Source organism: Corvus kubaryi, unplaced genomic scaffold (genome assembly GCF_017639235.1).
Source record: "Corvus kubaryi isolate FWS band 111438036 unplaced genomic scaffold, C.kubaryi_AGA036_p1.0 132, whole genome shotgun sequence".
NCBI classification, from domain to species: Eukaryota; Metazoa; Chordata; class Aves; order Passeriformes; family Corvidae; genus Corvus; species Corvus kubaryi.
Genome location: NW_024580666.1, coordinates 9,125,049 through 9,241,276, shown reverse-complemented (window position 1 = coordinate 9,241,276; position 116,228 = coordinate 9,125,049). Strand labels below are relative to the sequence as shown.

At 41.1% G+C, this 116,228-nt stretch overlaps 4 protein-coding genes across 10 annotated transcripts in view; 1 reads left to right on the top strand and 3 right to left on the bottom strand.

The window, feature by feature from the left end:
• Positions 1–12,604: 12,604 nt before the first annotated feature.
• Positions 12,605–17,232, bottom strand: MC5R (melanocortin 5 receptor). The gene is made up of 2 exons (XM_042032166.1): positions 16,971–17,232; positions 12,605–16,129 (listed from the first exon to the last, which is right to left on the bottom strand). The coding sequence occupies exon 2, from the start codon at positions 16,045–16,047 to the stop codon at positions 15,070–15,072; it is 978 nt and encodes a 325-aa protein (XP_041888100.1). The 5' UTR covers positions 16,048–16,129; positions 16,971–17,232; the 3' UTR covers positions 12,605–15,069.
• Positions 17,233–43,227: 25,995 nt separating this feature from the next.
• RNMT (RNA guanine-7 methyltransferase) lies at positions 43,228–60,053 on the bottom strand. Its single transcript, XM_042032112.1, has 11 exons — positions 59,952–60,053; positions 58,336–58,596; positions 55,998–56,130; positions 54,437–54,559; positions 53,280–53,395; positions 51,519–51,700; positions 50,757–50,921; positions 49,512–49,629; positions 47,745–47,846; positions 46,283–46,316; positions 43,228–45,021 (listed from the first exon to the last, which is right to left on the bottom strand). The coding sequence occupies exons 2-11, from the start codon at positions 58,564–58,566 to the stop codon at positions 44,984–44,986; spliced, it is 1,242 nt and encodes a 413-aa protein (XP_041888046.1). The 5' UTR covers positions 58,567–58,596; positions 59,952–60,053; the 3' UTR covers positions 43,228–44,983.
• A 97-nt stretch (positions 60,054–60,150) lies between these two features.
• Positions 60,151–80,009, top strand: FAM210A (family with sequence similarity 210 member A). Of its 4 annotated transcripts, none has more exons than XM_042032124.1 (5): positions 60,151–60,595; positions 73,072–73,179; positions 74,400–74,872; positions 76,989–77,100; positions 78,152–80,009. In XM_042032124.1, the coding sequence occupies exons 3-5, from the start codon at positions 74,424–74,426 to the stop codon at positions 78,449–78,451; spliced, it is 861 nt and encodes a 286-aa protein (XP_041888058.1). In that variant the 5' UTR covers positions 60,151–60,595; positions 73,072–73,179; positions 74,400–74,423; the 3' UTR covers positions 78,452–80,009. The 4 variants fall into 4 exon arrangements, with proteins under 4 accessions (XP_041888058.1, XP_041888068.1, XP_041888077.1 ...); XM_042032134.1 differs by lacking the exon at positions 60,151–60,595 and adding an exon at positions 60,646–60,744; XM_042032143.1 differs by lacking the exon at positions 60,151–60,595 and adding an exon at positions 60,658–60,744 and having other exon boundaries at positions 73,075–73,179.
• A 10,708-nt stretch (positions 80,010–90,717) lies between these two features.
• Positions 90,718–116,228, bottom strand: part of LDLRAD4 (low density lipoprotein receptor class A domain containing 4) — a 279,350-nt gene continuing 253,839 nt past the window's right edge. The window contains exons 1-4 of one of the 4 annotated variants that reach the window (XM_042032092.1): positions 115,927–116,160; positions 112,736–112,890; positions 102,698–102,751; positions 90,718–101,424 (exon numbers count right to left, since the gene is read on the bottom strand). In XM_042032092.1, the coding sequence (XP_041888026.1) occupies positions 100,882–101,424; positions 102,698–102,751; positions 112,736–112,890; positions 115,927–115,996 (822 nt within the window). In that variant the 5' untranslated portion in view covers positions 115,997–116,160 and the 3' untranslated portion in view covers positions 90,718–100,881. Of the gene's footprint in view, positions 101,425–102,697; positions 102,752–112,735; positions 112,891–115,926; positions 116,170–116,228 lie in introns of those variants that run through there. The other 3 variants (XM_042032074.1, XM_042032099.1, XM_042032084.1) reach the window with 3 other exon arrangements.

Here is a 116,228-nt window from a genome sequence, read left to right as displayed (position 1 = left end):
CTGTCTTTTGCTGTCTTTTGCTGTCTTTTGCTGTCTTTTGCTGTCTTGTTGTTTGGAGTTCCTGGACTAACTTGGCTGCTGATCACTGGGTAGTTTTTGTTGCTGTCATCATCTTGATGCTGCTTGCCTGAATCAGAAGCCCCACCTGTTAGGGCCCTCAGGAATTCATCAAGGACTGAAAGGTAAACTGTGCTAAACTGGAAAAGAATTGAGGAAGAAGAAGCTGAAAAACTAAATACCAAGACAGCAAGGAATAGATAAAAAGGACTGTGCTGCACTGGATTAAAATCATATTATCAGAAAAGTGTGTGTGGCGCTCATGGACAAAATAGAGAAACCAATCAAGCAATGTGATATCTCATGCACAGCAGTTACAAAATGTATATGTACTGTATTATGTAGAAGTTGTAAAATGTATAAGTAGAGTAATATGTATAAGTTGTGTATTAGGTGTAAGTAAGCAAAGTGTATAAGTACTGTGTTATGTAGAAGTTGTAAAAAGTGTAAGTAAGAAAATGCATAAGTAGGGTGATATGTATATGTAGTATAAGATAAGCAAGTGAAATGTACAAGTAAGTAGAATGTGTAAGTAAGCAAAGTGTATAAGTAAGGTATTAGGTCAAAGTTGTGAGACATGTGAACACAGGGGTATCTTAAACAATAAGACACTTCTGCATAATCATACTGATCCCGTGATCAGAAGGCATGAATTCCTGCAAATGACTCAACAGGGAAAATGTTGAGCCTCTGTCTCTGACATTTTTATTGTCAATTCAATTGGTTATTGAAAATCCAGTTGCTTATGGAAAATCCAGAGTTCAAGTCTGTGAGAAGAAGAGATCCGTAGTGCCTTTCTCTTTTGGCAGCTACGGTTCAGATGTTTCTGTGACTTTTATGAGATGAATAGACCTTTTTAGGTATAAAAGTGTTTATCGAAAAATACCGAGAGGGACTTTTTACAAGGGCATAAAGTGGCAGGACAAGGGGGAATGGTTTCAAACTGAAAGTGTGTGGGTTCAGATTAGCTATTAGGAAGAAATTCTTTACTGTGAGGGCAGGGAGGCACTGGAACAGGTTGCCCAGATAAGTTATGGATGTCCCATCCCTGGCAGTGTTCAAGGCCAGGTTATATAAGGCTTTTAGCAACCTAGTCTGGTGGAAGGTGTCCCTGCCCATGGCACGTGAGTTAGAACTAAGTGTTCTTGAAGATCTCTTCCAATCTCTACCTTTCTGTAATTCTATGATCCTGCTCCAGTGAGGACCATGATCTAAGCTGCAGACAAAAGCTGCAATCTGGGAGGAAAGCTCTTCAGAGTAAATCAGGATATAGCAGCAGCCATTTGTTGGAAATTTTGCCCTTTTTATCAAATCTGTTTTGCCTACACTGTTTTTGGAACAGTTGCAACTGACTCTTAAGGGTTTCAAAACCAAACCTAGGTTACAAAAATAAGATCATCTTAATTACCAGAGGTGGAAAAAAAAAAAAAATCCTAATTTAGTGCAAGTCCAGTTTCCAGGCCAATTAGACACTTGGTACTGAATGGATAAAGAGGAGTAATGGCATAAAGTCTTCATCTCAATGTTCTCAAGCTGTTTCTTGCTTCTAAGTGGGCAAAATTACTTCCCATGGTGAAAAAGAAAGAGGGGCAACACTTCCCATTTCCCTTCTCCCCTGCATGAGGGAAACACATGACTACAAGATGACTGGAACAATGAGTTAAAATTCACTCTTTTTCTTGCCTTTGTCTTCTTGTAGTTGTGCAGGTGCTTTTATTCCCCCTATTGCCCGGCTGCAACTTTCAGTCTAAGTCACAAAGAAGGAGAAAAATCCTGCCTCATATATGACTGGCCCACAAGTTGTTGAAGCTGAAATAAGTAGAATAATGTGCAATGTAAAGCATCCCTCAGCATGATTCAAATAGTCTGTCTCTTCACTTCTCTATTCATTTAAAAAGCCCATTGTACTCCAGGAAATCTGTTGTTGGACTAAGAATGGATATTTTGAGGTATTTTATGTCTAATCGCACTCTACTGCTGAGACTGTCTCTGGAAAAATCCTACCCCGTGTTTGCTGCATTTTCACTCACTTTTAGTTTGAGAAAAAAAGGCTGAGGCATAAGGGATTTTTTTCATTCATTCATTTTCTTTTAAGTCCATTAAGATTAAAAACATTTAATCAGAATAATTCAAGACTATAGTAAGAATTTTAAAGAAACAATCATTCAAGGGAAGAATATCTCCAGAGTCCCAGTAATGATTCCCTTTTATTTTGTCACTTAATTATGGGTAATCCTAGATTATGTAATGCTGTATGAAAAATTAAGATTGGCGTAATACTATTCATATAACTGTCAATTAATCAGATCCTTTAAAGTTCTCCCTGTCTTTCATCTTGTGTAGAAAAAACAAAAATGTACCACCAGAGAACATCTGAAACATGTGCCTTCCAACTAAATACCCTGCCTGCTGTGTATGTATAAAGGATTCCTTTATACATTTTCCAATCAACTTCTCACCACCCCTCACTGCTCCTCCCTATGCCAAAGCCACAAAAAGTCTAGGAGTTGGTGACTCCTCATGGCCTGCAATGCCTGCTCTGCAGAGAGAGAATCTGGCAAAACAGTCTGCAGTGGGAGATCCCAAACACATTTTATATGGACCTCAAACAAATTTTAAGTGGATCCACTGAAAAAGAAGATCTAAATAAACAGAAACTTGCATTGTGCAAGCACTAGTAAATAAAGGCATCTGTTTGAGAATAATTCTTAAGCCACTAGATCATGGGGCTACTAAAATTGGGGCTACTAAAAATCCAGATGTTACACATGTTAGTATTAAACAGGAATTTCTGCTCAAACCAAGTTCAATGTTAAACATACACTTGCAAACTTCAGAACTGCTCTAGAACCCATAGTCAAATGCTTATTTCTAAATTTATCCCAAGGAAATTCTCCCACCTCAATCAGGAATTATTCTTTCATTTATTTTTTACAATTTTATTTACACTGGTTTTCATCATGGTGGTTGAACAGTTGTTTTAAACGACAGCTTATCCCTTCACTTGTGGGAATTTAAACCTGAACATTGGCAGATATTAATTTAAGGTGATTTTTAATATTGCCTTGCATTTTACCTCCTCCACCTTTTGTAATTCCTTGCTACCTACATTAAATATTTTGGAAACAAAATACACAAATAACCAAAGCTATGGATGATTAGAGATGCAGTAACCACAATCAATGCAACACTAAATAAGGTTAATCATGGTTGATTCAAATACGGTTAAACAATACCAAGATTTTAAATGACTAATTAAAGGGTCATGTCACTGCTAGATCTGGATAAATTAATTTTAGCATATATTATTCCATGAACTTAATTATTTCTGGTTTTGGGGGGTTTTTAATCAATTAATTTATTCCATCAGTGTTTCTTAGTTCAAGCAGAATTTTGTATAAAGCTGCTTCACAGTTCAGGCCGGTCATTTGTACTGTGATTTCTGACATAGTCTTTGTGTTAAATTTCACCCATTTCTTATGCTCTGGTTTTAACCTGAACTCATGAAAGCTTCTATCATGAACCTTCACACTTATAAATGTAGGAAGATATCCTTTGGACCATGTTTATTCACACCGTAGGAGGAACAGAGTTATCACTGTTTACCTTCTGTCTTGGGAAAGAGACATGAATATCTGCTAACTTTTCATTAAATTATTTCAAAATCTTAAGACCAGAATGGATTAAAACAATCCACCAGCCTGACTTTATAATAAAGACCATAAAAATCTCATCCTGTGATATCTGCACCAAGGTGCTTGGTGTAGTAATTCCTCCCTATTAACAGTTCTTCCCATTACTATTTTCACGGCCTCTCAATTTATTATTTTAATACAATAATGGCATCAGACATGAAAAGTCACATTTCCACATGTCTGTGGAAAAAAATTACTGTTGGTAGTGCATACACAGTCCTTTTACTTGTGTTTTCTTGCTTTGTTCTAGCTCCAAAATGAACTGTGCACACTGTATGGAGAAGTGGCAGAGATTAATGACACTTTGCAAGAACAAATTATGTGATGAGTCATCTTGTATCTTTAGACACTTGTATTTGTCAAGTACAGAACATGAAGACAATGATCCAGCTAAGCAATTTACTCAGGATTCATCTACCTCTAGCATTGGGCCACAATGCAGACATCTTTAAAGAAGCTCTAGGCAAGCTGGTGCCAGGACTGTGGGAAGCATAACACTGCTGGCACTGTCAGCAGCCAGCTGTTATGCCCAAAGACAACACCAAATTTTGCATGGCTAACTTACCTGGGACCCTCAAGTCAGTCCATGTGCCATATTTTCCTTTGTTCTGCTGGGATAATGGGTGTAGTAGCAGGATCCCTAGCATGGTTCCCCTGCCCCTGAGTCATCAAAGATGCAGTCCTGCAGATTTTGGAATGACAGTCTGCAGTTGTGAAGAGCAGCCTGTTCTTATGAATTTGCTTGAATTGAAGACTAAATCAAGAATGCTGCCATAAAGCTAATGAACAGTGGGTGCAAGTCAACTACAGGTGTTTTCAAGGAAAACCTGTAAACTGAAAAAGGTGCCCTCAAACTATCTGACTGCAGATAGACTAAGGGGATTTCAGATCAAGTGGCTATATATAAGGTGAGTCATCAAAGATAGCAGCCTTAGAAAAACAGGTATTTCAAAAAACTTTGCTTGTTTTGATTCACCACTGATTTTCTTTTACCCATAGATGAATCCATTTCAAAACTGATCTGTTTCTGCAGTGCAGGGGAATGTGTTGCTGCAGGAGGCACGAGCAGTGCTTATCCCAAGCTGCTATCCAAGTCCATGGTTACTTAAGGAAGAGGTTCTCAGTTTACCCATAATATTACTAGTTTGGATCAGTAGATTGGTGAAAGAGTAAGACTGAAAAAAATATAAATTACCCTGAGATTAGTTGTTTAGAGCATGGTGCTAATAACACAAAGGTTGTGGGTTCAATCCCCATTTACTTAAGAGTTGAACTCGATGGTCCTTGTGGTTCCCTTCCAACTCGGAAAATTCTCTGAATCTGTGAGTTGCAGCTGCTTCATCTGCAGCACAAGCAGAGGAGCACTGGCAGAGGGTCATGGAAAGCTAAACAGTAATAGCCCTAATGATCAACAAATTGCGAATCAAATACGCCTTAGTAAAGAAGTAGAAAAGAATGTTAGGTGAATCCTACCCTATACAAGAAAAATAATTGCTGTAGAATAAAAGTCACTTTCATTGATTTTGTAAATACCTCAAATTGTAGCAAAATACTAGCTTAAAACTCTAGATATCATTAATAAATCTGTCTTATTTCCATGTGTTTTTCCATTTCAAAGGTAAGAAACAGCATTTCGTATTCTAACTCGTCTTTTTTACAGAGAATTTTCAAATTCTCCCAGGAAACAACAGGGAGAATTTGACACAAGTTTCTGTCTTTGCCTTATTTGTGGTTTTGCCAAGGCATTTGCACTACAAATAATGTTTCAAGACTACCATCATCCTTTTTAAGTCCTTGAAATACAGTCTGAGCATGCCTCCTTCTGGAACTATTCAGCCCCACAGTACCAGCCAAAACTGAAAGAAGGCAGATGTAAACATTCCAATTACAGTATGTGGCAGGAATTATTAAGTTTAAGAATCAGTAGTTTGTCAAGTTGAACTACATTGGTCACTTCAGGCTAGAGGTACTTTGCTATCTGTGTACTATCCTGTGTCTGCCTTACAAAGTTCCCCCATCTGAAATGTATTTTAAATGCAAGTGGATACTAAGTCGAAGGTACAGTGAAATTAAAACCTCCATAGGAAAATGCAGAAACCCCACAAGTGCAACTTTCAGGGTGTGCTTCCCCTGTGGCCTGGCTTATTAGAACAGGAATGCCAGTCTACTAAAACCTGACTTTACCTAACAGCTGAGACAGTTGCTAACAGTAGCAATGAATAAGACACTCTTAAGCCTTGAAACCCTATCAGCTGTGACTGTTTAAGGTAATTAATAAAGAAAATGGGTTGTTTGGTTTCTTTTCAAAGGACAGTCCTACTCAGTACAAGCATTTCAGAGGACTAGGCATGCATTAGTAAGAGGGATTACTTGTGTGCAAAGTGCTCTCAGACAGTTCAAAAAAGCCTCCAGACACTTTCACCTCCTGAATGCCACAGTGTCCTACTCCCTATCCTTTACCTATGCTTTAGTAATGTGTTTATTTGTTTATTCAAACAGCAGTGATTATAACTGCTGCTTCAGAGTTTCTCACATTGCAAGGATATTTTGGGTCTGTTGCAAAGATATCATTCACAGGCAACCAGCCATAGCTGAGAAACTAGAAGAAGAAAAAAAGAGAAGTGTTACTTAACCACAAATGTATGAAATCAGTATTTTAGAGTGCTACTTTCAAAAATATCTCATCTTTACCTCCCTACCTGCGCCCTCAGGACAACACTATGCTTCTGCAAGCAATCTTGCAGCCATTGTTTGAGATTTCATTCATTAGTGTTTGCAAAATACTTCGAGACTCTCAGAAGGGAGATGCTACAGTATTCTAAATATCTGCCTAATTAGCTCTGGTCAGAAGTTATTTTACCCAGTCAAGCAGAAAGATCAAAAGTACAATTGAAAAATAAACCGCAGAACAAAACACAACAAAAATCAATTTGAAGATGGTTAAATAACTTCCTATTTATTTATGGAGAAGGCTTAGTATATCTCTTCCAAAGTGCATGACGGCCAGGGCCCCATGAACGTCCCCATCCAGGGCTGGAGTGTAGATGAGGGGCACCTGCTGCAGGCAGTGGTCTTAGGACAAGGTCTGGTAGCAGCCTCCACAGGGCCTCCTCTTTATCAGCTCTGTTAGTTCACTGCAGATTCCCTTCATTATTGTTAGCGCTAGTCATGTCATTTGATGCTTTTGTTTTTACCCAGCACCAAAAACACTGGCATTTCACTGGTCACTGTTAATTCAGCAAAGTTTTAAAGTATGTGTAATGCTGGGTGCCCAGCCTCCTTGCATCTTCTCTTTGGTTCTTCCCTGAGAATTAAACCTTTTATTATTCAGCTCAGTTATTTATTACCCTCTTTAAAAATTCAGTACAATCTTCTAACTGACATTTTCAACAAAAGGTCACCTGAAATGCACACAGTGTTCCTCATATTGCCTTCCTTCCCCTCTAAAAGTCCACCAGAGCTAATCTTGTGTTTGTCATCTATTTACTCATTACATTGTGCAACAGGCCTTTGATCTCCTGCTTGTCTGTATGCCAGGGCTGTCTCCCATGAGGTAGCTTTAGGGTGGCTGTCCTCTTTTCCATTCCCTTCCAATTAAGCTGGACATATTTTCAATATTTCCCACTCTAAATAAGAGTCCATGTAATGCTTAAAATGCCACAGCTAAATTCAGTTATTTATTGCACATGACTGGAACACCAGGCAAAACCGAGGAGCTGCATGAGAAGCTGGGAGTGTAAATTCACCTGTCACTTCTATCTAAAATCCTTGCACCTTCCAGTTTTCTGGAAGCTGAGCACCTCTGCTTTGGACAGCAGGAAAACCAAGGACCCACAGACCACAGATACCATCTTAAAAATTACTTCAATCAAAATTAGTAAAAAATGTTTCTCCTCTTTTTTCACCAATGGGACTGTTAGACTTTCCAGAGTGTAACTAAACCAGCAGGCTACACAAAAATACCATTTTTTTCTTTGCAAGGTTTTCCTTCAAAAATCCACCTCTAGATTCAGAGGTGGTCACACCAATGTCCCTTTTCAATGTGAAAACCTAAATATTTAGCAGTTTCACAGTGAGATGAAAACCTGGATTTCATTCAAGGATTTACTTCCTACCTCTTCATTTTTTATATACTTTATGCAGGGGCATGAACTGTCATTGGAACTGCACTTGAAATTCAGGTGATTCATCTCTTTCCTCTGCCATTTGAAAGGAGGACTGTTAAAGCACCTGCTTTTCAAACTATGTGTACCAAGCAGATCACTTTAGACCAAAGGAAGTCAAAGGTTTAACTTACCTTTTCCAAGTGACTTAAGCAGGTTCCATATGACGTGACTTTGCAGAGACCCCCAACCACAGCACTGGATCTCAGGGGCCCACCAAGATGGGTTCTTGGTCTGAGTAACACAAGAAATAAATTACTTTCTTGACACACTGATTTTCCACTAACACTTAAAATTTTGTTGTTTTCCTTTCCGAAGGAGAATGAGCTTGAGAGGTACCATATCCTGAATTCCCCCTACATGGCTTTGTGGGGAGAAGATGTCTTATATGACACTTCAGTGGAATGGGATTCAGTCACACTTGGTGAGGGTCTTGCACACAGAATTTCAGCCAAGTTTCCAGCAACTCACTGACTCTACTCCTCTAAAACTGAATTTGGCACATGTGTGTGTACCAGGACACTTTTTAACGCAGCCTAGTCCTCACAGTAGGTGAGATTTACCTTCATCTTTTGTAAGAGTTAGGTGTGAAGTTAACACAGACTTAAAATGCTTGCTTGCCCAAGCTCACCACTTGCCTGCCACTCTGTGAGCAGAGAGCAGGAATCTCCTTTTTATAGCCAGGGCTCTTTATGTTCTCTGGGAAATACTTTTGGGAAAGACCTACTTTTAGTTTCAGTGAAGTATCTCTGAGCTTAGGTCAATGTTGGCACTACTAATCACGATGTTGCTATATATTTAAAACAAGCTTAAAGTATAGGAATCTTTCCTACTATTCTTTGAATGGAAGAATATCCTGGACAGATTCCCCTGACTTTAAAAAGCACAAGGAACCTCTGGAACGGTAATAATAGTAAGGTCTATGTAAGGCTATCCCAGCACTATGTACTGTGGGGATATAGAATTTCAGGGACTTGGATTCTGACTCAAAACCCATGCAAAGCTTTTCAGAAAGCAGCTCAGAGCAAAGAAAATGTGTAATACAAAGGTGATAGTTACTCCTAGGGTTATATTTTCTGGGTAGGTGAAGTAGGCACAAAATTTCTGTGAAAAATAACAGTGAAAAAGCTAATTCATGGGCAACTTTACTTATTGCCTGTCAAAAGCAATTGTGTCCTGTTAAAAACTGGCAAACTAGAGAGAAAAATTAATCTCATATTCTTTGTGGGTTTTTGTTTTGTTACTGTTAATTAAGGTATTTATGCAACAGAGCATCAAAATTTCATTTGATGCCTTTTTAAATCATCTGGAGCCAACCTACAAGGCTGATCATTCCATTTCTCATCATGCTTTAATCAGGTGTAAAACCAGCCTAATTGAAAGGAGGAGAGTGATGAATCACCATCTGGAGGTAGCTGTGCAAGTTACATTCTTACCACACTTATCAAGGAAATTATGAACTTCCAGGAGAAGTTTGTGTCTGAACTTGGGATCCCTGATCCTCAGCCATGCAGAGCATGGCTAGGACACAAGGCCCTTCCAGTCTCTGTGGCCAGGCTCCCATCCCATCAGAGGCAGGGAAATGAAAGCTGTGTCCAGCAGGTAAGTTCTGCTACAGAGATAGGACACAGCCAAGGCATATACTTGGTCCTGGAAAGACAGAAACACTCCTAAGCAATGTATTTTTTAGCATAAGTTTTGCATGTCCTTACCATAAAAAATGAAAGCTTATTTAGAGAACAGGAAACATTTGTTCCTGTGAGCATTTTAGAGATATTGAAATTTTCCAAATTATGGAGCGTGTTATACTAAATGAAAGTATTTTGTTACTTACTGCATAGACAACAAAAGAGTTAGCAGCATCTGGCACTGTGGAAATGTAGTTTTCATCTAGATCTGGATTATTATTTGCTTATCTGTTCCCCTCTGAGCAAAAAACAATATAATAGGTCTAGGAAAACAACATGATGACAACAAGGTATGAATATACCAGTAGAGATTCAATGGGTCAGGATTCTTAGCTGGAAAAAATAAGATTCATAGAAGAATATAAGGGAGTAGGATAATGAATGGTGCAGGGAAAATGAATGGGGACTAGTTATTTTTTTTCTTTACAACATGGGGACTAATTATTTCTTTTCTTTACAATGTAAGGACTATAGAGCATTGAAGAAAACTTAAAAGTAGATGTTTTATAACAGAAGAAAAATCATTTTTCCACTCACACATCTAACTTGTGAAACAAGATGTTGCAGATTAAAATAAAGAGATCCAAAAGTGATTAGATAAATTTGTGTAAGCCATGTTCATTTAGAGCTATCAGTCACAAATCTGTAAATACAACCTCCTGCCCAAGAGGTCCCTAAACCAGAGCTTGCTGTAAGCTCTACTGGTATTCCAGAGGATTACTAGACACAAGTCCAGATTTTACATAATGTCCCTAAAGAGCTGCCCTTTATTTTGATGAAAACCCTTCCGTCTCGGTGCTCAGCAAAGCGTCATGCCTTCTAAGGACTTTTTTAGGCAAGCTGCTCAAGAAGAAACTGTTGTGGGAATAATGTTTAGGGACCATAAGAATTTAACAGATTTACTAGATCTTTAGTTTAACAGGTGCTGGGGGAACTCTTTGTTCTGTCACACTGATCTGCTATAATTTTCAACGCCTCAAAATGCAAAAAATACTTGAGGTTTTTTCCTTCTACTTCAGATTTTGACTGTTGCTAGTTTGTTCACATGTAGAGGAAACACATGAGAAACACGCTGCAGATTGGAAAGCAGTGTAACAAATAACTGAATGACAAAGAGCAGGAAGGTTAGAGGAAAAGGAACTATACATCCTCACATACATTTCGTCTGTTGATATCATCTGGGATTGTACTTTATATTTGGGAGTAAGAGCTCATGTAGACCTGTATGTAAGTATAGACACACGCACATACACCTCAGACTCTTCTGTTCTGTATGAAGAACGGGTGAATCCAAGATACACACAGCTCAGGTTGTAACACAGGATAAGATTAGAAAAGGAGGGAAAACATCTCACCTGGAGATAAACTAGCAGAGAGTCTTATGCAGGCAGCTCCACCACAGCCTGTATGACTTTCTGTTCCTCATGTGAGGATCCCCATTTCCCCATCCATGTTCCCATATCTTCTTCACCCATCCTGCCTAACAGGAAGGGCACAGTACATGAAACCAACCAACACAGCTGAAGACTAGGACCATCCTTTGCAATTCCTGAACACAGCAGTGGTCACCATGAGTTGGTCTTCTGTGCGAGAAGCTGATGAGCAACAGAAGGATTTGCTCCAAGACAGGCAGGACAATCCCCAACAAGACTTTGGAGTAGAAAAGTCCTTGGAGTTTTCAGAGAGCAGGCTATGTGAGGGAGTTGTTTTCCCAAAGATTTTAAACCTTTTCTGCCTTCTTAAAGTTTGTGTGTGCAGGAAATTGCTGTGGTTTCTGCACTTACTTGCACAGGAGTCACAAAAAACACAAGTCTCCAGAGAGATATTTCTGAGAAGATTTTCTGAGGGAAAAAGCCTAAGCAATGGGAATGAATGTGCAACCCACTCTCAAAAGGGTTCCACACTACATAAGTAGACTGCTGGACACTGGTTGCACAGAGTGAAGACCAGTAGGTTGCAGATCTGAAAGCAATCATCCCTCCCAGCCCAGACTCAGAGGCATTGGTACGCAACAGTTAGTTTTCTGTGACAGATTTGTGCCCATTTGGGAAGCAGGATCATGAAGCCCAGGATCATAAGCAACTTCTTTGCTCTATCCAGTTATAAATGTTTTGTGTTAGAGGAGATGCTACGGCTCTTGGGAAACTAGTACTTCCTAGAATCTTATTGTGGCCTCGGCATGGAGAAAAGATTCAGATTTTTTCTTTTAATATTCTCCCTGATATTAATCTGCTTAAAATGCAGATGACTTTGTAGAAGTTGATCTCACCTGCAACAGGAGTGAGATCAGAATAATTGCTTTTTAAGAACTTTTAAATTGCGACACACGAGTTAGAAGCAGTGAAGTGTTCCGTCATCAAAGCAACAGCAGACAATAGAAATTAGTTTTGGAGCTCTGGGGCAGAAATAGTGTGATTTGAGGGGTTTTTTTCCAGTGAGTAAAGCTAAACTGTAAATGACTGGCTGGATAAGCAAGAGTAGTGTCATTAACTGCAGGAATATGGTGCAACAACAGTCTAGCAACTAATTTTTTCATGACTGTCCTCTGACAGCAAATTACCTCCTTACGCAATGCTGGCTTGTCCCATTCTATCACAACACTTTGTGTTTTCCAGGCTCTGTCAGAAGTGACAGTATGCTAAATATTCCTTTTATTCTGCAGCTAAACCAGAGAAAGAAACATATTAAAGCTTGTCATGGTCTCCCAGCGATATGTATTTTATATTCATTCCTAGAGTGTAAACAGCCTGTTTTGAAAATACTTTCATTTCACTTTCAGGTTGTTTCAGCTCCCCACCTGTAAAGCTTATCATGAAGATGTGCTGCTGACACCCAGGGGAACATAGGTATGAATGTAAGTACACGGTATTAGTCTGTAACTCTCATTCAGAATTCTTAAGAAGGCATCTGTTTAAATGAGACATGAAAGTCTGTAATGCAATATTCCCTCTGTGAATAATCTATAACGTAGCAGAAATGTTACAATGAATAACCAGAAATGTAGGGGTTTCCAGCAATCCGGTTTAATAGTTTCTTCATATGTCTGTGTTTATACATCAAACAAACTTCAAACAAAGCAAAAAAAAAAAAAAAAAAAAAAAAAAAAAAGAATAATATACAATTCAAGAAAATACCAAAAGCTATTACAGTTTTGGTTTCCCCTTAGCCGATTTACAGTTATGTACACAACTGTCTTATTTGCAATACCCAGTGAAGATTTAATGATTTATTTACATCAGCTGGTGCCTTTCACTGTGCAGTGGAACTGTCTCTTTTTGTAATTTCCATTCATAGTTGCAAGAGCCAACATTTAGGGGATATTTATGAATAGGATTAAGAGATGGACTGAAACAAGGCAAGATTCTCACTACTGACCACAAACATTCTCTGAAATCCCATTTTCAGATATAGCTGAAGGAAGACTCCAGCACCTAGTGCACTGATATAACCATCATATCAGTCAGCATAATAAGGTATCTCCACTGTGAATAACATTTCCATTCATGTCAGAGGGAGATATGTCTGAGCTGGAGGAATAATAAATTTTAAGCAGACAAAATTTATAACTCTGGTGCTAAAGGTGCACCTTATTTCTCCTGTCAGAAACCTCCTAAGCAAATGAAGACACAAAGCAGGCTCTAAGTGTGTGGAGGAGAATACTTTGCAATTTTTCTTACACAAGAGCTAAAATTAGGAGGGGAAAAATATAATTTTAGCATAATATGCAAACTGTGTCATAGAATTACTGAATAACTTGAGTTGGAAGGCATCTGTGGAGGTAATTTACTCCTAGTGCTTCAAAATAGGGCCAGCTTCAAAGTTAGAGTCAGCTTTCAATTTAGCGCAGATTATTCAGGGCTGTGTCCAGTCAAGTTCTAAATATCTCTAAGGATGGAGTTTTCACAACCACTGAGCACCCATACACATGTTTGACCACCCTTATGGCAAAATAATTCCCTAAAACCCATTCAGGACTTTCACCTTGAAAGTATAACCTAACGCTCATGGAATAAATCGTAAACCTTCTGTTGATAAACAAGACTTACAACACGTATAAACCAAGTATAACAAGCATTATTCTTCCAGATTTCAGAAGGAAGAGTTCATTTTTTCAAGATATTTTCAGATATCTAGTCCATAGTTTACCACCACTTGAAATCTTTTCATGACTTACATCACAGTGCAAGATAGGCACCATCCATGGTCATCAAGAAATACCACAGTTGCACTTCCTCCCTCTTTTGTAAGCCCAGTATTTTGCACTTTACACAGCTGTTGCAGAACCACAGCTTTATGAAAGCATGACTAGATGCAAGCTACTCCTACAAAAGGCATGAGGGTTTCAGCTTAGAATCCTCTCAACAAAGACGAAAACTGTTTGTTTGGGGAGCAAAAGTCAGGACTCTGTTATACAGAGACATGCGGCTGATGTTTTGAAATCCTTTCTTTGCCACTGACTGCCATGCCTTTTGATTATCAAACTTGTTTTGTCTCTCCCAGCTTGAAAGATGCAATCTACAGACACAAAAGTTCTTCACAGCCAAAACGCTTTTCTAATGTCTACACAAAGGCAGCCACTCACTCAGTCTTTCCATCTCCACAAAACATTACATGAATATCCAGAGGCCGTGTACCCTTTGCTTCCCTAGCCCTGGTAAATAAAGAACACAGACAAACTAGAATCAGCTCAGTCTTCATATTTAGCCTTAAAATCCACCTGTGGTACATCTTGCTTCACAGTGATTTGAACACATATAGTCATATATGACAAAGTGCTGTATCCAGCCTGGAAAATCTCATGGTAACGTTGGCCTCTTACATAATACATATTGTATGGCAGTAACAGTTATGACTGGAATACAAAACTGCTGATATGTGCATGTATGTTGATCATAACTGCTGACCAAGGTATGTGAAGCTTGATAATTGGAGCTACTTCTCTGATTATATGTCTTCAGAAGGAAATAGCAAAAAAACCCCTTGTTAATTCTGGGCATCAAAATAAGCCATGCTTGTTTTTATCTAGAGACAGAAATATATATATATATACATATATATATATATATATATATAATCTAGAGAGATAAATAACATCAAAAGAAACACACATTGAGAGGCTGATGTGTTCATTCACATGGTAGATCTCACTCATTGCATTTAGCAGAAGGAAAATTAAGGTTTTCCCTGTATAATCCTCCTATAAAATCCAATCTTCAATAGGGTAAATGAGATTCAAAATATTCTTTATCCCCATAATACAGGTGCACTGAGCAGCTCCAACCACCAGCATGAGAGAGGTGTGTGGAGGGAAAGAAACGTAAAATCACATGTTAAAAACTTGCTTCTGATTGCTGCAGGAATCATGGCAGTTGAATGCAGAAAATGTTCCATAGGCATTTCACCAGAATTACAGGGTGCAGAAAGGTGTTGCCTTTCCATTCTCTTTCTTGGTTTGGTTTTGTTATCTTAATACTTGTTTGATAACCCACAGAGCATTCTCAGGCTATAGCAACAAATTATCTCTTTGAAGGTCTTCCTCATTTCCTGGCTACGAAAGGCGTAGATCAAGGGGTCGATCACCGAGTTGCACATAATGAGAATGAGGTACATGTTGAAGTGTGACATGAAGCAAACACAGTAGAGGTTTTGAGGGCAGGAGATCATCAGGATGAGGTGAAGAAAGAATGGAGCCCAGCAAACAATGAAGATGCCAAGAAGCATAGTCAGAGTGATGGCTCCTTTCATGCTGGTTCTTTGACGGACAGAGTTGTACCCAGGCAAAGCAGCGATTTTCTTCACGTGAGTACGAGCCAGGAGGAACATATGGATGTACAGTGAGACCATGAGGAACAACATGGTGAAAAACACAGTGATGAGGCAAATGACCACGTAAGTTGATTCATAGTAAAGAATGAAGATAATGCCACAGCCCGTGCAAAAGGTCCAGATGCATGCAATAATAAGCCCTGATCTTTTCACTGTCATGATGTTGTGATAACGCAGGGCATAGAAGATAGTGATATATCTGTCTACTGCTATAGCCAGCAAACTGCACATGGAAGCCACCACAGATATGCAGATCATGGAATCAAAGACATTGTCTATGTGACGGACAAAGGCATCTTCCATAATGATGTGTCTATTGTTTATTAAGTATATGGTTATGGTCTCCCAAGCATTAGACACACTAACCAGCATGTCAGCCACTGCTAAACTGCAAACAAAAAAATACATGGGTGAGTGCAAGTTCTTGTTCTTAACTATTGCAGATATAACTAAGATGTTTTCAAGGAGGCTTACAATGCCCAGAGTTAGGAACACCTCAGCTGCGATGACCACTTGCTCACATGGCAATGACTTGCTCTTTGCAGTAGGCGCAGTGAAGTTGCTACTGAAGGCACTCAGGTTTAGTTCAGAAACATAGAATTGAGAGGACGTGTTCATCTCTGGGATCTGACACGTTCTGTTCCTTCTGAGTGGCTTGCCAAGGAGTGTGGTGAATGCATTTTCCAAAAGGCAGAAGATCCTGCCAAAAAAAAATATAGCATGAAGATCACAGGCAGAAGTTGACAACATAAATACCACCCATTTCTATTTAATTTGGCTTGTACGTGTCCCACCTCTTCCATACCACATTCCTGTGCTGATTCTAAATTAAACTTCGGTTGGCTCAGGGATTTTCTACCCATCCTTACTGGGAAATTAAAATCACAAACGAATGATAAGATTCATGCACTCTTCATTCATAGTTCTATTTATTCTATTTGATACCCTGGAATGCTTCTCCAGAATGTCGTGGAAATTCTGCTGAAAAAAGGACAAAATACGGTTTTCCCAGCCCCAGCTCTCAGACCCCAGAAGTGCAGGAGGATGTAGTATTAAGTCCAGCAGAAACCGCTCACTCGAATACAAAATAAAGAAGTTTTGATTATTGACACAATAAAGAACTGAACATTTCCAGTAAAAGATTTAAATGCTTTCCTGAACTTTGTACATTTAAGCTGGCATGAACTACATTATAAACAGCTTATCTGTGCAATATTAACATGCTCATTTAAAAGTATGGTATTAAACACCTAACCAAGGAAAATCCATGCATTTCAGGATACACTAAGTTTACAGAATCAGTGTGGGTAGAATTCTATTATAAAAGAAGTTTTCTCTTCCAAATCAAGAATATTTTATTCAATGGTTTTCTGGTAATGACTATATTCAGGGAAAGTTGTAAGTCATTGCATTTTTTAGTAAAGGGAATACTTAGAGCTGATTGTCAGTGACTTGTTGCAAATAAAATTCAAAGTATATCATGCTAAACAATTTTCAGTTTTAAAAGCAGCTTTTCATTTTCAATCAAGAATTAACCATACCTGTTTACCAGAGCCGCTCCTTCAGCTGCTCTTCCTCTTCATCGTCTGCAACCTTTCCTCCGGAGAGCTGAAGTTTCAGCCCCCCTGACATCTGGGGCTGGGAACTCCTTGGTGGGGAAAGATGAAAAAAAATAGAGGGAAAGGAATTAGCAAATCCATAGAGTCAAAGCTGACCACGTACAAATTACTTACTGTGCAACTGCCTTTTTATAGACTCCAAGCAATAATGACTTCAATACTCAGACTGTGGCTCCTCCTCCCCTTCTTTGCCCCTCTGGACTCCTTTTTCCACAGATCTCGTAGCGCAGGTTTGGGTTTTTACCACCATCTAGTGGCCTTCCCCTCTCTTTCTAACTGAACAGTGATTCTAATCTGAAGTTCATTATGAGCTTTCTATAATAACAAAGGAGAAAATGTACTAGACATGCTCCTTCCCTTTTTTTGTTTGTTTTCTTTGCTGTTTCTAGTACACTGACAATAAGTTCATGCTGCAACAGTACTCTAAAAGAGGAGAGAGGACTGTTGTTGAAGTGGGAGGCTTGTTACTGCTATAAGCATTTTTCTTATATTCAGCTCTGTTGGGATTTTTTTCAGAAATAAGAACCCCACTGTTACAAAACTTAGAGAATATACAGTCAAAGCCACCATGCCATTAATAGAAAATACAATTAAATAATTTGTATTTTAAAAATTGGACAAATAAGCTGCTGTGTTCTGTACCCCTTGCTAGAATAGAGATTTCAATGTAGAAATGGAAGGAGCAGACAGTGTATCATGCCAGGAGCCCGGGCTCCCCGAGATGGATGTGAATTCCCCTGGGGCCTAAGAGCTGTTAAACTCAGTGCTCTGTATTCCAGTGGCTGAAGTTCCTCTGTGGGTCTAGCAGTCAGGCAGCCAATGCTCTTCTGGGCCTTACCCAAAAGGTGGCAAAATCAGTTCAAGTCTTTAACAAATGGTCTCTGCTTCCAGGTGCAGGCTGGGCAATGCAAAGCACATGCCTTCCTGACACTGCCAGATGCCCTTCGTCTTAGCTGCTAACCAGACAGTCAAATATCATGCGGGATTTGAAGTTAACTTGAAATAGGAAGTCTCTGCTTCTCCAAATCACCACTTTTCCAAAACTTAGTGGGTTGAGGTTTTTTCATGGTGTATAACTGCTTCAAATGCTTATTTTTAACCTACAGCATTTTTCTTAAAGAATCACCACCAACAAACACTTACTTTATTGTTATATCATGTGCCACTTTTGTGTTTTCAGTGTTCAGCTAAGGTTTATCATTGCAAAGCAGATAAATCCCTATTTCCAATTTCTATATTCCACAGGAGGTTTCTCTGTTGTTACCACTGGCTTCACTCTAATCCTTCACTCTAGGGATGCAGAAACACCTGGGCCATTGTATGAAATATTTTTAAGTACAAATAGTCCCTGCACCAAGGGTGACAGTGAAAAGCATTTTTTATTATTTTGAGTAGAATGGCTCTTCTAGCATTATGCAGTTATATTTAGGAGATTAAATTTGCCTATTCCTTCTCCCCAGTACTGGAAAGAGGATTTAGGTTATCACAGACTAGAGGTCACAAACTGTGCTCGACTGCAGCTGTTAAATCTGAGTGGATAATGCCAGCTAGTGAACACACACACTCCCTGCTGTATCTCACCTGTCTATGTGCCAATTCTGAGCCCATAGTTCTTTGCTATGGCCAAAAGAAAAGAATAGAGAAAGATCTCTTTCTGTTCTTTAATGTAAAGCATGTTTTTAGTTAACTTACCTTAGTTAACTTTGGTTATCTTTTGCATAGCTTTTGATTTTCCCATTGCAGATCCTGGAAATCAGATACCTAGCAGTAAAATTTTACTTGTTCCGGTGCTCTTATATCTAGCAAGAACTGTGCAGACATTGTACTCTTTCCACTTCCAATTACTTCTCCTGCAGTATCCCAATCTGGGTTTTGTTTTATATCACATTCTCTTGCTAAATTCTGTTCTTTCCATTTGCAAATTCCTCTGTATGTTGTTTTAAAAAGTTCTTTGCAGACCAGCTTAGCTGCCTTTACGAAAGTTTTCAGTGTACCTGGTAGGGCTCAGTAAACCAGCCAGTTGCAGGAATTAAATCACACATCAGACTGGATGGTTTGGCTATTATTCCTTAGAGCAATACCAAGTTTCTTACATAGATATTGTGAATCAGCATTTGGATTCTTGTTCCACAAGCCAGACGCTGCAAGTGTAAACCTTGGTACAAGTGTCTATGCTACACAAAAAAAACCTCCCTTATTTACAAAGCTTGCAGAACAATTACCTGTCTGGAAACTGGGTAGTGGTATAGATGCATTTTTTTATGTTAGAGGATGAAATGAAAAAAATACTTCCCCTCTCCACACCCTCCAAAAAAGAGAGTTTTAACATTCTATGCAGTAAACAACTGCAGTAAACAACTCTTTAGTGTTATAGCTTGACAAGCAAGTAACTGAAGGGACACCCAAACAGCAGCGAGTGGAGGCAGGCAAGTGAGATAAAAATTTGAAGTAAAGGTGTATGGGAGCAGATATTTGCATTCTCTTGGGAAGAATCCAAGAACAGCTGGACTCCTGAGTGAACAGCAGGACTCCTGAGTGAATAGGCTTCTCTTTCAGATGTTCATGATCTCAATGTTCAGCTCCCTCGACCAAGAAATTTCTTTGGGTTCCAGGAAAAGAGAGTGAAAGTGCTACAGAAAGATGTCGGCGAATAGAAGAAAGAAGGAAAACAGGATTCCAGCAGAAAAAGAAATGCCAGGGCCTGTCTCTGTCCCATGCCATTCTTTTCAATTTTGAAGCAATGAGAGAGAGCAGAAGCCACTCCAGATACATATCTGCCTCTCAGGCTTCATCAGCAACCAGACTGGGAGCCATGACAATGTCACTGGCAGAAACAGCCGGGCCCTGCCTGCCATCAGCACCACCAGCAATCCCTGCCAGAGCTTCCCTTCGCCCTGCACATCCACTGGAACTACACTGACACATAGGGCAAGTTACATCATATCAAAACCAGCAGGGAATTGCATGCCACCTTAATGACAGCAAGATACTGATTTTAGCAATAAATGGATAAATGAGGCCAATGGAAGAACATGCCCCCAAAGAAGTGTCTGTAGAAGAACCGGTTACACTGAGATGCATTCTAGTATTAATCTGTGCTAATCTTAACAGGTTCAGAGAAGCGTGTTAGTGGTGTTAATAAAAATTTACCAAACTTGTCTAGTATTAGTACATTTAAGCAATTCAATTCCAGTGTCCTTCTGTAGCTCTTTTTATCTATTTGATGAAAATACCTTTGTTCCGCATAACATAACTGGGATTGGTGCTCTTGGCCTATTCACAAAATCCCTCTTCTGTCTAATTCTTGCCTATGCTGTCATTAGCATAATATTTCAAAGCCACAGAGGATCCTTCCAGACTGTTCTAAGAGATAACCTGTGGATGAACCAAAAGGGAAGACCATGGCCTTCTCTGCATTCAAATCACATAACAAATGTTCTCTAATTTCTCAGACTGAGAAAACTATTTATCTTGGCCCCTGTACTGAGTAGCCTTGTCCGAGCCCCATCAAGGTCCCCACTGTTAGCTCCTCTGCATTATCAGCCAGTTAGCCTTTAGTAAATGCAGTCAATTAACTGAGATTTCAAAAAAAAAGTGTCATTACTTCTTGTCCTTAAATAAAAAATCTGGATGAAGTGATGACAGACTGTCAGTATTTCAATCCCCTTGCCTGTCCCGGGGATGTCTGAAAGCCTAAAAGGCATTGCAGTTAAGCAGTGGCATAGTGAATACTTTCTTTCACATCATGGTCCTAATCTTCAAATCAACATCTGTTTGGGTTTTTTTATGGAAAGAAAAAAAAGACTGAAAAACTGCATCAAAATATCAAGCAATCTGTGCCCTGTTGAAGAGTAGGATCAGTCATGATCCTACTTAGGATGACTGCACTAGCACTTTTGACCATCAACCCTTTCACCTGAGTCCTTCAGAAGGGTTTGAGATAGTCTCTGGCCACTCTCAGTTACTACCTGTCAGTGGTGCTTCTTGCATTAGAGTAGAAAGATGCAGTACAGTACAAAAGGCATTTAAGAAAGATATATCGCAATAGCCTAAAATGGATGACGTTGTACCTAGCCTCCAAAACTGTAAAAGAGTAATAAGAGGTTTAGTAACCATCATTTTTATCTGCCACTAATTGGAGCCAATTCCAGTAATGAATCACCCCCTAGCAGTTTGTTAGAGGATGGATCAGTGGTATAGACCTGGTGAATCATTCAGAAGTGCCAGCTGCAGTCTCCACAAGGCACAGATAACCAGGGCGAAGCTGTAGAAACTTTCTGACAGAAAACAGAGGTAATTCCATAATCTAGAAACAGACTGGGATAAAGATAAAACAAACAAGCCAGCAGGTGCTGATTTGATAGTTCTTTCTGGGAGGACTGGTTGAGACCCCAGACTAATGTGAAACCCTTTAAAGAACCTCAACAGATTCTGGGGATGAGCAGACGAGAACAGTCTGAAATACAAGAGAGAAAAATGCAGGGTCCTACTAGCAAAGAACAAACCTTCCGAACACAGTGCACTGTGCTTAAATTATCCTTCCCCACTTTATTTTAGTACAAAGTATATGCTCAAATCTACTTTATTTGGTTATAAAGAGGCATGCCTTCCTCAGAATGAGTGACAAAATTCTGATTTCTGCTTTTTTCATAAACTACTGGTATAAAGAGATCCCTTGAAAAGCTGCTCACTTCTATCTTCCTTTCTGCCAGATAAGCACAGGAGCAGAGCATGAACCCTCCCCTGGGAGCTCTGCCCTCCCCATCCTGGCCTGGCTGCTTGGTTTGAGCAGAGAGCCTTGACAGCTCCGTGTCTCTTTGGCCTGTGCTCTCTCTCTAGTCAGGTGTTGGCATTTTAGCACAGCACGAACATGGAAAGGTAACAAAGCAGCTGAAGGAAAACCTCAAGGAGATGCACAGTGGGAATAATCCTTAATTCTCTCTCTCACAAAGAGACATTTCCACACACAGAGAACTGCAGCTGCAGCAATGTGTGCAGGCTGCTCCTGTTGAGGCAAGTGCAAACATCTCTGATTCGATGCCCGTGATAGCTGAGCGTGGGTCCACATGCTACACAGGCGATTTTCTAGAACACCCTGGCAACAACATCAACATTTGTCTCTTTAGCAGTAGTGTTCAGTGCTCATCTAACATCTCTGTACTGATATATAGGTTCTTTCCTCACTCTCTGTTCATGTTGGCAAAAAATGCAGCTACTGCCTATTTAGTGAGGTGTCTAAGTGCACCAAAAATGAGAATTAAATAGTAGCCATTTAGCTCAGAACTCAATTTTTTTCTGTCAGTCCCTTACTACACTACGTTTTCTGATCTTTGTGGCAATAAAGGCTTGCTAAAATAAACAGTATGTTGTTATGTCAGGATTTTTTTTTTAATCACTGTATCCTAACAGAAGAAAATAAGCAACATTATTTCAGAGGTTGGAATTCTTTTCCTTCTAGCGTTCACCTGCTAAAGAGTGAAAGGGTGAAGTATTGCTATGGCTGAAAAGAAAGTTGTCAAAATTAAAAAGGTAAACGTAAATTATGTTAGCCAGAAGCAAAGAGACTTGCAGAAAGGAAAGTAGTTCAGTATCATTAATGTCACATACAGCTACAGAACATGGCTCTGACTCCTAAAACCAAGTATATTTTGTTAATACGTCCTGGTCTGTCAATGATAAGCTCATATGAAAAATTCCGTGAAAGCCAGCAGGGAACAACTAAAGCCTGAAGACTTACAGATGCACAAATTTGTAGCAAAGAGTTAACCTTTCCAGGGAAAAAACAAAAGTTCAGGCAAAGTAATAGCTGTGTAGTAAATTTATATATATGCAAATACTTTTATTCATGGGAAAGGGATAAATTAATCCAAAGATTTAGATTAATTAGAACAATCAGGACAAAGAGAACTTGTAAGTCTCCTGACTTTTCTCCAGAGAATAAATTTTCAGGAAGAGCAAGTTCACAGGGTCTTATTCAAAAGATGAAACAAAAGGAGCCTCATTTCCAGCAATGAGAAAGAAACTTGCTCACTATACATCTCAGTGTTATGAACAGAATTAATATTGACCTGCAGGACCAACATTATCAAGTTCAATGATACCAGCACTTCTGAAAAACTGGAAACACAAAGTGTATTTCCCCATACAACACAAATTCAGGCTTAGCAGTAGGACAGTTGGAGCTTTGTCTTAATACACAGTGAGAAAGAAACTAGAGAAAATCAGTTATCTCTTTGAGCATGTTCAGTTAATTTGAGGTTTTCAATAAAGTCATGCTTTTGATGCTGAGTTAAAATTGTTACTTAATGCAGTGATCGCAGCCATGAGAAACCAAAACAGTAACACATAGTCTTCTTTTTCAGATTTACAAAAGTCTATTTTCAGCAGACTAAGCAAGACTAGGAAAAAATTGCAGTGCTTCTCAGTTATAAATAATACAAGTAATTAAAATACAAAGGCAAATGAAATTTTACTATTACAGAATTTATAAGAGAGATAATTTAATCAACTAATGAAATTTCCACCTCATCTTCATTAGTCCTTCTAAAAGGTAATAAATTTATCAGTAACTAGATGCAAGAAGAGTCTCTTTAAATTATTTTGAAATTATCACAGCAGGTTCATGAAGTGCCAGAGAATAACAAGAAGGCCATGGGAATTGCTTGAGAAGCAATATCCTCTACAAGTTAGAGGATGCAGTGAGAAGTTCAGGACTCCTGATTCTGTAGAAGAGATGTATTTTTTTTTATCCTGATAGTTTGTGCTGGATTTAGCACAGAGTGTAGAGTTTATGCCCTACAATGGGATGATCAGTGCCTGCCCTGTCACAGAGTTAGAATGGGGTGGACAAGCAATAAGCACTGCCCTAAAGCATGACACTGTCAGTTAAGCTATCAAAATTGTATAGAGAAATTTGAACCAGCTGAATGAGCCTTATTGCATCAGAGCTTTGCATCACAGCCAGATTCCTAACAGAGGATCAGAACATTAGCTTTACTGCCATTTCCAACTGCAGCTCCTACATCCTTTCCAGCTGAGATTCTTGCCAATTTTAATGTTGCAGGCTAATGTGCCAACTACTTATAATTGTGTTAATGAGGCTTTTTCCATGTGAATATGTGTTCACTACACACAGCCAATAAAACCAAAATACACTGGATCTTTATCTTTTAGCCCTGTCCCAAATTTTTTTTCTATTCTGCAAGCCCATTTTTTATTTTATTCTTAACTTTTGATTATTTGTGTTTCTTGAAGTGGACCTACAAAACCATTGATTTGTTCTTTTCCAAATGACGCTTCAGAACAGATTTTCTTTAACAGCAGAATGATTATTACTTTTGAGATTTAGGACATATGTTTGGGTCATTAAGTATTGACTTAATGGCTAACTCCACCAAAGGAAATCTCTGCAAAACCACATCCTTAGACACCAAAACTACTCTGCTACCTTAAATGCTTCTCACAAACAAATAAAATGAATACAATTGACCTTACTTGTTGATGTGTTTGCTAACAAAGTACATGTTTGCAGGAATACAGATGCATGGCAAATGCTTTTTGTATCTACCAAAACACAGCCCATTAATAAGGGGGAGAGCTCACTCAGATTAGCTGAGGGAGCCAATTAGCAGATGAGGGCAATGAGGTGACCACCCCCAACAGAAGGATGACAATGATACCTGCGTTCCTCCTCTCCTGACCCGGAAGAAATCACAGCATTTAGCTGCCTGAAAGACCATATACTTATTTAAGAGGAAGAAGAGTTGAGTGGTCTGAGGTTTGTTGCTTTTTCTAATCCAGTGCTGATAAAACACGTCATCCGGGGAAGAAGGCCAGTAATACCAGCTTCTCCCATCTCAGAGGAGGGTCCTAATGACTGGCTGCTATGAAGAGATCATGACTTACACTTGTTTGATGCTCTTCCCTATCCAGAGAGCTCACTTTGGTATAGCCTCAACTAAATAGCATCTCCTACAGCAGTCTCTTGGATGAACAACTCTTATTCCTTAGAAAGTGGGAGGCTTGGAGTTGAAGCTCCTGACTCCAAGGGGGCCTGCAATGGAGGCCCTAAGTGAGAGCTTGGGCCCCAAGGCAGTTCAGTGAGTGGTAGGTTTCTCCTTCACTGCTCAAGGCCATGTTTACAGGGCTCAAATGCAGCCTGATGCTGTATTTATTCTACCTACAATCCCAAACTCAGTGTAACCATGATAGAGAGCTTGTCAGATGGAGCACAAAGGTTAAAAAGACCAGCTCTAGCTTCTCTCCCTGTCCCGGGACACTTGCCAAGTAAGCGATGGCAGAGCAGGAGCGAGAGCTGGAACACCAAGCTGTAAATAATATTCGAAAGCCTTTAAGGCTGGGAATGCACACAGTCATGACAGGAAGATCAAATTCCATTTCAGCTTCCATCATCTATTTTAGAACTGAAATATCAATTAGAGATGTGACATCTTTCCAGGACAGTTTCACCTGGCACACCTAGTTGTACTTGAGCTGGTAGAGATGTTTCTGTGTATAATATCTGTCTTTTTGCATCTGTTAATGGTCTGAGCAGTACAACTACACCTCCAGCAAGAAGCTGTACCACTGTCACGTAACTGATGGCACAAACGCTAAACATGTGTGTAAATGTAAGCCCAGGGTGAAACTGAGCACTTGGATCCTCACACACAACCTCTTAGAGGAGAAATGACAGCAGGATTTTTTATTTGCTGCCTCAAAAAAAAGCAGGGCAATTATGTCAACAAGACATTCTCTGCCCTTGTTGGGGGCTACAGAAACCTTCTTTTAGGTCTGATGCTGAAGTATTTTTGCCTTTTTAGAAAAGGTGTGCTCTGGTATTTCCCCCTGAAAACAGCAGTTACATCTAAATACCTTTTCGTGTGAACTTTTTTCTTTTGGTACTAACAGCACTTGGCTTATTTGCGCAAAAAAAACCCAATATTGTTATTAATTAATGCTTCTTTGAAGTACCTCATGCTGGCAGCCAAAGGGTTTGCTTATTCACATGAGATTAGGTTGCTGTGTGAGACATGCAGGAGGTGAAGCTCAGTGAGGAGTGGATTTTCATGTCGGTGCCTGTCGAAAAACAGGACAGGGCAGAGATGCAGCCAGGTTGTATCACCCACTATACCATCCAGTGCTGTGGGTGAGAAAGTGAGCATCAGTCTGTGGTTCTAGAGCAGAGGGGAAGAGCTGTGGCGAAAAAGTTTCTGCTACAATACAGTCCAGGCTTGCAGCTGGGGAAAAAAATTTCAAAAAACAGACAAACAAACATTACCACTGAATTTGAAAGTCAGAGTTCTGGAGTTAATGACAACAGCTTTTCACTGTTGTCTGACTGCTGCTACAGTTACTTTTTTCTATTTTTTCAATTTATGCACCACATGTGAGGTGATACAAGGTAAAGTATTGTATCTATGCCAGGAGCAGACACATATGGTGAGGGCTGATTATTGCAGGGGGCTAGAGAAAATGCTCAGACAGTGGAACTGGCAGGAAACCCCAGGTAGTACACAGTAACTAAAATGTTGCCTACCTTTCTCTGTCAGGGGTGAGAAGTTAAAGGAACGCATAGAAATACATTCCACTGCCCCCAGATTTCTTTTATTAGTCCAAGTTAAAATGTTACTTCATTAATTGTTTCTGTTTCAATTAGCATTTGGGAAGCCAGTGCCCTCTGCTTGATCCACAAGATGTGTGGGTTTGTTTCTTAGTAATAGCATCAATAAACTAATAGTATTTTGGAAATTCCAGGTTTCCTATTAGATGAAATTCTACTATTTGCTTTCAGTCAGGAGAAAAGTTTAAGTATACAAGATTGAAGTAATTTGTTACCTTTTAAAATCACAAAAGTCACACTGGGATTTTACTACTAAAATCCAGTAAAAAATATTTAGAATATTTTAAGACAAAATTTTCTGAGCAATGGAAGATAGACATACCTTTTAATTACATTTGCTTTAAGCTGGGAATTATTAGCATGTCTAGTTCAACCGTTAGCGGCAGAGAAAGCACAGTGATCTATCCTCACACACAGAAATACTGACTGATTTCAGAGAAAGCAGTGGGCGCTCTCAGAATATCAGCAAGGCATAGCTTTAATGAAAACTCCATCTTTCAGCTTTCACAGGAGCATTCTGCCCAATCTTTAAAGCAATAATAGTAAATTTGGCCATAAGTAGTTCAAACCAATTTGTTTTCTAATATGACTTTTTCTCTTCAAGGTCATTTTGACCACAGATTAGGAAACAATAAGTTTCACGGAACAGATTCAAATGGGTGGAAGCCAAATATTGCACTGAACAGGTTGCTGTGACTTTCAGGTCTGAGCAAAGCCTTGTCCAGAAATTCACCCCATTTGCCTCTCTCTGTTTCTTCACCATTATTAAAGGTCACCACAGCAGTATTTTACCCACAGAAGGTACTGGAAGTTGCCTTGGAAAAAGTCATGGAAAGTTACTCAAAACCACATTGAAGTTTTAGGTAAGGTTTGATATCCTTGAGTACGTGTGGTTGCCATTATTACAGTGTAGAATTGTACAATCAGTTATTCTCTTCAATTGTTGTTTGTTTTACTGGTGTTGAAGAAGCAATACAGAACTTCTTCCTCATCTTCATTTTAGATTATACAATTTTTGGGGTTTGGCTCCAGTTGGCAACTAAGCATCACACAGCTGCCTGCTCCCAGCAGGACAGGGGAGAGAACCAAGAGAGTAAAAGTGAGAAAACTCATGGGTTGAGATAAAGACAGTTTAATAGGGAAAGCAAAATCCACACACACAAGCAAAGCAGAACAAGGAATTCATTCACCACTTCCCAAGGTTATTCACCACATCCCTTTGGTCAGCTGTGGTCAGCTTTCCCAGCTGTGTCCCCTTACAGGTCCTTTTCCCCGCCCATCCTCCTTGCTGGCAAGGTGGTAGGAGAAGCAGAAAAGGCCTTGACCCCATGCAAGTGCTGCTCAGCAACAGTGAAAATGTCCCTGAATTACCAGACTGTTTCGACATACATTCAAAACATGTCCCCATGCCTACTACTATGAAGAAAATTAACTCTATTCCAGCCAAAACCAACACAACAATGCAGTGATTTTCTGCTCAGCAACTTATGGTGAATATATAAATGTAAAAGAATACATAATTGGCTACTTCTTTTTTCTCTTAGTTGTCTTTGTTTCTTTCTGAACATGTAATAAAAAGTGATCCCAGTCTCGTCAAAAAACTGCTTCTTACGAAGTCAGCAGTGAAAAAAAGTCTATTCCTGAAGTTGGAACAGCAATGAGTAAAGAGGTATCATGGACGAATTTGCTACAGAACTGCCTACATCACTGAAGTTAGCATTGAACCTACATTACCAAACTGCCGAAAACACATCTAGGTTCTTCTCTAAACTTACCAAAGGGAGAAACTAAGTGGTACATTTCAAACAGCTACAGTAATTAGCACCTTTCCCATCCACTGTTAATTGCCTCCACAAAAACAAGAGTCATAATCATGCTGCACTCCAGTTTGTCACTTCATTACACTAATTGCACAGCCACCAAATTTTGAAACTTAAAGTAATGCACTTGTAAACAGAATCTTCACTATATGCCACAAGTGTTTAATTGGGTCTCCAGGAGGCAAAATCTTCTGCTGTGTAGCTGTGATGAAGTAGATCACTGTAATTATTACACATACTTGAGAGGAGACGCCTGCAGAAGCAGTGAAAAATCACGTATTACTACTCAGTGAGTGGAGCACAAACACATAATATAAAGCTAGCCACCAGAAATCTCTTAGCTTTGTAACTTACAGACTTCCAAATTTGCTCAGCTTGCTATCAGGTTACTCTTGCTTCGTGGTAAACACTGCTGTTCAAATAACCATGTGCACAAATAAATTTAGCAGCTAATGGAAGTGGCTTTATATACTCATTATTTCTTGCAGGATTTTAAGAGGGTCCAATTTTCAAGGACTGCCAAACAGGTCATCTTTCAAAAATCAGACCTGTTAATATTCTTTTTAGTAAGGTGCCTTAAAACATAATTTCTAAACTCAGTAACTTCTTAAAATACAGTTTTGTTGTACTGTGGTGGGTTGGGCCTGACTAGCAATGAAAAATCCAGCCTGACACTTGCACTACACCCCTGTGCTGTGGTACCTGGACAAAATATCAGGAAAGTTAAAAGATTGGTTGATCAAGATAATGACATTTTAATAAGAAAAGCGAGAGTGTTGCCCACAGGCAAAGCAAAAAGAAGAATTCATTCATCACTTCCCATTGGCAGCCAGATGTTCAGCCCCTCACAGGAAAGGTGGGTCCCAGCATCCATGATTATTATTTGGGAAGTTAAGCGCCATAATGATCAGGACTACCACAAATGTCTTCCTTTCTTCCTCCTTTCCCCCAGCTTGTACTGTTGAGCATGATATCATATGGCCTGGGACATCCCTTTGGTCAGCTGGGGTCAGCTCTCCCAGCTGTGTCCCCTCACACCCGTTGCCTACCCCCAGCCTACTGGCCTTTGCAGGAGCGGTTTGGAAAGAAAGCCCTGGTGCTGGGATAGCACTGCTCAGCTGTGGCCGAAGCAATGGTGTATTATCAACACTGGTTTTGTCACAAGTGCAAAGCACAGCCTCACTGATATGAGCTCCATCCCAGTGTGACAGCAATGAAAGACACTGAAGCTTTTTTTTTTTGTCCTACACACACCCCCTTGCTGTCTGTGTCTCTGATGGGCAGTGTGATGCATCCTAAGAACATCAAGTGAGAAGGAACTGTCTGGATGGTTGCATAATGAAGGCATTCATGATGCATGGGGAGAGCATAATGAATGAGAGATGGGGGAGCTGTGAGGATGGTGATTGACTTTGGTACACATCTGCCTGCAAATGTTATAAAGTGCTACTGGACACTGGGACAACTGGACAAACTGGTCTCCCAAGGTTGCAGGCAGCTTCTGGTGGATATTTCCCTTGACAGGGATGTCTGCAGGGTACATCCAGCCTGAAGGTGGGGAACACTCACTTTTAGATGAGTGAGTAAAAGTTCTGAGGTCTGATCACATACGGAAATAAAATCCTACAGTATCTCCATAGATGCTTTGTTTGTGCATTCTGCAAGGCCAAAGACTGTAAAACTGTACATTTCCAGCCAAACCTGCTTGTATTATAATCCTCTAGACCTGCTTGTATTAGATACTGCACTGACAATATTTAAATACTGTATTAGCTATAAACCTAATCATAATCATCCACATAATCAGTGTCATACTTCTCACACCTGACCAAGAGTCTTGTCTCTACCAGTCTGTCAAACCCAGCAAGACCCTGTACACGTACTTTCCATATTTGATTTCTTCATAATTCCTGTAGAATTTGGCAGTACTGATGTGTCTAGGTACTCTTTGTGCTATCCCATCTATTATTTTTGCATGTATGCTGATTGCAAGCCCACTGGGCAATGCAACTAACTCTTTTATAATAAATAGTAAGATAATGCCCTCTGAGTTCAGCCTGTGTAGAAGAGGGATTATAGTAAAATAATTTAGAATACTTAAAGCATTACAGCATTTACTTAGAAATACCCTCATCCAAACCTAGAATATGTATTATAATGCTTTAGTACCACAGCCTAATTGTACAACCAGACACTGAATTTCTACCTTTAAGAAAAACCTGAACTATAAGGTTTTAGTACACTTTAATTAATCCTTTGTCCATCCTTCTCTATCATCTTTCAGGATAATAGCAACTCCATCCCAGCCAGACCTCATACCAGCACTTTCTCTTTCCTCTTTCTGGTAGCAAGGGACAGATATACTTTTAAAGCTGTTCCTCAGCATTATTCAGTTTTAAGAGTGAGACTGCAGATGTCTAAAACTCTGCATTTGATTATGTAGTCAGCATCATAAAACACACACCTTCAATTTTTTTAAAAAGTCCAATAAAAATATCAATTTCTGTGAATAATAGAGTGCCTAAATTTTACTAGGATGGGCATTACCAGCTCACAAGGCTACACACAGGTCACAAAGGACTTTTTCTCCCTCACTTAATAACAACAATCTTGGAAAAGTATGCTCCACCTGTTAGTGCTCTGGATTGCTCAGCGGTTTTTGTCAGGGTGATCCTGGACACAAGAAAAGAATTACCCTGTCGTAGCAGAATGCAGCCTTGGATTCAAGCTGTGTGGAACTCTGATGCAAAGCTGCTATGAGGAAACCTGGCCCTGGTCTTGGGCCGACAAAGAGGAGACTGAATGAAAAGAATACCTTATATCCTGGTGCCCCCATAACATCCTGATGCCCCCAAGTTAAGCGTCACTGGTTTTATCTCCACGCATCTACGGACATGTGATACCACTTGGCAAAGAGACAAAGGTAAGTGCCAAAAGAGGACAAATCGTGTGTTCAACATTCACATCTGCATAACCACAATAATTAATATGACCATATGATGAGCCTGCATTCTGATTACATCCCATCTGTGCAAAATCAACACCAAGGAACAAGCTGAACTGTGAACTGGAATTGATGGAATAATTGTGCAGGCTGATGGGAAAAAAAAACACAGTTGCAAACCACTTCCTTAGATTGTTAACCTCCCTCCTGAAAGAAGGTATAGTGACTCCACCAACAAGCCAAACATACTGAGAGTAACAAAAATAGGCCACCTCCAGCACAAGAAGTTGTGATTGCAGCAGTGTTTCACACGGGTTTCTTTGGTAACATCAAAGACTGGAAAGGGCAATGATACCTCTAAACACAGCATACAATGAGTCCCAGTTGCCATCTACTCCTGCTTCCCAGAGGTCTGTAACAAAACTTTACTCTCTTCACAGTATTTTCCACCCTGGACCCTACTGAAAACAGTCAGAAGTCAAAATTTTAAAAGGAGCCTAGAAAGGCTAGAGACAAAAAAAATCATCATTTCTTTTGAACCAAAGGCTCTCTGTAGCATCCTTGGAAATTCCCAGCCCCTGCTATTTTGGGAGCTGAAGATTGGTGTTAAAAAAGATAAGTATTCTTGCCTTAAAGAGTCTTTACATTATTACATTTAAAACTACTCTACTCACAACACAACAGAGTAGACAACCACGGCCTAAGTACAATATACTCACACTGCTGCTGTTGCTATGAAAGGGAAAGGGAAAACTCCAAATGTGAGGCTCTGAAGCCTTTTGAGTTAAATATCCTCCTGAACAGAGGCTATGTGATATACAGACCACCCTGATGATTTACACTTGAAAAATTATTAAAAGTTTTCAAGTAATGAGGGTCCACAAAAATAATTGTATCACCAGATGAGAATTGTTAATGCAAAAAGCAGAGTTTAAAGACATATTGTGCATGATTTTAAGGGCTGCAACAGCCTAACATGTCTTTTCCTAATAAAACCTTCTACCATGTTGTTATTGTGTCCTTCCAGTTGCATCAGCATTCTGATTTAAGGAAATATCTGTTATTTTATGCTTGACTCATTTTCCTCTGTCAGACTGTAATTTGTCTGTGTCACTAATGGGTTTGTCTGTGAATAACAGCTCCTGGAAAATTCTGCTTCTGAATTTGCCTGAAATTCCCACGTGATTTACGGAAACTGTTTCCAAGTGTTGAGGTATCCTCTGGTTTCTAGCAATGCCAAGGAAAGTTAGTGTTGAAATCAGCAAGGCAAGGGACCAACTGACTTCTGAAAGAGGACAGCTAACAGTATAAAATGAACTTTCCAAAGTGTATGTTTTTAGTTTGGAATCAGGCACAGTGCACCCAGTTGAACATATCCAGGTTCTCCTGCATAGCAAAACAGGGGCAAGTTATAGAACATCATTGAAAAACTCCCTCTGACTGCAGTGGAGGTCACACTGAAGCTTGGTCTTCATTTCATGTGGCTTTTCATCCCAACAGCATGTGCTAGACAAAGGTCATCAGCAAGTGTGAGGGGGCTCAAGCTTAAACAGGCTCACAAAGTTAGGGAAAAGTAAGTTGTGGACAGATGTCACACTTTCAGAACTAAAAATAAATTGACTTCTATTTTGGCATAGATCTACTGCAAAAATACCTACAAGGCTTACACTCCTTCCCTCAATAAAACTGTAGCTTGACCACAATTTTCCATGGTGCTGAGTACTAGGCACAACAGTGACACTGAACACGATGCCTTGAGGTGGAAACCTAAAACACAGAGACTAGACAAGAATAAGAGAATAAAGGTAGGTATTTATTTGAAGGGCCTTCAGAGGTACACCCTGGGCAGGCCAAAGGCTACACCCAAGATGGAGCCTGGGTCATGGGTTCTTCACACTTTTATAAGTCTGATTCATTTGTGTATCAGGGTTGATTCTCCAATTATTACCTCAGTTCATGATGTAATTACCCCAAGTTTACCCCTCCTTCAGAGTTTTTAGTTTACACATTTTGGGGCCTGGTGTCCTTGGAGAGCAAACCTAGAGAGGTTTGTTATGTCTAACCAGCATGAGAAAACAGCAGCAAACAGGCCACACGAAACTTCAGTTACATACTAGGCAGTACAGGATTTAAAAAATATAAAATTTAAAACCTAAGGCATCAAGGACATTTATTTCAGCTCCACACAACTCTCATGATTGTCACTACGTGGCATGGGAAATGCTGCCTTTGAGCCTGAGACTACAGAAAAAGTCACATACCAAATCCTGTTGCCTTCACTTCTGCCATGTGAGGATGTCTTGCCTAAATAAGGGATTGTCTTTCTGAGTACCAGCAAGCCTGCAGCCAGAGAAGATTGCCCTATTGCAGTTACTCCACTTTTCAGTACCAAGCTGGAGATCTGTGTCTAAGCTTCAGCTGCAGACAAAGTAACTGGTGCTCCCTGAAGCATCTCTCCTGGATTTATTTTTTCCCAAGTAAAGTAAAAATTATAAATACCTTATGTCCTTCATTTAATAAAATGTTCATCAACTAAATAATGATTCATAATTCATAACAAAATGTCATTTAAAATTACTGATCATTTCCTCTGCTTTTCTGGCCTCTGGAAACAAATGAAAGGACTTAAGAAAAGGATTGAAAATAAAATTTTGTGAAAGTATGAAATAAATTTTTGGTGGCTTCATTTCTCCCTTTCCCTGCTCCTGTTTCTGACTATCAACAGAGAATATGGTTTGCCAGCACTTTTTAATGCAAGGAAGGCTCTGGTCAAAGGCTACAACATTTGGGCTGAAGAACAGCTCTCTTGGCCTGGCTCTCTGTACAGACATTGTCCAAAGAACTAAGTCAGAAACCTATGGCCTTGGGAAAACGAGAACAATGGCATGCTGCAACTATATTCCATGGAGAACTGGATCTGAGAGAAACTCATAGCAAAGAAGTAAGAGGAAATTTTAGAGATGCTATCAGATCAGTACTGTATATGAATGCAATTGATGCATAGGAATAGGACAGAAAGACAAGAAGCAACCTGGACTTACCAATGAGACAAACACCTACAGGCAGAAAAAAATGTTACGTTATAAAAAAATGTTTCCTGCTTTATGGTACAGGCAGAAAAAAGTGTTATGTTATATGCATAAAAGCCAACAACCAGCAGTTAAAGCTGAATCAAATGGCTTTTGAGTGATTCTCTGACAGTGCTGAAACACTGCAGAGTAGCCCTGTTGCATTCTACAAACTCGTTTCTGGCTTAATCAGTAATCTTGGCAGGAACACAGAAATATTTTTGTGTGCAACAGTCACACAGAGCCTTTGCTGAGTCACTTTTTTCTGTCTCTATCAGCATATCAATAGATACCAGTATTCAATTACTTATTCATGTAGTTGTATTGGCTCAGGATTTCCCAGACTCCTGAGCTCTTGCTGGTGGTCTGTATGTCTACCCTGCATTCATTCTGCTGCCTGCCATACGTCATTTTACAAATTGGTATAATTGCCCAGCAAAGCATTGCCTGGCATGTCTCATTAGTATTCTTCAATTACAGCAGGACTGAATGGCATGTCATTTACTTGTAAATACTATTCACTGTATAATACAAAAGTGATTATAAGCTGATCTCTAAGCTCTGGCTTCCACTTGGACCTGACATTTTTATAGACATCTATACCTCATTCTGGTAGTTCATTACAACATATCCCCTTAACAAAGCTGTTGCCTGTTAATAAGCAATTTGTTCTAATTCTCTATCTCACACTTTATTAAGCATAGGTAAACAAGGAGCTGGGAAATTCTTTTATTGCTTATTTGACTAGTAAGTAAATGCTCATGCTAATTTGAGCTACTCTCTTAGTTCCTACTTTCTGATTCCAATGACTAAAAGGAAGTTTGTATTTCGGCTGGAGTTATGTAAGTTTTGTAGTACAAATACGAACTAACATGTTCTGCCTCAGTGTTGGCCCCTTTACCCAAGCTCTCTTGCTGTCCCTTCTCCTTGCAGAAAGTGATGGCAATGAAGTAACCCTGAAAAAAAAAAAAAAAAGACCCTTTTAGACTATACTTACTCTGCTCAACATAGTCTGAGTAAAACCACGGGATCAGGCTTCTCAAGGAGTCAGCCACGGAAGGGGTAAAATTTGGGGAAAGCAAGAAAAATGGGAGAATTAAAAAAGAGGAAGGGATTTCTATAATAATTTGGAGTCTGCTGAGGAGGCATGTGGGAATCAGAGCTTCAAATCCAAATACTTAAAACTCCTCCTCTGTCCAGGCTTAGGTTTCTAAAACTTCTGTATTACCTGCCATTTGTATAATCCTGTGCCAAGCCAGCCGGATAACAGAACAAAGTTTTGCCTCACAGCACAAGGCTAAGTTGCAGAAACTCTTATTGGTCTCAGTGATTGATCTACAAGCAACCCTGTCACTGCTGTCTACATAAATGTCACCACCTCACTTGATCAAAGCAAATTATGTTTTTAGATCTAACATGCTTAAGTCTAAAAGAGTTTCAAGGTGACAGAAGTAAAACAAATATTTTACTGTGTAAGTGCAAAGTCGAGATTAGCCAGGTTGGTTTGTTACTGAAAGAAAGAAAGATGACTATGTCCTCCTGGGAATAAATGGCATTTTCCATTTAGGCTGAGGAGAAATGTGGTTAGCCCCACTAGCTGAATACAGAAATCCAGACTAGGAATTAGTTTTTCTCTACCACAGTGAGTACAGCCATCTTTATGCTGGACAAAGTGGGCAACATTAACAACCTCAATCAGGATTTGGCTTCATGCCCACATAGGAAGTTCAGCACACCAAATGGCTGAAAGGTGACCTTGTGAAGATTCTTTTTTTCTTTTTCTTTTTTTTTTTGTAAGCCATACTTTAGTGTATAACTGGTAGATTGCATCTAGAAAGGGCAGCTGTTAGAAGAAAAAAGATGATAAGCAAAATCACAGATACTGTCTGGAGAGAAATGCATCTTCAAGAAGGGAGGAAAGATAATATGCACCTGATTTAAGATGTTAATCTAAAGGGAAAATTACTACTCAAAGCACAATGAGGTAATGTTCTCTGTGCCATTAACTGCCTCTGGCCTTGAATCTGCAAGCAGAATGTCATATTTTTCCCACTGTAGGCAATTTATGGAAAATTCCTTGCCTGCTAGACCAAGAAGGTTTGCATTGCTTTGTAATGCATATTCCCATCAATATCTTATTTGTACTGAAGGATCCGTGGTACTTTCCCACATGAAGTAGATGCATTTCATAAATAGTAATTGATTACTTAAGGCAGTGTCCAGCAAAGACTGAAACTCATTTCGAGTAATACAGAGAAATGGGCACTGGTTTTTGTGCATTACAATTTGAAGGAACTCCCACAAAGCTGGAAAATGCATTTTATTAATAAATGTTTTTCTCCCCAAAATATTCTCACTGTAGAAGTCTTAGTTACAATAATTGAGCTGATCAATTCACAAAGGAAACTTGAAAAACATTCCTTCAGCATAGCACTTGAAAAAAGAATAGGGAACAATGCAGAAAAAGGAAACACAAAAAATTTCGAAAGAAGAAATTCTTTTTTTTCTGCTCTTCGGTTTATTGTAAGGTGTACTTCCCTACCCTGCACAAACCATTTTTAAGGCAAAACCTAATGAAAATAGTTGCTGAGACAAAAAAATTCTACAGCAGGCTCCAGCTGTGACTCATGCACAGGTGCACAGACACTGGGGATGTTCTTCATCAGTGCACCTAAGTCATCTTTGAAGTTAGCTAAAATTGACAACAGCAACAATGACTAAAATTAAAAGTTGTACTACAAAAGTAATGTTAGAATAGAAGAAAACTGTTTAAGACACTGACTTCTTCTATCAGGCTGGTTGTAGATGAAAGTCAGCTAAGACACCAACATTTTAGACAGTCTTTTAAAAGTGGCATCGCTATCAAACTCAATTGTTTTTACTTGAGATTCCTAAATAATGCCACAAGAAGGACAAGTTACAGTGCTGCAGAATTAAAGGACTTCTACCAGCAGGACATTCTTCCCTCTCTTCTCTTCACTCCTTAGAAAAGAGGCGCACAAAAATGCTTGGCATATGAAAATACTGGAGGCAGTGGACAAATTGCACATTTCATTCCCATTTACCTCAGGAGCTGACAGAGACCTGTGAAAAGGAAAACACAAAATTTGCTCTTTTTGCATTTTTTTTAATACATATCTAGTGATCAGTAAAATAGCAACCCCATCTTCATCAGCAGAATAATTTCAAAAAGCAATGGTAATTTTATAATTTGTATTTCCATATATCCCTATTACCCTTCCCCCTGTACTGCTGGAGGAGAGGAGGTAGAGAATTCAGGAGTGAAGTTGAGCCCAGGAAGAAGGAAAGCATTGGGGGGAAGTTATTTAAAGATTCAGTTTTTCTCATTATCTGACACTGATTTCATTGATAATAAATTCAGTTAACTTCCTCAAGTCAAGTCTGGTTTGCCCATGAGTAACTGGTGGCTGATGTCTCCCTGCACTTATCTTGAACCATAAGCCTTTCACTGTATTTTCTCTCCCCTGCCCAGCTGAGGAGGGGGGTGATAGCAAGGCTTTGGTGGGCACCTGGCATCCAGTCAGGATCAACTCACCACAAACATACAATAAAATCTTGCTGCTTTGCTTGAAATCCTTTAGCCTGGAGAAGAGAATGCTCCAGGGAGACATTATGAGGTCTTTCAGTACTTAAAGAGGGCTTACAAAATAGGTGGAATGAGTTTTTCGTCGGCGCCTATAGTGAAAGGACAAGGTGTAACAGTTTTAAACTAAAAGAGGGTAGATTTGAATTAGGTGTAAGGAAGAAATTTTTTACTGTGGGGGTGGTAAGGCACTGGAAAAGGTTGTCCAGAGAAGTTGTGGATGTCACATGTCTGGGAGTATTCAAGACCTGGCTGGATGGGGCTTTGAGCAACCTGGTCAAGTGGAAGGTGTCCCTGCCCACAGCAGGGAGGTTGGACTAGGTGATCTTTATTGGTCCCTTCTAACATGAACCAATCTATGTATCTATGCAATAGCCAAAAATTCTCACAGAATTAAAATAAAACATCAATTCATCTTTATTGAGGCACAAAGTCATAGTACTAGTGAAGGCAATGTCCATCCAGGAAGGACAACATAGAAAAACATCATCTTCTGATTTAAGGACATCATCTTCTGATTTTTCAGAGAATAAGCCATTCTTCCACCTGTCTGTAAAGCATCAAACATGCAAGTGTTATCACACCATAAGCTAGTGATACAACTCACAAGCAAAAACCCCATATTTAATTTAATAATTCAGATAATTTAGGGCAGCTTAGGACTGTCTTCTCAATTTGTGCTACATTTTGTATAAACTTTACCTCAAACAGGCATTAGAGGTTCCGTGGTTTTGCCTACAAGCCTCCTGCGGACTCAGACTCTCAGTAGCCAGTCCAGACCCCCCAGTTTGTACGAGATCCAACAGTACACCATTTTACTGAAGGTGCAGGGTGCCCTACACACTCGTACAGCAGCCCATTTCTTCCTTGAGGCTGTTGTTAAGAGGATGCAGTGATTTGCTTCTAGCTGAAGAAATACTTAATTAAATGTTTTATAAATTATACAACAATTTCCAACCCTGTAATTATTGTTATTTGTTCAGCTCACAGCTCTTTTATAAAGAAGCAGGCTTCAGTTCCAGCTGTCTGTTGCAGAGATGTACACTGCAGGTGTCAAAGTGAACTAAAGAAAGAAAAGGACTACTTGAACCAAAGAATTCAGAATGATTCTGCTGCCAGAAGATTACCGCTCCACAGAGAAGTTTCCTTGGACTATAAAAATTAGAGACTCAAAAGCTGTATTTTATATATAGACAAAGACTTTCTTTGTGCTTATTTTTTCATGTAGTTTTTTGTAGTTTAAAACCTACAAAGACTAGCCATGTGTCTAAAGTCAGAACAATTCCATCGCTGTCCAGTTAGAAGTAACTGCAAACTGAGAAGGAAGCTGTTACTAGTTGGGAGCTAGTAAGTCACCAGCTGAGTAGTCTTATTCCAAGACTGTGAAAGAGCCATAAAAGTGAAGAGCAAAGTGAGAAAGGACTCCAGTAATGTCAACCTTGTTACTCTAAATCCCATGGTGATGTTCATGCCACTGCTAAGAGCAGTAAGTTTCTAGTTTAATCACAGTTAGTGATTAAAGCAGACTGTCAGAAACACAGCTTCAGTGAATTCATACAGGAGAGACCAACCCTTATGAAGCTGCCCATAGAAACAATATGGCCTATGAACTAAAATAGTATCCTTTCCTCAGGCTTAAACTAATAACAGCACAGATCAGTCAGGCCTTAAATGTTCAAACACCTTATCCTGCAAATGGACCTCATTTGCTGACAGACACATTAACCCAAATAAAAAGACAGCAATGCTGAGAAGCAACTTTAATGAAACGAAGAAAGGATGACAGCTTCCATTAAAATGGCATTGGAAAACCTTCAACATAGCAAAACCTAATTGATCAAGCTAACTTTGTTCTGCCTTACATCTGTTCTCTAAGTAACAGAAACATTGAAGGCAGTACATAAATTTACGATGGGGTATGCTGTAAGGGAGGTTAGGGAAAGCCATTTCACCAGGACTAGGACATCCATGTAAAATGAAGCTGCAAAAAACTGAATTGTACTAACAGTTGTTAGTTCAGTACACGGCATTCATAATGTCATCAGCACAAGGATTTCAGACTCTTTTCTTTAAATCTCAAGTGAGGTTTCTTGTTTGAAAACCACTGAAACACTTGTCCTCATGTCTTTTGGCACCTAAACAACCTGATTTTTGCACTTGAAACTCCTGAAAAATCAGGACACTTGTTTGCATTGACAAGTAACAATATAGATGTCCATTTCCTCACTTCCATACAGACAGAGGTTCTAATTTGTGGTGTACAAGGAACACTAGGGACTGAGACTACAAGATTACTATTAATCCTGCTTGATATTAGATCCTGCTGCCTCCAGAAGCATTATTACTTTGGCAATAAGTGGATTGCAAAAGTGGATTTATTATTAGCCCCTTGATTACCCTACAGATGTTTTAAACTTGTTGCTCACCAGCTTAATGTTCCCAAAATTAACAGTTTTCAAAGTCTTTAAAAACACAGTTTAGCAATTAGAACACAGCATATAATTACTCTTTTTCATAAAAATAGATATTATACAAGTGAGCACTTTATTAAATAGACTGTGACTCAAAAGGAAAACGCTCATAGTCAAAGGACTGAGATGTTCATTATGTAAATTAAACTATTCAAGTGTTGTAACAAGAGAACGTGTGAGATTTGCAGCACACATGAAGGATGGGATGCCATCCAGAGGAATCTGGACAAGCTTGAGAAGTGGGCCCATGAGAATCTCATGAAGTTCAAGACCCAGTGCAAGGTCCTGCATCTGGGTCAGGATAAGCCCCAGTATCAATACAGACTCAGAGATGAACAAATTGAGAGCAGCCCTGCCAAGAAGGACTTAGGGATTCGGCTGGATGAGGGGTTCGGCATGAGCCAGCAATGTGCACTTGGAGCCCAGAAAGCCAGTTGTGTCCTGGGATGCATCCAAACTGGTGTGGCCAGCAAGGCAAGGGAGGGGATTCTGTCCCTCTGCTCTGCTCTGGTGAGACCCCCCCACCTGGAGTGCTGCATCCAGCTCTGGAGTCCCCAGCACAGGAAGGACATTGACCTGTTGGAGTGAGTCCAGAGGAGGGCCACCAAGTTGACCACAGGGATGGAGCACCTCTCCTATGAGGAAAGGCTGACAGAATTGGGATTGTTCAGCCTGGAAAAGAGGCTTTGGTGTGACCTCAGAACAGCCTTCCAGTACCCAGAAGAAGCCTACAAGAAGGATGGAGAGGGACATTTTACAAGGGCATGTAGTGACAGAACAAGAGGAAATGCCTTCAAACTGAGAGCAGATTTGAGTTAGGTATTAGGAAGATATTCTTTGAGGGTCATGAGACGCTGGAACAGGCTGCCCAAAGCATTTGTGGATGCCTCATCCCGGAAGTGTTCAAGGCCGGGTTGGATGGAGGTCTGAACAACCTGTTCTAGTGAAAGGTGTCCCTGCTCAGAGCAGGGGGGTTAGAACTAGATGATTTTTGAGGTCCCTTCCAACCCAAACCATTCTCTAAGTCTCGCTTCTTAAGTCAATCAAATACCTTTCACCAGGCAACACACTTCCTTAGGCATTTGCTTGAAACTTAAGCATGAAACACAGCACATGCTTAAGTGTTTTGCAGCAATTTCTACCACTCTGGTGTGTAAGTCACAAAAGCAAACTTCTACAATATAGCACTGATATAACAGTAACATACAGAAATGTGACACATTTCCTCCACAAATACAATATCTCATTTCATTGGTTTTGCTGTAAGGTTGCAGAACACCTAAACAAGGAACAATTACCTCTTCTTTAATACAGAATTTTCATACACGCACTTTCATGGCAAACTGAGGTGTTTCCTGCAGCAAGGAATCTACTCAACCTAAGCACAAAACAGTTTTCCAGCTCTGCTGGCCCCCCCCCAGCAACTACATGCTGAACCACTCGGTTTCACCACAGTTCTCAACTGTTTGCCATCATGGAAGAAACTAGAGGAAAAGGTTACATGTTTTCTAGCTCCTATTCCCAACTCATACATCTCACCACCTAACTGAGGGAGGACAAAATGACCTACAAAGTTCACTTGCCATTTCTAATTTCCTTTATTGTGTAAAGTGAATTTGAAAATGGAACCATTTAACTGGTGCAGCACCAGGTATCACTCCTCCATCCTTTCTTAATTCAGGGGATTACCAAATCTCTTTCCATTGCAAAAAAATCATCCAGCTCAGCTGACCTTAGCACTCCCCCATCTTCAAATTCTCACCGGCAGTCCTGAGAACCTAAATGCTCTGTTCACCTTTAATTGCTTCTCTAAAGTCATCCAGTTCTACTGGGAAGACATGTATTTATCAGGAGATATTGCAGGGCTATGATCTGGGTGGGATCATGGAGAAATGGTGAGATGACCTGCATGACTGGAGCGCTGCAATGAAGAGATTGGATTCATCACAAGGAAGTTGTGCTTAACCAACAGTACAAACTTCTGTGAGAAAATAAATGTCTGGCTTGATAGATGATGGAAAAGCAGTAGATAGTCTATTTTGATGTCAGAAAGGGTTTTTAACACCATCTTGGATGCACAGGGAGGGGGCATTGCAAACTGGCTGAGTAGCCAATCCCAGAGTGCTGATCAGTGAAATGAAGTCTAGTTGGACGTCACCAACAGTGTATGCCACGAGTTGATACTGGGTCCAATTGCATTCAAAATCCTGGAAGATCTCTCATACAAAGAAAGGCTGGGGGATCTGGAGCCTGGAGAAGGCTCAGGGCAGTAATATTACCAATGTGTACAAATACCCAAAGGGAGCTTGTAAAGACGGGGCCAGGGTCTTTTCTGTGTGCCTAGTGACAGGGCAAGAGGCAATGGGCACACACTGAAACACAGGAAGCTCCCTCTGAACATAAGGAAGCATTTACTGTGAGAGTGACCAAGCACTGGCACAGGTTGCCCAATGAGGTTGTGGAATCCCCACTGTTGGAGCAGCTCAAAAGCTGCCTGAACAAAGTCCTGGGAACCAGCTCTGGGTGAACATGCTTGAGCAGGGGTGGGGGTTGGACCAAATGAGCTCCAGAGGTCCCTTCCAAACTCAACCATTATGTGATTATGTGACTGATATGTTAAGATCCACTTAAAAGAGGAAAGACACTCCACTGTATTCCCTCTTTTTATTATTATTTCTTCCAAAAATAGCATAACAATGTATTTTCAAATGAAATTTGATACAAGAAATCTAACAAAACTAGCCTTGACACACACAAATTTCAAAGAAACATTTCAGCACTTCTAAAGTGTCATCATTTTTAGCTAGTTCATGAGTACTAATTCTAGCAGACGAGAAGATCTTGTTTTAATTTCAGCAGCAGAACTGACAGATTCTACTGCTTCAGTGAAGTTTACAGGTGGTCTTCTAGTCAATAAAAAAAACAGGAGTCATGGAGAAAAGAGTATGACCTAATTATAGGGGGAAAGCAATACAACTACAAACTCATAAAATTTGAACATTTAAGTCTTAACAGAAATGTCCTCTTCTAGGTTTACTATACCTTTTCAAAATATTCATGTACCATCATCATTTCATCTCTATGTAAAATCAATTAGCCAACAGCAGCCATCAGCTATTGTTAGCCCAAGAATGGAGAGAAAAAACATGAAATATTTAGGCCTTCTCAGTAATGGGTGGCTACAAGCATGTGGAAAGTTGAGCAAACACCACCCCAGAAATCCCTAAGCCAGCTCTAACAAGCAGTTATGATGGTAGTTAGGCACAGTTCTGCATACTGCTATCATTTGATTACATTCCCAAACAATATTTGACTCTAATTTGGGGATTGTTACCCATAGGTACCAGAGTGTGTACGCACATACACAGCCCTCTCTTCCAGAGGGAACTGCTGGTATCCTCAAATGTTACCCAGGCTCTCCTTTTGGTTTATGATCCATGACATGACCATGTTTTTAATGCCTTAAGACTGCAGTGAGGTCCCCATCACCACCAACAGCTCATCCTATTGCTGAGCCCATTTGGAATTTTATGAAACAAGAAAGAAAGGCATCCTCAGATCTGTCTAATAAGTTTCAAGAAACACTAAAACTATTGAAAAGTCAGGAGAGTCTTTTAATACAATAAAAAATATTCAGTAATCTAAATTAAGCAGCTGCTAACGATTACTGCATAGCCTTATTTGGAAAACAAAGTAGAGACTCAAAACATTAGAAATGGAGTACTTTCAGAGCAGTTTTGTACAGAACAAACTCATTTAATCTTGAAAGTACCATGAAGTGACACTACGTATCAGCAAGCAGGAAAAACAAGAACATTGTGGGATTTTACCATGTAAACTACACCATGAATACCACTAAGGTAGATTTACACTGCAGGCTTGAGCACAGCACAGAGGTTCTCAAACTGACTCAGGTATTCTTTGCTCTGCATGCAATGTAGACATACCCTCTATGTCTGAATAGATCTCGTTATGAATTAACTGAGCTCTGCAGAACAGTATTTAGGCCCTCATTCTGCATTAGCGAAGTCAACAGTCATTCTTCCATCAACTTCAGGAAGTGCAGGGTCAGGCTCATAATCACAAGCATACTTCTACTAACAAAACATTTGTTTCTAGCAAAGTTGTGTCAGTTCAAACACAGGTTTTGAGAGCATGCAGATTGCTTACAAATGCTTAAAAAGACTGGTTCAGAATCTTTCTTATATATACACACACAAGTCCATCTGTCACAGACAGGCGATGTAATTCTGAATCATGAGCTTGCTCTAGTTTTTGGTAGTGTCCTGCACACGTCTGATAATTAAAAAATAAAAAATAAAAAAATAGTTGCCACAATGGATTTCTGATCATTCCAACTTGCACATGGATATGATCTCTTCTTGCTGCATCCAGTACGTGAAGTTTTACGGTTGCTTCTCAAATGCAAATACCAAGTAAATACCTAAAAAAGAAAATGGGAGTATTTAAAGTTTCAGTTTTCTTGGTGACTCAATTAAATTTTCAAAATGTAACCAGTTTGATATTATGCCCAAACAACCTGTTAGCAGATTATTGAAATTACAAAAGATCTTGTGATTTTCCAGTGAGAAACTCTAGCATTCTAGCTAGACACTAGTTTCACTAAAACACTAGTTTTCCAGTGAGAAACTCTAGCAACTCTAGCAGTTTTACATGTTTTCAGAAATGTGACTGAAATTCATAAATTACTGTGCCATTCTACACATAATGAACATTCACTAGTGCATAAAAAGCCACATGCAAGTTAAGTTTAAAGACTCCTTCACACATGCAGTAATGGACAATCAGGGTTGAAATTATTAACTTCATTTTTAATTGAAAAGTGAATGAACTCATGATACATATTACCAATTTTGCTCTTTTAAATTTTGATGGACAAAGAAGAAATTACAGCATTTTTTCAGTCCAGAACAGTTCTATTAATGGATACTCATACAGTCCACACAGCACCCTTGGAAAACTCTTAGCTGATACCATCAATACCAGATGTTCCTGTGCTCCATACCAGACAGATATGTTAAACCAGTTACTTGAAATCATGGGTCTAATTAAACATTTATGGATTTCCACTTGAATTCAATGTTTATTTTAATGAATGAGGTGCATAGCTACTTGCAAATTTTTCAAGACAAGCTTATCAGACATTCCTCAGCAACAATGCAAAGTTCCATGTAAGGAACAAGCTGTGATTAGCCTCTTATCAGAAGCTCAATTCTGCAAATGTTTCTGGAAAAATACACTACTTTGGAAACACAGTAACCACTGAATTTTTAAAGGTATAAAGCTTTTTTTAGGTATAAAAAGGTATAAAATGGTATAAAAAGCCCCTCTCAGATAATTGAGATAGTACTTCTAGATTGCTGGAATTGATGTCTACATTATAATTCATACATTCAAAAATTAGATCATAATTTAAGAAAGCAGAGTGAAGATGTTTCTCACCTGTGAAGTAAACAGCATTTTTTGTTTTTAAACTACTAACACAACCAGGATAATGGCCTGAAAAAATGCAAATCCTGCTTGGCTGCACTTAGGCTAATCTACACACAGACATCTGAATTACACAAAAAAAACCAACATCTTATTATATTCAAAATTTGGATTTGCTTCCATGACTAACAGGCTATTTTATACACTTTCCAAAGCAGTCATTCAGGCAATATGTTTTCAAAACCATTACTTACTTGTTGCTTCCCATTCAGATTTACTCAAGGTTCCCTAGAAGGGGACAAAAAAACCCACAGTTTCAAAAAAAATAAGGAAACAGTAAAACACTGATTTAACTCCATCTTTCACTGACCAACATCTAACCACCCACACCAACTGGCTATTTAGGGGCAAGAAAGCATTACTTTAAACCACAGATACTTATAACTCCACTATGATGGTAGGGAATTGGAAGACCCAGATGATGGAACACACCTAAATTAAACAGGTACAGAAGAATGGGCCAACAGTCTCTAGGTGTGGATGCCTCTGCAATGCAGAGCATGCCTGGGTCCATCAGCACAGCTCAGTGTGACCTGACCTGGCTCCAGCCACTGCTCAGATCCAGATGCCCAACACTTGTGCAGAAGTCACGAAAAGGCGCCATAGTAAAGAAAAGGCCCTACACCATTGTGCTGCCACATTCCTCAGGAACACTGCCTGCCTCCACCCAGCAACACCCCACAGCCCACAGAAACTCTATTTGCAAGAGACTAATTCTCAGCCTCACTCACTCATATTCTGGAAAAACAGCCTGCTTTCCAGCCTAGGAAACTCCCAGCTCAGGTGATCAGATGAAAGCAGGGCAAGGAAAAAGCTGTTGCCATCTACCCCACCAATTAAGAAACATAAGGCAACAACAACAAGCTGATTTTCTGCTCTGCCCACTCCATCCCCTTCCAAGGAGTCCTCACTGGGGCCATGATTTAGTCCATATGCTACCCACTGACCAAACCTGACCAAATGGTTCACCTTGTAAAACAGCACTTGGCAACAGAGGTCTGACTTGGCCATTCTCATCTTCTTATGTCTATTTCTTAAAACAAGCATCTTTCTTTTAAAATTTTTAGATTTCAAATGTGGAGAGCAGGTTTCTTTTCCCTCTTGATTTATATATACAGTAAGAGGACTACACCTTCAAGAATTCAGAATGTGAACAGTAGATGAATCAGTGATTAAAAGAAAAACTGAAACAACAAAACCTAGTGGAAAAACTTCAAGCTGACCACCCTCATGCTGTACTGATGAAAATGAAAAGAATGATTTCGAATATATACTGTGTTATGAAGAAAGCTTTGAACTCTTCCATCACAGGATTGGAAGTAACACTTTAAATCAGCAGTGTGAAGATTCAGAAACATAAAATTCCTCAAATTAAGAATAGGTAGAAAGAACAGCTGTCAAGTAAGATGGAAAAAATATCCTTTCCCTTCTGCATTATTACACATTTCTTAACAGCTACCAAATTAAGTGAATTCAGTTCTTTGAGTATGGGATATAGATTAGATGAACCCCTCAGCCCTGCAGCTCTACAATTTTTCACATGCAAAGAGAGACTCATACCAACTTCAGCTGAAATGAAGAAGGCACAACAGCTGGAAATATCAGGACCTCAATTTTAAGACACCATTTGCTCTAGTGAAGTATGAAGGAACTTACCAGTGGTAACTTTGCCTTGCCATCTTTGATAAACTCTTTTGCGTGCTCATAATCATCGGGTTTATCAGAAACAAGCCTGGAATCACCAAGTGTAGAATATGGCTGGAGAACACAGAAAAAAAAATCCTTGAGTAGTGAGACACATGAATCACATCAAGTAAAGGGTTTGCCACAACACAGTCCAGGACAGAAGTCAGTAATTCTTAAGAGGATTTTAAATTTAGGTCTCTCCTTTACAGCACCCTCAGGAACAGGTTTGATGTTCCCTACATACCAGAAAATCTGACACCCCAGATTTATAAATTTTTATCCTTATGTCTCTAAAGCAGGGGAAACAGAATAACTATAAGCACTCTCCTTCATGTACAGTTCATTATGAGCATTACACAGATATACCTTCTTTTAGAACAGCAACCAAACAAACCAGTATCTCTTCAGCAGAAGTACTAAAAAATGGGCAACTACAGTTTCAAGACGAACAATTACAATGCTTCAATAGCACACGAGCTGTAACACAAGTATGCAGTAGATTCTTCAAAACTAAGATATACTAATTAAGAATCCCAGTTACTAATGATCTGTATGTAACAATTCAGTCCTCAGTTGTTAAGTGGCCACTACCTTAGGACAACCCTCACTTTCCTAAGAAGGAAGATGGTAAGTCAAAGGCTGTGTCTCTGTGCTACTGCCGGTGTGAGCCCATACACAGCACCATCACTTTTGGAGTCAACAAGGGCAGTCAAATTGCAGCCCACGTGACTCAGCTGAGTAAGTCACAGATACTTGACTTGGTTAAGTGCTGAAGAATTCTACTGTTTGAGGGAGGAGGGAGGCACAGAGAACTTCGAGTAAAACCAAAGCCTCACAGGTGGCATGGAAAAGCTTCTCTGAAGCTGCTAAAGTTATCCAGGGTAAGAGCCTGAGGATAAAAAAAATGTAAAAACATTGGGCAAAACCATAAGCTCAGTTACAGTTAAGTGCCATTTTCTTCTACAAACACAGCCTGTCCTTTTATTCCTACAAAGATTCCTTTATGTCTTTTCGCTCAATATTCCTTGTGCAAAGATCCAGCTTTCAGTCTCTCTGCTGAGGAAGAAATAGATTACAGTCACCACTATCTGACACTTGGCATGATTCTTGGGCTCCTGTTTCCTACTTCACAAGAATGAAAACTTGCCTCAAAATTGAAATATTATCTTCAAAACTTGAATCATCTATTGGGTGGGACCTGTGCTGAACGAAGGGAAGAGTGTGAGGAGGAAGGAGAGGCAAAGTGTTACAGGCTGCCCACAATCCCCATTCCCCTGCAGAGGAAGGGAGAGGAGGTCAGGAGTGAACGAGCGAAGCTGAGCCTGGGAACAAGCAGTGGATGGGACAAATATGTTTTTAGGTTTGCATGCATTTCTCATCTTTCTGCTACTTATTTTTCAATAAATTAAATTAACCTTCTCCAGGTTCGGTCTGTTTTGTCTGTGACAGTAATTGCTAAGCAATCTCCTTGAATTTATCTTGACCCACAAGTTTTTTTTCCTATTTTCTCCCCCCATCTTGTTGGGAAGAGGGAACAAGAGAGCAGGTCAGTGGGTGTCTGGCAGCCAGTCATGGTCAACAAACCAGAGTCACACTTTCAGCCCCAGGAACTAAATATTTTCTATTGGTAGCCCTTAATTAATTGCAAAATGTTCACAAAGGGAATTTCAATTATTGCACAAAAATTAACAAGATGTAAAATGCTATTAAACTTAAACAAGGCAACTCCAAATTTACCTCCAAGGCCTGCATTCTCCTTAACAGCATTTTATGCTCCTCGTTCTTGATTTTTTCTTCATAGAATTCCCGAAATGTCATTTTGTAGACTAATTTCATACCATGCTTCTTTGCCATTCTGTCAAAATAATAAGCTTAATTATGGAAGCCGCAAAATTGTTGTAGCTTTATTTTCAAAGGAACAACTTTAAGCCACAGTGACATCTTATGGTCTTCACTAGGATTACACTTTTTTTTTTTTTCTTAGTAAAGATATTTAGATGAAAAAAGCTGCAGTACCACCACAAACTGCACTTTTTAAAAAAATTAAGACAACAAAAATCTACACAGAAGTCATTTACAAACATTTTAATAGAAAAAGTCTCTTCTCCCAAAACATAGAAGTTCCATGTGAACTTCCAGACAGACTACACTTTTCCCTGCAGTATCTATCATGTCAGATATTACAAATATATTTAGAGAACTTCTTTCTATTGTATTTAGTGCCTTACAGCTCAGTTATATGTAGACACTGCAGACATGCAACACTGAAGTTACAGCTGTCAGTGACAGATGCTGTTATTTTTCACAGACAACTACAAATGAAGTTCTTGAACAGGCTCAACAGGAAAGCTTAACACTCTTTAATCATACTGAGCTTGAAGAGCAGGAAAATACCCAGTATGGAAACATTTGTCTGTACCTCAGGATACAGCTGGGAAAAGCAAATCTGAGGTCACACAGAGAGAACAGCAAAATGTATGCTTACAGGTGAAGACCATTTAGAGGAAAAAAAAAATTAGACATAGCAAAAATCCTATGAACATCTAAAGAAAGGTGGAGAAGACAAGAAAGAGGTACTATGCTGAAGAAGATATGCAACAAAGCTTGCTGAAAGACTAGAAAAGGGGTAGAAAGAAACCCCTCAAAAAGTTACAATTAGAGAAGAAAAAGCTGACAGTTCTAAAGGTTTGCTGACAGATCCAACATATCAGATACAGATGTTCTCTTGTGAGACACAGTTTAAGTTCTCACAGCTTCTGATCAGAGCACCTTCAACAGAGTCCAATGGACAGATTATAGCTGTGGATGGAAATGCAAGAAACCTCTGTATTTGAAGCAACAACAAAAATTCAGAACTGAAAAATACAGTAAGAAAGACAAAACGTAATTTTCTGCAAGCATTATGCAATGACACATAAACCAAACAAACGTTTATTATATTCCACAGCTTTCATTGTATCGTGAATTTAGAAGTTAACTTACTCTTCCAGTAATGGAAAGTAAACCAAAAACTCAGGGACGTCAACCACTTCTTCCAAGTGGAAATCATACTTGCAGCCAAATAAGGGATAGTCTCCCTTCTTTTCAAATTTTACGTTGTACACATCATTCCCAAATGAATTTGTTTCTGAAGCTTCGAGTCTCTTTCTATAAAATGAGATATAAACAAACATTTATTGACCAGTATTTAACAGGCAGAGAAAACTACACATAAGAGGCCTGAAAGTGTTTCTCCCAGTAATACTCAGTGATTTCTCTGGTTTCCCACTTCCCTTATCTAATACAGCAATGAAACAATGAAATGAAGCAGCATACTGGATTTTAACAGTTTATCACTCCTATACAACATACCAAGGACTAAATGGACCTAGAAGATGAACTTTTAGTCCAGACACATGGACAATCTACATTGACAAAACAGGCTTCTTGAGGAAACAGCCACAAAACCCTGACAGTTTTTCCCCAGGCTGTGGCCATTTTGCCACTATTTAAGTCATGACAGAGGGCTGAAGTGTATGAAGATCTATATACCAGAAGAGCCATGAGGACAAGAGACAAGGGTTAGTATTGATTTACCTGTTTGAGTCAAGTTCATGAGTGAGATTTTTTTTTGACTAGAATCCAAAACTGTTGCAAAAAATTTGCTTTTGCTTGCACAAACATATTGGAGCACTGCAAGAACATCTACCACTTAACAATGCTCCACAGACTTTTGGAAGACTAATAGGACATAAAAGTACTTACACAAGTTCAAAGCTATTTGGAGTTGTGCCAATGAAATAACCTCCAGGAGAGAGGTTCCCACAAGCATTTTTAAGCATCATGTCAGCCTGCTCATATGTCTCAAATGAATAGTGGTAAACAAATTGACAACTGCAAATGTCAAAGCGCGTATCTGGATCGCTGTACTTGGAAGACAAGAGATCCTGCAACAGATAAAAAGAAACAAAAACTACAGAAACAAGCACGATTCACTTAAATCTTCTAACAAATGCACTACTTCCATAATTCTTTGAATTCTCTGAAGTTTCTCCTTTCAGCCCCCACTCCTTTGCAAGTTCAACAAAGACAAGAAGAAAAAGGTAAGAGTATGAAAAAACTGTCTCCTACACAGAAAACCATACACAACATTTAGAAACAACAAGAATACACACACATTTCAAAGTTCTAATGTCCTCAAATTCTTTTCAGTAACACTGCTACACCTGAAAGACTGAAACCCAAGGTTAGTTAACTTAATAGTTTCCAGAAGTAATTTATTGCTGAGGTTTTATAACTGGCCACAGCTTAGCCAGAAAAAAATACTGTAGAAAAATGAATTTCGGTTTATTAAATCTCTGTAACGAAAACTTACCCATTAAACATGCACTTGAGAGAAGGGGTTGTTTTAAATATGGTAGTTTTCCCTGCCCAACGAGTTTGTATTTGTCTGTATTCTCACCTGTGTTCATCTCCAATGTACTACTCCCCATCCCAGACCAACTAACTAAAATCTGAAGAACTTGGAGCCCTTGAAATTTGTCAGGTTAAAGCTTGCTTTGACCCTGTACTCAGCAGACATAGAGAAAGACATAGAAAAATGAGAAACAGAGGTGGGCAGAATTAGACAAGCTGTGAGAATCAGATTTTGCTGGATATACAACATTCATGATACAGATCCAAAGTCAGGGAAATTAACTTTTGTGCGCAAGGATAGACAGAACAAAGCATGCAACAGAAAATATGGATGTAATTGCTGTAATAGCAACAAGAAAATCATCCCTTTCTTTCCTGGCCGAGTCTCTCTTCTCTCTATCCCCCGACTGTAAGCTTGAGTTGAGAGAGAGGCTGTGAACCTGCAACAGACTATTTCTCCGAAGAAGGAAAGGCAACCAAGAATTCAAGCAAACAACCTTTTATGCAAGGCTGAGAACAGGTTCAGCTTATCCACAGATATGAGGATATGAGGTTCTGTCTCTCAGCCTCCATCAGCAGGGAACTCTCAGCCTGCCCTTCTAGGAAGCAAAAGCAGTTCTGGTTACAAGACTGTCTCCTAAGCCTCAGCCATGCATTCACCACTGCCTCCAGAGAGTTTAAGAAACCGGCTCTACCACACAAGTTTTAAAGGTACAAATTACAGTAACCAAAATGCCACTAGAAAGAAAAAATTGTAAATAAAGTGTACAAGTCAAACCAGAAAACATTCCTTATTTATTCCAGCATTCACCGAGACAGTTTTCCACACCTCATGCTGTCTCACAGAACTCCAAAATTAAACAATCATTCCGTTCCCCTTGTCAAGTAAAAGCCAGTGAAAGCACCAGATTTATTATCTGGAAAAGACATTCAGGCTTCAGGAATGCTACACTATACAACAGCAGCAAAATGCACCTTCTGCTAATCCCTATGGCTGATTCTCCTGGTAGTACAATAATCCAACCTTAGAAATACATATACCCCAAATGTTACAGCACTACCATAAAGGATGTTAAATCTCCAAAATATTGCAAAGCATAGCAACTGTACCTTGCTACTATCTGCTTGTATGAATTCTGCATCAAAAATACGTTCATTATACCGACATCGGGATTTCATTTCTTCATAGCGGTGCTTGCACTGCTGCACAGAAATGTCAGCAATGTCTAGATATGGAAACACAATAAAAATAATAAATAAAATTTTTAGAAGTGTGAAAACTGCTCCCCAGACAAGAAAACTGAAACAAATACTGGAACACAGAAGGTACAACATGGCAGGATAAAAAACTGATCTTCCGTTCCGTTAAAACAAGGCGGCTCCCTGGGATTGTTCATAGTCTTAAAAATATAAAAGATGTTGAAATGCAATTATTTCTGATATGTCACATCATGGGAATTTTTTTTAGATTCTAAGACTGTTTCTTTCTCAGTCATCAAGTTTCTGACAATATGAAATAAATTTACCTGAGAGCTTTGTAAGTAAATGAATTAAGTGTATTTGAATACTACCCACTGAATAATGCAAGAAAGAACTGTAAAATGTGAAGTACACAAAATAATTCCCTCTGAAAGAATTTTAGTATTTAATTAAATTTAGAGTTAAGTAATACTTCCTCTGATTATCCTTGGGATACTTTTTGAGAAAAGGGAAGATGTATCTCCCTCCCAACATCTACGCCAATTATTCAAATGAGATTTTTTTCACCAGACTTCAGCTCTTCCCCCTTTCTGAGTATAAAAATCTTTAGTTGATTGTAACACCCAAGACCATTTTTTGTCACAACATTGGGGTGTTTATTTGGTTTTTTAAATGCAACTCTTCTGTATGTGCTTCAGAACAATTAAAAATACTACAAGCGACTAGATGTGGGAGAAAAGACTTAAAATACAAAACGTCAGTCTTTTCCCCAGGGCCACATTTTGCCTAAGGCAACCTGTGGCAATGGTGGTTTTCTTTAGCGATATCAGTTTTTATTTAGGAGTTGAACTGAAAGCTAAATACACAGAAAACCAGTGATTCTTATATTTCTGCTGGCAATCAAGTTGTATCTTCAGTTAAAAGACAAAATACAATTTTTTGCACAAAAGGTGTTCATTACATTCTTTGACTTAGTGGAAAAAAAGAAATAATAAAATACTGGAGATGTGCTTGGTTTCCCATAAAAACTGATGTACTTTCCCTAGAAAGTTATCACGTCTTCTTACCAGTACAGACGAGTTTTTTAATTCTGCCTTTTTTCCATTTCAGTAAGTCTCCACCTTTTCCACATCCTAGATCCAGAACAGTTATATCACTCTTCTTCTGTCGTACCCGGTCTATAAATTCACCTAGAAAAATAAAAACAGGGAGCATATATACACATCTCTGCATTTCACTTGCATTGCACGTAAAAGCCTAAAGAACCAAAAAGGCTTGGAATTTTAAAACAGCTCAGACCTTACTTTGCCTATAAGTTTTCTTAATATTACAAACTTAAATCTCTTTTTTTTTTCCCTAGAAGGATAAAAGGAACCACAAACTTTTAAAACTGCATGTAACTTGACTGAAGCTCTGAACTGTTTCCCTGGCTAAGGCAAAACTGCACATGGCGAAACAACCGCCCTGTACATGAGGAGGGAAACAGGGTTCCCTTTCATTTGCATGATAATGAAGGCAGAAGTTATTTGAAAGTATGAGAAAGCCTTTTCCAGAACGTAAAACCCAATTAAATGCATCAGCCACAACATCTCCTCCCCGTCACCTTACAAAAATGCATAATGTTTTCCACTCACTCTCCCAGGCCTTGCAGTAACAGTAGCTACTCCTTTGCTGTCTTTCTACCCTACATACACCAAGTACATTTTTTCTTCTCTCTCCACCCTGTCTAGATTCTCTCTGCTCTGACTGACGTTGGCATATTATGTAAAACATATCAGCATGCTAGCAACTTTTCTTCACAGTAGGTGACATGAAATATGTTTTGATACAACTGCTATAAAGCCACACTGCTGAAATTCTTTATGACACAAAGGCTTCAACACAGGCTTCAGGAACAGCTTTATAGAAATCTAAATATTGCTTTTAACTGCTCTGATACAACACAACAAAAAGCAGCATGCTAACACAAATGGTGCCAACATCTCCTGGCACAGATCCCTCTTCATGAACCTGTGGGGCTGTGCTGATGATTCTTTTCTTTGTTGGCAGATATCTGATGGTTTTGTTTCCTCAGTTTGGAATTAATTTGTGGAACAACAGACTTCGCCTTTTAATAAAAACCTGCTGATGCTTAAAGAACTACATCCTTTAGCTTTCCATCTTTTAAACTGCTGACTATGAGTAATATAGAAAAAATTTATGTGTTCAAGCTTCCTGCAGAATTGCTTAACCAGGATCTGAGCACAGACTGCTTTGGGAAAATGCCTAAGAAATTATTTGAGATAGATTGAGCTGTTCTTGTTTGAATCTAAGAACACTTAGATTCTTTATGATTTAAAGCTGTATTTTTCTCTTTAAAAATGTCATGGAGAACAGTTTCCAGTATGAACTTTTTAAGTCAGCTGATCTTTAAAACATAAGCATATGCTTGGCACTCCAACAATACAAAACACTGGTGCAGAGATTTGAATTAAATATAAACATAAGACATTTTATTGCCGTTGAAAAACTTACTATGTATTATGAGATGAAGTGTCACATGCAACATGAAAAAACAGAAAAGTACCTTTTGATACAAAAACTAGTTACATTTTAATCATGTCTGAGCAATCAGTTAAGGAAGCTTACCAATGAGGACACTCTTTGTCCAATTATTAAAGTTTCGGAGGTAGAATATGCGAGACTGGCTACGCTTGTCCAAGCCAACTTCTTGAAGTTCATTATAATGTGCAGCTACTGCTTGCCCATGGCCAATCACACGCTGCAGGAAGGAAATCACACCACAGAAGGAACAGACTCAAACAGGGAATTCTTTTTATTACTTGTTCATTTAATCAAAAGACACATGTGGTCACTTCAAGGATTTAAGAAAGCAAACAAGCAGTACTATGAAGAGCACCATCATTATAAAGAGATTTCCCATATCTATCCTGATACTGATGTCAGTACTTCAATTATTAGATCAACACTCACAAATTTAATCCCCTTTGAAGTTGATTCAAGCAATTTTTGGATGACAGATATTGCCCAGCATCTTTCCTTCAGAGAAATACTTAACGTTCAGTTCTTTAATACTCTCACCACTCTCAAAGAACACATTTCATCTCTCTTAAGCTTAGGACAGAAGAAGAGGATGTTCCTTCTCAAGGAACTTTCAGCCTCTTCAAGGAGCCTGTTTCAGAAATTCAGTGTTTTCATCTGACAGAAGTGTATAAACTGCCAATTTAACCAAAATGCCAACTGGCTGATGTCACATAAAGGCCCAAGTGGACAACCCCACTGCCAGAGCTTTAAACAGACCATGGTAAAGGAATGAGAGAAATCATTTGACAACATATTGCATCTAATGCTTAAGAGTTAGCTGTAGAAATGTCTCTGATTTAGCCTTAACTCAAAATACTCCAAGAGATTTCTCTGCAGCCTTAGCTTTAAGTACTACAAGACATTTCTGTCCCCTGTTACACAGAGAAGCAGTCTAGATCCAGATATTATGCTCCCAACATTTCTTCACCTTGAAAATAATCTTCAACTATGTACATGAAGTGAAAATAAATTGTAAATAAAATCCAAAGTAACAGGACACAGACAAGCAACATGAATTCTGTGAGGTACAAAAGTACTTAACAGTACTAACCAGAATTAAGCCATTAAAAGCATTCCCAGCAGTTCACTACAGAAGTCAATATCCCTGCATCTCACTATTCAAATAGCAGTTCCTCAAGGGAAAAAAAGGTTTGGCTGATACATGTGAATATGTGAATTCTTCAGTGTTTCATATAATTTTGGTAACATTCAGAATGAACACAGACTTACTTGTCTGAAATCTCTATAACCTCATCATCTGTTTATCACCACCCTGGACTGACTGATACTAACAAATATTTTGACCACTTCTATTCTTTTTCAGGGTAAGCACAGATGGCTCTCTGAATGGCCACTGAAGGTGACAGAAGCTAGAACAGCTGACTCAGGCAAGTGTGGGGGACATACTCATACAAACCATTAACACATCTCAGCTGCAAAAAGCCATCAGCAACAACATCTAGAGGCTCGCAGCTATGTTCCATCACCTCTCTACACCCTTAAGCTACACGAACCCAGTGTGGTTCTTGTTCATCTAAGCCTTACCCCACCTTATTAAAAAGAGGAAAGGGTTAATAGTGTTTCTACCACAACAAAGGGAACCCTTTATTTTGCCAGACTGCTAAGCCATATATTAACATCCTGGGACAATTCTGGGCAGAGAAAGAAAACATTAGGTCAAAGATATTTTCAAATTATACTTAAACATCTGCAGAAGGATAAACTAGACTGGTATTAAAGCATTAGTTTCTACAAGCTCATACATAATAAAGGACAGCACCATGTAAAACATTACCCTTTTCACCCTCCCAGGTGGACATATAAGAGGACATATACTTTCTGCTACTACTGTAGTCTTAAAAAAAAAAAACCACCTGTAAGTCTTTCACTACTTCACTTTGCCAACAAATCATACTGAAATTCTATCACAGAGGATGCAGTCTGTAGAGTTTTGTAAACTATACAATACCTTACCAAGGAAATGAAAGGACAAAATTACCTTATGGAAGAACTTCCCAAGCACAGGTAACTACACTAACACACAGATAAACAACATACATGAGACCTGAGTTCAAGATATGGGATTTGGACTAATGCCAGTAAACCTTACACTACACTACCAGATTGCTACCACATGGATGATGGAACAACAGTCTTAGAATTGGACTAACCATGTGCTGAGATTATCATTTTAATTACCAGTCCTCTTTCTCCTCTGTGAAGCCCAATATCACTTGTGCACCTGTTATTTCCCTAGGAAATATTTTGATATTTGGTGTTTTGTGCTGGCTCACACATGTCTAGCATAAATATTTTCAATCTTGTCTTGAGCTGAGGCTTCGAAACAAGGATTTGAAAATGGCTCAAAATAAATGATACTCACTACTTTCTTAGAAGGTTCATCTTCAGAATCTAAATTTCTCCTCTGTGCTCTGCCATCCCGATCACCACTATCAACCTCTTTTTCATTTTCAGTGGACTGCTCTGTACCTGAAGCAGAACTATTGCCTTCACACCCAAGACCTGAAGCTGACTCTAAAGCATGAGGTGTTTTCTCCACTTCTTCATCCAAACTCTTCTCTTCCTCTTCTTCTGTCTTGGTTACATCAGCCATTTTGACTGGTCCACTGATTAGAATGGAAATCTATAGAGGGAAAAGAAACAAACGACCAATGATTTTCAGCGCTGAATTTCATTTACTCGTGGTTATGATCATGACTTTCAAACATAACATTGGCATTTCACCCCAGGCAACATACAGACTTCAAATTTGGCCAGTTATTTAATAAAGACAGCACAATAAAATATGTGGAACTTAAAAGTAATCATTAAATAAGATCAAATTAAGACAAATTGTTACTTTTCATTTTAGTTTTTCCTATGTATCTTTATTGATTCAACTTCGACATGTTACTGTTTTTTAAACTGTAATCTCCCTCTTTCCCTCCCCAAAAAAGGTAACCTACAAATCACTCTATGTTTAGAAACACAGACAGGTTCTCTCAAATTAATAAAATTGTTATTTAAACTGATATGCTTTGAAATTGATGTCTTCAAATAAAATATCAAGATGGGTTTTTATGAGCAAGTTTTCTTATCGGTTGTGGATTTTCCAGTTTGCCAAGAATATCCACTATACTTAGAGCTTAACTAATATGTGGAATATTCAGCTGCACCTGCATTTCCACATCTGCACTTCACAAATATCTACACAGGCTGCAGGACGGCAAACTACTGCCACAAAGCTCGTTTGGTCTCCAGCACAACCCAGCTTTCTTTACACCACCAGTGGGAAGCAGGGCATGTACGTTTTAATAAGGCATAGGAGAGGGCAATTTGGCAACTCCTTTTCTGAAACAGTGGCGTAAATCAGCAAAAAAAAAAAAAACCATACTCAAAAATCATGTTCAAGTCCACCGTGTGCAGGCTCACCTCCCAATGAGGGCCAGATCACATCCACTGAGTGGGCCACTACACAGAGACACCAGAGCACCTTTCCTCAAAACAAATGGCCTCAAAATACGACTTATAAAAATAATTCTTCCGCTACGACGCAGCACCTGACTTGGTTTGCGAAGCAGCAGCAGCAGCCTCTTCCTTACCCTCACCCAGCTATTCCAAGCAGATGTTTTGAACGCCTAAATTGTGAAACGGCACGACTTTCACAACTCGCGATGGCAACCAAGTGCCCAGAGGGAGCTGCAGCTCCTTCAGCCGGAGAGCTCAAAGCGCCTGGAGTGACGGGGGAATGAGCCCGCCGGCCTCGGGACGCGCCCGCCCCCTCCCTCCTTCTTTCCCTCCCGCCGTGACGCGGCTGGGAGGCCTCAGGGCCTGCTCTCCCGTTAACCGGGCGGCGGCTCCCGTCGCTTCTTTGCGGCCCCCCGGCCCCGTAGCCCAGCGAGGCCGAGGGCCCCGGGCGCCCCCGCCGCCACCGGCCCGTCCGGGGGCAGGGAGGGAGGCAGGGAGGGCGGCCCAGCGCTGATCCGGCCCGGCACTCACCCGGCTCCGCGCTCCGCCATCCCTGTTTGCGGAAGTGACGGACCCCGCAGCGGGCGTCACGTCCTGGGGATGGAGCGGGGGGAAAGAGGGCGGAGGGAAAACACGGCAGCGAGGGCGGATGGTGCGTTGTGAGGAATACAGGTCTTGTGAGGAGTGGCTGAGGCAGGTGGGGTTGTTTAGCCTGGAGAAGAAGAGGCTCGGGGGGACCTCATCGCTCTCTATTACTGCCTGACGGGAGGTTGCAGTGAGCTGGAACCAGTTTCTTCCACCGTGCCTGTACTGAGAGGACCGGAGGAAATGGCCTTAACCTGCGGGGAGACTCAGAGTAGATACTAGAACAACTTTTTCACTATTAGGATGGTCGGGCGTTGGAATAGGTTGCCCAGGGAGATGGTGGAGACTCACTCCCTAGAGTTGTTTAAGAGGTGTCTGGATCTGGCGCTGGGTGATTTGGTTTAGGGGTCACAGTGGTAGTGTCGGATTGACGATTGGACAGGGTGGTCATAAAGGTCACTTCCAACCTTGGTTCTATGAAAAGTGGCGGAGCCCGCGCCGGGGCAGAGAGACTACGAGTCCCAGGGGGCCGTGCGAGAAGGGGGCGGGGCTCGCGCCTGCGCAGGCGGTGGGCGCCGCCGGGCCTGAAGGTGATTGTGGGGACGGGCGGCGCCGCACGTTGCGCGGGGCGGGCGGGGAGGGGGCGGAAGGGGGAGCGGCGGCGGCCGCTGGTGACACCGGCGCGTGCCCGAGGCTCGCGGGGCCCCTGGGGAGCGGCGCGGGCCCTGCCCTGCACGAGGTACCCGCGCGGCGGGGGCGGGAGCGGGAGCGGCGGGACCCGCGGGATCGGGACGGATCTCCCACCGCCCCGGCTTGTGGGGGAATTCGGCTGCCCGCGCCTTCCTCCCGGCTGCCTTCCGTGTGGCGAGTCCGCCTTGTTCGGCGTTGAGGGATGTCGGCCGCGACACAAGAAAGTGCGGTGGGAGATTCGTTTCTTGGTGGGAGGATGAAGCTAGGTGGGCCTGGGTGTTCCGTGGTGGATTGCTGCTGCAGCATCTGGGTGGAAAGGAAGAGATTTGGGGATGGGATCTCAGGCCGTGAGTTCCTCACGAAGGGCAGCGCCGATCCCGGCTCTCTGGTGCCCAGTGACAGACCCAAGGGAACGGCACGAAGCTGTGTCAGAGGAAGTTTAGGCTGGATAGTAGGAAAAGGTTCTTCACCCTGAGGGTGATTGGGCACTAGAATAGGCTCCCCAGGGAAGTGGGAAGCCTGACAGAGCTCAAGAAGCGTTTGGCAATACTCTCAGTCACAAGGTGTGATTCCTGGGGTGTCCTGTGCAGAGCCAGGAGTTGGACTCGGTGATCCTGATGGATCCCTTCCAAGTCAGGATATTCCATGGTTCTATGTTACCACTGAAGGACTACGGGTGGCTTATGTTCCTTAAGGGGGTTCTCTCCCAAGACCTGCCTATGTCTTGTCTTTTTAGAATGCCTGAAGTGGCTGTCCAAGTGCTTTATTGTCTAATGTTATGTCATTAGTAATCTGCTCCTGTTAATTAAGTATATCCAGAGAGTCAGACAGAGAAGTCATCAGAATTTTTGTTAAGGCTGTTAAAGTGAAACATGGGTCTGTGTTGGGTATTACAAACTATAGTTCCACCCCACTAATGTCTATTTCTGAACCCCCCTCTACAAACTGACCTGAAAGAGAAAACATTACTTTTGACAGTAGTACATAAAGTTTCCTAGAATTCTTTACCAAAGCCAGTTCTTAAACTGAAAGTGTTCCTCAGTTTACCTAATCCCAAGATGTCATTGCTGTTACAAGTATAAATGTAAAACCGCTTGCCAAAGTTTTGCTGCTTTGGGAGAAGATAGGGAGCAGGTTCCTCATTTGGAATGTGTTTTGCTGCCTGTGCTTATATGACTTGCAGCTGCTTCAGTGTGGGGATTGCATGCACAGAGGATAGTATGTCCCCACCATCCATCTCCCATGGGGGTGACAGCAGGTGTTTATCTCCTCTTCTGTTCAATGGCTGCTTGAGGTTAAGAGGGTATGACTGACCTCTATGGCAGCGTTATTGAATTGCACTCACTGCCTAAGAGGCACTTCCATGGGGGAATGGAAAAAAAAATCGTTTGATGATTTGGGTGGGTAGATATCAGGTGGCTTGCACATGGCAAAAACTGAGTAGGTCAATTCAGACTGTTAAGGAGAAGGTAAGGCATGTAAGAAGTTAAAGATTTGTCTAGTGTGACTGTCTGCAGGTCTGCTTCACAGGCTGTAGCAGCTGTAAGAAAAGTTTTGATCTGGTTAGGTTTTTAAAAGATTCTGTGTAATTCTCCTGCTGTAGATGGTCTTTTCTCCAGATAAACTGGCCCAGCTCTGTGTGTATGCTCGTAGGTATCACTTAGAAACTGAAGTCTGTTTTTGCAAGACAGGGAGTTCTTGATGTCCCTAATCTCTGATAAGAGACCTCAGTTTGCATCTTGGCACATTTCTGGATCTGTAGGGCATCTTGTCTAGTCTTGAAGACAAGGGCATGAGAAATTCAACAACAAGAGCAAGAAGGACACTGATTTTTTTTAAAATGTAAAACTGCTAATTGAATCCCAGAAAATTCCTTGTCATCAATTTAGTCCTGCAGATTGGAAAGACAATTTAACACAGTTCTTTTTGGTGTTGAATCCAGATAGTTGAAGATGTACTTATTTTGAAAATTAGATGCTGAAGCAAATTCATCACCATCATCAATATTTCAAAATTAGGAATGGAATAAAATCACTGAAAGTACTGAGACCTGGGCCCAAAACCTTATTGAAATCTTCCTGGACAACCGGGTATCATGAGAATAGATCATAAGGATTTTACCTTGATATTCTGATGGGTAACTACCTAGTTCCATCACTTTAGATCAAGGCTCAAACTCAGAGTCAGAGATTCTTAATGACCATTATATACCCCCAGCAGATTTTTTGACTTGGGATGAATGGATTGTGCAGTATGACAATAACAACAACAAAAAAGAGCTGATTTTTAAGTCTTGAATCATGACACCTCTAAAAAACACAGATTATTCATGTCACTGTTGCTATAATTAAATTTCAGTAAGAGGAAAGTATTATTATTCAATTAAGAAATCCTTATGATCTATTGTGAGTCTACTTTCCTAAATTTAGTTGAATCTTGGAGGTACCAGTACAGGTGTGCTAAGTCCAACGTATTTTGTCCATATTAAATTTTGTCCAGAATATTAAGATTTAAGCAGGTGCTGGCAGGCCAGAGTGGTGTGCCAGCTTAGGACTTTTTGTCTGGTAAGGACAGAAGCCACATCTTGTTTTAGGCATTGGTGTTATACAATAGGGTTTACTCTGGTTGGAATTTTGTGCTTTCTCTAAAAATCTCCAACCGTTTGTAGCCCAGTGCCTCCCATCACTCAGTTTTCCTCTCATCCTCTTCAAACTAGCCACATATTTTGTTATGTTTCCAGACATGACACTGCCCCTTCTAAACAAATTCATCTGAATGGTAAAGCTCTGTTTGTGCACATCAGAAAATGAAAGTGACACTTAGCTGGGCTATGAATTTTAATTCCCTAGATCTACTATTTTATCTTGTCCTAAGAACTGAACTTGACCCTGTGTAACAGTTCTTGTGTAAACAAAACAAGAAGTTGTGTGGCTGTGATTGTGGCTTTGTAGAACGTTGCAGCAGATGATCCCCTGCAGCTCTTTAGGACTTGCCTAGTTTGTCCTTGAGGAGTGGGATGGGGGAAGGGAATGGCGGTTAATACACTCAGGTGCTCATGAACAAATTATAAAACAAATCATTAGCTTTTTTTCCAGTGGATGAATTTTATTGGTTGTTAATAAAAATACACAAGTGGCTTCACAAGAGTTCAGTGAATCTCTTCCAAGAGTGGTTGGTAAAAGATTTTAGTAAAACCTGACAGCACTTACCTTTAACCGCAGTGGTAGTGCTTAGCCCCAGCGTGTACTAGGCAGTTAACTATTCACTCTTTGTGGATTTAAAAACTGCCTTTGCTGATGTTAAAATTAGATGGCATCTTTTGCTTCCTGCTGTCTCAGGCCATAGGACTGTACTTTCTGATTAGGGATGTTTCTGTGCTGAACCACAAGCCTTGGGCCTTGTTGATGACATCTGGCAGAAAGCAGTGTGCTTCCAAAGGTTGCAGTGTTGCAGTCACAGGATTCCTTTCTCAATCTGAATACAGCAGTGTTGTAACACTGCTGCTTCAGACTGTGAATAGGAATGTTATTAGGATTCTAATACTGAAGTCTCATCAGAGCTCCTTCTGGTGTAGGCACAGCTCTCTGAATCCAGTGCACTTTCAGACACTTGTAGGTGGTGTCATTTTGTTGTTTGCATGTCCTCTGTGCAAAAGATGCTGTGTAAGGCAGTAAATTCAACAGTGGGAAAGAAGGTTTTGCCACTCAGGTATCGAGACCTTAATAAAAATAATACTTCTTTTGTAAGAACTGTTCACATTCATTTGTAGAGATGTTGGGAATAGCATTTGCTGAAAATTAGATGAAGACTGTGGTTTTGAGTGTGTGTGTGTTCTGTAAATGTTATGATCAGCTTCTTCACACATAATTTTTCAAGATATTCTGATTGATACTGCACATATTTCCCCATATGGAGAAATTTGAATTCACAACAGAGAATTCAGCACTTACTTTGAATATTTAGAAAAGATTTGTACTGGAAGTGAATGTCTGCCAACAGTAATTCTGCTGAAAGATGAACGTTCTGTATTTTTTGCTGGGAAAAATGACAGCTTTTCAGTGTTTGAAAATGTGAAATAACTGTGGTGAGAGAATAAAAGAAAAAAATCTTGAACCCAATGCTTCCACTGTGAATTCTGTTCTTATGGAAGCTGGGATGTTTTTTTTTCCAGTTTCATGTTGCTTTACTTTTATTCCTACTTTGTTTGTAATTGTAAGGCTTCAGACTTCTTCCTTGAGAATGTTTTTTTGGACATCTTAGAAGCATTTTGAGTAAAGTTGATGAGTAAAAGACTTGGTACTTCAGGGTTGTTGTTTGAAGTGTTTTATAAAATTATTACATCATATATTTTGCATTTAATACATTATTACAGATGGTATTGTTGATTGCTGTTGGGTTATGGAGAGAAGAAACACAACAATGAGACAAGACCTGTAAAGATAAAAGGTGGCAAAAATGGCATTTTTCAAGGCTAGAAAGAAAACAGGTTTGGTAGTCACTGTGGAAGGTGAGGCAGAAGGCTGTATAAAGCTGATTCTAAGATCTAAGTTTAAGCGTATTCCTAATAAATGCCTTTTGTAATTAGTCATGATAAAGTATTTCAATACCTAGGCTCTAACTGTGGTTTGGTGTGGTGGTTTGACTCTGGCTGGATGTCAGGTGCCCACGAAAGCTGCAGTATCCCTCCCCTCCTCTGCTGGGCAGGGAAGAGAAAATACAATGAAAGGCTCTTGAGTTGAGGTAAGGGCAGGGAGGGATCAATCACCAATTGCTGTCATGGGCAAAACAGACTCAGTGTGGGGAAATTAATTGAATTTATTAGCAATCAAATCAGAATACAGAAATGAGAGGTAAAAGAAATCTTAGAAATATCTTCCTGACACTCCTCCCTCCTTACCAGGCTTAACTGTGCTTCCAATTCTGTCCCTGCTCTTCCTCTCAGTGGCACAGGAGTTACAGTCACACATCACACATTGTCTCTGCCACTGCTTCTTCCGCAGGGGGAGGGCTCCTTCCCCTGCTGCAGCATGGGGTCCCTCCCATGGGAGGCAGTCTTCCACAAACTTCTCCAACATGAATCCTTCCCATGGACTGCAGTTCTTCATGAACTGCTTCAGCATGGGTCCTTTTCCACTGGGTGCAGTCCTTCAGGAACAGCCTGCTCCAGCATGGATCCCCTATGGAATCACAAGTCCTCCCAGCAAACCTGCTGTAGCATGGACTCCTCTTGCCCCAAGTCCTTACAAGACCTTTTCCAGTGTGGGCTTCCTACAAGGTCACAGCCTCCTCCTGGCATCCACCTGCTCTGGCATGGGGTCCTCCACAGGCTGCAGGTGGACCTCCATGGGCTGCAGGGACACAGCTGCCTCACCATGGTCTACACCACGGGATGCTGGGTTGTCTTAGTTCCTGTGCCTGGAGCAGCTCCTGCCCCTCCTTCAGTGACCTTGGTGTCTGCAGGGCCATTCCTCTCACATGTTTTCACTCTGCTCTTCCCTGGCCTCAATTGCATCTGTGCAACAATTTTTTTTTTCCTTCTTATCCCAGAGGCACTACCACCATCACTGATGGTCTTGGCCTTGGCCAGTGGTGAGTCTCTCTTGGCGCTGGCTGGCACTGGCTCTGTTAAACATGGGGGAAGCTTCCGGCAGCTTCAAAAAGAAACCACCCCTATAGCCCACCCTCCACCAGAACCTTGCTGCACAAACCCAGTGCATCTGGGCAAAAAGGCTGAACTTTATTTGAGTTAGCACCATCTGTTTAAGTAAAAGTCACTGTGTCTGCAGTGTGTCTCTAATTATTAGTTTCATTACATTTTTCATTAATAAATATAATTCCAGAAACTTTTAAAATTAATTATTATAATCCACATTGTATATATCAGTGAAGTGCTGAGTGACCAGAAAAATTATGAATTAAAAAATGAGCTTGGCTACTAGACTGCAAGTTACGAGTAGCAGGAAGTCTTGAGCAAAAGTTCAGGTTTTGGCAGCAACCTTTTGACTTCCATGGATGGCTCTAGCAGTGAAAAGAGGTGTTCATTGCAGCTCTGAATTTCATCATGAAAGAAATATCTGAACTCTGAACATAGAATTAGTAACCATATTTCTAATGTGTTTCAGAATGTGTTAAAGTGTAGAGTCAGAACGCTTGGGATGCTCAGTGAAAAGTTGAAAGAGGTGAGGAATTTGTCAAGTAAAATACAGTGTACTATTGAGAGGGAAGATCCTAAGAGATTCTCAAACAATGTCTTGGTGAAGTGTAGAAAACTGATCTATGTATTTGTTTGTTCATGTTTTAGCATCTAACCCCTCATCAGTTCAGTTGTGGGTTGCTTTTTTTTCTGAGGGAGTTCAGAGTCATATGCAGGAAACTGCAGACCTGAAGCTTGCTTATGTGAAGTCCTTTTGCAGCCCCCTTTAGTTATTCAGTAGAAGCTTTCCGCTGCTTTGTAATTGTAAAACTTGTAATTGTAATACCACTACACACATGCCCCCACAGCCCCCACACCTGCATGTCAAGGGCCCTGTGGTTGAAAACCCTCTGACAGGAAAACAGAAGTGTTTTGGGAGGAATGAACTAATGATACCTTGGGAGATACAAGGACAAAAGAAGCTGTTAGGATTTAGAAAGTTATTACCTAAGTGGACTAGAAAGAGATATTATTTTGATCATTAGCCTAAAGTGGAAGGTAGTGTGAAGAAGCAGATTAATACAGTCCCTGCTTTGAATTAACATAAGGCTTTTTTGACCTTTTTTTAGCATAGATATATAATATGCCTATTTTTAAGCTTAGTTAAAGTCTGTAGGCATAACTTCTCTACCTTGCTTATTGAAGACGTCTATAGAGTGACAAATGGACAAAAAAAACCACAGAGCACTTTAAAAGCCAAATTTTTCCTTGATGCGTGCCTATAATCTGAGAGGCTCTGGAACTAATATAGAAGATGATCCAGCAGCACTTGTTGGAAGGAATCCTAGAGAGCAGAAACCTTTTGTAGTACTAGTATGAGTTGTACTTACGTAAAAATTCAGTAGAGGGCAGAACGAAACTGGTGAAAGAAGGAACCAGCGTTAACATGGAATAGCACCAGTTATTAAAAACAGTTCTGAAGAGCAGAATGCGCTACAACTGATTGTGATCCTTTCTTTTAGAAGCATTTGAGAGAGAACATTCACATTTCCATATAATGGTCAGCTACATGCAATCTTAAGATCCAGTACTTTCCATCACAGAGGAAAACGGAGTTACCATGGGCATATTGACTGTGCAGATCAGCTGTGAAGGCTCCTGTTTAGCATTCCAGATGTATAATTCAGTACGCAGGCATTGCATTACGTTCTCCTGCTTTATTTGTCTTCTGAATCCAGTGTGGAGACTTTTTACATGTCTACAAGATCTTTTATTCTTCCTAAAGCTACTTCTTGTTGGCCTTTTTAGTATTTGAGTATCAGAAGATTGTAGTAGTGAAGATTGCTCCGTGTATAAGGACCCTGGGAGAGTTTGTTTTGCTTTCTTGATTTTGCTCAGGGTGTTTTAGCAAGAACAAGTGTAGTTTAGATAAAATAAGGGTAACAAAGTTGTTGGCTTATCTCCACTTAGCAGTATTGAATTGTAGTAATATGATCAATTTTAAAAATTATAGCATAGCATTTACTAAGTGAAGATAGTGTAGAGGTTAGATGTGATGGAGGTAGGGTGGGGCTAATGCTTTAGGGTCGTTTGTCTGCGAGGATTAAGTCTTTTGTTTGTTTTAACAAGATTTTACCAAGTTTTAAATAAATTCCACTATGATTTATTTTGCATTACTCCCTTTAACCTAAATTGTAATGTTGTATTTTTAGACAGTTCTGAATGGTAGACAAAACTACAAAGCTAATGATGCTCAAACTTCAAATTCTAAGCAAGTTTCTTAGTTTAGAATGAATAACAGTTTGAGTGACACTGCAAAAGTAGTAAAGGTCAAAATAGAAATTCTAAATGTTCATTGATGCACTCAAAAGTATTAATACAAAGCATAAAAATTCCCTATGCACTGTCACTTTCCCATCTGTGGTTAGTGACTCCATGCTGTGCCAACCCTTTGCAGTTACCAAGAGGTTTATAGTTTTATTTTACATTGAATTTAAGAAAAACAGTGCTTTGCATGTATTGCACCACTCTTAACAATGATTTTAAAATGTGTTCCCAGATTTTTAGGCAACCTATATTATGTTTTCAGATCAGTTGTGTTTTTCTTATTTTCTTGTTTTGGTTTATAATCTTGGCAAAATCCTTTTTTTTTTTTTTTAAATACTGTCAATTAGTTCTTTAAAAGAACAATTTAAATCCACAAACAAGCTTTGGGGTTTTTTATTATATTTAGTAAAAATGTAAGCAATATGATGGTGTTATTTATTAAACTGAGCTGCTTGGATGAGATCTCGATATTTGCTTTTTATGCAATCTAAAAGATGAGTTGAAAAGGATTTCTGAAAACAGTTTCAGAAACCTTTCAAAATTTTTCTCTGTCTGCCACACACAACCTTCAAAGTTTTCTTGATTTTACACTAAATATGACAAGAATGTAAATTAATTCTCTTTTTTTCATAGAAAGGTGCCTTGGGAGTGGAAAAAGCTCATGGATTTTCATTGGGAACTCTCCTGTGGTATAATTAATGTTCTTTTTTTAAACAGTAACAGAACAAGTGAAAATGTTTTAAAGTCATCCATATTTACATATTATGTCCAGAGTGTTTCTGCTATAACTGGGAAAATAAACCAGTGTTCTCTACATATACCATACCCTCAGTTCCCTCAGATGCTTTCTGACCTCTTTTACAAAAGAATTTAACACTAAAATTTTTGCCATCTTATATCCACCCCCCTTCTCATATTTTAATTTCTCTGGTAACTCGAAAAACATTAATTGTAACAGGGTAACCATTTTTATACAAATTATCCTGGCAAAAGTTTCATGTGACAGCATCTCTGGCATGTTTTCTCTTTCCAACAGCAAATATCCACAGCAGCCTTTGCCATACCTATATTGGCCAGGCTTGTTACTTCTGTGTTTTCCAAAGATTCTCTGGGGTCTTTTGGCATAGAATGTTAGCACACATCCAAAGCCAATGACTTTGTGGTAGTCACATAAAGCAGCTCTGTAACATTTAAAATTCCTGAACTTTTGCTGTCCTCAGGAACAAACAGCAAATCTAATATCTACTTCCTAATTATCACTGGAAAGTAGAGTGAATGCAAGAGCTAGGATGCTCCTGCAGTATATCAGATTTATGCCAAAGCTGATCTGAATTGTAACGCAAGTACAGAAGTTTCCTAAACAAAAACTCCAGCACTGTAATGAGAAGTTGACCTATACTTTTCCTTGAGAGGCCCTTAGAGCACTCCCTTTATGTCAGAGGCCTTGTTAACAGCTCACCATGGGACCAGGGGTGCCTTCAGGAATTAAATGGATGTCCAAGAATCCCAACCAGGAGTTTGTCCTGAGCAGCCAAGATCTCTACAGCTCAGTTTACAATCAGCTGGAGATACTACCAGTTAGCTGGGATGTGACAGTGCTGAAGAGACCTTATCACAAGTGTTTGTATAGCATTTCATGGTTCGTGTAGCTAGTATCTGTTCAGTCACTGACCACATGGGATTCTTGGAGCAGAGAACTTGGAGCTGTATTTGTCCTTAGACATAATCTTTTTTTTTTCTTTGTGGCATTTTTAAGAGAAAACTAATATAGAAATCTAAGATGCTTTAAAACACTTTTCCCCTTGCCCCCACCCCACAGACAAGCTTTCCCACCTTGGTATCTGGAGCTTGTACCTTCTTGTCCTTTTCTGTACCTTTGCAGCATGATGCAACAGCAGGAAAAAAAATGAAACACATTAAAATGAAGAAGCAATTTTCCAAAAGTCACTAGGTGCAATTTTGGGTGACATTCAGGTTACTGTCCCGACTTCCTTAGAATCTGAGTGGTTTTAACAACCTTAAGTTACAGGGACAATTGTATAACTTGTATAGCTCCAGTAATTTCTTTGAGAAGTATTATGCTTAGAGAAGAAAATTGTGTCTCAAGTCCATAGGCTGACACACTTCCGGCTGCCTGTTGAGTGCATAGAGTACTAGGAACTTCCTTTCACTAACTGTGAATTAAAGGACAAGTTTCTCTGTATTCATCTTCTGTTTTAGAGAGATGAAACAGCTAGTTTCATATTTATTTGGACCCCCAATTATAATTATTGTGCACTTTATCTGTCCTGTTAAAGATTTGTTTGCATTGTTGAGTCAAGTAACTAAAATATTACAACTGAGCAGCTGCACCCATCATCACTTTAAAAATATGTTTATTTAAAATGAATTTACAAAGTATATGCTGTATTAATCTGTTACTTTATTCATGTGCCCTTCCTACATCATGCTGTAACTGCTATAATACTTCCCTCATGCCAGTGCTTCTGGATAGCAGTGTAATCCTCAATGTACCAACGCTTCAAAAGGTCTCTCCTTTGTTCATTTAGATAAGCAAAGCACGTGCCTGTGACAAACACTAAGGTCACTAGGAAAATTTGAAAACCTTGTTTCAAAAAACATGTTTTCTTTCATTCTCTCAAACATAAGCACTATCATATCTTAGTCTTTCCTTATATATCAAGCTATTGTGCTTCTCCACATTTTAAAGTGGAGAAAGAAAAAGTAAGCAGTTGTGCAGAATATTAGCTAGAACCATACTGTCTGCTTACAAGGTGCAAAACCTTTTCAGGATCTAGTGTAGATGTTATGGGAACATTCCTTTTGACCTGCCAGGTCATGCATCATGGAAAAAAAAGCCTTTAATTAATGACTTTCAAGTCCATCTGAGAATATAGGAACAAAGAGTAGCATGGCAAGTCTTGTAATAGCCCCAGAAATTTCTCTGCTTTAAAGCCATTGGTGACATTCTATTTTTAAGTCTTACACGGTGCATGTAACTCAGTGAGCAAAGACCTTGAAACTCATTTACTGATCGCAGCAGTGTTATTGTGCTGCCGGATGACCACTGGACACAGTGGTGACCCACACTCAGGAGAATGGAGCCATTTCCTGCCTCATTGTTCTGCAGCCACTGCAATGGATCAGAGGTGTTTGGACAGTGCTGGAATGCAAAACCTAGAAATGGTGCTCTGAGAAGTGCCACTGTGTATGCACTACAAGAAATGGAAAAATTCAGAAATGCTTGTTCAGCTTCTTAGTCCTGTACCGAAGAATGATCTCTCCAAGACTGCTGGAATGCAGTGTCCTGCTAATAACATTAATGACTCAAAATCAGAGTGCTCACCATGGTTTCCCTCATGCTGTATGGTGGCAATTTGCAAAGCTTGTTTGGAACAAGTATTTTTCAATAGGCCACTGGTGAACAGTAGAAGTCTGACTCAAGAGCTCCCAGATTCCTATAGATGGATGCCTTTTACTACATCTGCTGGCTGGATACTGAGAAAATCTACTTACGGCAGATGCTCAGTCTTGTGTACTATTAGTGAAAGGGGAAAACAGTTCTCTGTGGAGAGTGTTATCCCTCAGGAAAGAACTGTAATTGGCAATAGGCAAGGAATGCAGTTCTCGTGTTCCAAGTTTGTTGCTACAATTTCTATAAATCGGTTAAGTAGTTGGCATATGACAGAGTGCCATCTGAACACTTGAGTTTTTCTGAGTGTTTTCACTACTTCTTGTTTTGAGAAACAATTGCATTTGGATTTCAGAAAGCAGCAAGAATCTCTGCTTCTTGTAAAACTAGAGAAACCACAAGCAGTTGCTGCTTCCAGTGAAGTCTTACAGAAAACCGAGTTGTGGAGAGCCACTACCTGTAGCTGATTTACTGCTCCATGAACAGCAGCAGCACTTCTTGACTCTGTCTGAGTTCATAACTCAATAGGATGGAGTAACTGCTTCCTTATATAGAGACACAAGTTCCTTTTTTCCCTGCTGATGCAGTACCTCCTGTTAGTAGGAGTTCAGCAAAAGTGTATGTCTGCGCTTCACAATGTAGAGGTTCCCAGGGAGTTTGAAACCATTACTCTATTCCCCACATCAAACACTGTAATTCTAGTAATTGTCATTAATTCAAACACAACAGTAGCATAAAACTACCTAGAAAACATACAGGCAGGAATGTTCCAACAGATGCATTTGGATTATGAAACTTTCCTCTCTTGGAAGCAAACAGTAATGCACAGTTGAGGAGCTTCAAAAATTACACAGGAAAAAATCTTCCATTAGCATGTCAGTATTGGAAAGGGAATTTGCGCCAATAACTTCTTCAGTAGCAAGGTTTCAGGCTGCCCAAAAATCTTCATAGGATTAGTTTGTTGTTGTTGCTATTTCTCTAAATGTGCCCTTTTTTCACTTCAGCAGAGTCATCAGTGTGTTCAAGACATATATTTGAAAGGTGGGGAACTAGTGGAAGAGTTGCAACTTTTTGAAGATACAAACCTTACCATATCTAGAAAGGAATAAAGGGTATGTATGGTTTCACTTTTTTTTTAACTTCTGCTTATGTTAGGAAGTATTGATCATTTTCTGCAGCCTAGATAAATTCACTACTAAAGCATCTGACTGAAATATATCTAAGCCTGCAGATGAAGGGAAAGCAGAAATGAAGCTTCAATTAAATTTGAATGATTTCTAGTTTGGATAAAGAATTATTATGACAATTAAAAATAGAAAAGCATTAGGAATATACAAAACTTGTAACTAGCTTAAGTGGCATTTGTTACATCAATGTGCATCACCTTTTTTTTCCTTTCTGGAGGTAAGGAATATTAGTTCTGTAACTTGCAGGCATTGAATAAAGGAAAGGAGAGAGTATTTCATTCGCAATTTCAAAGCATGCATTTTGGGGGGGGAGAAATTATTTCTTGATGTCTATGAATGCGAAACGAAATTCCTTTCTTCTTTGTGGGGAAACTCTCAATAGTTATTTCAAACTTTCAGGAGTAACTGGTAAGTATTCAAAATCATAAAGTTAACTGGGTTATTCCACTGTTTTATAATATTCTTTGCATTGCAGTATTTGGAAAATTGCAGTTCAGTTTTGCTCATGTTAATACATGACATTAAACAGTACCTTCCCCCTTCCTGACAGATGTTACTGGCAGGCTGATACAGTTAGGTTTGTTACTATTTAGGCTATTGCTTGATTATTATTAATTATTTCTATTGGGTTTTTTTCAACTGTATGAACTTTTACTGAAAATAGTATGGAACATAAAAAATTTTGCCAAAACTAAGAATGCACTGACACCAAAAATACATTTTAATTGTATTTACTTCAGTGAATTTATAATGCATTTATGTAGGCTCGAAGTATCACTCAAGCTATCAGTTGCTACTATAAGTGAAGGGTAGCTTTTCAATGGCTGTGCCAGGTTGTGTAGATAAAAGCAGTAGATAGTACTAAACTCTTAAGGGTGTTTTTAGGGAGTAGAGTGATCATTTAGCAGTGAGGAGCAGAGTATGTTAAATGAAGGGGCTATTTTAGTTCAGAATACTGAAGAAATTAGATGGAAAATCATTTCCTTAATTCTAGAAGGTAACAATTTCTGCAAAGAAAGGTAAGGAAAACCCTTTTAAAGTAGAATAGAAAGCTGTTTTAAATTTGAGAATTTCAAGTGGCATTGGAGCAAATAGAAATCACATCATTAAAATGCAGTTTGTTTACTCTTGTTTCTTCTCTACAGAAACTTCATCCACACTTCGTCAAAATGCAGCGGAGTCTGTTACATTCTGCATCTCAGCTGGCGCACGGGACGTGTTGGTTCTTCCCTCGCACTGGTGTCTTTCAGTGCTTAAAAGGACAGTCTGTGTTGTCTAATGTGGGATGCAAAGTGATTCTGGCATTGGACCCTCCTAAACGATGTCTTCATGCAGGTGCAGCTCACTTTGCCTCAGAGAAAACTGCTTTTTCATCACAACCAGCAGACTCTTCTCACAAAGTACCAGAAGAGAGAAATCCTTTGCATTCAGCCACTGATGCGCCCAAGCAGAGCCCTGCAGAGTCAGATTCTTCAGAACCCGATCCATTACAAGACAAATCCATTAGTCTCGTTCAGAGGTTCAAGAAAACTTTTAAGCAGTATGGAAAAGTCATGATTCCAGTGCACCTTCTGACTTCCACTGTATGGTTTGGATCCTTTTACTATGCAGCCATGAAGTAAGTTGTTATTTTGTTGCAGTGCTCAAAACCGTAGTTGAATTGAGGCCTACTTTCACTAGTGAAAGGACATATAAATTATTATTGCATGTTAAAAAGTGCCTTTATATGTAAAAGAGAAATGTGGCTACATTTTTGACTAAAGCATAAGATTAATATTGAAATTATATAGGATTCATGAGACTGTCATGTACATACTATTATCATGCAGTTATTGCTACGTACCAGGTATGTTGCTAACATTTAAAGGAATGCTCATCTCCCCAAAACGATGCATGGATGTAAACAGCATTGAAATTATTAGTAACTTCTCAAAAGGTAAAGATAGGGATTTGGAATCCTGATTATGAATGGCCAGCTGAGATCTTTATAGACCTTTTCTTCTTTTTTTGCCCTTGGCCTTAAAGGTATTTTACCACTTCCTTTCCGCTTCATCCCCACTCCTCCCCCATAACTGGATTTTCATTTCATGGATTTACCTCACTTAGCTGTTCACAACCTATGTGTATCCCTTCCTTTTTTGTTTCTGTTTCCTGTTTTTCCTGCCATGCACTGAAAAAATTGCTTCTGTAGACCATACTTTTAATTGGAAATTAAATATTTGTGTGGTTAAAAAAAAGAGAGAGAAACTAAGTATTCTAATTTTAGTTTATTTTAGTTATAGCATGTGCTACATACCATTCTGGAAAATGGCACTTATTAGAAAAAAACTACTACATCAATTATGAGCTGCTAGTTTGCTAGTTCAGATGAAAGAGGCTTTATTTATCTGGAAATAGTTTGCTAAATATGAGCAAATGTTTATCTCTGGACTGCTGGTGTTGTATATTTAATAATAGAAAGCATGAAACAACGATGGTTTGTGGTAGCAAGGATGGAACTCTGACATCAGAATGCCTTACTGCACAAGTGTTTGTTTTAGTTACTCTAACCAGCTGGCATAATTGCCCTTTCTGGGAGCTATAGATCTAAATGTCATTCTAAATTTAGCTCATGTCAGAGGAATAAAGGTCTTGAGCTATAAAAATATTTTGCTTTGGATGAATTCAGGTTGATGCTTACATCCAGACATTTCAGATTGAGTGAAGATTACTTTTCTTGAAACTCTAAAGCCTGCTGCTAAAGTAGGTATTTGGCAGAAAACAACTGAAATATTCAACCAGAAACTAATTATAACAAAGCTTCAGTTTGTTATGCCACAGGAGCAGCACCCTCCTGAAGTGGAAAAATAACTTTCAGAATGACTGTTCATACGAGACTAAACAGTGGTGGTTTATGAAACAGCACAGTTAGCGCTGTCTTTCAGCTCTTACTAGGTCTCCATTTCCTACTCTGGGAACAGGCCCTCAGACTGTAGGTTCTAGTAACTGTTGGTAGATTACTGCCTCTTCCTGTTCCTGATACTAAAGTGACTGCATGCTCAGAAGAATGCTTAAAATACTAGATAGAAATGGATAATGGTACTAATAATACAAAATGTCTAAATATTGGAAACTCAGGTCTTCTGTAACTGTGTGTAGCTTTCTCCTATAATATAAAGATGAGCTTTCTTTTCTCCTTTGGTGCTTCCCTGGATTTCAAATAGAAGGAAATTGTGATTGGAGCTCCCTCCACCCATCTTATATCGACACAGTAGAGCAACTGAGCACAAAGCCCCTGAAGTCTTGTCCATGTAACATGTTGCTTCCTTTTCTTTTGCCACATTCCATTTGTTTGATATATTTAAAAGTGAATAAAGAACATTGTCTGAAATTTTAAAAAGAAAAAATAGGTAATTTTGGGCAAAACAGAACATGAAATCAAATGTGCACAGCTGGAGCCTGAGTAGCTGTCTTACCACCATTACATCTACTTACCTTCAAACATAAACTGGGACACAGGTAAGTTAGAAGCTATTCCCACCCAACAGGGATAATATAAATGGGTCACCTTTTGAAATGCTGAAAAGAACATTAATTTTCCTGTGGTCAGAAACATAAATCCTGTAAGTACATTGCTTAGACAAAAAAACCATTTTGTTGTCAAATTACAAGGTTTGTGTAATAAAGAATAAAAATAATACTCAAAATTACTTTCAAATTCTAATTCAAGTTACCAATGTTTTTCTCTTTTATAGTGGAGTAAATGTTGTTCCATTCCTAGAGTTGATTGGCTTACCAGACAGCGTAGTAGACATCCTGAAAAATTCCCAGAGTGGAAATGCACTAACTGCATATGCATTATATAAAGTAAGTATAATTATAGTTTGTAAATAAGCTCTAAGTCTTGCCTGGTGAACTAAACAGGGTTTACTTGTTTACAGCAGAAAGAATTAATTAGCTTTCTTCGATAGTTACAAGTACTTGAGCATTCATTTTTGTGGTAAAAATAGTCCCATGCAAGTTGGTATGTGTTCTGTGTTCCTTCAAGGAGTCTATCTGTATTTCTAAAATAACTTCTTTGCTGCAGAGCTATTGCAGCCCTCTGAGATTTAATGACAGTTAAGTTATTCTTCTGTATCCCTGACATAATTAGCAGGGACAAAGAGTCTAAAATCTGAACACCACACTGAATTCCAGCTAAAAGTACCATTATTTTTATCCTAGATGATTTTTTGTCTTCCCCTTAGCTGTCCATCACTCGCAAGCATTTTCATTGTCCATTTGAATCAATTACTTACATTCAGATTTGGGTTTCCTTTTATTGCTTTATATGGGCAAAGTCTATGTTTGGGAAACTGGAAACATGTCCGACCATGCAAAAACAAGGTACCATACTTGCTGTACATGCCACTCATTTGTTTTGTTTCCAAATGTGATGTGCTTCCTGCCTGTTATTCAAAGGGGTTATTTTCCCAAACAAAATGTGAAAGTACCACTCTTTCCAATTTTTCCTGTGCCTGAAAGAGACCAATAAATAAATGTGGTTAAACATAAAGATGTTGTTATAGCTGGGAGATCTGGCAGTGTTGGAAGGAACTCAGTTTTCACATGCAGTCTGTTCTGAATTGTATTGAGATGCCTAATGCTTGTCCTACAAGCTGCACAGGGAGAGTTTGTGTGATGATCATTTTTTTTTAAGGGAAATCTAAGGCCCTTGCTGGCTCTGACAAAATGATACTTTTAAGTTAAAGGTATGTATTTCTAGGGGACACACTGTAAACTGGCTTATTTCCTTATAAATTGAAGATACCTTTAGAATCTGAAACTGGTCAAAATAAATTTTCAACATCAAAAATACCTTTTGCTGGATGTTACTGTCCTGTTTTATTTATGTGGTGTGTTCTCTGCTTTCTTTAAGATTGCAACTCCTGCCAGATACACTGTGACTTTGGGAGGAACATCCGTCACTGTTAAATATCTACGTAAGCATGGCTACATGTCCACACCACCACCAGTAAAGGAATACCTACAAGACAGGATGGAGGAAACAAAGGATAAAATTACGGAGAAGATGGAGGAAACAAAGGATAAAATTACAGAGAAGATGGAGGAAACAAAGGATAAAATAACAGAGAAGATGGAGGAAACAAAGGATAAAATTACAGGGAAGATACAAGAAACCAAAGATAAAGTTTCATTTAAAAAAATAAAGGAGTAGGAGAGATGCTTAATTTTTGGATATATCAAACTTAGCACTTTAACCCTTTCTGAGGCAGGATATGCAAAGTGCACTTCTGAGCTTCTTTTCTTTTTTTCTTTCTTTTCTTTTTCTTTGCCCCTTGTCTGGAGACTACAATTGCTGTGTGGATTTAAAGGTTAAAGTTCCCTGGGGTAGAGGTTGTGACTATGTTTCAATATACAGAAGGAAAAGTGAATCTCAGAAGTTAACATGTCCCTTGGTAATAATGTTAACAATTACTCTTCCCTCTTTTTTTTCCACACCCTCCTCCTCAAAATGAAGGTGATTTCTGCAAAAAGCCACTACTCTGTTCTTCTTCCATCATAGTGCACAGCCATTGTTCCACTAAGCCGAGCCTTCCATTAAATGAGAATGACAATTTCTCTGTTGGGAAGGGCAACGTGTAGGTTTTTAGAGTATGTGGACCCAAGCCTCTTCAATTGTGATCATCTCTCAACTTGGAGCAGACCATTGTCACTGATACTGCACATGAAGGAATTGATGGATCAGCTACTCAGCAGGAATTAATTACAATGGCTTCCTTGGCTTCAGCCAGGCTGCAGTGGTTTACAGGTTGAAACTATGAATCTTTCTTGAACACTGCATCTCTTCAGAAATCTCAACTGAAAGCTATAGGAAGATGAGTTAATCACAATAGCCATATTGTCAACTATACTTTGTTTCCTGAAGTTCATTTACAGTAGAATGTCATTAAATGAAATTAATCAATAATTGTATATTAAACACTAGGATGTTTTATTGTGTTAAAGTTTACAAACCTGCTGTGTTTCATTTTTAAAACAAAAAAAAATCTGAAAGAGAGGGGTTTTTTGAGAAATTGCTATACTAAGGGGCTTTTTAAACACATGGAAAGTTAAACCCCCGAAGTTCCTCCTGCTATTCAGAAATCCCTCAGACTTCAGTAGAACAATTTGACTAAAATAAGTATGATTTCTGAGACAGTGATCACAGTCTACCAAACTTTTTTTCCCCTAGATTTTCTTAAGTCTTATTCATACCTGAAGGCTGAAATGCTGTCTCAGATGTCATAAAGGACTAAAGTTGAAACTGTTCTATTTGACTGGGCAGGCAAACTTCTCTCAGTTTTACTAAAATGTAGGCTAAATTGAAGTGTGTTTTTCCTATTTCTACTACAGATCTCACCTTGTAGCAACTCAGCATGTGTAAGTTGTTTAACAAAGGTGCTTTTTTGCAGGGGGATATGGGGAAAACAGAGTGAGACCCTGAGCAATTGACTGGAGTGAAAAAATACAGCTGACGAAGTATCAGCTCTGCCCCACTGTCCTGTTTACATTCAAGTCACTGGGGGCCTCTCAGTGTTTGAGTTGAACTTCATTAACTTAATTGTGCAGAATTGATTACATACTTCTCTGCCTCTGTCCACATGTAAAATAGTAACTGCAATCTAATGCCTACCTCACAGGGATGTTGTGAGGAATAATCATTGTATATTCAGTGACCTGATGTAAAGTGCCATGTTTCTGATAAATATTATTAAAAAAAATATTTCTGTGAACTCTTATACTGCTAAGTACTACTGTAGGACTGAAGTTAATAGATGCTATTTTGGTTTTCTATTTTAGTGTGCTTTTCCTTACTGTCCCCATGCACACATTCTTCTGATGTTGGCATTTGTTCTGGTTTTCCACTTTTGGGGGCAGTGTTACCCACATCCTGCATCACCTTGCAAAGCCCGAAGTGTGCCCCAGTAATACTGCACGTTCACTCAGTCTGGGGCCACATGTGGGACCCTTTCAGTGCAACTCACAGGATCCATCTCTTTACACATGGCAGGGATTGCACAGGGGCACCTTGGTGTCCTAGGATGAGTTCTTAGCCCTTAGACACGTTAGAACTTGTTCATTACACCACCTCTTCTTGCCCTTCCCCTTGTCCAGCTGGCCTGTGACCACTCCAGTGTTTATATGATCCATCTCTACTACTGCTAACTACAAAAGCTGACATGTTGACTGTCCTGTGTGATCCTTTCTGCAGCTGCAGGAACAGCTCATAGTAACTCGGCAAGTGCCTACTCTGTGCCGGTCGATTTTCCAGCATGGAGACACTTGAGTTTCTGGGGCAGCATTTCAATTAACGAAGCACAGTTACGTGGATCCATTTGCACAAAGTGACGGGGAATCTTCAAGACTTTGGAAGTGTGGCCTGGAGAGCTCTTGTGACAATCAGTTACATGCTTGGTTGTACCGGTGACTTTGTCTCAAACTGGCCTCATATGGAACCAGGGTGCAGAGACCTCATTAGTGCAGAGACCACCTGGGGAGTTTCCTGGGCCATCCAGGGAATGAATGTAAGTCCACTGGGTGCCCAGTGGGTACCCAGCTATGCTGCAACTTCAACTAGGCTGAAGTTGACTTTCATCCTGTATCTCACTTACATGAGGCGCAGTTCTTGTCACTGTAGTGACAGTCAGACTTTGCATGAGTCTGCGTGGCTGGAAGCCAGGGGCCACCACCCTTTGGAGAGGCAGTGTGCCTGCACTGTGCTGGCAGGCTGGGGCAAGCAAGGGGCACCTGGGGACAGCACAGGGTCTCCTTTTGGTGCCCAAGCCAGCACAGTTGGCACACTCATGTGGCAGCAGTGTCCCTTAAGGTGGAGCAGCATCAGTGAGTGCCTTCAGCAGCAGAGAAGGAACAGGGGAGCAGGTGCTCTGGCCTGGGAAAGCAGACAGTTTGGCCACAGCACCAAGAGCTGGCCCTGAGGCAGCCCACAAGTGACCCAAGCAAGGGAGTACCCAGTGAGTGCCAGGAGTCCTTGGTGAGATGCAAAGCCCAGACAGAAGCTCAGCAGCACCTTCCACTGCCCGCAGGACTGTTCAGTCAGTGCTACCAGGGCTTGCCTTCCTACCCCTGGCAGCTCAGCATCCTCGTGGGAAAGGGCTGTCCCTTGAGGCCTTAGAGGGTGGCTGGGGGTGTGGGTCCCTTCACCTCAGCAGAGCTTCAGAAATCTCATGAGACCAGGACTCAGACATCCGTCACTACGTGTACGGCAGGGCAATTGCTGCTTCGGCAACTTCCCCCACTCGTCTGCTCCCTGCCTCACACGTAACACCGCTGCACAGCATCACCTTGGCTGCCTCTGCTCTAGGCACCGGCACAAAGGCACTGAGTGGCTGCCAGAGCAGAAGCTGGAAACAAAGGCACAGTCCAAGTAGAAGCTGAAGTAGTGCCCAAGCAGGACCTGGAACCAAAGTTACAGCCTGAGAGTTGACCAAGTCACAACCTGCGATGGGGCTGGACCTGAAACTGGGACAGTGTTCAACTGTAAGCCTGAGCAGGCTGGGCCCACAATTAGGCAGCCCAAGATGAGTCCAGAGTACAGGCTGTGATCAAAGCAGGGAATCAGTGTCAAAACTGGGGCCCCAGGATGGAACTGGAGTAGATGTCGAAGTCCAAACAGGGGGCAGACCTGAAATCACATCCCAAAATGGGACTGGAGCTGAAGTTGCAAACCAATGCAGAGCCAGAGCCAACATCACAACTCGCTACTTGACTGGAGACTGAGTTGTGCCTCGGGATAGGGAAGAGACAAAATCAAAGCCCAAGCATTGTCCAGAGCCAAAATTGCAGCTGAAGGTAGGCCCAGAGTCAAGATAACATCCCTACAGGGACTGGAACAGAAATCATGGCCCAGTATAAGGCCAAAACAGCAGTCACCAGCTGAGGTAGTGCCAGAGCCAAAAAATTCATAACCCAAGATGGGCTGGAACCAAAGCCATGGCCAGAGATAGGGGCCAGAGCCTACACTGCTGCCCAGACTGCTGTGGCACTCACTGCCTGAGCATGAACCAGAGCCAAATTTGAGTTGGAGGCAAGTAGTGGCCCAAGATAGTGCAGGAACTGAAGTCACAGACAAGTATTGGGCCAGAGCTGAAATCATGCCCAGAAATGCCACTGAGATGAAGCCACAGACCAATGTGGGGCTACAGCCACAGCCACAACCTGCTATCCAGCCCTAGCCACAGTCTCAGACCAAACAGGCACTGAAGTAGCGATCTGCTATTAGGCCAGACCTGTCTCAAAGGCCCAAGATGTGTCTGGAGCTGAAATCATGACCTGAAATTGCAATGGAGCTAGAGTCACATCTACAGATGGGGCCAGAGCTGAAGCCATGGCCCAAGATTTCCCCTAGAGGCAAAGTAACAGCCCCAGGATATGACAAGGGACAAATTAGCAACCCAAATAGGGGCCAGAGCCACAGACATGTTCTGCGATTGAGCAAGAGCCAAAGATGTAGCAAAAACAGCACTGCCACTGATGTGACAGCTCAGGATGGCGTTGGAGCTGAAATCATAGCCTGATATGGGGCTGGAGCCAAACTTTGCCTTGAAATGGGGCCAGAGCCAAAGTCACAGCTCAATATTGGACTGGAGCTGAAGTCATGATCCTTATAGGGGCTGGAGCAGGGACCACGGTTGAAGCCCTGATCCAAAAACTGGGCCAAAGTCATGGCGTCACATTGGACAGGAGCTGAAGGCGTGGCTCAAAAATAGCCACTACTCATTGAGCAGGGAACAGGTCTGAAATCACTGCCTGAGAAGTTGCAGCCTCAAAGGGGCTAAAGCAGAAGTCATGAACCAAGGAGGACCAAAGCCAAAGTTGCAACTGAAGTATCAAAGCAAAGACAAAGATGTGGATGGCAAGGTGGCCAGAGTCAAAGTCACAGCTTGACACAGGACTGAAGCTGAAGCAGCCCAAATAAGAGCTGTAATAGCCTCCCAGTCAGAGCCAGAGCCAAAGCTGTGATCTGCTATCAAGCTGTTGGCAAAGCATCTGGCCAGTATCACACCAGAGATTAAGTCACAGCTCAACACCAATCCAGAACCAAAATTGCAATCAGAGATCAGGATGGAGCCAAAGCAGGAGCCCAAGATGGAAATTAAGCCAAATTTGTGGCCTGAGCAGTAGCTAGAGCCAAAGCAGCAGATGAAGATGTGGCTGGAGACAAAGTCACAAGCCAAGATGGGGCCAGAGCCAAAGCCGTAGCCCAAACAGTGGCCAAGTCACAGCAACCTCCTGAAGAGGGGTCAGACCCAAAGCCTGAGCAGACCCAAAGAAGCCATGTGAACAGTGGCCAGAGCAAAAGTTATGGCCAAAGATGGGGCTGAAGCCAAGTTTCAGTCCAAGATGAGGCCAAGCAAAAATCTTGGCCCAGTATTGAGCCAGAGCTGCAGTAGCAGCCTGAGGTGAGCCAGAGCTCAAACTGCTGCCGTAGATGGGGCAGGAGATAAAGTCTCACTCCAATATCTCTACAAAGCTGAGGTTACCAGCTCAATTTGGCACCTTGCTGAAGTCACAGCCCAAGCAGGGACCAGAGCCAAAGTTGCTGCCCAGTATCAGGCAGGACCCAAAGTCACAGACTGAGAAAGGCAGAGCAAAGACCAAGCAGGGGCAGGGTAGACATGGGAGCCTGGGCCGGAGTTAGAGCCCTGTATCAGGCTGGGGACAAGTTCATGACCCAAGATGGGGCCAGAATCAAAGCTGTGGCTCAGGATGGGTCCTGGAGATGCGATCATTGCTAAAGATGGGGCTGGAGACATGATAGAGGCCCAAGATAGCTCCTGATCTCTACTTACAGCCTGAACAGAGGTCAGACCTGCAGTCACAGCCTGAAATGGGAGCAGAACCAAAATCACAGCCCAGCCAGAAGCCAGAGCTGAAGTGACAGCCTGATACCAAGTTGGAGCTGAAGAGACAGGGCCAAGGAGCAGGGGCTGGAGCCCAACTCAAAGAGTGATACACAGCCAGAGCCAAACCTGTGATCAACGCTGGGCTGGCACCCAAGTACCCACCCTGAAACAGGCAGGATCCAAAGTTGCAGACCAAGATGGAGCTGAATGGAAACAGCAGCTCAATACTGGGCCAAAGCTGACTTTACAACCTGAGCAGGACCCAGAGTCAAAATCATGACCCAAGATGGGCCCAGAACCAAAGTCAGAGGCTGCCAGGGGAATGGCTGAAGTCTCAGCCCAAAAGGAGCTGAAATCTTGGCCTGAGCAATGACTTGAGCTGAAGCAATAGTGAAAATGAGGCCAGTCAAAATAATGGCCTGAACAAGGACCACAGCCAGTCACAGTCGAAATTAGTGCCCAAGCTGAAGGTGCAGCCGAGCCTTCTGAGCAGGGTTGGAACCAAAGCTGTGACCCGGTAACAGGACAGAGCAAAAGTAGTGACCCAAGATGGTGCTGGAGCCAAAGTTGAAAGAAATTCCTCTGATTGTGTCCCCTTCAGGATGTCAGCTTAGGGCATTGCACCACATTCATCTTTGTTCACCGCTTACCATCAGCAACAATAATAATTAGAGAATTGTAATTATCCCCTGGCAATTAGCTGCCTATTTTTATGATCTTCTTAAGTAGAAAGAATACATCTTGATTTCAAAAGCCCACAGGGTAACATGTAGTGTTAAGTTTGGGCTTGAGTTTGATGAATTGATTGGACAATCACAGGGGAGGGAACACAGGGGAGGATATTGAGGAATAAAAGGAAAATTCAGGAATAAAAAGAAAAAAAAAAAAAAAAAAACAAACCAACCAACCCAGACTTAATACAACAGGGGCACAGTTTCATAAAGAGATGTCATAAAGAAAGATTTCTAGCTGCTTCTGGGTCTGACCAAGTGGCCAGAGACTAAACTGCATGCAGAGGAGACCCTACCTCAATTCAATTCTCCCGCACTGTTTAAGAAAGTTCTTTAAAGTTTGTTTGGTTTGTGGGTTTTAATGTACTGTTTAAAAAAAAAAAAGTCTGAAAATCTGCTACTTTTTCTGTGCTGAATTGGTATAACTGAAACTTCTCGGTCTTGTTTGCTGCTGCCAGATAGAGGAGGGAGACATCCTCGTGACATGTCATGAGCTCCTCTGAGCTTTGTGATGCTCAGAGAGCAATTGCTCCTTACAGACACAGCAGCAAGTGCAGCTCTCACTGCCCAAGGACAGTGGCGGTTGTGACAATGGCCACCTCTGAAAGTGGAGTCCCACTCCTCTGAACCTTGTCCATTACCATTAAAGAAGAGTCCAATACAGGAAAATAAAGGTTCAGGCCATCCTGTGTCCCAGTGCTCTGAGAAAATGGTGCTGATGATATCAGGGAGATATGGGTGATGCTGGCAAGATCTCATTTGCAAGTTCAGGGCTTAAGCATTCCCTAGGATGGATCAGGCTACACAGAGAAGTGGTGGAGTCACCATCTCTGGAGGTATTTAAATGATGTGTAGATGTGGCACTTAGGGACATGGTTTAGTGGTGGACTTGGCAGTGTTAGGTTAACACTTGGACTTGATGACCCTAGAGGTCTTTTCCAAACTAAAGGATTCCACAGTTCTGGAAGTAACTCAGAAATGTGCAGTGGTACTGCTGTGTTGGGTGGCTGGATGAGCTGGAGGGCTGGACTGCTGCCAAAAACTGTCTTGATAACGTTGTCCTTTCTCCAATGGGTAAATACAGTTTTAGCTCACTTAGTACCAGATTACTCGTGCCATGGCTTCCTAACGTGGACGATGCAATATGGCCTCATAATGCCCAAACATGCTACAGTTCCTGAGTCAACTCCATTGCCAGTCTGACTCATTACAGTATCAAATAGCCTGTGTCCTCCTCCCAAGCTCATGCTGAATCAAGAAGAATCTTACGTACATTTGCAATCAGAATAAAGTCATTAAAACTGATGTAATTTCCACTTGAGATGCTATGCTGAATCCATCAGAAATTTACTTGGGATTCTACATATAATATGAATCAAAACTATTCTGCTGGGGGGCTGGTACTGGAACAGATCCAGCACTGGTAATTTCAGTGGGCTGCCTTGGTGACCTAAAGCAGGCCTGGAGAGACAGCACAGGCTCCTTGTGAACACTGCCTTGACCTGGCCTTTGTGCTTACTGATGACCTCCCATCTGGGGTCACAAAGCAGGTGGAGACAAAATCCAGCTCCACCATTAGGTTCTGAATACATAAGATGCAAGTTTAGCACGCATCTTTTTTTTTGTTATAATTTCATATTGATTTGTTCATAGATGCAAAAAGAATTGCCAGACCTTGTAAGGATGTGGATCTGAGAGAACATGAGAGAAGTCAGAGATGAGAAGTGGTGCTGTACTTGCCCTTCAGCTGAAGAGGCTCTGCGGTAAGTGGTGCCAAGTACCTTCAGCTGGCACTGACAAGCACTTCCACCAGCACATTTGCACCAACTCTTTATCCAGGCACTGCCTGAGAGCTGCCTTGGAGCACCTTTCCCCCAAAAACAGGTGCCTGCACACAGCCGTGGCCTCCAGCTACCACCCATATGTGGCAGCTGTGTTTTAATGTGGAAGGAGACCTTTGGACAAATTTTAGTGGAGGAAGGGAAATTTCTCAGCCTTGGCTGACTGATGATATGGTCAGCCAAATACCTGAATTTAGTTTTTATCCTGGATTAGAAAAGCCATGAAAATAAAGATAACAGTGTCATTTTATACAAGGAGTACTCAAAGTTCTGCCTAATGTACTAACAGCATATTTTCTATTGCTGGATTGCTGTGCACTAGCCCTCTGTTTAAGCAGTTCACACACCTCTGCACAGCATGTACCCACATACAGCCAATCTCCTTCAAAAAAAAGAAGTCAAAGTGCCAGTGCCCAAGCAGCACTCAAGCTACAGCTGCATGGTTTACTCTCGAGTACAGTTTTACTGCAGACAGGCACTTTACTTCTGTGTCACTGTCAGATGGCGATTTCAGTGTACCTGATGCCATTTCCCTGACAGAGCACAATTTTATAGTAAAGTGCCTGTTTGCCCTAGCAATATTATCTTATCTATAGGTGTAATATACAGCATGACTGTAGAAGGTGAGAGGGCTTGCATGCTGAGTAGTTAATGCAGTTATCACCCTGCCACAGGCCTTTTCATGTTTGCCAATGCACCTCTCACTGAAAAGCTGTGACACCCAGTACTGCCCCAGTAACCTCCCAAAACAAACACAGTCAGTCACTATCAGCACCTCTGATCTGCAGAAGGAGGGGGGTCAAAGAAAGCAGACTGACTCTGCAGTCCCTCAGTCAAGCCTTACCTGTTAGGCTTTTCCTGACAATAGAGCAGTTGAAGTTACCAGCTCATCAGCTTTTTCCCCAAGAGCTACAAAGTTTGCAGCATAAGCAAATTTTATAGCACTTACAATCCTAACCCCATTGTCAGGAAAGGACTAGCTCCTATTCCTTTTGCTGTTGCCATAAACCCTGCTGAATGGCTATGCAAGCACATTTGTGCTTTTATATTTGACTTACATGTCTTCTTCACCAAGTAAAGCCAACCAGGGCAAGCTTGGCTCAGCTCATGAAATATTCACAGCACTCTAATACAATTACATGTGTATGCATATACACAGGGACGTGTAATAAGTGGGAATGTTCTCACTGCTTTGAGATGAAAACTACTTTTTTTCTTTTCTCCTAAGAGTTTCTTGCTGCCCAGGGTTAAATGTAGGTCAAGCTGTCTGAGCCCATGTCTGTGGCACACAGAGCAGGATTAAACTGGAATTTTCCACTCAACTCGACTGTCAATCACTGTAATGTCTGCAAATGTTAAATTAAGCTGGAATGATCTGGTGTTGGCATTGATGGGAGTTTCTGGGGCTCAAGGATGGCATTTTGGCCTCCATGAAAAAGATGCCCTCTTCCTCTGAACAAGGGGTGGCTATGTCCTGGCTGCTTGCTCAAAGCCCTGCCAAGCACAGAAAATAGCTCTGTACAAGACAGTGGGATGTGCTGGAAGTGAGCAGAGGGGAACTATACCTCGCAAGTGGAGGGACTGGGAATGGTGGTGAGGGAAAGGTTATTCCCAGCATTGCCATAGGCTGCGCTGAGACCTAGCACACACTTCTTCATGTGTGTTTCCTCATCTTTAAAATACTTCTAGCACCTTTCTGCTGCTGTTCTACAACACACTTCATAGGGGAAACCATTAAAGGATACAAAATATTTTATCTGGTTTACAGATCAGCCCCCCTTTATTAAGGAGAGACAGCCTTTAAATGTCCCCCTCTAGCCATAGCAGAGCATCCACTGGCTTAGCAAGTGGTGGCTATCCCTGGGATGGGTCATGCAGTCCTGCCAAAATAAATTATGTATTTAAGGCAACTTGGAAGACCTAAGGCAAGCAGAAATTTGCAGTTAAATAGTCGCAACTACAGCATACAGCTCCCCCTTATGTCCCCATTCTGGAGACAAGTAGGGTCACTGACTACACAGGACACTGAGAAACTCAGCTCATCCATTTTACCACATGTAAAGAATTCAGTGTTTCAGCTCTAATCCCCATTCTCAGGCACTCAGGAGCAATCATTTGGCAGCCAGTCTGGAAGAAAATGTAGAAAACAGGCAAAAAAAAAATCATGCCATTTTTTAGTTTTCTTAGTCAATGTTAGAGTTCTGCAAAAGCAGCACAATGCAAACTGCACAAAAAGCAGGGCATTGCTGGAGTAGAAGCAAGCTATTAGAAGAGGATTCAGCAGTAAGGGTTTTAAAATGTGCATTTTAATTAGAACTCATTTAAAGCACAACCGATCAAAACAGTGATAATGAGAGAAGCCTAATTAATTTTTGTCTAAGTAACGAAGTCTCATTACAGAGGGGTCTTTGGAAGAAAAGGGCTTGGGATGTTAAAAACAGGGTGTTTGTAATGAGACACAATACTGCTGGGAGCCTGGAAGCCAGACCTAGAGGTTTCACAGAACTGCTGCAGCCACTATATTAATCTTTTAGCAGAAGAAAAGTAACCCTACTGAGATGAGACATCCCATTTATAGCTGAGCTCTGAGTTGCAACCATTGGCAGTGATATTAAAACACAATCAAACAGAATGGCATATTATAAACCAAATATAAATACAATTAAAACCAGATTAAGTAAAAGATCAAAGCAGCCTCAAAAAATGCAGTTTCCAGGGAGTTCAGGGTTCAGACAGTAGAGGAGGAGCAGAAGCTTGGAGATTTAGAGCACTTCTAAGGACTAAGGAACTAGCAATTTTCTGAAGAAAAATTAAAATGCTATAGATAGAGGAGAGCAAACTCAGGGTGGTTATAGGAAAAAAATATGGTTACTTTTGACCCAAAAATAAGTACTGTAACATTTAAAGAACTAAGGTATTTGAAAAGAACAGCAGCAAGCGGAAGCCACGCGTTTGCTCTCTGAGTGGAATATAAAGGCAGCTCCATAGCAGGGTGTCAGAAGTGGGCTGGACCATGGCTCCCACAGCAGACCTCTTTCTGGAAAAGACCTGCAAGAAAGCCCCAGGTTTGAAGTACTCCTACTCAGCATCACATTGCAGCAACACAGACATCAAACTCCAGCAAGCACAGGTATAAAAGACAAACCAAGATAACTATGTTATTATAATCATGCCAAATAGAGCATCACTTTATACACTTATGAACAGAAATTACCTGTTCTTTCCCAGTTTTGTTAAGCGTTATTATGGCAAAGTGGCAGGTACCAGCCAGGGATAATTAGATCCATGTTGCAAAGATCTGTATTACCAAAGACAAATCTTTGAGTGTTTCACAGGACCCTTTCATCCGGTTTCTTACTAAGAGTATCATTCCTCTCTTCACCCCATTACTGGACCACAACTGCTCTCATCTCAAGCACTGGCCAAAGCAAGTCCCAGCTTTCTTAAACCAGGCTGTGAATCCCCCTCCCACAAGCCATATTTTGCATCTTCATTTTTTAATGAATTTTTGCTACTCAACGCTTTGGGGTCACTGCTTATCCCCCAGCTGGTCAGTCAGCACTGCTGTGCCAGAGGCTGCCACCAACAGCCAGGGCTTTAAACGAGATTGAGGTGGGGTTGTTAACTTAAAAGAATTGGAATCACGAGCTGACTTAGATTAAGTGCCTAGACTTAACTACAGCGGGTGACAGGCTGTCTCCTGCTACCACCCATCCTATGGTAGAGGCAGGGCAGAATCGCCGAGACCATCCCAGCGTTAATCACCAGAGTGTGAGGATCAGAACACTGCTCTTAAACCCTCATCAGACATCCACTTCCCGGGGCCCTCACATGATGCTTCAAGGACTGAGTCCTCTCTGATTCCCTAAAGATCTGCTACCTGGCTGCCAGCAGCTAACCAGCAAGGGAAAAAGACAAGTACTCATTTTACCAAGGCCACTGTAGTGTTTCAAGCTTTTTTGTTTTTTTCACTTCAAAGGGAAAATAAATCCAACAGGAGACAAATGCATTTAATAATTTTTAATAATTTTGTGCCATGGTTTAACCACAGCATATTAAGAACAAGCATAAAATCTGTGTTTAAAACTAACAACAGCACTGAGAGCAACATCTTCCTTTAAAAGTATTGCAATAAACAGACCTTAGGTCTAAAAACTAGGACATCACCATTTGCTCAATTAAAAGAGTCAGATACACAACAGTTGAAATCTTTTTCTGTATATAACTGGGAGTTACGGTGGAAAATAAGCAACAAATTAATTGTGTTAAACAGAAAATAAAATTAAAAAAAAAAAAATAAAGCAAGCCAGGTTTGTCACAGCATCACATGAACAGCTATTGAGAAATTCCAATACAGTTGTAAAAAGACTTACTTGTTTTTAATAGCTTTGTTTTACAACAATAAATTTTAAAAGAAAGATTAAATATTGTTGATAGTGCTGTACATATTTCAGAATAGCTTGAAAGAAAATGGACAAAAATAAGAGATGTGTTGAAAACGTGATCTTGAAAGCCACAATGTTGGAAATACAAAAAAAATATTAAAAATCCATACAGCAATAAAGCATTTTACACTGTAAATTAACTAGCAAGAAACAACAAAGAAAGGGTAACACTCTAAAACCAGGCATTTGATGGTTAATTTTGAGTGTAACAGCCTGACTGATGTACATACCATTGTGAAATGCTCTGAGCACAGCAGCATTGGGCAGTTGAGAGTTATACAAAGATAAAACCCTATCGACGCTTATGTAGTCTTTATACTATAAGTAGAAAAGCTTTGTTAAAGAATATTAAAGTCATTTTTTAAAAATTATTATTATTATTTTTGCTGTCGAGGTCTATGATGCCTGAGGCTCTCCTAACTTCTGCTTATAGTCCTTTTAAAATCTTGGCTGCCTGCTGTGCTTTGTGGTAAATGGAAAAGCGTGAACACAGCTGTGAATACACTTAATAGATAGTCTGGTCTTTCCACTGCAGCTTCAAAGCAAATTAGTGCCTCTAAAAGGAGACATGCTCATGTTTGGTCCACTCAATATGCATGTTTTGTTACGATAAATCCTACTCTAGATTCCTCCAGCAGGAGGTTTACTCTGTACAGTCTTCCTAGTCAAGGCCCGGGGTTTTTTGTTTGCTTTTCTTCTTTCATGCACAGAAGTGGTACTGCAGTGCAAACAGAAACGTGAAGGTGGCCAGGCAAGGCGCACTTCCAAAACAATTACTCCATGCCTTGACAAACAAGAAATGAATTAACAAGTGACAATCACGAAATACGCATATTTACCTATGGTACATGCTTACTGACAGAACAGCTCAACGTATTGAAGGATGTGATGATACAAGCTATCTGTAAGGGCTTGATGATGCAGAACTGGCCATAAAAAACTTAACACACTTCTTTAAAACAAAAAAACCTAAAACAACCATGATCAACATTCAGATAGATGACTCCTGTGAGGGCTTTTAAAAGATATTTACAGACAAAGGTGTAGATGATGCTTCAGGCTGACAGAGAAGCAGTGAAGGACCATGCCCCAAGGCACCACCCTCCAGTGTGACGGACTGGGTTGAAAGCCCACTCAAACCAGAGGAAGCCCCACCACTAACTTCACTGGCCCCGGGTAAGGCCCCCTGAGTTTTAGCGCAGCGCTTTGCGAATCATCTGAGCAACCAAACCAAAATGCCATCCCAAACGTCTCCCAACGCCTTGCTACCTTACATCTGTGGTTAAAGCCTGGCAAGTATAAAAAAGCTACATACAGACATGAGTATCTATGAAAGATTAGTCGGTATCCATCTGTGAGAGGACGAGTCTGTCTCAGACCGATAAACTTTTATGTCACCTACTGTCCTCGGATAGTTAGAACAAACAGTTTAGAAAAATAAGTACAGCATCTGCAAGTCCCTACACTAGAACTTCATGTTGAGTTTTCCTGAGGTATTTGCTTTACTGAAGAGCGTGCGGGGGCACAGGGATGGAGAGCCAAATGCAGGGAGACGCCGGGGGAGAACCAAACTGCCAAGGGAGCCTGGCAGGAAGCTGAAGCGTCAAATTACTTCCCACACCACTTCCCAGGTTGGGTCTGAACAGGTCTAAGCATTTCTCTGTAATCTTAAATATGAACCTGGGTTAAGCCATTGCTGTCAGAGACCAACACAGCAGCAGAGCTGCCAACTCAAAGCTCCCACTCAAACCCTGCATTCAGCTCGCTACCAGCTGCGGCTGTTCTTGTCCACCCTGCAAGAGCACAGGTCACCAGCGAGTTCATCCACACCCCAAGCCCAAGGACAGTCTGTAGTGGCAGCATGGCACACCAGTTGTGGGCACAGAGCAAGGGCTGGCTGCTGTCACAGAACTCTCATTGGCCTAGTTTTGACTTTGCAGGGATGGTTTGGGTCAGTTCCCACTTGTCTGAGCTTCACTTCACATCGAGGATGTGATTAAAAAGGTTCAAAAAGGTCTAGCCCATTTCTAATTTTAAAAAAAAAGGTAATCAAGGATAGCAATAAATAACGTATCTGCTGGAGAAGTAGTAACTAATACTGGTCCAACTCAGCAATAGCAAGGCAACAACCAATACGAGAAGCATCTAGTTGCAAGGTTAAAGCTGTGGAGGTTTTGTTTGTTTTGCTTTTTCCTTTCTTTTTAAAGTGACACATTTAAAAAAAAAAAAAAGAAGGAATCTTCACAGCAAAGATGCATCAAACGACTAATTGCTATACACAGACAAGTCAAAAAGGATTTGTTTAACCTTTTTCCCTTATGATATTATATTGATATTTAATAGGAAAATAAAATACATAGACTTTTTGTCATTTGTATGCATTCATTTGCAAACTTTCTTACAAAAAAAGGACCAAGCACAGATTGGCATTCAAAGTCTACGCCATTTTTTTGTGTTAAAATTGGTATAATCTGTACATTATCTTACAGTATTAACAACATCTATTTGTTTTTGTATGTTTGTTTGTTCTACCCATTGGGTAGGATATGTGCATAATATATTCAAGTTATACACAGCACCATACAAAGAAAAAAAATACAAACCAGAAAAAAAGACAAACAACTGAAAAAGCACCATTTTAAGTGAGGCACAACAAAGGTGGGAGTGTAAGGCCTGATGCAAAGCCCCCTGAAGTTGGCAAGAGTCTTCCTACCAACTTCAGCAGGCTTTGGATCAGGCCCTCTTGAGTGCAAGGGGATTCCTATCTGCTCAGACCTGGACATGAGGCACCTTAGTTGCTAACAAACTATGGACATGCAAACCTCCTCAAAATTATATCTAATAAGGATGTGTTTAATTTATTAACAAACCTACCACAGCAGACAGACAAGCACAAACCAAGGAGAGAAAGGAAGAAGAAAAGAGACAGCTTCATCACCCAGGAGATCCTACACACACCATGTTGTTTCAGAAAGCTCACACACCAAACCACTTAAAACAGCAGCAGCAGCAGCAGCAGCAACATAGCAAAGAAATGACAGTGTCATCTCTGGCAGTAAATCACACGGCTGTCAGAGGGAAGGGGAAGTATATCTAGGTTACGGTTTTGGTTTTTTATTGTTAATCAACAAAAAAAGGTAAGCTCTTTTATAGCAAGAAAGCAATGCTAGCAATACCCAGGTTGCTTGTGTTCAGTCTAAAAACAGAAGAGACACCAGCAAGGCAGAAGTAAGAGCCAGGAGAGTTTGAGACACTTCTCAATACAAAATTGTCCTTGGTCTTCCCTTTCAAAAGCAGGAGAACTGTACTGGGTGGTTACAAAAACAGCATTAGCAGCCCTAAAATACATTTAATGCCAATGACAATTTCAAGGAAACATCAGTAGGCTCCTCCACTGCATGTCTGTGGGACTAAATAGTGTGGCAAAGCACTTCATTGAAACACCTACACTTCAGTTTGCTGGGAAGAGGCAGCGCAGGTCTGATACTGGTTTTGGAGGATGAACTTAGTGGCGCAGCTTCTGTTAATTCCCCAGAGCTGTACCAAGAAAACGACTCTTTTTTTTTGCTGGTGCAAGTGTGCATTGTTAGGGCTGGCAAAAGCCCCATTGGGCAATCAGAGGTGGGTCGAAAGGTAATTTTCATCCCTGATTACTGAGGACAGGCTGGCAAACAACGTATTAACTATGAAAAAAATCTTACCAACATTTTCAGCCAGCACACTCTCAAAACGTTTAACTTTAATTCTGTAACAAAACATACAGAACAGTTTTTGGACAGGAAACCTCTCTAAGTTCAACACATCCTCACAAGGGACTTCTCCATGTTCTAAAAGGCCTCAACAGGTCTGACAACTCAGTAAGACTGCCTCTTTCCAGGGATTGAAATGATTGACACATTTGGGGCTAGTGTAGGAGAAAAGTTGCAATTACACTGGTTGGCAAACAGGAAACACAGTGCAGGGAAAGACCAGATATGTGTAATTAAATTATGCGCAACAGCCTTTATCTAAAAAGCAAAGATGTAATCAAAAGCCAGCCCTCATCTGAACCCACTGCACAGAAGGATCACTTGGTTCTCATCATCAGCTAGGTCTGGAAAAACATGCTTATGAGACTGAGAGTACACTAAGTGTATTTCCTTCCTGTACATCAATACATGAGGTCTGCATTGCAGTTATCCCAAAGCGCAAAGACTTTTCAAAGCTCACTCAAAAGGAGAGAGAGCTGTTGGATGCAGGATGCACAAGCATACCAGGTGACAGGCAAGAACTGGGGCAGCAAGAAACCCCCCTACTGATAAAAACATAGGTCATGACATTTACAGGACTGAGAAGCAAATATTCCTCAAGCTTCCAAATGACCTGCCATTGTTCCTGAGAGCACAACATACAGCCATTTAGCACTTCTGGAGGGTGATCATGGAATAGCAACTAGCACAGAGATAATCAAGGGGATAAGTTTGCATGCAGGTCTGTATGTGCACGGACATGACTTAATGGCAATGACCAGAGAGAACCTGTGAATAATCCTAAATACTTTCAAATGTGCCAGCAAGCCTTTTCTTTATCCTTGGAAAAAAAAAAAAAGGCAAAGAAAAATATTGACGTATATCTGTTTTTCACCAGCATACTATTTTTTCTTTGCCTACGAAATCAGGTTACCTTAGCTACCATGAGGGTTCAGGGATAGAGTCAGAGAAAGGTTAGCAATCAATCTTCTCCAAAACAGTCAACATTCCTTACAGATCAGAGCACCAGTTTTAAGGTCCAATATCTCACTACCTGGCAGGGTTAGAAACAACCACCTCTAACAGCACGGTTCCAGACACAGGGCTCCCCAGCAGGACAAGGATTTCTTCTCTATTGCAAAGAAATGCATTCTTTACTAAACAGTGTAATTTTGCTCCTTACCCTTCTGTGCACCCCATTCACAGAAGAAAAAAATAACTCTCAATGACACTTTTAAAAAAAATATATCTGCAACAAGAACATTCAGAGATTGGGCATAACAGAAGCAGCTTCCAGTTGGGACAAACGGGTGGAAGAAGTGGGCAAGCAGTAATAAAAAGCCAAATGAAGCACAGCTTAACCCATGGTTCCCACAGATTCCATGACTGCAGGAATGCAAACATCTTCCTCACTAGCTATCCAGAACTTGTACACGGGGCACATGCTTGAGTTGTCATACTTACAAGGGAAAATCATGCTGTAATAAAGTCCCATCAGCCCGAGACTGGGCTAAGCACAGAGTTCATCAGTGACAAGACCAGGAGTAGCCTGATTAGATCCTCCCTGATGAAAACATCATATTATGCAAAGTCCTGTGAATTCTGCACGGGCCACACATGCCAGGAAAGAGATCTGAACACTGCACTGTTGGCTGGGTAGCCCTCTTCTCATCCCTCACATCTTTTAAGCAGCATCACACTCAGCCTGCTTGTCCAGCACTGAGAGGAGCCCAACAACAACTGTGCTAGACGTAGGTACAGAATTAGAGCTAAGTGCCAAGTGCTCCATTGGTACACTGGGAGAGAAACCTTTTTTTTCTGTTGCTAAACCCACCGCCTTTTCTAGCCCTGAAAGATCATATGAAAACACCACAGATGGGGCATATTTAGCATCAAGAAGGGAGCCATGCCAAGCCACATAAGGGAAAAATTAATCCTTGCAGTAGGACAGAGGTCACAAAGCTTTATTTCATAAAGGACATTTAAAAGAAAGAATAATCTTTTAACCTGAAAATTTCTAAAGTAGGGACATCTCTACACTGAATTTTGGGAACACGGGTTACTGGGCAAAGTCAGAAGATGCAACGAGAATTCAGGCAAATACGATCCATCACATAGGAAACACCACACACATATGTGGGTTTTGTGCATGAGACACATAAACCAGAACACCAGTATGGAGGTAATATCTACACAATTAATGCTACAATGCTTGCAGAAATCTTTTATAATTTATACAAAGTTTCATGGAGTGGCTCTGGAATACAGTCTATCAGGTCTGGATATTTTCAAAGCTCATCTTCCATAAATGCTTCATAGAATTACCTATCTTCAGAGCTCACCAATTTCTAAGCCTGTAAAGACTGATATGTTGGTATTTCTTTTACCATTCTGTTCTGTTATCAAGAGCAGATTCTCTACCACTTCAACAGAAGAAAAACCAGAAAAACAGTGTTTCAGTGTTACACTCTTGGCTGCCTTTCCATTGGAGAGCACTAGTATCTGCCTGAAAATAGCCTATTTACTGCTAAAAGAGCCCCCAAAACAGAAGTAGCAGACTGCAAGCTCACCTGTAGCAAGTAAACTAGTCACTGCACTCCCAGAGCTGAGAGGTTCTGTCTGCACATTACATTTGGAAAAGCAGAGCATGACATTAAGCCACTGGAGAGTGTCCAAAGGAGGGCCATGACAATGATGAAGGGCCCCAAGAGGAAACTGTATGAGGAGTGGCTAAGGTTATTTTGTTTGTCCAGCCTAGAGAAGAGGAGGCTGAGGGGAGATCTCATTGCAGTTACAACTTCCTCATGGGGGAAGGACGAGGTGCAGCTACCCATCTCCTCACTCCGGTGACCAGTGACAGGACCCAAGGAAATGGCTGGAAGCTGTGCCAGGGGAGGTTTAGGATGGGTATTAGAAAAAGGATCTTTACCCAGAGCGTGGTTGGGCTCTCCAGGGGAGTGGTCACAGCAGCGAGCCTGGGAGAGTTCAAGAAGCGTTTGGACAATGCTCTCAGGCACGTGGTGTGACTCTTGGGGACGGTTCTGAGCAGGCCCATGAGTTGGACTCAAAGATCCTGATGGGTCCCTTCCAACTCAGCACATTCTATGATTCCAGGATGAGAAGACGAAGATGCAAGAGGAGATGCAACTACCAGGTGAGCAAATACTACGTTATTTTTAAACAAATCTTTCCTAAAGAACTGGAAAATGCTACATTTTCCATGCAGAAAACCTTTTCTCAGCCAAGGAAAATTAGGAGACAGCATAGTGGACAATGTTAATGGGAAGTGCATAAATCCACCAGCATGCAGGGAGGGCAAAAGATAGCAAAGGGCTGTTTTTAAAGTACGTTCCCAAGAGGTGACTTTGAAGGCAACTTCAAGACTCACTTTGCTGAGATCTGCACATGGGGAAAGTTGGTCTTCAACCAGCCCAAGCCAAGGGCCCAATCCAGGTGTGCTCTGCCATGACAACTGAGTTCCAGCTCTTCTCACCTGAAGGCTTCTCGGCTAACCAATCCTCATTTAGGCAACAGCACAATATCTGTGTAGGCACACACATTCTCTGGCTTAAAGGCTCACTCCTGAAGAGACAAAAGTCACTGAAGACCAAAACCAACATTTGCTGGCTTTGTCTTCTGGTTGCATTTTGGTTGTTTTTTGTTTTTAACTAAGAATTATGTTCATAGGTTGTTCGCAAAAATCTGATTTCACAGCTTTTATTCCCAGGAATCAGACAGTGATGAGAACCCCAGCTGACTGAAAGCCACCTAGTCATCTTCTAAAGACCTGTCCTGTGGGTCTGAGAGGAAAAAAACCCAAGTGAATCCCACCACACAATCTCTATCTCTCTCTTCAATTAATACATACGATAAAAGGCAGCTTTACTCTGCACTACCAGCATAACTCAGATCAAAGTAACAATTACAGAGACAAATGGGGCTGTGTATTCAGACTAACAGTTATACAAAAGTTTTCTAAACTAGAATAAAATCAAACTACCTTATGAAGAAAACAAATCTACACTGAGGCCCAAAAGACACGCACACACACACGAAGACACACACACACAGTTTTGGCATTAAAACTCTGCATAGATCAAAGATGCACTTCAGTTATCAGAGCCCCCCGTGTACAGAAGTCCTGCAGAAATCCAGCCTCTAGCCATGGGACCAGGGCATCGGTGCCCTTGGGGCACTCAACGGCTGCTGCCCGCAACCAAGCACAAGGCTCAGGAAAATAGAAAAAAGTGAAAAGATCTTAAAGTAAAAGGGTCTATGACACACTCATACACCTATATATTAGAAACTATCCAAGCTAAGACTCTAAAGATTCTTACTTTTCAGTCCATTTCCAAAATGCATTTTAAGTGCAATTTGTGCTTTTTCATGTGCTTGTGATGCCACTATCACCTTTTGTCAACCGAGTTCCGGCGCTGCGTGTGCTTCCACACAGGAACAGCCAGTGAAGAAACACCCCACATGCCACGACACAGGCAGATCACTTTCCAGCTACTCTCCAGGCCAGTATAGCAAAAATCAGGGCTTACAGACACTTGGTTAATACACGAGCCACCTTTACCCATGAGCGCAGTCCCGCCGGCATCATGCAGATGTCATGCACCCACAAGGGTTTCCGCAACAGGGCCCAGAGCAAAAGGGTTTGTAGGGAGAATTCCCGGTGCTCCCACGTCCCTGCCAGGGATGCAGCAGGAGCCGGGCACCACTGCCACGAGAGCTCTCAGTACTGCTGCAGAAACACCACGGGGGGTTTAGCCACCACGGGGGGTTTAGCCCCTTCACTTCAACAGGATGGACCTCCAGGACTGAACTTCAGCATCTGAAAGGATGAAATGGAGAGCGAAAACCACAACAGTCTCACGTATCTGAACAGCGGTGCAGGGGAAAAAAAATCCCACCCTGCATATCCAAACAATTTATTGCATAACGTCATGATATGTGACTAAATACATTTCAGGCTACAGCGAGGACAAAAATCTCTGGAACGGTTAAGTACTGGTGATACTGCATTATGAAAAGGAAAAGAATGGCAGCACTTAGAATCAATACAAATCAATACATATGGGAATTTTTGTTTTGCCATTTATAAAAGAAATAGTCTACACTGCAAAACAGCTAAACCTTAAGTGATGGAAAATGCTGGGATTTCATATTTGCCTTCTTCCAGCCAAACGTCTCCAAGACATTTCATTGATACACTGTTATCTGAATGCAAATTATTGCAAAGACAAATGTCCCTGTATTTCTTGAATTGTAAAAGTCAAGAGATGTTAGGCTAAGTCCTGTCCCCATCTTCTAGCAAACCCGGGGGGAGGGGGCAAACTCCTCCAGATTACTTCTGGGGCTCTATCATTATTCCACAGGTGAAACGACAACATATAGAAGAACTTCACATAAAACAGTTCCCTCATATATATTTTTTTAAAACATTAAGATAGTGCAACTTTTTAAAACACATTTATCACAACACAAATTAATTCCTTGCATTCATCTAAGTTCTCAACTTTATACCTTGGCACACAGAACAGGAATTTTGTTTCATATTAAAAAAAATTCACACCCTGGGAGAAAAAAAAAGCAAACTGGCCAATTCTTCCCCCATTTATGTAGCAAAACCACCTTCTTCCTTCTGCCATTCAGTGAGTATAAAATAGGCTGTACAAGCCTCATTTCTGTGCTAAGTTAACTTTTAGAATTAAATAATTGAAATAGTTTATTAAAAAAAAATAACATATCCCCCCCCCTCCCCTGAAACACTGCTCGTAGACAAACTGAATGGAAGTTTGTGTTTCTTTCAATTTGCTTTGCATGCAATTCCCCTGAAAGGAATCAGAAACAAAGAACTGGTTTGCACGTTTGGTTTTACTCAGTTGTACCATGTGAAACGTAACAACACTGTGCACCGGAGCACGGGGGTCTTCCTCCACTGCCCTGCTTGGATCTCCCGTCTTCAGTCCAAATGCACCTGGGCGGGTAACTTAGACCAGGTTTCCTGGTTTCCGGTCTTGGCCTTTGCTGGGGACTATTGTGCTCTCTGAATTGTTCTGCTGAAACTGAAGTCTGCTCCCCCTCTGCGAGGAAGGAGGCATGTTGCTGTGCTGGTGATGGAAAAAAGAGGAGCCTGGGTAATGCCCCATGACCTCGCTGTACGTCGGGGGTGGTCCTTCCATCCTTCCATTACTGCTATAGTTGGTTGCACTTATGCCCGAATTGCTGCTGGGTGGGCAGGGACCCCCATTGTACATCGAGATGTCTATCAAGTCGCTATCAAAAATGGTTCGGTTGGGCGGGGCCCTGACGGATTCCCGGTTGAGCTCCATTTGCTGCTCGGGGTCCCGGAGCTGCAGGGTGCACGGGCCCTGGTACGGCGGTGGCTCTTCCCCGTCGGAGAGGGAGATGGTGGGAGGAAGGTCAATCTCATGCTGCATGTAAGGGTAAGTGGGCTGGAAGCGACTGAAACGGTCCCGCTGCATAAAAGATGGGGTGGTAAACCTGTCCCTGGACCTTGGGGCGTACATGATCTGAAACGGGAAGAGAGACACGCGTGACTCCACATCTGCACAAAGCACTGTGCGTGCTCTGTATTTACAACAAACTCATAAAACACGGAATGCTGCTTTTTTGCCACCTGTCTGAAGGGTAAACCCAGCAGATACCATGCACATGTGCTGCCACATGCCTGCATGTGAAGAGGCACGAGGTGCAGGAAGGATCCAGCACACCTGAGAACAGCTTCACAAAGGAAGACCAAGACCCCACACAGCTCCTCCTGACATTAAAACGTTCTGAGCAAAAAGCAAATGATTCTGTTTCTGAAACCAGGAAACTAATTCTCTCTAGTCTCAGTAACTGACTAGTTCTACAACAGTGTCCCAATACTGAATTTCAGCTGCAGTCTGAGCTTCCCCCTCCTACTCAGAGCTAATGCATCACCAAAGAATTCAGATGGTCATTTTAGTACATTTTGTAAAGGCTCGGCATATCTCACGCCTTCACTATCAGAGTGTATCAGGTGTCCTCCTCCCCCTCAGTTCTCAGCCAGAACTCAACCTCTGGGGAGAACCTACAAAGCTTCTGCATTGTGATGGAAAATATGTCCCTGGTAAATTAAACCCTGGAGAAGGCCAGGCTTTAAAAAAGGAAGGGTTCAAGATACTCTGTGAGGTGCTATTGCTCCTCACTTGGTCTATCCCAGATCTGGACAGACACAGCAGCTTCTCAGCCCTAGATTGATCGAACTGCTCTTCTCTTTTTTGGATCCCTGCAGGGTCTTCAACCCCTGACATTCACAGATACAGGGCCAACCACCAGGAAGTTCTGCTGCTTGTCACAGGACAGCTGGATCACTCAGAGCAATACACCCACAAATTATTACACAGACAAGAGATGTGTGCTAGCTGGAAGATGGGAGACACTGGTGATAGGATACGTGCTGTAAATCCAAGAAAAATTCAGGGACAAGAGGAACTGGTCTCCCAGCTTCCAGTGAATACTCAAATTACTGAGCCACTGCATGAAAGAGACACACCTCCACCACTTACTTGTGAATGCCTACTATAACAAAGGGAGTTGCTGATGGAGATGAGGTGTCAGGTAGGCAGAATTTAATTCTTTTAATGAAAAGGTCTCAGGCATTTATGAAATGCACATTAAGGCAGGCTTAGATGACCATGTGAATTACACTGAGAAAGCATTCTTTACAAAAAATAGATGCATGTTTTTGAAAGGAACCAAATATACATTACAGGAAAAAAAGAAAGCACTTGGTGAAGATAGTCAGAAATCTGTCAGTACCTCTGAAGCACCCTGGCGCGAAACTGAGCTTTCTGAAGGCCACAAGCACCCCTCCTGAAATGTGGAAGAAACAACAAAATAGAAAAAATTAATAAATCACATCACCATTCTGCCTCGTTATCACAGCTCTTACCAGCAATCATCTTCTAAGGACTGGCTGTCTCCAGGAGCTAAACAAGCAACATCCCACCCCTTTCTTTCCAAAACACAAGCAAAGAGCAGCTCTGCTCCCAAGCAAGTCAAGCTTGGTCCGTTTTGCAAGCGCCAAAATGTCATCCATCCAAATGGCACCCAGCCCCACAGGCCATAAGGATGCAGCAAGCTGGTGGCGGCTACAGGAGTGTGGCAACACGAGGAGATGACAGGAGACACCTGTGTGCTGAGCAGGTACCTGTCACCTCCCAAACCAGCAAGGGTGGAAGGTATGACAAAGCTGCCAGCCAGGATCCCAATTACACACCATGGGCAAAACAGTTCACAACAAAACCTGGTGTCTGTAATCTCAGTAAAGTGACAGACACGCTAAACCCAGGGATAATCTGGTCAAAACTGTCAGCTGCCCAATTCCCACCATAAACAGTAGTTAAAACAGCTGAGGTTTCAGCCACTTCTCCAACCACCTTCTCAGGTTGAAATATTTCCCACGCCTTGAAATGCTGTTCTGACATTGCACCAGCACTCAGGGCAGAATAAAAGGGTGAAGAACAGTATGTCAATAAGAGAAAATAGCTTAAGGTGTTATCATCATTTTTCTCCTCAACTAATTGTTTAGAGTAGCAGTAACTCCCACAATGAATTTATTTCACTGGAAAATTGTGAAGCTGAAAAGGACATATCAGAGCAGATATAAAGCACAGAACTTCAATCTTGGTGCACAAAGAAAAAAATCAAAATATTGTATGGTCATGACTATTTTCTTGATGCTAATTCAAGTTTTACAGACATAAGAAATTTCAGGAACTGGAAGGAAAATGCATACTGTCCCCAAAAGCATTACCACGTATAGACTGCTTCCAAATCTTACTGTACTGCTTCTTCTCACCATAGCATCTTTCAGCATATTTCAGATGTAAAAATAGACCCAACTAGATGTTCATCATGACACTCAGAGACCAAAAGCCGTCTGTGATCCTGTCAGGAGAGTCCACCGCAGAGGAAAGCTGCTCTAAGAGTACTCTCCCACAGGATTCAGCTGCTAAGGGAAATGCTTTGAATAGCAAAGCTGGTACACTTCTCTTCTGTAGCTTTAGAGAGCAAAGACAGAGAGGCTGACAATTGCAATTATTTACAGCTACCCCAAGTATTCCCCTTTGCAAAGACATGAAAAATGATCTTATAAAGATTCATGTACTTCAGTGCCTAGATAAAGTTCTGTCAATTGAAGAAATTGTAACTGTGTAACTATACACATACATTTATATACATACTTGTACACATATTCCTTTCCATTCCTTCAGCACCCAGGTGCCCTCATTTTGAAATATCTGAGGGTATGTTTGCACAATTAAAGGCAACCAGGTTATCAGCAGTTCACCCAACAGGCTCCAAACACATTACAACTGTTTGTAAAACATATTAGTCAAAGCTAAACTTCTCAATTAACTGCCCCTGAGTTACAGGCTCAGAAGAGAAGAAAAAAGGCAAAACCAATAACCCAACCCAGATAGAAATAAAATCTACCCCCACCACTCATATTACTTAAAACTCCCTTATGAAAGGGCGTTGATGACATGGAAGTGGAAACGACTCCCATCCTAGGGCCCATCTCCCCAAAAGCAAGAGAGTGAGATGAGCTGAGGGAGATGGTGCAGCATATGGAGAAAAATTTCTTGCATGGAGATGGAATGGGACCTGCTCACTAAGCCAAGACTCCCAGATCTGGTACCAGCCAGGCCTAACAGAAATAACATGTTAGAAGAGAGGAGTTGCCTGTTACTTCTACTGCTGATGCCTGAATCCCAGAAAAGTAAAAAGCCCTGCCTGGAGGTACCGCAGTTGCTACAGGGATCCCACCGAGTGTAACCAGGGCACTGGGATAGCCACACCAAGACGAAGCCAAAGGAGCCCAAGCCTCTCCCCACTCTGGGATAACTACTTGAGAAGGTAAACGTCTTGGGATGCAGTTGAACTCCGAGGCTGTGAGATCCTTAGGATGCAAGGATACGTAACAATATCGTTCCTGTGACAGTATGTCCTACAGTTTACCTGTAGCTCCTCCCTTTCCTGAGATTTCCCCCAGAGAGAGCAGCAGACTGAATAAATGATTTGGCAGCAGCCAACCCCCAGCAAGATCTCTATCCCAGGAGCCAGAAAACTCCCCAAGCAGATGGCTGGGTAACGTGCTCAGCATGCCCACACTTGGAAAATACCAGGCTCACACACGTGCAGACCAGCCTCACCACGGCTGGTCCAGTGACACAGCACAGAATTCTCCCCTCACCAAGTCCAAGACTAACTGACCCAACACAGGAGTTTCTGTCCTCCTGAAATCACTGCATCTACCACAGGAGATTTATTGCCTACCTTTCTTGAGTCTTTATTTAAGGGAAGTTCTCCCTTCCCTGCACTGGGTAGATACAACCTAACCCAAGGGTTGGTTCCCACCAACTCCACTGTTCTTGGGGTGACAGTGAGGGCTTTAAATGCAAAGAAAGTGTTGCAGAAGAAAAATATCCCCATGACTACACCCCTCCACCCCGAGAGATACAGATTTAGGAAATAATGTGCTGGGACCACTGTGACCAATCCAGAGTGACTTACACTGAGGGTAAGTGTTATGTCTTGCTCTCTGCTTGTCCCTGTGCTTACAGACCTTCCTTTGAAAGCTCAAATGCTTCCCCTGTGCTCTTATCAGTGAAAATCAGATGAGAACTGACAGCATTTGTATTTATATTAGGGATTTGTACAAGTAGTTATCAGGTATATGCAAACAAGGCAAAACCTGAGCAAATGCAATGTACCCATATTTTGATGAGGGCAATATCTCATTTACCTGCTTCTTATAGATTGTCAATAGCTAGGCCACCTCAACTTGCTCCTTGTTCAAGAGACTTCAGACACAAGCTTCAATACTTAAAAGTAACAGGGAGGGAAAGCTTATGCATTCACTCCCTATACTGTATTCATTTTTAACATTGTTAGGCTTTGGAATGAAAATCCTAGCACCTACCAATAACACCAAGCAAGAAAAATGTTAGGGATACACCTATGTCTTTTGCTGACCATTGCCAGTTTTGAGTTTCACCATAATTTACAGAAATTAATTCTGTGATTAGGTTTTGAAATAGCAGCATCATTTAATAAACCCAGCTCAGTGATTACTTAATTATCTCATGGTGATGATTATTTAACTCATTATTTAGAGCTTAGGAGACACCATAAGGCTAGGATAATTTGCTAATTCATACTTTACAAAGCTGTAGAGCCTCTAGAACTAAACAGTGTAGGAAGATGGCTTTTTGAGGACATTTTTAAACACTGGAGCACACACTGTCATGCAACTGCCTCAGCTGAGCATCAGCCCATTGACAGCCAGCAGGAAAGACATGTACCAGAAGAACGATTTTTAACTCGGGAGAGATTATAGGCAAAATTTTACAGGCAGTAAAAAATTTTCCTCAAACTGTTATAAAGCAAAAGGATCCCTGTGCTTGTTATAGCTGGGATATAGTTAATTTTCTTCATAGTAGCAAGTATGGGGCTATGTTTTGGATTTGTGAGGAAAACAGGATTGATGACCCAGGGATATTCTCATTATTGGTCAGTGGTGCTTACACAGAGTCATGGCCTTTTCTGCTCCTCACCTCACCAGTGAGGAGGCTGGGGGTGCACAAGGAGCCGGGAGGGGACACAGCCAGGACAGCTGACCCCACTGACCAAAGGGACATTCCAGACCATATGGCATCACAGTCAGTATATGGAGCCAGGGAAAGAAGAAGGAAAGGGGGACTTTGGGAGCAAGAGCGTTTGTCTTCGCAAGTCACTGTTACACACCATGGAGCAGCAATGTCCTGGAAATGGATGGACCCTTGCCTGTCCCTGGGAAGTGGTGAATGAATTCCTTGTTTTGCTTTCCCTATTAAACTGTCTTGATCTCAGCCCATGAGTTCTCACTTTTACCCTCTTGATTCTCTCCCCCAGCCTGCTGGGAGCAAGTGGCTGCGGGGTGCTAAGTTGCCAGCTGAGGTTAAACCATGACAATCCCAAATAATCCAAACTTTTCTTTTTTTGCTGACTGTTAAGGAGATTTACAGGCTTTCTCCACTATTAAGTTTCTATGAAATAGAACTCTGCCCGAAATGATGTTTTCTGAGAAACAAAAGACAGTTTTTCACTTTCTAAAATGCATTACAATTATTAAGAAGGTCCCTCTTTTCCCCTTAACAGAGGTTTTTATTTTATTTTTATACAAAAATGTACACAAGCATACACAAATATACACACTTCTTTTGCAAGTGAAATGTTCCAGAGAGCAGTGTAGTTTCTGATTTTGGCCCTAGGTGGTACATTACACCACATTAAAGTAGTGGCTTGCAGAAAACACTCCAGGAAGGCACAGGGGCTCATTCCTCCCGTCTCTTCCTGGGTGATACGGACCATCATAGCTTTGAAGACAGCAAAACAAGCAAAACAAACTATTGTGTTGTCCCCAACAGAATGATGAATATACCAGCAGGACTGCTCGTTCCTTTAAAAGCTATTCCTCAAGGGCAGGAAAGGTGACTCTGTCTAACAGAGCAGTGCATGATACCAAGGAGAAGTACTAGAGAATCATGGAGAGTGCCAAATCTCTCACATATAATCTGCCTCCCTACACTTACTGCAATTATTCCTGTTACTTAATGCTTTAAAACTTTTACTTCCCCAACTTCACAGCACTTCATCACTTTAAGTAATCTTCATTTCATTCAACTGAAGGGAGTAAGTACTATTATCCTTTCTCCTTTGTTTGGAGATGAAGCAAGTTGCCCAAGGTGACACACTGAGTCAGATGCCACCCAAAGCCAGCGCTCCTTGCTTCTAGTCCTACCTGCAGATTTCCTGGACAATCCTGCCCTTATTAAAGATATAATGACTTTACTGTGGCAGACTTCAAAGAGCGGCAGCCATGCTCGCTGTCCCTCTTGGCAGCACTCCCTGAGGAGAGGCGAGCCCATGTCCCTCATGGAGACAGCAGGAGAATACAGTGCACATCCAGCCCCTGCCAAATGATGACTGGTACAAACAAAAAGATTTGGCAAAGCAGGGTGGTCTACAGCACTCACACTCTCTCCTGGCTGTAGACCGGGTTCTTGTTCCCAGTGGGATTTTCTTTCTTTTGCATATGTCAGTAAGAAAATGAGAATGAGTGACCCAGGGACACCAGCAGGGAACAGACAGAATAATGCCAATGCCAGTAGGAAATAATTTAAAAGACCAGCAGGAAAGACTAACATTTGAAATTACTGACAAATCCCTGAGCTGTCAATATTATTGAGTATTTTCTGTCATCCTCCTGACATTCCCCTTTTATTCTGAAATAGCTGGTACAGAGCAGAGGGGAGTAATTTTTACAGCTGTGCTCCTGGAGCTTGGCATCCAAAACTGGCATTACCAACACAGCTTCTAATGCAAGCTGATGAGCCCAAGCAGCAATTCTGCCCTCGGTGGTGGGAGGCAGGGGCTAGTCAGTGTGAGCATCTTGTGTGACAGATGCAAGGATTTGCTGCCAGGAGTAGGCCTAGGGCGGTCCAAGAGTTCAGCACTCCTTCAACATCTACTTTATACAAGAAGACAATGTAAAGACATCAGGATGAGGAAAAGGAATGAAATTAGGAACATCAGAAGCTCATTAAGTACCTCCCTGTAAGTCACTTAGTTAATCCCTTTCCCCTCAATGTCCCCATGGAAATGACTGGTGATGACATTAGGAGTTAATCATCAGGAAGCAAGATTTATCTTTGTTTTGTCCCAGCAAACAGCAGAGTGCCCCAGCTGCAGCTACCTACATTGCAGCAGGATGCTTTTGGTTACCAGCAATAGTGCCCTCCCAATACAAGGTCAACGCTTCAAAGGCACAGCCAGCAATGCTGCGACACCGATCTCCCCTTGGATATCAGACACATATCCTGTGCACAGATGCACCTTTCCAAGGCTGCCACATGCCTCTGCCCCAAAATCCCCCAGCACTGCCAGTAGCATCACTTGCTCCTATACAAGAGGCTCTGTTCTTTCAAAATGAAGCAGCCCTGGGCATGCTCCTGGTGTACTCTACACCCTATGGCTTTTGTGTCCCTCTCAGGTGTTCTGCAACCCTTGCCTTGCTCCCAGCTGTGAAGCCCAACACTGCTGATGGATAAGCTAGCAACAGGAAATGTTCAGTATTTTATCCATTGTGATACAGACACTGTTCAGTACCTTGCAAGCTCACTCCAGGCTGCTGCTCATGCCAACATGATCAATCACTCCACCTCTCACAATTATGACCCCAAAACTCATTTCTGCTAATGTTAAAACATGGTTGTAATGTTTAATAGCCTCGCTAGAAGAAAGCAGGACTTGCCATGGGAGGGCAGGCAGCATCCTCAGCACTGCTGCAGAACACCCACTGCTCCTGAGCACTCAGTGTTTGTCCTGCCCGTGGCTGTGATCTGCTTAAGGCCTTGGCCCAATAACCAAGGTAATAAAATCCCAAAGACTGGGGAAAGACTGGAAGATGATACTCCAGAGGGAAGAAAAGAAGAAAAATAAAGAAAAAAGACAGAGATGAACTGGTGGTCACACAGAAAAGTGTATTTACGGAAGAGGCACATAACAATTTTTCAGTGTGCACTTGTTAGAGAGCAACCTTTTTTTTCCCCCCTCTATGACTGGTCTCTTTTCTGCCCTTCAAACATTACTTCAAATGTTAACACTTGTGATTGCAGTGAGTACATCTTTTTAATATTCTAATTTCCAGCTTGGCCTGGAAGTTGAAATTCTCATTATCATCCTATTTTATTTTTGTTTGTTTTATTTGAGGGTGTTTGTTTGGGTTTGTTTTTTTTTTTTTGTGGGTTGTTTGTTTGCCCAAACATGAAAAAGTTTAACCAGAAAAATAAATCCACTAGTATCTTTTATTTTCTTATTTCTGATGCCTGACCCATGAGTTTTACAGATGTGAGGCTGGTAATAAAGGCAGTAGATAATTTACCTGATCACTCCTATTACACACTCTAGAAGAACCAGAGTAAGAGAGATCACTTGATCAGTAGTTGGTCTTCATGAGGCCAGAAACCTGCGCAGTTCAGCCACCACTTAGCTGGTGGAAGGCATGATTATCTAGAAATAGGATAGGCTTGAAGAAAAAAAAACCTGAAGGTAACAAAAGGACAAAAAAAAAAAAAAAAAAAAAGCCCCATTTGAACAGGAAGGGATGGATTCTACATCTTGATATACCTCAGCTACATGAAAGGGTGTTCACTTCAGAGCTCACTACAGAACTAGCCAATAGTCAAATAATTTGCTTTACCATTTTCTTTCAAGAAACATGTCTGAATTTCCTCTATTTCCATTCACTATTTTTCTACCAAAAGAAGACTTGAGTCACAATAATGTTTTCTTCAGACATCAGCGGTTAATGAACATTAATATCCATTTTCAGAGTCTATGTACAATTAAAAAAATATTCCCTTGCAAGAAAATCTACTTGGATAGCAATTGAACACAAAACAAGGCCTGCCTGGTACAAAAAATGAATTTTAGAAGTGTATAACCTGCATCTCACCACTCACTATCTATCGTCTCATGTAACTCACTCCACTGTGGACAGTGAAAACAGACTGGTCATTTGCAGCTTCTCAACATAGAGCACTTACTTTGGTTTTCTGACCCTCATGCTCTGCACACTGCTTTTAAGGGTTGCACTGCACAGTCAGTTTCTATCAGAATTTCCTTCTAACACCTGAGGCAAAGGAAAATTCAAAGTTTTTGACATCTGAACTCAGAGACCTCTAAATCCCCACTCCCTGCAAGTACGACCTTCTTATAAGAAGAGCTGCAGCTTATCAGAAATTCTGATGAGTAATAGTGATGACAAACCCATACCAAAGGCTTTCAGAAGAATTAGTAACTGGTTCCTGCCATCCCATCATCAATTCCCATGAAGTGCTCACTTGGCTGTGATTATCGTTACTTATAATGGTGACAATCAAACTGAAACTGAGTCTGTTTTAAAAATGATTTAAGATCAGTTCTGGGTACTAAAGCAGCTCCAAAGCACCTGCTGCCAAACTGCATGTTCTTCTTCCTAAGAAGGTGAAGTTTTCTCCCTTGTGCCCAAGAGAAAAAAAAAAAATACCATTGCCTCTGATAACAGACAATAGTAATGAACCATACAAAGGAAATAATGGGTTATTTCATGCATTTGACAGCTTACTACAATTTAAAAAGATTTGTGAAGATGAAAATACATTTCATTTATCTCAAACTATTTCATTTTAGGCATTTGTAGCAATTAAAGCTAACATTTTTCAGACAGAATTGTGGTTCTTGAATTACAGTGTCCACTTCAAAGCAACATTCAAATTAATCTAGTCAATTTTTCCAGTCCTCAAGTCCACAAGGTTAAGGTTTGACAAGCTCCAGTTTCATCTCTAAGCAAATTAGAGCTAAGCATTCCTACACTACTGAAGTGCCAGGCAATGAGGCAGCCTCTCCTTGAGGAGGCAGCTCCTTTCCTCCCCCTGCAGCCTCCAAGGGAAGAGCAATGCCCCCCAGCAAGAGGGCCCAGGTGACGTACTAGGAGAGAGCTTTGGGAGCCCTGCACAGTCACACTGTACAGCTGACTTTCAGGAGGGAGCTGCCAATTACCAGGATTGCCAGGGATGCAGCTCCACAGCACCCACAGTGGCATCTCTGCCTCCTTCCCTGTCAGTGCTGCCGCCCCTGCTGAAATCTAACTGTAAAAAAAACAAGCAAAAGCAAGAAGCAAGCACTTAGTGTTCAGCCAGAGCAGTCCCCTGAGGCCTCTCACCATGACCTTGGCAGCTCCCTAAGGAGCACAAAGAGGGAAGAAACATAAGACTGGGATGGATAAAAAGGTGAGACTGTGGAGTTAGAACTGGTGTAAACCATTATGAGATCACATCTCTCAGTTACAATCAGACATTTTTTGACAGCAAAATGAAGCTGTGAACTCAACACTGTTACCAGGAATTCACTGCATCAAAAGACAACCTCACAAATGGCCACTTGGCCATCACTGTCAGCAAAGAGGCCAAGGGCACCACTCTGGGACACTGAAAAGCACATCAGAAGAAAGGACCTCCCTGCAACAACACAGGCCACTGCACGGCTTGTGGGGGATATCCCAAGGTCAGGGACACACTGTGGTTAACCCTCACAGGGGAGCAGAGCATCCCACCCAGCAAACTCCTGGCTCACAAGGCAAATTAAGTGCCCATTTACTGTTGGGTTGACTGAACACAGTCTTAACAAGTACTGACTAAGATCCCATCTTAAGCCTTTGAATCTGTAACAACACATCTTGAGCACTCCTCGGAGAGATCCTTTTTCTAGTCTCTTCTTGCTGTTTTAGTGAAACAAACATTACATTTTCCTAGGCCCTTACTGGGACAGTAGTTTTGATCCAGCAAACAGCCATGGCAGCTTCACAAAACAGTAACAGAGATAAAACTCCAGGCTATCAGACAATATATGGAAAGTCATAACAACATGTATTTCAAATCTTTGTAACCCAGTGACTCTCCATTCACTCCCCTTCCACTCCCCTCTCCAATTACAGCAGCAGCAAACAATGTCACATCTAAGCCTCCAAATGCAAAATGAATATAAGCTACATAAAACATAGCAGGATCTAAAAATAATCAAAGACCATGTATCTGAAATTCATGTTCCAAATTTGTTTTCTACTGATAAATACAACTTCAGCAAAAGAGTATTAAAAGTGGTACCAGAAGTTTTTCCAGCAGTTGCCTGTACCAGATCTCTTTGGGAGGCTCTGCTGCAGACCTGTACAGCACAAGCAAAAGGAGTTTGGTGTCAGGGGGTCACACTCACCGTCTGCAGAGTTTCTTCCTGTCTTCTGCTTTGGCTCTGTCGGTTGATAAAGGAGCGTGTCGAGAGTTTGTAATGGTTCAACAAGCAGATGATCACTACCACCATAACAGTTATAACCACGATTATAATGATGATTTGAACAAATTCCAGTTCAGCTAAAACAAAGAAAAAAAGAGGAAAATGTGTCATCAACACACAGAAGGTTAACCATCAAAGCAATAACCTGCAAAGGCCCTCAGTATTTCACTGAGATTGATCCAGCAAGAGATACTACTGCTGTCCATTCTGCAAAGTCTCATGAAGAAAACTGTTCTAAAAAGCATGAAAATTATTTTATTTTTGTCAGAGTAAATTGATCAGCATGAGTGGCTGCGGGTCAAAACTAAGAAGCTTCTTGGTGATGCTTCTTTGCAGCCTGCACAGGTAATAAACTCTTCAACATAAACACCACAGATGAGCCTTTTGGACAATATAATTTCACCGTGGGGTAGGGGGGGTAGAAAAAATTGAACAAAAAGCTGAAGGAACCACATACACACAAACCCCACTCTATTTTAATAGCCACCTGCAATGCTAAGGGCTAATGGCTCCAGAGGGCTCCATATGCTTCAAAGCCTGAGAGGAATCAGGACACTTTATCTAGTACACTACCCTTAATTTTTTATCAAGTAAATAGCATGAAAGCTATTTAACTAGAGTGAAAAACTTTTATCCTACTGAATCTACAGGCAGTGTCTTTTTCAATTACTACCTTCTCTCCAACTAGTGTACTAGTTAACTTCTTTAGGACTTTCCCAGTCAGGTAAAAATCTAAAAAGAGATCTGGTACTCTAAAACAAGATTGTGTTCCATCACGATTAAAAATGAAACCAGGGCCTTGGTTGTTGCAAGAGATACAATTACAATGAACTCTGTCAGAGGCCATCATCTTATCTGAAGCCCTGCCTATACCACAAATATTAAGTATATTTAGAAATGAGTCACTCTTGCACCCTTTTGGCTATATTGGAGCAGCAAGGATGAGCAATATAAGGGGAAAAATTGCCCTTTGGAGTTACCAAGTTGATGATATTTCTATGGAAACTGCATTGCTCACAGGGGATGCTCTCATCTTGAAAGACAACTCCAGTTAATGGGAGGAGGTCTTTGGTTGCTAAGCTGGTAGAAAAAGCAAAGAAGAAGCTCAAGTTGCTCCGTTTCAGTACTCTCCAAAAAGGGCACTACTTTTTGGATGGAAAAACATGAACTTTGTGGAACTGATATTAAATTTCTGTTTTAAAAAGCTAATGAGGAAGGAGAGATGACATAGGAAAATGAAAGGACATAATAAATATTAGAAAATAAGCCCCCTTCGCCCCCACCTCTAATTTGTAGCCACCCTCAGCCTTCTGCGTGACAGCAGTACACTTGTGCAGACACAACATAGCTGCAAAGCAGAGCTAGAAAAATGCCACTCACTCATAGAATCCAAGATGAACCTGCAGTGGAACTAAAGGAAACCCAAGGCTGTTTCATTATTCTAAGATCTCTTGTGAACAAAACGTCAGACTACAGGAGCGGCAAGTGTGCTGGTGTCCAGTGGAGGCTGGTGACAAGGTCCAGCTGTAGTCACAAGCTACGGGCAGGCACAGCCACACCACCAAACTGCTGAGGGTCTACAATCGTCTCCTGAGGATTAACTAAGCCTACTTAAGACTAAGGAAAGAGTAAAGGGCAAAAATATGTCTATCACTTTATCACTCTTTGCTGTTAAGTACCTTCCACTCATCATTAAGACCAGCAACATTTTCAAAGAATTTGATTAGTCAGTGCTTTGCGCTCTGCTTTCGCTATCAATCCCACATGCAGGGCAGCAAGCTTTCTTTTTCCCCTCTCTTTCGTCACTGGAAGCTAACAATGTCGGCACCAAAAGATCAAAAAGCAGGAAGCACAGAATTAATTAAAAAATAAACCCACCCAAACCACATTTAAGTTAAAAGTCAGTTTTTCTTGGCTCAGAAACACAAGACTACAGACTTTACACAGTTGACAACTTCTGCAATTCACATTCTGTGGCTACTGAAGTACTAAAGTGTTTCTTCATCCAAACTTTTTTTGGGTCCATGTCACACTTTAGACTGGAAATTGAGAGACTGTTGCTAAAGGGCAACATGCAAAACAAGCAATGTTGATTTAGGCTTTCCTAGAATGCAGAGATCACTAGAATGACATGTTACTTCTCTATCTGCCAAGGGCAGAGTCTTCTAAATTTATCGAGGCCCCTGCATTTCAGTGGTAAAGGATAGTACCTCTCCCTTAGAGATGAGTGATTTGGTCTGTGAGCACTTCCCATGGGAGGGAATCATTTAAAAATTTTTGATTAAAACATGGCCATACAATAAAGAAAATAAAAACCACCGCACACGGGATTTCCTAAGTCCAGTTTACATTGTAAACACCAAACTGCAACAAAACACCTTACTGACGTTCAAGGGGATTTCCTCAACTGAACGCACGGGGAAAAGAAAGATAATTTAAAATCTCTTCTTCCTTCTAGTGACATTCCTGCTGCTCATTAGGTTATTAGCAGTAAAAAGCACAGACAGACTGCAGCAGCAGTCTGTTTTGCTGGCACTGATCAAGGCCATTTAAATAGTTCCTAGCGGCTGCTGACAGGCACTGGGTCACCCCGGTCCCCACCACGTCCCCTGCCCAACACCTGCCAGACGTGAAGGGCCACCGCCTTCCAGACAGGCATCTCCTCCTGCCCACTTTTCCTCTCAATTTACTGGGAAAGAGACCGGGGAGAGCTTCAGGAAGAAAAATGCTATGGTTTTACTACCCTGAGTCTGTCACACTCACATATACCCGTTTCCTTACACGCAAGAAACAACATTTCTCATAAAAATTCTCCAGGTGAAAAAACCCTAAAACCAAACACAACGTTTCATGGTAAACGCCCCACACGGAAAAGGCAACTAACTACATATTGAATTAAATCACCTTCTTAGAAGAGCTTGAAAAGAGAGACATATTTTATAACCCTATCAGCAATGACACAAGACTTGTCACCCCGAACCTCCCGCCGCACGCAGACCCCGCAGGCGGGGGGAACCTGCCCGCGGCTCCGCCGGCGAGCGCTCCCGGCGGGCCGGGCTGCGCGGTGCCCGGGCCGCATCGCGCGGTTCCTGCCCCTGCCGACGCGCCGGTACCTCTTTCCAACAACAGGTCTTTTAACCGCGCATCCTTCACCGCTGTCTTGTTAAGCCGCTCACTGGACATGCTCGCCTCCGCCGGGCGGGGGGCTCAAGCCGCTCCGCCAGCCCCCGCGGCGGGCACCGCATCCCCGGCAGCCCCGGGCTCCATCCAGCGAGGGGACACGGTCAGGGAGGCTGCCAGGGAGCCTCCCGTCCGCGCCTCTGCCGGCGCTCGGAGCGCGGCTGCCGCCCCGCCGCCGCCGGAGCGGGCGGGCACGGCCGGCACCGGCCGCTCCCGCCCCGCCGTGCCCCGGCCG

What these genes read in the sequence shown, in the direction of transcription:
- MC5R (XM_042032166.1), bottom strand. Translation starts at nt 16,047, where the DNA reads ATGAACACGTCCTCTCAATTCTATGTTTCTGAACTAAACCTGAGTGCC.
- RNMT (XM_042032112.1), bottom strand. Translation starts at nt 58,566, where the DNA reads ATGGCTGATGTAACCAAGACAGAAGAAGAGGAAGAGAAGAGTTTGGAT. An exon ending in GACAAAGAGTGTCCTCATTG is followed by an intron (nt 54,560 to 55,997) that starts GTAAGCTTCCTT and finishes TTATTTTTCTAG; the next exon opens with GTGAATTTATAGACCGGGTA. An exon ending in TAAAAAACTCGTCTGTACTG is followed by an intron (nt 53,396 to 54,436) that starts GTAAGAAGACGT and finishes TTCCATATCTAG; the next exon opens with ACATTGCTGACATTTCTGTG.
- FAM210A (XM_042032124.1), top strand. Translation starts at nt 74,424, where the DNA reads ATGCAGCGGAGTCTGTTACATTCTGCATCTCAGCTGGCGCACGGGACG. An exon ending in TTTTACTATGCAGCCATGAA is followed by an intron (nt 74,873 to 76,988) that starts GTAAGTTGTTAT and finishes TCTCTTTTATAG; the next exon opens with TGGAGTAAATGTTGTTCCAT. An exon ending in CTGCATATGCATTATATAAA is followed by an intron (nt 77,101 to 78,151) that starts GTAAGTATAATT and finishes GCTTTCTTTAAG; the next exon opens with ATTGCAACTCCTGCCAGATA.